General features: G+C 35.9%; 1 protein-coding gene across 3 annotated transcripts; it reads right to left on the bottom strand.

Annotated features, from left to right (window-relative positions):
- Nucleotides 1-31,570: 31,570 nt before the first annotated feature.
- On the bottom strand, nucleotides 31,571-77,415 carry LOC5577540 (protein quiver). Of its 3 annotated transcripts, none has more exons than XM_001656506.3 (6): nucleotides 77,080-77,415; nucleotides 75,359-75,678; nucleotides 63,121-63,174; nucleotides 60,105-60,251; nucleotides 42,076-42,394; nucleotides 31,571-32,710 (listed from the first exon to the last, which is right to left on the bottom strand). In XM_001656506.3, exons 2-5 carry the CDS (start codon nucleotides 75,390-75,392, stop codon nucleotides 42,162-42,164), a joined length of 468 nt encoding a protein of 155 aa, XP_001656556.3. In that variant the 5' UTR covers nucleotides 75,393-75,678; nucleotides 77,080-77,415; the 3' UTR covers nucleotides 31,571-32,710; nucleotides 42,076-42,161. The 3 variants fall into 3 exon arrangements, with proteins under 3 accessions (XP_001656556.3, XP_021702803.1, XP_021702802.1); XM_021847111.1 differs by lacking the exon at nucleotides 63,121-63,174 and adding an exon at nucleotides 71,305-71,355 and having other exon boundaries at nucleotides 77,080-77,413; XM_021847110.1 differs by lacking the exon at nucleotides 31,571-32,710 and having other exon boundaries at nucleotides 39,024-42,394.
- Nucleotides 77,416-108,904: the final 31,489 nt, after the last annotated feature.

The raw sequence follows: 108,904 nt of genomic DNA, 5'->3' as shown, positions 1-108,904 counted from the left end.
TTTATGGATTAATCGCAAATACCATTGGAAGCTGCTTAGAAAACTTTGGAATCATTATCTTTTCTTCTGATTATTTGGGTACATATTCATGAAACTTTGAAACAAAAGCAATTTATGAATCCCTGAAAAATAGGAAATTTTGAGAAGTGACTACATACACATTTACAATGGTATCGCGAACAATTCTCGGTACAGCTGAAATATTGACGCTTGGGTTTAAAACGAATGCAAATTTAATACAAAGTACAACGGCGAAATGGTGTGCGTTATGTTAATTACAAAAATATAAAATATTGAAACATCGCGGACAAAATGATAAACAAAATTCCAATGCAAACATATATGTAGGTATATAATTTAAACACAATTTGAAGATACCGATACGAGTGAATGATTTGTCATTGGACTTGAGTAAAAATTGACAAGGTTAAGAAACACTACATTCCAGATTTGCTGAATTTTGGTACAACATTCTCAGGTAACCAATAAGCAAGTGAAGTCTAAACTATGAAGTCTTATTGAACTATTCTGACTTATTGCATTTCTTTTTTAAGAGTTTTCTGGTTATATAGAACGTTACATAGGGTAGGTGTACCAGTTGTAGTCATAATGATTTCCAACTTCGCCATACATAATAATTTAATTGTATTCAAGTTTTTAATCATTGTATGTCTTTAAGTCTTTAGTGGAAGGATGGGCTTTGTTGGAACTTCATAAGTCGAACAACGTGGAAGCCACAAAAAAAAAATCTTGGAAAATTGACACAATTTTCCGATAGTTACCTTTAAGATTCCATCATCGCGATCATCATCATCGTCATTGAAACTTCAATAGCATTCTTTTGTGTTATGAACTAAAGTTAAGAGGAAAATAACCATCATCGTTTTACAAATTTTCAAAACCAGTTTTTTTTTCTCAAAATTAAAGCAAAGCTAAAAAAAATCTATCATTGCATTGTACTCGCTATCTAAAATACGATGATAGATTTTCATGATGATTGATTGAAAATTGAACGAAAAAACTGGTTTTCAATTTTTGATGATTGCTGATGATTGAATGATGGATTCTTGAGCCTTAACCCCATGAAAATATGTTAACTGTTCTTCGGTTATAAAGCAGCATATAGAAGTTTGAAGTACTGCTCTGCGATATGTTTCAATTTATTCGCCTTTACAATGCTGATAAATAAGATAGTTTCGGCTACGAAAAACCAACAATTTTTTTTTTTTTGAATTTTATGCTCGCCATGCAAAACAGTTTAATCAACAGAATAAATGCTTGAATAAAGTATTATGTATAGTTGTCTGAATTTGAATATTATTGATAGAATCAGACAGATTTTCTCCGTGAGACTTTTGTAGACTCCTGTATGTTTTACTTTAATGTTGGATTGGTTTTTCAGTCTTAAGGTGAAACTCCTTTGAATCCACTAATAACTGTATAAAAGTAGTGGTATACTCCTATTTGTTGGTATTAGTGAAATTATAGTTGATAAGACGTTGTTGCCAGTAATCGCTACTACAATTTGAGACTTTTCCCCTTCGACTAAATAAAATTGCTTGATGTCGTACGTAACCATCAACGTATCTGACAGCCCTGCAAGCGAGCAGCCGGCATAAAATTAGAAAAAATAAAAAAAAGCGAAATACTGTGATCAAGTGATTGTTTTTAGCACGGTTTGGTGAAATTTTAAGTTGTTTTCATCAGAAATCAACCAGCAACTATTCTTTAATTAACAAGTAGTGAAAGTAAACAGTGTTGGAGGTTCTACGTTTAGCAAAAGTTGTAAAATTCGGCGAAAAGTGTTCTTCGTTCGCAGGCGGATAAGTGTAAACAATTGTAGCAAAGTTAAATGTCCGTATTGGAAATTAGCACGGTTCATGAAATTTCCACCAGCTACTAGTGTTGAAACTACGGAAATCGTAAGGTAATAGTGTTCTGATGTCTCGTTAGCAATTTGGGAGTGAACTTAGTGTAGGTAAGTGAAATATTTTGAGAAATAATGTGGACTTCCAGAAATGTGTTTGTATATGTGCGGAAGCCATTTTCACTGCCATGACAGGGATTCCTTCCTATATGTCCTTAAAGAAATTACAAAATGTTGATTAATTTTGTCCAACGTTTCGGACAAAATAAAACAATAGTTTCTAATTCTACTGTATACTGAAACGCCAAGAATAAACTACAGTCGAAGCACCAACTATATGTTTTAATTTTGAAGGTACCGTTTTGATTCAACATTCAAATTCCGGACACTCTTCTTTGTATGGGAAACATTTCACACGAAATGTTTCAATTTTTGCCGTTTAAAGGTTCTCGATTTCAAGGCTTGTTTTAGTAAACATTTTCCATAAATATCTTTGAAAATTTATAATCTCCAACTACCTTAGATGTCTCTTTAGTGGTTTGACGATTTCAATTAATGGTTTGACTGTTCCATTAATGATTATCATGAGCTGTCCGGAACTCGAATCAAAGTGTCCGGAATATGAGGCAAAAGTGAGGAAGCGTCCGGAATAAGAATCATGAAAAGGCCACACATTTTGATTTTTTAAAAATTATTCTAGTTGCGGAAGCGAGTTTTTTACCCACCATTCGAAAGTTAAGGGCTTCCAACGCTTGATAACGCTCAAGAATCATACAGAATGATTTATTTTGTATGCTCTCTGCTGGGTTATACTTCACTGAGGCCTTAAGTGTCCGTAATATGAATCAAAACGGTACGCCTGTCAATTGTTTTGACTGAAAACTCAGATCACATACTAGTTAAATACTGACTTGGAAAAGTATCAAATGCTTTTAAAGAAATGTCAGAACAAAACTAACGATTTTAATTACTTTGATACAGTGTTGCTGATTATCAATCATATCAGCTGATAGCTGATGCTGATGCACTTAAACTAATATCACTTGCGAGTTATCAATATCACTTTAATTTGACAACCAACAGCAATGCATTAGGGCGATTCAAATTTAAAAAATGTTTGAAAATCCAATCTCCCATATGCTCCTTATCATCCTTACCATAAAAATAGTGTTCTGTGAAATTTTCAGCTAGAAAGGTGATTTAAAGGTGGTCCAAAGACAATGTAGCTTTATATGGAAATTACTATGGAGAAATTTTGAGAAATGTTCCAAACACGCTAGTACTGTAATGTAAGTAAAAACTTATCATCCCATATTCAAAACTCATTCTTCAAACCTTAATGAAGGATGTTGCTGAAGAAACAAATCCCCTTCGAGCTAATTTTGTTTGGGATTTTTGTAGATGTTTGCAGGGCTATATTCCCATATTAAGCTAAATAATAGCAAACAAACTCATGAATATCTCTTCTGCTATCTGTCGGATTGAATTTCTGTCTTCAACAAATTTCTTTATTATGGTTTGAAGAATTAGTTTTTACTATGGTATAATAAGATTGTACTTACATTACAGAACTAGCGTGTTTGAAACATATCTCAAAATTTCTCCTCAGTAATTTCCATATAAACCTACTTTGTCTTTGGGCCACCTTTAAATCACCACCTAGAGAGCTGAAAATTTCACAGAACACTATTTTTATAGTAAGGATGATAAGATAATTTTAAACCACCCTAATGCTACATCGCACTCTAGATCATAATCATTCAGAATGAGTGATCACGTGGTAATTATCCATGTTATTAATGTTTTTCAGTGACCAACACATAGTTTCAAACTATCTGCAGCACTGTCAAAAATATCGTACTGATAAATTGCCATTTTATTTGCTTAATTTAAAGCTAAACTTAACCCATCAGGGACATCCATAGTCTATCGCCATCAATGTACTGATGATGGAGTAGACAGCATGATGTTAATGTGGTATACAGCTGGGAGGGAGAAACCAATACAAAATTTCTGTACGTCATAGTGAGCCGGGATTCCGCTGTCACGAACTGTCACTGTGAGCCCAGATCTCAAACATTGGACTAACATGGTAAAAGCGCGTAACTGATTAAAACACCTTTTTGCATTTCATCAAAAGTGACAAAAATCGAATGAAAATCAATTCATGCACACAATGCAAGTAATGTCACGTGAGTACCTTTCAATCTGATTGAATATAAAGCATTGAAAAACGCATCGTTTTACTTTGTCCAATGAAAATGAATATTTAGTGCATAGAAAACTGTGGCCCTTTTTTCATATTTGTCAGGGAAGTTCGAAAGTACACAACAAAAGAAAACTATCGATTTTCTCCAAGCCTGCCTTGATTGTTGTTGGCAAGCTGGAGTTATCTTGCAGTTCAAACAAACGTTGTTCTATATTTCGTGTGTAGTATCTGTGCCTCCCTCCCAGGTATGCAGTATCGGAAATATAAAATGCACAAAAGCCGTTTTCCCATACTAAATAGTCATTTCAGAGAGCTATATCTCCGCCGTTTCTCAACCGATTCTTTTCATTTTTTCTGAGACGAACTACAAATTTCCTCATTGTAAAAGTTGTGTGAAAATACATAAAAAATGCACCGAGATACAAAGTGATGTAGCAGAAAAACTACGCGTCGTAGCATCTTGGTGTCTTCAGTGCATTTGTTCATTGCGTGATAAGGACAAAATGCGCTGAAGACACCGAAAGGATACGACGCATAGTTTGTCTGATACATTACTTTTCGTCTTGGTGCATTTTTTTATGTCAAAATTCAACCTATCTGTAACTTTTAAACAAATAGTGTTCATACAATTTTTTCAACAGTTATTTGTTATAACTTATTAACAGTAATAAAAATTGAGTTAATTTGTAGGCGGAGATATAGCTCTCTGAAGTTGACCATTATGTATGGGAAAACGGCTTTGGTGCATTTTATATGTCTGATACTGTAGATTGATCCGAATCGTATCGCAGTCGGCCTGTACAAATCAGTCATTTCTTAACACTTCGTCGCACTGTTGTATTTTGTACAACACCGCTGAAAAAACTTCGCTTCTCGTTCACAACAGTAGCGCGCTGGTTCTGACGGTGAAAACCGCGCGACGACTGAAAGGTTAATAGTGACAGCGAGCAACTCTGCTTTGAAATCGTGAGATGAATTAGCAACACTCATTGATGCACTTTGATCCAGAAAAGAGATTTACGCGGAAAGATGTATTTACATAGAAGAACTTTAGAATGAAACTTCAAACGGCAATTCAAAAAAAAAAAAAATGAAATAGACAACATTCTTATTTTTAGAAATTTAATTTTCTAGCAAGTTTAAATTAATTTTAAGCAGATTTGCTAAAAACATTGTGTAGCTCTTGAATTGACCAATTTAGAACTTCTTCTTATGTTCACATAGGGTGGCATAGAAAACTGGTTTTCAATTCTAATATCTCATCAAAATACTCTATGAACAGTTTTACAAGTCTAAAAAGTTATTTAGTCAAACTTTGCAATAAGAAAGATTTCACTATGACGCTTATTGAAGCCAAATCGGTAAGTTTCAAAAAACCTTACTGTCCAATTGAATCAAAAGTGTCAAGAATAGGTTCCGACTTCCTAGCATTTTTTTTCATTCGCCACATAACTGTTTACAGCTCTAAAAGTGGTTCATAGACTTCTTTGATAAGATATTAGAAAACGCTGGAGCCAGAAAATCAGTTTCTTATGGATCACCCTATGTCAACATAGGAGAAAGGCTCTAAATCGGTCAGCTCAAGAGATACAAAAAAAAACTGTTTTAGCAAAGTAGCTTTAAATTGAATGGTCTGAAGCTGAAGCATGTACATGATAGTTTTTACAAATAAGAATGTTGGCTATATCATTATATTATTTTTGATTAAAATTTATATATTTTTGCGTTTTGTGCAGATGTTTTTAAAGCCTATTTTTCTAATGTTTTTTATTTGCCTATGAGTATTTTTAAATACTTGAGCGGTACTTTTTTTTTTCTAAAAAAAAAACAATTTTCTTGTCCACAGAAGTTTTTATAATCTTTGAGAAATCGATTTATCAGTTCATTTCTTTAAACAAATATTCAACTTGAAGTTCACTCCCGTGAACAACTTTGGGTTCATCCAACAGCATACAAAAGTATTTTTTTCCGTGGACCAATGCACGAGTTCACCAATTTAACATTCGAGCGGTGCCAGATCCACAATATGTTGGATTTTCTTAGTACTATTCAGTAAAATTTTAGTTCAAGAATGAAAAAAGGAACATATTTTAGGTAGAATATGGTAAATGTTGGTGTCAAATTGATCTAAAAATCTATGTATTTTAGATTTTAAAAAGTTCTGTTGACAAGGAAACTACCACATGAATGCACAAAGATAATCGTACAAGAAAAATATTAAAAAAAAAAACAGTATGTTTTGAAAACATCATCACAAAACGTCAAAATATGAAAATTTTCTTAAGAAATGACAATTTTTCATAAATTGATGTGGCGGGACCTTTAAACAATTATTTAGAAAGTTCTTTCGTTTAAAAAATGATAGAAATAAGCAAATACTTATTTTGCGGTCGAGCACCATGACTTATTGAACACTGATTTTTCCTGGGACACCCTAACGATGATACATTTGAAACAAAAATAAATATGACATACAAACACACTTTGAAATTATGCATTCATTCTCACATACACAACACATTGATTTGCTATCTGCTAGTAACGGAAAACATGGTTTAAGAAAATTTCTTTTTTGGATAAATAAAAGCACCAGATACGGTTTACTTATTATTTTATAGCAACATGATTTGAGACGCTGTTTGCTTCTTAGCCATTATTTATCTGCCTCATTCCCGATCGGATAACAATGCTAGAGTTTTCTGCCTTTCGTATTCAAAAATTGGGTATCCTAAGGAGTTGATAACACTTGCTCTTTTCTTTCATTAGCTACAAATCCTGCGTTGTCGATCCAAAATGCCCCCTTTCTTAATTCGAGTTTATCAATTTTCGTATTTACTAAACTTGCTTAATTTTGGAAGTTGGCTAGCTTTCATAAAGTTTTTTTTTGTCATTTTAACTTTGTGTGTATTAATACTTATACACATTCAACGTTTAAAAGTATATCCGCGATAAAACATTATTTTATATTAAAAATAAACTTCTTCCTCTTCCATGTTCTACCAGCATCCTTCAATTGCCTTCCGGTTTAAGGAAATATCTTACTCTTTGAAATTTGTCTCGTACATTTATCATCCGCAGAAACCATTTTCATGTAATATACACCTTAACTTTAACAGAAAAAATGAATACAGTGTGATACGGAAACGTTACCAAGGGTGTGTATGTGGTGTGTGTGCGAGAGGTTACAACATTTCCAACTACGCTCGGAACGGCAACAAAGGAAATCAACCGGAAGTCAACTGCTGGAAAAGCACCCTACCTTTCGATGCATCACATTGATCTCGGCTTTTCCATAGCTGGCTTTGTTTTATTGGTATGACGCCTCCTTTGTTCCCGTTTGGATTTTGCTCTATTGATATACATGTCTGCGGTTTGTTTTCCATATGGTGAAGAATTCACATCTTGATATTTTACTATTACAGAACAGAAAAATAACATAAATAAAACAATATGTACGAAGAAGGCTTTGCATTTTGCTAGTTTTTTTTTTTTGACAATTTTTCATTTATAATCTAAGTAGTTTGCTTATTACGCCTCTAATGCGTGTTGTTTAATTTACAGTGATCACATTTCGTTCGAAATGCTTTTCTAATTGAGATGTTTTTTTTTGTTCGATTTATAATCGAATGCTTGGGAGTTTAGTCTAACTATATAGTTTTCATTTTTTCATTCTCTATTGTTTTTTTGACATTTATTTTCCAAGCTGTGTATATGATGAAAAATGTCATGGCCGTGGCAGCATATGTGAAAAAGCGATCGTACAGGTTGTTGGAAGATAAGGTGAGCCACGGGGTATTCCGCCAAGAGGGTTTTATGAAGGAATGGATTTACGATAGTAAGCGGCCTATTGGCATTTTTTTTTTTGTTTTTTGACATTATTACAGTGATCAGAGCTCAAAGCATTCATCTAGCAAACAAAGGTTGTGGTTTCGAATCTCACATGAGCAAATCGATTTTTGATTGTAAATTTTACTCGCTAGAATATTTTGGAATGCATTTAATGGACAAAAGATTAACTTTGTCAAAGATGAAATAAATACCTCTATGTCCCTTGCAGTTGCCCAAATGTTTATGGCACATAAGGTAGTAGAGTGGAATCTAGAATGCCGTCAAAGTGTACTGCGATCGGACAAACTTGAGTACCTTTCGCAGTACATAGGGACCAAATGCAGTACTAGAAGTGCTACCCAATTTGAACCCGACTACTATGTCTCTATTCATCTCTGACTTAGTGGTAGTGGAGGCAAATTGGCCAAGTGGGGTAAAGTGAGCAATTATTGATTCAACCATTCTTCTTTTAATGTAATTTCTTTTTTAAATGTCAACTCAAGTTTGGCGTATTTCAAACAGAAATAATAAAAAAAATAGTGTAGGTCTTGACAGCTAATAAGTAAGTTCAGCAACAATGTGTGGCTATTCAAAATTACAATTACTCAGTTGTAGCTGATCCTCAGATGATAACTTCACCCCCATTACCCCTAAATGAAATTGAGTAACCTTGTACTCTGATTTTGCCATATTCAACATACTTGTCCCATGGTTGCTATGATGTGCTCTTCTAGTGGAACAACAGAGAACAACTATGCTGCACACAGCAGTATGATTGTTGCCAATAAACCACGTGATCCATTTCATGGGAACTTGCACCAAATATTTTCAAAATTTGTTTGACCCCGGTCATAGTCCCATAAAAGGCCATGTGACTTATCAAACCCTTAAACCGCTTACCACCGACGTTGTTCCTTCCAATTGACGCCATCGATGTTATAACCAACATCGGTTCCCTCTCAGCGCACACCCCAGGGTTAGTTAGTAGTGCTCCAAGTACTTATCAAACGAGGGTTAGTGAACTTCCATTGCACCTTTAATATGTGTCGTATTAGGAAAAGAGAAAACCAATTGCACTCATTATGCTGTTACACATACAGGTAGAAATGGAAACACGTGTAGATTTCTTTTATATTTGTGAGGAATATATGTGCTATTTTTTGTTTGTTTGCTTATCTAGTTAGAAAGAAAGGTTTATATGTTCACAATATGCGAAAGGATGTGGTTCTCGATTTATATTCAGTTTATACACACGTAGCGGTCTTTTGTTCCAGCCTTAGATCACATTATGCTTTCCGTTATATAACCAATATATTTGCTCTAAGTGATTACGATCAATCATGGACAACCAAACCTATTTTCATTTCCCTTCCCTTGTTACAGACATAACCGAAGAAACTATCAACTTCTACAGGGTTTTACTGTGTCGTTTATGAAAGAATGGAACTCAAATTTAGAAAAAAAACTTATTAATTAAGGTAAATTATCTTCTCTAAAACTTTTGATACTTTTGATAGATTCGTACAACACATCGATTTTATCATAACTTATAAGGCACTTTACCCCAAATTGCGCGCCCCCAAGATTGAGGAGTTTTCCAACATGGTGGACAGGATGACATCCGAATTAGCTAATCGGCAGCCATTAGTGATAGCTGGTGACTTTAATGCATGTGCACTGGGCAGTAGTGTGGAACAAAATTTAGGTTCTCATTCCAGTCCACTTTTAAGATTGCATTTAGGTCTCATAACAACTGTGCAAAATTTCAGCTCGATCGGTGATACTATATTTTAGCGCCAGCCGTTCAGAGTTTGTATGGGACTCACTATGGGAAAACTTACATTTGCAAAGAAAAATTGCCAGAAGTCGCCCATTGAACTCTGTAAAAATTCTGAACACAGACCTCGATAGGTATTTTTACGATGAAGAATATTGCCGTGAAACAATCCAAAACTTGTGAACGCGAGCCGAAAGTGAACGGATCCCGAGCCAGATTTTCACGAGAACGCACTGCTCGTAACTGCATTATTAGTCACATTCGACATTTTTGACAAACTTGAGTTAATACCGGGGAGAGTCATTAAATGATAAATACTTTTGATCAACTCACTAAAATCTTTGAAATTCTAGAAAATTCGAAAAAAAATACCAAGTTGTTTTGTCACATTGATAATTGTAACCGCATAACAGTCACATTGAAATTTTCCATGTAATGTAGTTGCAAAGAAATTTCTATCAGAATTATTCTCCGACTATTCACCCAGTATGCGATATGAGCTGTACAAAATTTCAGCCCCAATTAAGAACTTTTGGGTCTTTGGTATATTTTTAGAAATTTTTGTTTCCTCCCATATTGCTATAAAATGTAAACCCAGTTTGTAATTATAACCCAATCCCTCATTTGGGAAAGGGATGAATCATGCAATCCTTGATATTATGCACATCAAAAACTTAGTTTTGACATAGATTTTGGTCGCTAAAAAATCTAAAATTATTGGGTTCAATTTTCATATTTTTGAATTGCACAATGTCCAAGCCTACTTGATCTCCGCGTTGAAGAAATTGAAAAAGAAGGCGAACTGAACGCGTTCATATTCATCACTGCCAGGCTGGATAAAATTTCAAAGTATCTAGATCAACGTCACCTAAACAATATTTGATTTTAAATAGCTTCTGTTTCTATGAGTTGTTTGGAATGGATAAGTTACACGGCTAAAGAAGAAAATTGAAAAAAAAAAACTTGAATTACCTCTGATGACATGCTTTGGTTTGTGGTTCACTCTGGCTGAACAAAATTGCAGTTTTATATGTCCTGCTAGAGAAAACTGTTCAATTAATTACTCGATATTTTTATGATCGAAAGATTTTGATTATTTAAGTCCTCTGGTGTAAAAAACTCGATTTGAGGCGTTTGGTACGGTTTAGCAGAACCCCGACCAACTAGTTCCCGTGAGTTTTGCGTGGTTGCAAATTTATTTGTTGAGAATTTATGTGTTTATTCCAATACTGATCCATAACATTTATGAAATCAGTAAAACGCCTAAATGTCGAAACCATACAACCGTAAACCACATTTACTCATATGATTAAACTACGTTTAACGCCTAAGCGGGGGTGAAGAAATCGGCCCTTAATCTCATGCTAGGGGTTACTCGTTGGAAATCATTCATTTTATTGAATAACTTTAACAAAACCTGTGAGCCTCATTATATAGAGTCTGGATATCCGAAAAATTATGTTCACGTGTTTTATGGACAGCCGTATTCTATTGAAAAACTAGAAATGGTGCTCGTATTTTCCGAAAATATCAGATAAATATGTGACAACAAAACATGTTATGAAATAGGTAAGTTTCCATTTTAAATTGTCCAGTGATGCCTGCGGAGAAGCAAAAGGTCTTCGAAAGAGTTGTAGCTTATGCACTGAATGAACATTATCAGCACAATACAAATTCTCAGAAGAAGATCGGCAAAAACTATGATCGATTGAATAATTTTTTTTTATTTAGTGATTTCCATGCAAACTTTGAATGCCTTGTGCAATCTCAGACACTAAGCGTCTGGCCTTGAATTGAATGAGTGCTGTGGAGCAAAAACTTTTTTGAACCACTCTAATACAGAAACACATTGTCAGTATTATTAAACTCATTTTGAGTTTGAATGTTTGAGAAATCTCCTATTTGAATTGTCGTTTCTTTCATATGGTAAAATACAATACTTTTCTAAAGTATAAAAAAAGCTTTTGAGCACCGAAATAATTATGAGCTGGTGGTGACCGATTAAGTTTTCGGCTCAAACGGATGTTTGGTTCTCCAGATCCGTGCTCTTGAAAATTTTAACTTTGGCCTCGATTCATCTTCACCTTAAATGATAAATATTTGTTTGCACATGAAGTTTCAACTCTGTGGTAAACAAAAATTGCAGAATTTGTTCTCATTTGAGTTCGACGTACGATCAAAGCAAGCGAAATAATAATCGCATCTGTATCGATCCATGATCAGCAATGTTTTACAAGTTGTAACTAGCTTGATAAATAGTAGCAGCGAAGGAGGGCCCAAAAAAGAGAGTGATGATAAAACCCATTTTACTCACTTGTTTATCATTGGAGGTAGGTGTTTACTTTAATACTTGATAAACAATCTCCGAATATCCTCTAGTAATAGAACTGACAGCCCTCCAGATTTGGAGCATGCTTGACAAAAACTCCTCTGCGAAGCTAAAATGAGGCGATTTCGATGTTTTCCTGAGTAGTAAAAATAAAACTCAAAATTCACAACGCAAATCCTCAAACGATTCGAGCGAGAGTGTCTCGAAGTGCGAGGATTTTTTTCTGGTACTGTTCCTCGTTTTTGAAGAATTTCCCTCTGTTGTATTTTGTGCCGCATCTTCCTCGCTTATTTTTGGTTGTCTCGCTGCTCAGTATTTTTTCGCTCCTTCACAGAGAGACAATAATAGCACGGTGCTCTAGAGAATGTAACCGAGCTCTGGTGATGATGAGGAGTATTATCAAGCCTGATTTGAAGCTTTTTTAGATGGGTTTTATGATGCACTGTTATCCCCCAATACGATCATAGCTGTAGCAATAGATGATAAACACACTCTCATTATATGTTGCGGATTATGATTGTTAAAGAGAACGATAAGTGAGAAATAGTCTAAATTTTTCTCAGAACTCAAATAACTGGTAAATTGACCAAATAAATTGCTATACAAGTTGATAAACTTGCAGGTAAGTTGGCTGAAATCGTCTAATTAAGCATTTTCAACAGCCAGTATGATGCCAGTTAAATGCTTGATGTTTTATGATATCTTCGAAAAAAGAAATGGATTCAGTAATCCTACATCATAAATAGCGGTATTTTGGTGCTTGAGACAGAAAATTGTTTCGCCGTGTAATCATCTAAATCATTATATCGAAAAATTGAAAAAAAAAACAAATTCGCATGATCGAAACTTATCGCAAAAACCTTGATAAAAATGCCATAAATATAACGAAAAAAAGCACCATTCATGCATTGAAAATTTAAAAAAAAATGTTGATTCGAACTTATTACGAGTGATGCTTTTTTTACGATACCTATCTAATTTTTAGTCTAGACCTGACTGTAATTTGAACCCATTACTTTCACAAACGACAGTGATTAAGGAAATTTGAGCAGCCAAATCTCTAGGAATAGGTGTAGATTTGCTGTTATTTTGTCGATTTCTGCTCCTACAACAATCTCATCCTCTCTTGGTGTAGTCTGCAGAGTCGTTTCTTGTTTGTGTAACGGCGCTAGTAGCAGCGATATTGAATTACTAGATTTCCACCGGGGACAGCAGGAAAAGGTTAATCAAATTTTGCCTTTGGCTTTTTTTTATTTTATTGAATGATTTCCGTTGCTTGGTGTTTCGTTGGAACTGGCGATGACAGCTGTACTCGGTGATCCCCACAGACGTTCCGAGTTCTGGAAATCTAACTCAAGCGGCTTGCTTTTTGTAAAAAAAAGTGTGCATCTCAGACTTCACGCTTGACGATTCCACATTTTTGAGCATCCATCAACCCTGGGGTTAAACAGCAAGGAAGTATGATTTTAGCAGATCTAATTTTCTTGTATTCTTGTCGCTCCAGATGACTACATAGGAAACGCTTTGAATGATTGATTGTTTTGTTCGGTATCAGCCTGTGGTTGTTTCATTATCGTTTCAACGTTCCGGGAGTCAGCAAGTGAACGAATGGTTATGGCAAGAATTTATCGCTATCAATTTCCCATAGGCTTTGAATTTATTTTAAGGCGAAATGTTCCTGCGAATTTGTTTTTATCTCTATCAATGAAATATTTTGGCAATCTGCTTTCCAACCAAATCGTTTTCAGCAGCATTCAAAATATTATTTTTTCATTTGGTATGTTATTTGTGTTCACAGCACATATGTATACTGTTGCATGAAACACGCAAATTGGATTGTCTGAGAAAGGCAATTCTTGCGTTCCAGTCCTTTTGTCGATGTTGCATTCCGCGATGAAGGCACGCTGACCCTCTTGAGCACGTGCGTCATTGTTAGGTACAGTGGATCCACAATTAAGAATCGTCCACAATTTATGAATCAGCTGACTTTAAATGACAAAATAACAACAAAAATCAACACAAAACATCACGTAAACAATTTTACTCAAAATAAATTATAAGCGAAAATGTTTCCGTGATCTTTTGTGCTATTTTTTACTGTTATTTTGTCCTTTGAAGGCAGCTGATTCATACATTATGAGTGATTCTTAATTGTGGATTCACTGTAATTTGCATCATTTTTGCAGTTTTTCTCATTTTTGCAGACTCTTCGAAAGAGTGTACCTTTTGAACGGTTTCCATAACTGTATGATCTGGAGTTTTGAAACTATATTAACCCTTTATAAGTCAACATTAGCAACATATCGACTCATCGTTTCTAAAAACCTTTCAAACCTATTGCAACAAAGGATTTTCCATAACCAATTCAATCGCTCGTTGCTTCTGGAATTGAGGCGATAACAAGTTCATTAGCCAAATTGTAATTTCAATATGATCTCCGTAAGTAGCTATCCAGCTAATTCATTTTTACATTCGCAAACGAGCGCGCTCACGATGTTATTCATTTTCCGCTAATGTGATTTCCAGACTTGTTTTCAGCTTCCAGTTTCCCATGGGGTTATTTCCTGTCGACGTGCACCGTTATGGCGATGATGGCAAATCTGATGCTGGTGCTCTCTATCCAGTAGTGCGGCGTCCGGTTCAATTTACTGACGAATCCATTTGTCAACGGTGAATATGGCGATGTTGAATATTTTGGCACAGATGCGTCCCGTTACATCTCAAGGGAAAAATGGCGTTGTGATTTGGAATCGTTCGGTGAATAAAATTAAAGTCATTGTGATGCAATTAGAATTGTAAAAAAATTGTGGTTTATGAATAGGAAACAAATTTTTGGTCATCACTTACTGATTTAATTATGAAAGGCGAAATAGACACCCTCCTATTCTCTGAGAATATGTATATTTCATCAAAGTTTGATACATTGGATTCTACCCCATTACCCTGAATGCCATTACCCCGAATCCCATTAACCCGAATGCCATTACCCCGAAATCCAAAACCCCGAACGACCCATAACCCCGAATGACATTACCCCGAATTGAGTCCTAAAATTTTTAATGAAATCTTGTTTTTATTTAATAACACGAAAGAGCATGTTACTGTAACTACTTTAGCAAGTTTTCCTGCTCAAATAATGCCTATTAGCGTTGGGCAAATTTGTCCAGAACATCGATGTTATTGAATCGATTCACATTTGAACTGCCGAATCGATTCACCGATTTAATCGAAACCTTTGAATCGATGTTTTCGAATCGATTCGAATCGGATAAAAATTGTCATTTTTGAAGCTTCAAATGAGACCAAATGCATTTGCATTCAATTTCAACATTTTTCAACCAAATCAGTTTCTAAAGTCAATGGAACATATTTGCTAGTTCAAAATAAGTTCAAAATATGATTTCTTTTCCACAAACTCATTAAGAAATATAACACGATTTCAACAAAATGAATCGAATCAAATAATCGAATGAAGAGAATCGATTCACCCGATTTTAGATGCTCCAAAAATCGATTCAAAAAATCGATTAATCGGAAAGCAAACATCGATTTTCGGAACATCGATTCAAAATCGCCCAACGCTAATGCCTATACCATGTTTGAACTTTAATTTAAAAATTTGGTCCATTAATGAACCTTGACACTTTTGATCATGATTGACGTTCGCTTAGTCGACAAAAACACCACAGGGGTTTTAGTTCGACCACTGGGGTTGTTCCTATCTGACATATCGTAAGGAACACGGAAAACAAAATACACCCAATATTTGAGTTTAAGCCAAAGGATGTGACAAAATCTAAAAAAAAAATTTTTTGAGTTTAAACCAACGGAAAACATTAGAAAATTGAGTAAACATGTGTTTTTGACCTAAACTTAAGCGTTTGGCACTAAAATTGGAACAGGTCTTTAGGACCCTATTCCAATATCATTGAGAAATGTCATCATGTCAACATACTTGTAAATTCGGGGAAATAGCATTAGGGGTGATGGAATTCGGGGTAATGGTACATTCGGGGTAATGGAATTCTGAGAAATGGCATTCGGGGAAATGGGATTCGGGGTAATGGGGTAGAATCGATACATTGTATGCGATGTGTATTGCATATAAATTATTTGACGGTAAAATATTATTTTTTGCTTTAATATCCTTTGAAATTTGATTTTAAGTTGATTTTTACTCAGTTTCAAATCCGGATTTAAACAAGCCGGTGGTAGAATCGAGTTTTTAAACAAAGTAACCTTGAGAAGTTTTTTCTTGCAAATGTGCTAGAGAGGGAGCCCTTTCACTTATGGACCAGTTCACGAGTTCATTATTTGACGTTTGAGCGGTGCCGTGTTATTTATGTGGCCATAGCAACGAGTGAATTCGGCACCGCTCTAACGTCAAATTAGTGAACTCATGCATTGGTCCATAAGAACGATTGACACTCATGAATGGACCAATGCACGAGTTCACTATTTGACGTTTGAGCGGTGCCGAATTCACCTGTTCCCATGGTCACGTAACTAACACGGCACCGCTCAAACGTCAACGAGTGAACTCGTGCATCGGTCCATAATTGACTTATGCACAGGTTCACTACTTGACGTTTTAGCGGTGCCGTGTTATTTATGTTACACTAGAAACCAGTGAATTCGGCACCACTCAAACGTCAAATTAGTGAACTCGTACATCGGTTCATATTGTTTTCATGAAATTTCAAGAAAGTGTTCATTTTGCCCGATACCTTTTGACTAACCTTGTTTTCGATCCAATTTTCAATCTCTTTTTTCAGACAACCAATATGATTTCTGTTATCATGAATGCAGAATGATGACCATCAGCATTTTTCGAGTAATATAAAAACAAATCTTTAAAAATATTATGTTTGTGATGAAGTTTTGCCAAGTATTTTATAATTTAAATTGGTTTTAAAGGTTTAAAATTGAAAATCTGGAAGATTATTTTCTAGAACAATTCTCTTCAAGAATAAGGTGAAATCAATTATGATTTCGGGAGGATTCCGATGATTACGTTAGAGTTCCTTAAATTCCCTCGGTGGTTCTTGAGCTTTTTCAGAGGAATCAGAGCACTCCGCTGGGCTTCTCCGGTGAATATGATAGTATTTTGGAGAGGATCCACAGATATAACAAGACCTAATACAAATATTTTATAATATCGTTACACATACAGAAAACGAATGGTTTTGATACATCAAATGTAAAGTTTTGAATACAAATACTGTATAAGAAGCTTAAATTTATTGTATTACTCTAACGATTCACGCAATATTTGTAAGGTTTTTTTTTTTGCAAAATCATATTAAAATCTTGCATTCACTGGTTATGTGCAAGAGTTTTTGAAAACTCTCTGAGAATTATTCGAGTTTGTGGTGCACTTACTGGAATTCTAATGTGATTCATGTGTTTTCAGTATGCTTCATAAAAATTCGTTGGCATAACTGCATAACTAGAATTCAAGTGTCAATCCTGCAATTTCTTGGATTCCGGTAGAATTTCTGGCAATCATGGGATTCAGTTAAACTACCTGTGATTTCCATAGGATTCCTGAATTTCCTTGGACTTCAACGACTTTAGGGATTTCCAGCGGGAGTCCGGAGAGATTCCCTAAAGGAACCCTTTGGGAAATGTTTAGAGAAATCTCTTGAAAAATTATCAAGGAAATCCCGTTCAATATTTTATCTATATTGGGGGGTCTACCATGTTTGGCATAATGCCGTTTGGCATCATGTTTGGCATAATACCGTTTTGGTATAATTCCGTTTGGCATAATAGCCGTTAGGCAGAATGGTCAATTGGCATAATCGTAACAAAATCAATTGTCATTTTTGTGTGTCTCAGGGATATAAATATGTGTATCTAATAGATTAGAGGTTGCTGAATCTGTTTTCAGAAATGTTCCAGAGCGTCACAATTTTATGCTGCAGCTCACAGCTTTATATCATTGATGTTCACATAAAACTTGAATTATGATTAATCAGTTTTTTTTGTGATCTAATACACCTAGCATGCACAATAGGTCTTCAACGTTCATTATATTAAGATTAAACAAAGATTGATATTAGGAACATTTTGCTAAGTATTGTTTAATATATGAAGTTTGAATTCTGTGGCAAATTAAGTAAATAAATTGCTATACAAGTTGGTAAATTTGCATGCAAGTTGGCTGATATCATCATGCATTTTCAACAGCCAATATCTCAAACACTAGACGTGCTATGATATTTTTGGGAACCTCAAATTGAGTAAATAGCGGTAAGCTCTTTAGACAAAAATGTGTTCCGCATACGAAATATTAGGGAATTAAACCGAGTTTGAAAGAACAGCCTGTATACAAAAGAAGGGAAAATCATTGTTGAAAATATCTATGAGTTTTGAGAAATGCATATTAATACAGTCGCCTCTCCTCATCTCGATATCGAAGGGACCATCGAGATAGGGAGAGATCGAGACAAAGAACATTAATGTTATGAACACTAGATTGAAAATCACTCCGTTACTAGGAAAATAATAAACAAACAAACTTCGTTTCGAGTTTCCAAATTGTTTTGAATCACTTAAATCTGGTCTAGTAACCTTTGATAATGTTCATATCGACATATGGAGAGGAAATTGGGAACAAACAATCAACAGAAACACATCGAGATATGGAGATATCGAGATAAGGAGGATATCGAGATATGGAGAGAGAAATCGTATGCAGAGTGAAGGGACCGAAGAAACCATCGACATAGGGAGAGATATCTAGATGTAGAACATCGAGATGTGGAGAGTCGACTGTATAACCAATCCGGTAAAAAGCAATTTGTAAATACTTTTTCTATACATATTGATTTACCCTCCTTATGAGCATGAGCTAATCTTTCACTTCTAGCGTTCAGTATCATAAGGGCATAACTGCAGTGTTCAGCTATTTACTTGGCCGGGTTTTCGATTAATATTTTTGGGTCAATACAAAGTGCTCGTCTTCCTTCGACATACTGCATCATAAAATGTTACAAAAGTCGATAGAAAGTCGATGAAGAAAAAACGATCATTGCAGACACGCCTGAGTGGTCTCTTTGTCACTAGAATTTATCAACGCAAACCACTATAGTAATTGATGACGTACGATTCCGTCATACAAATACACATTAGTTACCGCAGTTAACACAAAGACACCTGTATAAATTCTGTAAACTGGATGCCACTCACCGCCATTGCGAAATTTAGGGATTTTTGTGTACCACAATTCCGAAAAAATATAGCAGTTATTAATTTGCCCGTACTTCACTCTAATTCACTCTAATTAGAAAACACAGAACACGACTTAACAAAAAAAAGCTAATAACGTTAATTTAACGCACCACAGTTACACTGTAATAGCCCCGATATCAGGAGCAGTATGAAAATACGTCCACTACCCTTCTCGTCTACCACTACCACTGTATGATACTAAGCGCAAGACTTCATGTATTTCCAACTTTCTATACTCTAGTACCCATATTATAATTCAATAGTGACTTTCTCTTCTTTTGAGCATGAGCTGCTCCGTCAGAGCCCCAATTGTTCACATCAATGCTATTGAACGTTGTTTTTTCCTCGATTATGCCAAATGATCACTATGCAAAATGGCCATTATGTAAAATGGCATTATGCTACCCCGAGTCATACTGGGATTTGTTTTGGAGGAATTCTTGTAAAAAATCAGAAGATAGCCCTGGATGGACTACTGTAGAGACCACTTTTAGAATACCTAACAAAAACTTTCGGAGTTCCATTATGCTAGATCAATACTTAATATCTGGTGAATCTACAGCAGGTATACTTTACGCATCACCTAGTATTGCAACATCCCAGTTGAATATTGCAGCACCACCTCAATGTAACCTCACCTCAAAACTATAATATTTAGGTTTATATTGAAGTTTCCGTCTTCAGCAAAGTTGTTCAGAAGTCTTATGTTGCTTTGGTAACTGCTGAAAATGTCCCTAAATGAATTGTTGAAGGAATTTTTAGTGAAATCATTTTAGAATTGATATAATTATCTAAACAATTACACAGCGGAACAAAAATAACCTTTTCGCGTGTCTCAAAGATCAAAATGTGTATATCCACTAACTTTGGGTTTGCTGATTGCATTGCCGCTTTCAGAAATGCTCCAGCACGTCACATTTTTAGCTACAGGTCGCCAAAGTGGTATACAATACTGATTTTATTGATATTCAAAGAAAATTTAAAATGTGATTTATGTTTTTTTTTAAATCAACCCACTGAGCATGCAAAATAACACATAAAGTTTTGTATGACACGTAATTTGATTGAAATTTCCCGATTAAATATCGTTATAATCGAATTGTTGAACATGCTCCATACCAAATTCCTCGTTTCTTTTATATTGCCAATTACAATACTTTTCCAAATCATCTAAAAGTTCCGTATTAGTAACGAATATATTACAAGCTGCATTGATTTGTATTATTCAGTAAATAAATACTGATTTCTGTACAAATCGGCTTACAACCTAACAAACTTGCATGCAAGTTTACTTAAATCTATAAATAATGCATTTAAAATAACCAATATCTCATAAACCACACGTGCTATGGCTTTTCCTAAAACAGCAATATTTCCAGCAACCCCAATTTTAGTAAATAGCGGTATTATGGGGCTTGAGACAATAACTTGTTTCACAGTGTTATTGGACCCATTCAATAAAACAAAAAAACTGTTGAATTCTCCTGAAATCTTCTGTGGTTTTCTGCAGTATTGGCTTCTGGGTTTTCTGTAGTAATGGTTCTACGAATGTTCCTTGAAGTTCTTGTTATTCATGTATAAAAGGCAAGTGGAGTCCCTAAAGATATCGGTGGTTAAGTTTCACGACGATTCTTCATAGGAAACTTTGGATGAATCTTCGAAAAATGCTTCTCCTCCTTCATGGTATTACGTTTCTAATGAAATAGATCCTGCTTCACAGCTTAGTACTCCAACTGTTACTTACTGATAGTTGGGACGTCAAGGAATTTCTATTTCGGAAATATTCTGCGAAATGGAAAACAATGGTTTAGTTGCTACTCAAGCAAATCGTTCAAAAAGCACTGAAAAAAAAAAACAGTAAAAATCCAAGAGATTTGTTATTTTCATAGAGTTTTCATTGTAATATATTAATTTCAAGAGCATTTTTTCGCAGTAAAAAAACGGCCACTTTCTGTTTGAAATCCTCAATGGAACATAAAAAGCAGAAATAATATTTGAGAATTCTTAGAGGAACTACAAGAAGAATCTTTGATAAAGTTTTAGTAGAAGAACTCTCTTTCTTGTCGTTCCAAAAATCCTGGAGAAGTCTTTACAGCAATACCTTTACATTAGTTCAAAGACAGATCTGTGGCGAAATTTCGGAATTAGTTCCTGGATTGATCCATGTAGACCAAGGAAAATGAAATTGGATTCGCCGACTAAATTTCAGGAACAGTTTGTGGAGGAATCCTAGGAAATTTTTATTCAAAACTTTGAGAGTATTCGGTTAAGGAGTTCTCGAGAAATCTTGATAGATTTCTAATATATATATATATATATATATATATATATATAATTATATATATAATTACCTAGATGAATATCCTTAAAATGTCTGATAAAAAATTCTGTACATGATCGATCGTAACATTAACACAGATTCTATCTGTAGTATAGAAAAACACTACACCTTATATAAATAATGATAAACTTATGCTCAGATTGTGCATTACAACAACGCTTTTGAGAGAAGATTTATCTGCTCAAAGGTAGGCGGTTCAAACAATCACCTGAACAAAAACAAAATTATATGTCAACACTGCAATATTCAGAGTAGTAATTTTTGAAACTGAATACCAAAATAATTACTCAAAAATTACTATAATATTTTACCATGTGGTAACAGAGAAAAAGATACCGAAAACTCAGGTTTCTTTTGGTGCTGGCAGTGTTGGCAAATAAACTGAATTAGAAATTATCTATTGTGTAAACAATGATATAAAGGTTTAGCTTTCCAAGCCCCATGCTTCCTTCGAAAACAATTGTCAGATACAACCTAAATCACACTTTAGCTTGATTTATGTAATCTTATGTAACCACTAGCACGCTAATTCGCCATTTTACGCTTATAGGGCTATTGTATGGCTAATATAGGGGATGTTGGCTCTTTAATAGTACTATATTAGCACACAGGGCGAATTAAAGTGCTATTTGGCTAACTTGGGATGAGTACCTGTGTGATTTCCATACAAATTTCAATCATTATGTGGCACTCAAGCACTTCTGTACATTATTGATTAGATTTTTACCTACAGTGTAGGAAAATGGAGCCTAACACGAATCATTGTGAGAATATTATCGAAGTAGTAGTATTGTATGCAATTATGAATAAGAATTAATATAACCTAACTATTTCCAGAATATAACCATCTAAAGCCAATTAAGAAAGCAAACATAATTAAACCTTCGAAACCAAATCACCACGCTCAATTTTCCTCCTGTAAATCGGTGACGCATTTGGCATCTGAAAAGCTTCATCAATGTTCACAATTGTCCGTTAGTAATAGTTCATTTTTCAAGATGTGGAGCCTTGTAGTAATCCTCGCTGGAGCGACACAAATACTTTAGTTGTCCTTGTAGCTGCCAAATTAAATGTTTTTCTCACTGGTTTGCAACTGTTGTCGATTTTTGAGGATCTTTCACTGTTGTTCACAATGAATCCCAAATCTGACGATTTACGTAAACTTCTGAGAAAGTGTACTGGTTGTTAATGTAGTTGAGTTGAGTGGTCATAATTAAAAAAAAATATGATGTAGAAACAAATATGTTCCATTTTTGATTCAATTCAATTTTCAATATGTTAGATTTTAACATAAAACTACCAATAATACCAACAATCAGTGATAATAGTAAATGTAATTGTGGATGGGTATATTATGCTTTTTCGGTGTATCGGGGAGTGATTGTGATGCATAAACTGAATTGATAATATTGAGTCGGAAATAAACAATAAAACAAAGTCTAACTTAATCTAACACATTACACATATTGGGATTACGAAATCCATTTTTTGCTTGGTTCTTGAAGACTAGTACCGCCTTGCACTGTAATCAATAAAATTGTGTTTAACATTTTTCATGGATTCTTTGTTCGTTTCTATGGGTTTTTGTTATCCTTAGCTTTCAATTCAATTCGATAGATGAAGAGGTTTTCGATATAAAAAAAAATCCAAATTTACACTAACTTTCTGCATACTAGTTAACTCACGAACTACGTCATATACAAAATTTGTACATCTTTAAATTACTTAGCGTCACAGATCGAAGTAATATTAAAGGGAAAGCAAAAATATATACAAAAACCAAAAAACATTCAACAGCCAAACAGTGTGAGGGGTCTCATGCAGCAAAAGTTACTCATCCAATACGGGTTCGAATGCAAACAACTCAAAAATCAGTGCTACAAAAACCGCATTCCAACGGAAAAAGGAAGTAATTACAAACCAAATTCTAGTCACACACTCATTCACGTGGTTTAGTGATCGAAATTAGTACTAAATTGTCACACAATATTACCGGTTGTCAGAGCATGCAATATTTCAGCTTATTTCTGTTTGTTAAACTTGATTTTGGGATCGAACTATTTAAGTAGGTGGCTGTAATTAGAGGGAAATGGTTAAATGACGATTCGTCCTGATAGTAGGTGAGATAAATAATGTTGGTTTCGAACAAATCTATTTACATGAAATGTTTTCGAGAAAAATGTTTTTGGAAAAGAATAGAGTTCAAATTTAAGATCGAAACTATATAGATATCGAATGCTGCACATAATATCAATGGGCTAATTTATTGGGATTGTTTTATTATAGTAATAATTATTTGAGTATAAGAATCCAGATTGGCATCTGACTTGGAGAGGGGTTTTTAAACATCAATGTTTCATATTGTACACATATACCGACCATAAAAGCATTGCTGTCCCATATGAACATTCGAACCAACATCTTTTTTCATCTCAACAACACTGGTATGCTTCACTATGCATATGAAGTTGGTGCAGTCTCATATAAAAAGTAAAGGCATAACAGTATCTATATGAACTATTAACCCAAATAGCCACTGCAAAACGTGAATTGTGTTCAAGTTTATATTTTTTGCTGATCAATAGAAGCAAAATGAGTTGTATGTGCGGTTGTGATAAATGAATATGACATGTACAAATGTACTAGAACATTATGAACATTTGTTAGAGAAGACAAACTTCAAACTTTGAGAGCGATATTCTCAATGCCTACTTTTTCCATATGGGACATTATGCCTTTATGGGTAGTTTAGATCTGTGTATCAATATTTCACCCTGGATGGTTTTGAGTTTTTAGATGGAAACTATTATCAATTGCAAGCTGTTTTAAAAGAACCTATTGTGTTTAGGGTGATCCCATTTTTGATTCGAGCGCATATATCGTTTTTTTTTTGTAATGTTCTCTCATATAACATAACGATTGCTGTATGGAAAGGCTCGAATTTCAATCACTATGATGGAGATCCACCAACGCATTAAGTGAGAGAAGAAGCCATCAAAATTGTGGAAATGCATGTTACTTTGCGATTCTGCGAAGATAACACATTAGATCAAGCCCCTCGAAATTTCAAAAACCAGGACTGTTAAATTTCATGATTATCACTTGACTTTGAATATGGAGCTTTGCACTGTTTTGATTATGTATGGGACCTTGACGTATACTGGCCTTGTTGTTTACTTATTCTCCCAGTGACCTTTTCCAAATTGTTATCGGATGGCAATATTTGCTGATGCTTTACTTTGCATGGGAGAGTGCTATAAGTATTTAGTTTTTTTTATCCATTTCTTTACATTTAACAGCACTGTCTAAAACTGAAGTTTTGTAGGCAAGGTAAAGAGATTTTTTCGAATATTGAGTACCTGTAATTATAAAGTGAACCAGTGAAACAAGTAGAAATCAAATGTGCAAAAATGGGACGTGAGGTTTTATTCAGAAATTTTGAATCATAAAAATATGTGTGAAAATATTATTACGATAAATGCATATCAGTCCAATGTATTATTGCATATCAGCATAACATTTCTGCGAAAGAGGAAAGGAATTGTGAATGCAGACATGCCATTGATTTCAGCTTGGCTTTATATTCTGCAGAATCGTGTTGTGACGTTCATTTCAAATCCACATCTAGCGGCGGCGGTAACAATAAAAATATTAGTAGAAGAATGTGTGGTGCTGTTGCCACAAAACTGGTTTGAATTATTATGACCTTCAATTATGGTTTTTCAATATTTGTTTAAGGTGAAGATAAATTGAAGCCAAACCTAAAATTTTCAAGAGCACAAATCTGTAGAACCGGCTGAAAACTTGATCGATTGGTCATTCGCTAGTGGGGAACAATCGATCGAGCTTCTAGCTTAAACGGATGCTCTATTCTCTAAATTTGTGCTCTTGAAAAAATAACGTTTGGCTTCGATTCATCTTCATCTTAATGTCATTTCACAGAGGATGATTTGTTTTGGTTTTTTAAATTATTTTGACACTTAGAGGCCCAATACCTACGCTGTCAGCTCATGGCAAACTAGATGTTGGTAACACGAACACTAGCGACATTAGCATTATCTGATCGATGCTACTACTTAGGTAACGTGCAATTCAAACGCAACGTCGAAATTCAAGCAGGCTTGGATTTTTCGTTCTTCAAAGACGCGAATGTTTTAAATTTGCTAAATCTGCAACATTTTATGATTTTTATTATCCCTGTGACGAAATATCAACATTTTTAGATAATCGCGTTCCTTGGATTTTACTTGCAGATCACAATAAGGTGTTCTGTAGCATAGTTGACTACAGCATAGTCGTGAGTTCGAGCTTCACTGGAACACGTACTTTTCGCAAAATCATGTCTCAATTTGCCAATCAAACATCGGGGCCGGAGTGCCACAATAGGAGCCGGTATCTCAGCTGCATAATGAACTTTTATGACACACTTCTTCTTTCTGGCGTTACGTCCCAACTGGGACAAAGCCAGCTTCTCAGATCAGTGTTCTTATGAGCCAATGACCATTTTTGCATGTGTATATCGTGTGGCAGGTACGATGATACTCTATGCCCTGGGAGTCGAGAAAATTTCCTTTACGAAAAGATCCTCGACCAGTGGGATTCGAACCCACGACCCTCAGCATGGTCATGCTGAATAGCTGTGCGTTTACCGCTACGGCTATCTGGGCCCCTTTTTATGACACACATAATTCGTTAGTTTTATTAATTCGTAAAAGGCTTGCGCCAATCTATCATGGAACGTTCTACTTTCTCGTACACACTTAAATTAAGGAATCGAATTCGGTAAACGGATTAACGAAAATCCAACAACTGCTACCTCAGTAATTATTTGCCGAATCTAGGTAAAACTTATTTACCCACTGTGAACTTTTACCTCGAATCATTCAAAATCTTGGTTATATTCGCTGAGATTTTAGTAAAAAAAAACATTGGGTTGCTGACATCTCGGTAAATTAGGCACCGAGATTCGGTATTGAAGATTTTAAAGATTTCCAAGATCTCAGCTGTTCTATTCTCGGAAATCCGTATTGTAGAGGTCGGTGAAATAATTTAAGTGTGTATCGTTGTTAAGAGTTTATTGACAATTCGCTTGAGCTACGCAATGACTCACTACGCAGCGCTTGTTCATTACAGAACTCGTTTGAATTACACACTTAACCTCTCTACCTGCAGCTTAAATTTTTACCTCGAACAAATATTATTTTTTTCACAAGTTCATAAAAAGCTCTTCTAGTTTTGGAATATGTCGTGGTGATCTAGTTATGAAGATATTCTGATGTTCCTTGGCGGACCGACATTATCCATGTTGAATGTTTTTGGCGGTCATTTTGTTTTTGATCAATTTATCAGAAACATAAAATGTGGACTACACAATACCAGATAATAAGAAACAACTCTGAAAAAAATCAGATAAGTATTCTTAGAGATGTTTTTTAAGTTTTCGAGATCTTTATTTGGCCAGCTTGGTATCAGCAACCTAAATGCTCCTTACTCAAAGACGGCTGCAATTGGGCATCATTTTTTTTACAACAAACTCTCATTGATATAAGTGAGCGAATAGCCTGAGAAATTTAGGTGGGTTATGGGTACGCGTCAGTCCCCCAAGAAATTTTTGAATATCGCCGGATTCAAATGGCCAATGGCAAACAGACTCAAATATTATTAAACTAGAAGATTTTTTTTTCGATAATTTGTGAAACAATGGTACAAAATAATGAGAATCAAGAAAGTTATCGCGATTTGGAAATTTGTTTTGCAGTAAAAAATGAACCAGCTAGTAGAGAGGTTCATTGTAGAATTTGATTTTCTATACTGACGAAAATCGGTAGTTTACTTAAATTACGGTAATCTATTTTGCCACAACAATCAGCAGACACATATGTGTACTGAATTTCGGCAAAGCGCATCGGTCAAAACCGAAAAATCCGATTTGCAGAAACCAACATGTGCTCGAAATATTTTAAGACGTTTTCATAAAGTGCGCGCGTAAGTATTCATTAAGAAGAATTATTTGTATTATGGCATATAATTGTGTTGAGCCAGAAATCGGCAAAGCTATTTTATTACATTATTAGGGATATTATGTCGGGGAAATGGTCGTGCTGCCATTATTTGCTGAAAACGCAAAAATACTAATTTTCTCAAATTGAATGAAAAGTGCGATGATTTTGATAAATTTGCTTTTATTATTATAAGTTATTTGTAGCTTTTTCTTCTTTTTATTCTTCCAATCAAGAAAAAAATATTTGCCGAATGTCAGCAATCGAGTGTTGAGATTTTCGGCAATAGATTACCGATATCTTCGTCAAATTTTGACAGCTGGGTTGATTTAATATTTCGCAGGACAATCGTCACTTTGAATTTTTTAACGAAATCTCAGCTGTTGAGTACGTTCGGACTTTTTATACAAAATTTCCCAAAAAAGGAAAAAAAGTTGCACGCCACTCGCAAGCAGAATTGGACAAATTTTGCGTAAACAGTTATTCTGGAAAGCGATGTGTAGGGTAGAAACACCGTTTTTGGCCTTACGCCAGTCGTAGCCATGGTGGAATATACACCGTTTTTCAAAGTTAATCAACATGAATCCTTTTGTGTTTAATACATCACATTCGCTTGATAGTGCTACATTCATTTAACCGTCAGAATTAATTCAAATCATAAGAAAATTATTCATTTTACTTATAATTTTAGCTCCCATACACCTAATCTAGCCAGGGTACTCTTAAGGCCCAAACGCAATGATAGCGGAACGGCAACGGAAAGCGGAACCGGTTCGGCAGCATGAACTATAACATACTGACCGATACTGATTCTGATGGCCAAATTAACCAACGAGATTTTCAAACCGAAACAATGATTTCAGCTCAGTTCCGATATTTTTCATACATAATATGGATTGGAAGCTTGCGTTTAATATATGTTGGGCTTCCAATATATTTTTTAAGGACAATTTCTCTTAGGACGGCTAAAACCGGTGCTTTTACCCCTAATGAATTTGCTTCGTAACTCAGATTGGCTTGCAACATGTTTTTTTTTTTTGTTATTCTGAACAGTGTTCTGAATGTTCGTTCTATAAAGACTCAAGCTAAATGCAAATGTTACACATACAAATGTAGCTATGAACAGTGTAACAGCCATTTCTGCTGTACTAACAAAACATTTACGTTTGCGTAATGCTAAGAACTGTAAAGTTTGCAAATATTCAAGACTATATATCTTTAAGCTTCGACGATTCTTTTCTGGAAATTTAAGGATTTATAGTAAGCACAATTTGGAGAGAAACGTAAAGGGAGTTGATGACCAGGTTTTGTTTTTAGCACAAGATTTTCGTAAATTTCAGTAATTTTGATATGCTTGAACTGGTTTGTGTAGGAGACAATGGAATGACTCGGCTGTTCATGTGGCTGACTACGATAATACTCTATCCTCAAGTTAATCGAGAAAATTTGCAACTCGAAAGGGTCATCAGCCAAATCACAACTCGAATCCAGCTGCCTTATGTTTGATAAGAAAGCGAAACCATGGGATTTCGCTTAACAACTTAACTGCGAAGCTTACAGTTAAATTTGTTTCTTGTGATGAGCTAGCCTAGGGCTGAAAATCTTTAAAATGAAGATAATAATAATGATTAAATTTGTGTATATCGCATTAAAAGTATAAGTTGTAAATTCGTTGGTAGGTAGTCGAGAGCTTAAGCTCAATAACGATAGTGTAAAAAAGGTGCATCAGGCGTGAGTTGAAATGAGAGAAAATCCATTTCCACGCGAGGATACCTAAGCCGAAAAGGAATCAATAATGAATCAAGAACAATACGAGAAGCAGTTAAAAATGAATCTAGAGTGAGTCAAGACTAAGAGAGACGTGAATTTTGGTTGAATAGAGTTGAAATCAAAGTTTATTGTGTATGGTGCTCAGGATAAATTTCAAAGTTAGTCAGAAAAAAATCAAGTGTCTAACGAGTAGAAGCTGCGTAAGCTGAATATAAATCGAAAATGAGCCTGCTCCACAAATATAGGCGCTTTGTGTGTACCAACAACTGATGAAACACTTTCGGGAGCCATAAGAAGTATGCACGAACAAGCCAGCTATAGAAAGAAAAGGAGGCAAAGAGAGCCTTCTTTTGCAAGTGAGATAACTTGCTTCAACCATAATTGAAAATGTGATTTGATTTGATAAGGTGTGGTGACTGGGTCTTTGTACCTTTCTATTTTTGACTGTTGAACCACAAACGATGCCTCTAAAAACTGGAACAGGAACGCCAAGACAACGGATTGGCTTCAAGCCAAGGAAAGTCACTATTTATGTGTCGATTAAAATACTTTCAAACACCTTGTTGCTGTTTTGAACAATTGTTTTCTTATATTTGCTCATTTTTACCTGTTTAAATAACGTTCAAGTCCTTTCCAATATATCAAAATATGTATTCACGGATATCAATTTCAATTAACAATAATAAAATTTCCAAAAAATGTTTTGTATATCCCATTATCATCGTTATCATTGTTCTGTATTTTACTTTACATTATAATACAATCGTCGTTTTTTTTTTCGAAGCTTGCTTTACTGGCGTATTTTGTTTTCGGTTTACTTGCTTGTATGTGTTTTTATTAGCATCTTTTTTCAGTGTGGGAAATTAAGCATTCCTTTGTAACAGCAGCTGTTTCATGTAACAAATTGTTGTTCGCAATCGATTGCTTTTCTTTCGATGGCGAAGCCATTGAATAGGGTAGGTTTAAGTTTGTATAATGAATAAACACGCATTGAATTTCCTCCTCTGTAAGGACATAAAAAATCCTTTAGACTGGTTCAAATTTCATATACATGTATCAATAGTATTTGTATTGGTTTATTATTGGACTGTAGTTACAATTTGGTCTCAATTTCAAAATCTTTCAATTCAAAACTATACCAAAATACATAGCTTGAATTTATATTAAGCAAGTAAAATCCATATTAAACGTACAGATTGAATCTGTGTTCCGTAAATAATCAATTTTGACATACAAGAAAGCAAATATACGTGTACAAATTCAAGTAATTGCGTTGCTGATATTCTGAAATAAGGATAAACTAAGCTCCGTTTGATGGAAATGGAGTTACCTTGCACAACCTAATCAACCTAATTAGCACCTAATTGTTAGATTATCGTGATTTCTCATATGCGATAATCTTAGGATTAAGAAATGACCAGTTATGTGTTAGCAAGAATCAGTCTAAAGAGAATCAAAAGTGTTGTGTCGAATAAGTTTGATTATTGTATTGTCGCACCGCCACCAAACCGGATCGCGCCAGTGAGACTCGCGACGCGCCTCAACTCGCGCGATTTTAAAATCAGTTTTTTAGTGTGGCGCTGCATTCTTACGATTTTTATGAACACAGCGCACTATTCAAATATTAGCTGCGACGCACGGGGCCCGAGAAAACAATAATTAAAAATAAATGTTGGTCTTGATTTCTACCGGATACATAATATCTTTTATTTCCGACCTAACTGCTTATCTTTTGACGCTTATTGCGAATACTATTTCCAAGTAATCACTAGCCCGCTTATTCGACTTTTGGGACTCATAGACTACTACTATAAGGCCAACGTAGGGCATGTCAGCTCTTTAATTGCCATAATTGAGTATACAGGGCGAGTTAAAGGTAAAAAATGGGTTTGAAATTCACTTTAAACTGAGGGTCCGGTAAAAATTTCATTTTTTTTTTAATTGAACCAATACCTACAAATTAGAAAAAAAGGGTACATGTGTTACTGGCGTAAGATTAAGCGTTTGGTAGAATAAGGCCTAGGGCTTTAGAACCCTATTACTCACATCCACTGAGGGAGACTGCAAATAATTGTCCAAATACACGTGTTTGTCAAAAGATTTGCAATCAGGGTGAAAATAGAAAGTGCAACATATAAAAATCAATTTTTGGTTCTCTCATGGCAGATTCTAAGAGAGTTCGAAAATACGTTGACTGTCAAATCAATCTGTTTAAAATTAACAATACTAATTATTGGAAGTAATTAGTCGTTTTCAAAACTGACCTTAATTTGGTAGGTTTATGTGTGCAATTATTCCAATTCCAAATAGTAGAAATAAACTAATTTTCATTAATTTTGATGAAATAGTTGGCGTTGATCTAGTTAAAGGTTGAAAAATATGATATCTTCAGGAAAGCACTTCACTGATCAAAAAGTATGTTTTCTTTTCAAAAATGTCGCACAGTGCATACACAGATTTAGGACATAATCTAGTAAAAAGCATTGTGATGCGCGTTTCTAAGGTCGCAGAAGTGAAGCTAATTGAAAGGCAGTGGGAAAATTATTCATCAACTATCAATTTTTAAATTCATTGCATGAGCAGCTGCTTATAATTATGTGACTATCTACGGGCTTCCGTGTGGTATTCGTGTTCTTTGCATTGTTTCGTTTATTATAGAAATATAGTTTGATCTCTTCGTTTGGTTAGTTATGAAATCTACGGTTCTCGTATTTAATAACAAAAATTCATCAATCATAAATAATATCTAAATCTATCTATATCACCTTGTTTGAATTACTATGATCGTTTTCAGAAAGCGTTCATCTATGAGGGAAACATAGCAAGTAAACTTTGTGTAATTTACGTTTAGTGAAATTTAACAAAATGATGATGTTGTTCTGCCTTTCTTGAAGAATGCAGACTATGACGCCTTATAGTCACAACTGATCCAGCAATCTTCTTCATACATAGTCTTTGTATAATCACGAAGACTCTATTACAAAATTAAATTTTGATGAATATCTTGCCTAATGAGCTTGTGGACAGTTAAGTAAGAGCATTTACGGTATAAGTTGAAGTTTCTTACGTAATCATTTCAACTTCTTTTGCTAAATGTGTGTACAATACAGTAAACGCTGTTAATTAACATTCTATAAATTGGACTCTGTAGTTCTCCATAGTTCATATACTATCAATGATCCGAACAGTTGTGGCTACACTTCTTTGTAAATCAAATTTTGATACAAACTGTTAGTGACGTTTTTGCAGATAACTTAATTTTTTTACTTGAAAAAATCTATAATATGTCTAACTAGTTTTTCCTGGTTCATTGATGAGTGTTCCCGTGGTTGGCTGATGACTTAGTAGTAGACTCTAGAAAAGATATTATTATTTTTCATATGAGCACATGGTTTGTAGTACATGCGGCTTTTGTACACAGAAATGTTTGTAGCAGATTAAGTACAACTAGCAAATATATGGAAAGGTAGTATGTAATGTTAGTTTTACTTCGGAATTCTTGGACATTGTAGGGTAACCAGTTTGCTCAACACATACATACTGTAAGCGATTTTCCCCATCACTGACGTTTAGAATATTTTTCCGAGGAATCTGTTTCTACGGTTCGTTAGTTTCGATATTAACTTTTCGGAGAATCAGTGCTAACGGTTATCAAATAGAAAATGAACAAAATTTAACTCATATGTAATTAGTAGAACGGAAAAGCTCGAAAGTTTCCCAAAACGGCTAAGGAAACGTTATAATTGCTGCAAAAAGTTAACCCGTTTATCTTTTCCAAAAATATTTCTGAGCAGAACCTTAGAGATATTTATTGAGATGTCCATAATGTTTGCGTATCCGTCATTATTGGATTTTTGGATCTGAAAAGAGTTCAAACCTCTCTGAACTTCACTGAAAAAAAAATCAAGTTTTAAGCTTGACATCATGTTATAAAATGCTTGATTTGTAGAAAATAATCCACCAAGAATTAATTCAGGTACCAACCCATGAAAAGAACTAAGATTCATGTTACGAATTAATATACATCCGAATGCCCTAGAGCAATTGTAATGATTGGAATTCCACACATGTAATTGGCAAATCTTATGAGATTATTTTTGACATTTCGGTGATCTTTGCTGCCTACTGAGCAGAATCCCAGACACGTCTCTTTATGAAAATCCACGACGTTGATCAATCGATAATATGGCAGTTTTTTTCCCACTAATAACTTACAACTTTCCATGCAACTTAACTTTCTTATCTAGGTGCCCAAAGTGTCATCCTTTGCCAGTCCCTAACTTGACAGAGTTAGAGACTATTTCAAATTTTCTGTCTTTCGAAACGACAACCTGTGTGTTTTTGAGTTTTTTCTTATGTTCTACAATCAATTATGCATTCAGCCCTGAAAAATGCCGAATTCAAAAAAATACACGGTATTCAAAGCTGCATAATTTTAATTTTTAAACATTTTACAGAATATATTTTGTAGTCAAGGAAAGCAGTGCCATGTGTTAGTAACCTTGGATTTGATAGCTGTTGAGTTACTCTTTTATATGTAAGCTAAACATGTTGCCCCTGTAAATGTTAGAGGAAGTTTAAGGGGTTTTAAGGGGTCGTTCACAAGAAATGACCCATATCTCTTAAAATTCAATAGATAGAGCTGAAGTATATTCATCAAATTTTCATGTAGTGAAATTACCTACAACTTTGCCGAAGACACCATTGGTGTATCTTCACTTTTGCTAAAAAGTGAAAATCTATCTCACTGCTAGGCGGCAATCGTTCGCTGCTTTCATGTATTAAACTTGTTAAAACTCGCGATACAATGCCGATCCTGGACTGCTTCGGATGGGATGTGTTTCTTCGCTTGCTTTGATCGTGATTCAAAATAGATTGAGAACGAATTCTGCAATGCCTGTGTTTTACGTATTGAGTCATTTATGTAATCCAAATCAGATAGTTTCATATAGCGTTAAGCGCCAGAGCTATTAAAACTCTATTTACTTTACGTACTGAATTTAATTTTGTACCAAATATATTGATTTCTATTCCCAAAACAGTTGATTTATATGAAAAACAATCTTAAAGCTTAAGAATCCATCGTTTCAGCTTAAAACACTTTTGAAGGTGATTTTAAATAGTAAACTCTCACTAACATTATGATTTGCTTTATGATAGGTATGTAGAATTTGTTACCATAGGTGAAGTCGAGCCTTAGAACTTCTAGAATAATTCCTCGCTTCTTTTTTTTTCTATTGATTGATACACGAAATTCAATCGAAGTCCATAAAATTTTACCATGCAGTATGACGAGGAATGATGAGTAACTATCTACTGAAACAAAAATAGCAGTCGAAAATATTCGCCAAATTCACAAACTTATTAGAAAAACGATGAGGAGAAATCGATCACTGCAGTTATGCCCTGAAAATTCTGACGGCGAAATTTCTTTCAGGAATCCTTTAAAAACTCCCAGTGTATTTTTTTTTAGAAATCTTTGAAACAAATACTATGGCGTTAATTCTAGATGAATGGAATTTGAACAAAACTCTGAGGGAATTCTCGAAGAAGTTTTAAGAGGTATTTCTGAACGAATATTTTCATATGTTCCAGATTGATTTTTATCAAAAAATATCTTTAGAGGAATTCATGGCCGAATCGCAGGAAAAAAATCAGAAGCAATATTTTATAAAATACTTTGAAGAATTACCAAGTGATGACTCAAACAAAAACTGATGGCTATTGCAATGAACCAGATTGCTGATACCAGATCTCTTTTTAGCGGCTCTAAAAAATTTTGTTTTTAATGGAAGGTCTCTAAACTCTTTTTCGAACAAAATGGTCTCTGAAGTCTCTTTTTACTTATTATGGTTACAATGAATCCTGATGAAAAATTCTACAGACTCTAGAGAAAACTCCAGAGACTATAACGGGCTTCTCAAGAATTTCGTCGCAGATTCCTCGAGGAAAAGTTTCAGGAATTATCATAGTGAACTCATTTAGAATAATTTCAGGATCTCCTACAGGGATCTTTCCAGAAATTCTTTTAGAGCTTTCTCAATCAATTATCCCAAGAATTCTTCCAGCGATTTTTCAAAAATGTCTCCAGGAAATCTTTGAGGACTCCAGTAATTTTATCAGGTATTTGACTTTGTTTTTCCAAGGATTATCCTATAATTCCATCTAGATATTTTTCCACTAATATGTCAACCGAATTCTTTAGAATAACAGGAGATCTTCCAATTATTTCTACAGAATTTATTCCGAGAAAATCAACAAAGGTTTATTCCTGAGTAATTACTCCAGCAGTTTTACATTTCATAAGGAGTTTTTCAAAAAAAAAAAAAATACCTTGGGTTCTTCGAAAGTTCATTTAAGTTTTCACAATAGTTAATACTACAGCAATTTTTCCAATAACTCCTCCGATCATTCATACACAAATTTCTTTAGATTTCTGAGATTCTGTCCAATAATTTCGAGGAAATACAAAATCGCTTAAAAAATCTTGCGAAATATTATTCCTAGATTCGATTAATTTTTCTTTTGATTATCATAGCAATTAATCTGGGACTTCTTTTACAACTGATTTGATTTGACAGAAAACAGAGATTCTTGTTGATACAGGGTGACTCTAAAAATTTACTTAAGTTTTATCAGATGCTACCTTAGGATTTTGTTTAGAAACACTTCACGGATTTATTGTTCAGCAATTTATCTTGTGATCATTCTGAAAAAATCATTATTGACTTACTTGAGAAAATCTCTTAGAATTACTGGAGGAATTTCTGTAAAAACCTTAGCAGGAAACTATGGAGCAATTGCTGAAAGAATCCTTAGAGAAATCCCAAATTGAAATCTTACATATCTGATAGACAACTTTATAGGAAATCAATGAAGCTTTGGAGAAGTTATTGATTGAATTTTAGAAGGTGTTCTGACTGGGAAACATGGAAGATGTCCTAGAGAAATCGATGGACGAATAAAATCATGGAAAAGCTAGGACCTTGTCGGAAAATTTTTAAAATAATTTTTGAAGGAATTTTGATGATTTCTGAAAGAATATTTGGAGAAATTCATGGTTATCTTTGGGGAAAACCAGGTTGAATTTTTGAAGTGACCTTGACAAAATTATTAGAGAAATTCCCTAGGAAAATTCGTGGAGGAATTGCATGGAAAATAATCACTAAATGAACTCCTCTAGAAATTTCTGGAGTCATATCTGAACATTTGGGAAATTATTTCTGATGATATTCCTAGAACAAATCATAAAATAATCGAGTAGTAATAATCGTCGTAATGCGACGATAAATTTTCACAAATGTCTTAGATCTAGAGAAAGTTCTGCTCTGATGCTTTGAAGAATCAAACTCTTATCTCCTTGCTTGTTTTGTTTTCTTGATTCCTCTTTTCGGTCTCTTTTTTGTCCCCTTATTCAGGCAAAAGGTCTCTAAGTTCCTATTTTCTAGGCACTCAGTCGCTACCAGCGCTGGCTGAATTATTATCGACAAATTTCTTGAATTTTAAGAGCAATGCTTGAAGGTATTATACATTGAATGGCTAGCTGGGCCTCCTATATGGGTGGAACTGTAAATAACAGTGCAAGATAACGTTGAATCGACCTGGTGGCTTCGCTACACATATTATTCATCGCATGCTGAATAAGCGTAGTAATCACACACTTTTATTCGCAATATGCTATATTGTTTTGAAAAATAATGAAGGACGGTCTGGAGGTTCCATTAGTGGAACTCTTTGACGTTCTCAAAAAGTCTTTACTTCTGAGAGAATGTTTGTAAGAATACCTGGAACAATAAATAAAATCTTCTCCTGGGGAAGATTTTAATATTAATTTCTGCAATATTTTTGCAACAATACAGGGGATAGGTAAAATGATTGAGATAGGCAAAATTTTGCCTAAATTCAAATGCTTATAACTTTATGAAAAATTTATGAAATTGGATGCATCCGGAAGCAGTCGACGGAAAATTTTGTCTAATTTTAGGAACTTGCTCGGCCATGCATATTGGCCACTGGACACCGGAGATGTTCCGGATTTTCCAAGGTCATGTCCAAATGTCAGTTTTTTCTGTCGCTTGTATTTTTGAGCGGTGTAAAGTTGAATAGATGTTTACAATTTTCCAAGAAACCAAAGAAGAACTAAAAGGAAGTTGAATGCCACCGGACGTATTAAGATTGGGTGAAAATCTTTAGAAATATGACCATTTTCGTAAAACTGCTTCCGAAAAACATGGTCAGTCATGTTTGTATTTCCAATCATGTAAATATTATCCGGAGCTATATCCAAGTGGGCATCAAACTTAAAAATGATGTTTCTAGCAGCATATTCAGAACCATTAGATGCACAGACCACTCTATAGAAGTTTCCAGGTGGCCTGGGGGAAGTGGTCTAATAGTAACATATCTGAAATCATATCAATATGGGCATCAAACTTCATGATTTTCATAGGTTATGCTTTCCGAAGCATTTCAAGCACCACCGGCTGCCATGACCACTTAATGGTAGGTTCTAGGTGTCTCGGGGATGTGGCCAATTCAAAACATGCCCGAAAACACAACAATATCGGTATAAACATCAAGATTTTTGAAGGTGATGCTACTAGAAGTATTTACAGAGTAGCTTATTGGGGATGTGGTCAGGTTCCAAATTGGCCACATCTCTAGGAGCCCCTGGAATCTACTATAGAGTGGTCATTACATCTTGTGGTTCTGTAAATGCTCCACATCCTCCAAGTCACATGGATCCTACTATGCTTAGAAGAAGGTAATTCTAAAAAGGTGAACGGACATGTTTTGAATTGGCCACATCCCCGGGGCACCTACAACCTACTATAAGTTGGTCATGGCAGCCGGTGGTGCTTGAAATGCTTCGGAAAGCATAACCTTTGAAAATCATGAAGTTTGATGCCCATATTGATATGGTTCCAGATATGTTCCTAATTGGCCACTTCCCCCAGGGCATCTGGAACCTACTATAGAGTAGTCTATGCATGTTATAGTTATGAATATGCTGCAGAAAACTTCATTTTGAAGGTTGATGCCCACTTGGATATAGCTCCGGATAATATTTACATGATTGGGAATACAAACATGACTGACCATGTTTTCCGGAACCAGTTTTACTAAAATGTTCATATTTCTGAAGATTTCCAACCAATCCTAACGCGTCCAGCGGCATTCAACTTCCTTTTAGTTCTAGTTTTTAGGAAAATTGTAAACATCTATTTAACTTTACACCGCAGAAAAATACAAGCGACAGAAAAAATGACATTTGGACATGACCTCGGAAAATCCGAAACATCTCCAGTGTCCAGTGGCCAATATGCATGGCCGAGCAAGTTCCTAAAATTAGACAAAATTTGCCGTCGACTGCTTCCGGATGCATCCAATTTCATCAATTTTTCATAAAGTTATAAGCATTTGAATTTAGGCAAAATTTTGCCTATCTCAATCATTTTGCCAATCCCCTGTACATGGCTAGATATCGACGTACGGTTGTCCAAATTCATATGTTGATTTCGACCATCAGCATTGATTTGTATTTCAAAATACATACAATGAAATTTGAAATAAGTTCATGATGTTTATGAGATACCGTAAAGAGGTTAACTGTTTTGGAAGAAAACTCATTATTTCTGCATTCTGTTTTAAAGGTTTTTATTTTATATTTTGGAAAACAGTCCTTGTATCTTAGTTATCAATTGAAGTTTTTACTTATTATTTTCCATATGTTCGTTAGTCGATTTTCGGTTTCGGGGAATATTATATAATGTATATGTGAACACATGGAAATCCACAATCAAACTACTGTTTGTAATTATTGCAGTTGGAACTAGATTGGATAAAAATTCTCTGAACGTGGATTAAATTTTGTGTTTTCAAGTACGGAATTAATATAAAAAATCATCTACAAAAGTGTTTTAGGTGTAACACATCATTATAAGTTTATATAAATTTGTATAAAATTATATTTCTGACTAGATATCGATTGATTCTCATGTTTCGACATTGGATCGAGTATAAATCCACCTTTTTGTAATGTAAATAAGTACATTCCTAACAAAATCGAATGAACCCTGCATTGCACACTTCTAGGCGTTTAATTTTTTAAAGAAATTTCCGACTTTTTTTGTAATGGCCCTAATTTGTAAAAAAATGTGTTTCGCTAAGAAATTTAAGACCATTAAAGTTGTACTATAAAAAGGCTGTCAGAGATAAGTGATGAACTTTTAGAACCTTCATCAAATAGTGATTGTAGAACAGATTGTTTGTAAGTGTTTATTAGCATTGGCAGTTTTAGCTAAAATCACCTAAAATGTTCTCGATTCTAACGAAAAAAGCTCTGAGATGAAGTGTCATATTTATACTCTTAACTTTTGCATTCTTTTCCTTTAACTGATTAACATAAATTATGTCCCGCATTATCTCGAAATGGATATATTTCAGGATATTTATGATATCTGATTTACATAAGTTGCTGAAATTTCGGTCGGTAGAATTTCCATATTCTTGATTAATTTCAAAGTTGCACGGTAGCTAGAGTTCGGTTATGCCCCGATACTAATTTAGGCTCCTAATCGTAGCCTCCTCACAGTTTTACGTATTATTTTGATTTTGGCTGGTCTGAACAGCTCGTGACGTGAATCTTAGTTCGAAATTTTCATCTTAACACTATAATCTTCAAGGCGAATAAGGTGCATTGCGTCTAGATTTAGTAAGCATCATGATTACTTGAGCTCAAATCAAGAGCTCTAGCAAACGTATCACGCTGAAAATGCTAATCGCTGTTTGTTGCAAGTGCATTTAGCCATGAGTTGCATTTTCAGTTTTGTAGTTATTCTGGCTAACAAGATTTGAAAATGCGAGCCATTGTGGTGGTCATCTTTGGTTTCAGAAACCTCTTCCTTAAGCTGTTAAGAGTATGCTCGAAAGCTAAACATTCGAGCCATTTTTGACAAAAAAATCTACCCACGGATTATTAGACCCCAGAATGATCGAATCTAACTCAAAGAATTATTATGATATTACTACACCTTTGACCATAGATGATATTAAAAACATTTCATTTCGCTCATCGCAAGTGAAATGAAGCCATCTGCAAACATTTTCCAAAGTTAAACATGACTAGATCTTATCAACAGCATGCAAAAGGATACAAAGTGTAATGGAAAACAAACGAACATGCGATTACAGTAGAAAACTTTAAATGAAAACTCTATAAGTGAACCAAGTCTATATGTACAAGTAAACTCATGAAGAAAACTTTAACCGTTAGCACATTTCTTTTACGATTCTTCTCGTGATCATCAATTTCCGGGTGGCATCGATCGGTGACGCCATTTTCGTTTCCGGTATTCGAGAGAATTCGCTTGATTAATATCACTATTGCAAAAATAGTGTGGGAAAGCTGAGCAACTGTTTATGTTTTTAGTTAGATATATGTATAGACTTTTAGTTGATATTTTTTGTTTTTTTTTCGGTTAGAAGGAAACAATGTTTCGACTTGACTATGTACAAAATGACAAATGACTCGATGATTTAATTAACTATATCTATCAACGTAACGTCAGGGTCATAGAACTCAACTACCAAATGGATGTAATGGACGGGTGTATAAATGTGTAAAAGTGTTTCTATTTTATTTGCATTACAAAACTCTAACTACTGCGAAAGTTGCGATTCATAACAAACCAATAACAGGTGAACTCGAAGAAATGGTTCTACGCACTCGCAATCACTAAGCTGACTTTTTTCTTCTTCTCTATTATGCGTTTGTTATATGCATCTGTCTCAAATCTCTCTTAAGTGTATTGTTCAGTGTGATAAATCGTTAGCTCATTCGTTTCAAAACTGGCCTAAATTACGCTATGGGTAACTATAAAAATTTGAAAAAGAAATCGGAACGTAACTAATAATTCAACTCTAGATTTACTAGGGGTGGAGAAACTCGTATAATACAGACTATCTATTAAAGGATAAGAGATTTTCTTTGCAGGACTTGAGTGATAAAGTGGTTAGTTTTGAAAAAGATTGAATGGAAAACGAAACAAACTTATTTTATAATTAGTTTTTTTTGTTCACATGCAGTTACTAAGAGGAATCAAAAAAGAATGAATATTAGACTTATAAATATTGATACAATTCATTTGATTGAGGATAAATGAGAATATTTTTATGGATTGGGTTTCTAAACAATTCTAGAACAGTGGGACTTTAGTAATAATGATGTGATTCATTTCGATCGGTTTCATATTTTCCATGAAAAACGAAACGTAGAAAGGTCTAAATGATTGTACTAGTTATTGGAAATTCTTAGAAAAGTTTAACTTCATGTTCAACCTTTGCATTCTGACATACTGATTACAGTAGCTGTCCGGAATGAGCTCTGGACAAGGGTTCGATGTGTTTTAATAGCTTCAACGAAGGGAGGTAACTCTGAACTAAAATACAGAACCAAGGTCTACAAAAAACTCAATCAGATAAGAGATTTCGATGTTCGTAAGCCAGTCTGCAATTGGAGATAATCTAAAATGTTAGTGTATGAGCTGGAGTGTTTCTGAAATTTTGTGTTTCAAGTTTCTCTCTGCATGATATAAAAAGGCTTTGCGATGCAGTGCTAGAGAAGACCTAGGAATAACTCATAACATCCAAGGTTCATTTCCAGGAACGAAAACAACCTTCATGTAATGCGTTACTAGTTTTTGCGTTCAATTATCTACCGACTATAAAAAGGGGTTTCCTCGTAGTTTTGGTTTCACGTTTTCCCAGTTATCTGCCAGTTTGAAGGGAATAAAGCTCTCGCGGTTTACCGCAACACTCTCTGCACGGCATTTAGTAGAAAAACGGCTATTACGCTACTGACGCACATCTTCACATTGAGATGATTAGTGATAAATAAGCTGGGGCTCGAGTTACACATATCTTCCTCACAAAAACACATATGACCATTGCCTGAACTTTCCATCATACACACGTGATCTACCATAAAGAGATTTATCTGTAATTGTGATGTGCACATTCGTCTTACAACTTCATAAGCTGAAATATTTTATGTTTATGTCGATTCATTTTCGGGGCAATACGTTTGATTTCATTAGTTTCATTTCCAACGTTTTTTTAGTATTTTCGTAAGGAGTTTGGTTTGTGATTTTTTTTTTCGTTGCATAACACAGGATGTGGGCCAAATAACCGAAAACGAAAACAATGACAACGGAAAACACAGATGAGAATAACAATCCAGCACGCAGGACGATGACCAGGAAGCGCAAAATACCGTTTTGGATAAAAGTAAACAGAGAAAAGAGAAAACATTTCCGTTATTTAGATTGTATTGATATGATATTGGAGATAAAAAAAAGTTATGGTTTCTCCGGTTCGATGATTGTTGATCAACTAAAAATTGTCGGTAGATAATCTGAAAGGAGATGTAAAATTATAACGAAAGGTATGTTGCGATAAACATTTGTGAATAACAACTTGCAACATATACTAAAGAAAATATATGGTCTGGAAATACTCATTTCAAAGATATTGTCACAACATAGGTGATAAGTCTAATGAACCAGATTAGACGTAATACATAAAGCAGGGACATAAAATTCAATTTCAAATTAAATTTGTTTGTTTTTTATCATTATTATTATTTGTAGGTAGGGAGCCGCATCCTATTATTGGTTCTTTTGATTCACTTCGGCAGTGGGTTTTTTTGAAAGCTAATAAGCTCATATTGGGCCTCCATGCTAAAGTGAATCATTGAAGTGCCCAAGTAGCTGGCAATTTTATCATTTTTTGCAAGTACTATAATAAACAGCTCGAAACGTTCAAAGTTTATGTACGAAAAAATACCCTTTTTCATGAACATTTGTTCTGTCCAGTTTTGAGTTCAACGACCGTTCAAGGTTATACAAGAACTCTTTTGAGTACAGTCTAAGCGTAACCAGCGATCTTTTAGCGCGTTATAAACAAGTTCGAAAGCCATACAGGCTCATTCAAGAAAATTCTACCAAGTTTTGAGTACAACAACTGTTTAATGGATTCTACCCCATTACCCCGAATGCCACTACCCGAACGCCATCTCCCGGAACGCCACTACCCTTGAATGGCATTGCCCCGTGATATTGGAATTCGGGGTAATGTCATTCGGGGATATGGAATTCGGGGAACTTGAATGAATTTACCAAGTTTCACTATTCAAGTAGGTTTTACTGTGTTTTGTAGTCAAGGACCGTTAAATACTATTTGGATCTCAGATTCAGATCTTAAAACGTGATCTTTCGGAGGATTGTGAACAAAATTGATACCCATACAGGTTCTTTCAATTGAATTCTACAAATTTTTGAGCACAACTGTCGTTTAAGGTGAAAAATCTCAGAATCCAAAGATGGCTGCCACAATATTTGACTTTTGATCAGTGTTGTAAGCAATCACGGTAATCGACACGTTTTCGCTGATTTTCGACAGCGCTTCCCTTAAACATTCACAACACGAGAGATCAAATGAATGTCGAAAAGAAAAATGTCAATTGAATGCCACTGAACACGATAGCTTCGCTTGGAATCGTTATGGATTTGTTTGTTTTTGTTCTGCTTTCACTGTATGTGTGTCACATTCTACATAACAGACAAGATCAAACCTGAGACGAGACTCGCGAAGACGGTCTTCTTTTTCTGTGATTGCTGAGTTTTTTTTCTAATTCCCCTTTGTGTTCATACCAATTATGCGCTAGCCGTTCAAACCCTCACATGAACCTCTCAGCAAAAAATAATTAAGTTTGCATCACATCGAATCATAAATAGCCGTTTGAGTGAAATTTCATGCCAGCAAACGTAGCAGACATTAGACAAAATTAATCTTCTGCTTAGATTTATCAGCAACTTTGGAAAAAACTGCTCCGCTGACTGAGGTTTTTAATAGCAATTTACTTTGAACACAATACTTTTCACTTTTTCAGCCATAAAAACGGTGGGCTGCATTTGACGTTTCGTGAGAGGGGAATCTGGGCTGCATATGACGTTGATATTTTTCCTCTTCGCGAGTCTCTCTCAGGATCAAACTATCCATGTTGTTTATGATCCGATGTCTGAATTCTTTGCAAAACTTATGATTTATACAAATTTCATCGTATCAGACGACATTCAATTGACACTTTTTTGTGTTTGTCGACGTTCATTCTACCGCTCGTGCTGTGACTGCTGACCATTGCAACGAAACGAACGTCGCGCAAAGTGTCGAATGTTTACAGCACTGCTTTTGATCTTACTTAGAGGTTTCTCCAGGGATTCTTTAGAAGATTGCTCCAAAGAGTTTACCGGAAAATTTGCCTAGATAATCTCTTTCTTTTGGTATTCTTTCAGATATTTCTCTATAAAATCTTCCAGAGACTTCTCCAAGGATTTCTCCAGAAAAAGCTATATAAGGATTCTTGCAGATAGCAATTCTCGCTGAAACCAGGCCGCCATCGGCACCCATCGTTAGAATTCCAATTTTATGTCACTGATCGCTAGTTTTCGATAGAACTTAAAGCTGGTCCTTTCGGTTTTCTCAAATTGGTGGACCCCTCGTATGCCAGCTAGCAAAAAAGCCCAGTTTGCGAAAAAGCCCATTTTTAAAAAAATCTTGGGCATTTCTAAAGTGATATGTCTTATATTTCCCTTGGAACACATAGCAAACTTAGTGGTATGGTATAGAGAAAAGCATATAGCTTTCATTTGAAGTTTAAAAAAAATTTGCCATCTTGAATTTTGTTAGAAAAATTGATTTTTCACCATTAGCGCACAGCACCGTTTTGAATTCTGAGATCACCATCAGAAAAGTTTTCAATCATTGGTGTTTTATTCGAGTCAAGTGAAGAATAAGGGCCGATTTCTTCACCCGCGCTTAGGCCTTAAACCAAGTTTAATCATATGGGTAAACGTGGTTTACTGCTTAAGCGAAGGTGAAGAAATCGCCCCTAAGAGTATTATTTTAAGTGACAAAATCTTGTGGCCATCTTGGATTTTGATGCCATCTTGGTTTGAAGTAGTAGAATTAATTATTCATCTTGAAAGCACTCAACACGTTGAATTTAGAGGCTACCAAGAAAAACAAGGTTACGTATACTCTTCTTCTTATTATTCTTCATTTTCATGACGTTACGTCCCTACCAGAACCGAGCCTGATACTCAGCTTTATTAGTTATAAATACAGGTTATTGAATAGGAATTCAGGAATAATGATTAAACAAGTTCAATAAATTAAAACCGTTCGAAAACATTGATTAAAATAAACAAACTTTTTTTTACCATTTGCATTGTTGTTCATTGAATGAAGTTTATAGATTGCGCGTTGTGGTCTTGTGGTAATATCTGTAGTTTTAACGTTAAACATTGCCAAAAGTGCATTAATTTAGAATGGAAATCTCAAGTTTTTGAGCAAAAAAAAAATTGATCTTCTGAGCCATAAAGGGTCGTTTTTACTACCGCTTAACATAAGGTACCCCGGGGCAAGTGAGAATCCGGGGTAAGTGGAGCGTTTCGTCATAGCTCAACTAGGAAAAGTTTTTCATGAGGGTATTCTTCTAGAAAGTTGAAGATACAATGACAAGGAATGTATTTAGTACTACACACTTTTTTATTTTTATTACCATGTGGTTCATGTAACAGTTGTCAGTTCAGCGCCATTTTCAACTTGCATGACACATTGTGACACGTTTCACGGCTTGCATTGACTTGCAAAAAATATGTGTGTTTTAAATCGAATTTCCATCAGACAGCTATAATTTTTAGTATTATTACAAGCTGCTAACGATTAATCAGTATTTTGTTTTCATTTCATATGAAATTTTCGATGGCCTATCTTACCCCAAAATATATTTGTACCTAGGGTAAGTTGGACCTATCAAAACAAAAACCAGAATCAAAACTTTTCGTACACGTTTCATACATTTTGCTAGAGATTAGCACTAAAACATTCAAACAAATGATTTTAATCAAAAAAGATCATCCTCAAATTACGTAATTGCATAAGAGGGAGATGAAAACTGTTATTATTCTTTATGTTTTCATCAATTTTTTATTTTTGAAATACGACTTCAAAATTGAACAAACACACAGCTGAAATTTGAAATGCATCATGTGAACGATTACTTTTCTATGTTATTTGAACTTTATTTGTTATTTCTACCAAATTAAGTAGTGATGGAAAACAATTCCATCACATAAGGTGGTTTTCTGCCATGCATATAAATAATAACAAAACATATTTATAATTTCGTCAATTATTGATTGTTTATGTGCTACATTTTAATTAACAACTTATAAATGATATATTTTGAACATGTTTAATTCCTCTTTACGCTTTTATTGAGGAATTTTCAGTTAATATTAAATGTGAGGTGACATACTATTGAATAAAGGGTTTCTTCCTAAAACGTAACGTATTTTATGGTTGATCCCTTATGTACATCAAATATCTACTTAAAATTAAAAGTCTATGACTTATCAATCATATTATTGTAATGGTTGACTTACTGATGTGGATTGACGCATGAAACTGGATGTGTTCCACTTGCCCCGCTTAGCGAGGTAACTGCGTCCATTGGCTCATTCTAAAACTTTCTTCCAAGGTTTCCACAATTTCGAAACTATTCGATTAGTTTCATGCACACACCAGCAAATATGTTGCCAAAACGTGATTGTGTTGTCGGATTTGAAAAATATTGACATTTGAAAATTTTATTGAACAATCGGTTTGAACTATCGTTTTTTTCGTTCCCACTTGCCCCGCGGTACCTTACATGTGAAAAATGGCGAAATTGAAAGATGAGAAGCAGGCTTTGTTCTAATGTGGACATAATGACAAAACGTAGGTGTATAATTTTGAGGTGGGAAAATACGGCGGCCATCTTGGATTTAGGCGCCATCTTGCTTTTCTGCAGTTGAATGGTTTTTAAGCATATTAGCGCTCAACATGTTGAATTATGAGGCCTCCGTCAAAAAAACAATCAAATTCTATCTTTCTTATCTTATCTCAGTTGTTGAACTGATTGTTCATCTCATTCAATGGTTTTAGACCAAATAAATGAAATAAATAATGCTATTTTTCAACTCGAAGATATGCAGAAGAATCATTCAGGTAGGTTATAAATCTTATCTGATAATTTGTTTTTAAAGCTAGTTAAGCTAAGGGACTGGCTCTGTTCCAGTAGGGACGTAACGTCAGGAAACAGAAGAACAAAAGAAGAGTGAGTGTAACGGTAGCATTAAAGTTCAACATATTGAGTGCTAACAAGAGGAAAACTCATTCTACTACTTACAACCAAGACGGCGTCAAAATCCAAGATGGCCGCCAGATTTTTTCACTCAAAATAATACTCCTATTCTTTATCTGAATTGAATAAAATACCAACGATTGAAAACTTGTTTCTTTGTTGTACAAAAAATAATGTTTTCATTGATTGCACTCGCCATATGCGTCAAAATAGTGGAACATGATTTAGAAAATCGTTCATTTCATAGGGTAAATACCATTGCTCACCTAGTTTTTGCCTATCTCACATAATTTTTCCTCAGATTTCTGATGGTGACCTCAGAATTCAAAACGAGCGGTGCGCTAATGGTGAAAAATCGATTTTTCTAACAAAATTCAAGATGGGGGCAAGTTTGAAATAGCTGCCAATTTTTTTTTAACTTCAAATGAAAGCTATATCCTTTCTCTATACGATGCCACTAAGTTTGCTATGTGTTCCAAGGGAAATATAAGCCATATCACGTGTAGAAAATAAAAAAAAAATGGGCTTTTTCGCAAAACGTTTAGCTAGCTGGCGTACGACGGTCCACCAATTTGAGAAACCCGAAAGGACCACCCTTAAGTTTTATAACTAGCGATCAGTGACATAAAATTGGAATTCTAACGATGGCGGCCTGGTTTCAGCGAGAATTGCTCAGAGATATCTTCGAAGCTTTCTCCAGGAATTCCTCCAGGAGTTACACTAGGACAAACTCTTTAAGGATTATTCAAGATTTTTCTCTTGTGATTTCTCCAGAATTTCCTAAATATATAATACCAGGTAGTCGTATCGAAATTCGTCCTGGAATCATTCCGGAGATTTCTGTCGTGATTCCTTCACAGATCGCTCCAGGGGTTCTACCAGAAGTTCCTCCAGGTATTTCATCAGGAATTTCTTCGTGTGTTCTATAACTCACGAATTCCTCAAGAATATCCTCGAGGAATTCTCCCAGAGTTACCACCAGAAATATCGCTATATGACTTACTCCAAGGATTTCTCCAGATAATCCTCCAGGGATTCCAGAGTTCCTCTTGAAACCCCTCCTGAGAATCGCCCATGAAATCCTGCAGGAAATTCATCAGAAATTATCCTAAGAATTTCTGCAGGGTTTCTCCAGAACAATCCCTACAGAGGTTTTCCAAGCATTTCACCAACAAAATCTCAACAGTGATTCTTACTGAGATAAATCCAAGGATTTTGCAGGGATCTGTTTAGCGATGCCATTAGGAGTTTTTCAGTAATTGACCTAATAATCCTTCAAAGATTTCCACAGGTGTTTCTCCAGAGACTTTTCCAGGGATTTGGCTAGGAAAATCTCTTTTTCTTTAGAAATTTTCCAAAGATGAACTGGTACATAATCTTTATTATAAGATGCCGTTGAAAAAATAAAGACTGCGTAGCTGGAAAGCATATTTGATGTTCCAGGGATTTCTTCAGGAATTCCTCTAGAGATTTCCTCTGGAGTCCTCTGGAATTCCTCTATGGATTATTCAGATTTTTTTTAGATGTTCCTCCAGTAATTGCTCCAAGAATCGCTCCAGGAATTTCTCAAAGAGTTTGAAAATATAATCTCCCATATGTTCCTTACCACCCTAACTACAAAATTAGCGCTCTGTGAAATTTCCAGCTATTACAGTGCACCCCCGTTAACTTGAACGGTATCTCATGCAAACCATCGGATTTCATTTTTAATTTGAACATCTAGTCACCCTAGAACCGTGTTTCTGGTTACATCTTTCTCTGTTTTGTTTTGATGCTGCGCTCTTTTCCACAGCGTTCCTTTCCACTTTACTGCGTTTCATGAGCTAAATGACGTTTGAACCATTTTTAATCTGAACGATTTGCAAATTAGCGGGGTAGGTACAAATTAATAAGTGTTCAGAGTTACTGTGCACGTGCTGTAACCTTAGGTGCTGGAGCCTCATTGTTTGCCAGCGCACGGGAGCGCTGTACATTGTGAGACCTTTTTTGGTGCGCCTCCTTTTTCTTGAGATGTGTCTCACTGCGGTCTCATGCGCTCCGTCACATGTGCTGTTTAAAATTCAGCGCAATAATTGAAGTGATTACAAAAGTTTTCAACGAGGATCGAAATTGTAACACTTGGATCGCGAGTCTTCGACCATATCATGTAGGCCATCTAGACACCTGCATAATGAGGCGGAAATAGTTGTAGAGGCTCTTCGTTACTAAGCAGTTGTTTCTCAACTTGAATACCGATGGTAAGCCCTAGCGCCGAGCAGTGCATGAGACGAGTCTCCCCGAGAGCACATCACCTAGCGCGCGCTTTTAGAATTTTCGTGAGCCTCCATCTAGCGCAGCGCACTAGGATTCCGATGAGCTGAGAGACGGTTTGGTTGGAGGCTCGTCAGTACATTTATGTGCTCCTGAGAAATGTGTAACTCTAGTTCAGATTAAATGTGGTCAAACAAACGGGGGTACCCGGTAGTAAGAATGCTGGTAAGTTACAACGGAGCAAGTTGAAACGGCTCATTTTGGAGAGCTGTTATTGAACGATCATATAAGTGTGAAAAACACGTTCTCTAAGACCTCTTCCATCCTCTAATACCAAACAAACTTACAGCTAGCGGAATGTGAAGGAGAGTCTTCTGGACCTATCAGTAACCGGCTAAGGTTCCCGCCAAGGAAGGAGGCGACCAACATCAACTAAAGTGAGAACAGTGTGGGCAAAAGCCTAGACAGTGTTACGACGGCAGGCACTGGCCGCTCCAGTGCAACATGTGAGGTGACCGATGGCCCGGGACTAATCGAGGCCATGGATCGCAATAGGGAATACCTCCCTAGAATTCAGGTAGCAACAGCAAAGAATTCAGGTAGTAACAACATAGACTTGAATTCAAGTCTGCTGAAATTGCAACAATCAGTATTAGCTGCAAAGCAGGAAAACAAGAAAGCCAAGGAACAACTTGGCAAGGTAGAAGGCAAAAGGCACAGGCAACGCGAATATATCTGATGACAATATTCGATACGCGAAAGAGGGGACCTTCCGAGGATGAATACGTGGCGAAAAGACTCCAGACTCCAGAGCGGAAAAGCTGCCACGAGTCAAGCCCCGCGATCAAGAGGACATGGCAACAAAGGAGAGGCCCACACCAAGCCTAAGGCCAAGAAAGCCAAGAAAAAGGAGCAACGGGATAACCCGAACCAGGCAGAGCAACCACGGGCGCAAGGCAACCGCAACCCGTGGATACGATTTGGAAATAAGAAAAAACAGAGGAAACCGAAAACAGCGAAACGTAGGAATTTAGGCGAAGCCCTCGTTATTAAAACGGAGGAAGCGAAATACGCCGAGATTCTGAAGGCGATGCGAAGCACGGAGAAGCTATCGCCATTGGGCGCATACGTGCGGAGCATAAGGCGAACTAGGATTGGTAAAATGATCCTAGTCTTAAAAAAGGACGCCAAGGAAAAGGGTGCAGTCTATAAGCAACTGGCACAAGAAGTACTTGGCGACGAGGTTGATGTAAGATCCCTTACTGCTGAAGCGATTGTCCAGTGTAAAAATCTGGATAAGGTCACCGATGCAGCGGAGGTCTCGGCTGCTCTCAAAGAGCAGTGTGACATCGACTTAGCCAGTAAGGCCATCCCCTTTAGAAAGGGCCTGCAGGGCAACCAGGTGGCGGTGATCAGGCTGCCGGTCGCAGATGCCAACAAAGCGAAGAACTTGGGCATACTTAAGGTAGGCTGGTCGGTCTGCCGGCTGAGCATACAACAGCCTCCTGAAGTTTGCTTCAAGTGTTTCGGAAAGGGCCATAAGTCGTGAAATGGCAATGGTCCCGACAGAAATAAGATGTGCAGACAATGCGGCACCGAAGGCCATAGGGCAAGCGACTGTAAGCAAATCGCTAAGTACCTAATATGTGTCGACAGAGCAGACAGCGGACATTTAACTGGCGGACCCAAATGTCCGGGCACAAGCGGAGTACCAAAGCAGCCAAAACGGAAGTAACACAGTTAAATTTAAACCATTGTGAAGCACCCCAGCAGCTGCTTTGGCAGTCAGTCTCGGAAACCAAGACTGACGTGGTTTTACTATCGGACTCATATCGCATACCAGCCAACAACGGGAACTGGGTGGCGGATAGGTCTCAACAGCTAGCAGCTATAGGGACGACAGGACGATACCCAATCTAAGAAGTAGTCTCTACCTCAAATGACGGTTTTGCTATAGCAAAAATCAACGGCGTATTCTATTGCAGTTGTTACGCGTCCCCAAGGTGGTCGATTCCCACATGGTCGACAGGATGATAGCCGAACTAGCTAATCGGCAGCCAGTAGTGATAGCTGGCGACTTTAATGCATGGGCAGTGGAGTGGGGTAGCCGCTGCACCAATCAAAGAGGCCAACTATTGCTGGAATCCCTGGCCGCTTTAAATGTAGAGCTGGCAAATGTGGGTACAGTGAGTACCTTCCGCAGAAATGGTGCAGAATCGATTATCGACGTGACGTTTTGTAGTCCTAACCTTTTAGGTACCATGAACTGGCGCGTTGATGACGGTTATACTCTTAGCAATCATCAATCGCTATAGTATAATACCAGGCAGCGTGATGTAACTCGACCCAAGCCCGAGGATGGAAAACAGCGCGCTTCGACGGCGAAGTATTCTCTGAACGGAACACTCTGGACCTAAACGGTGTAGAGCTAGTTGCTATGATATGATATGATATGATATGATGCTTCCATGCCGAGAAAAGCTCCTCCTAGAGAGAACAGGCCGCCGGTGTAGGGGAACTGGGGGTAATATGCCCATAGGGGGCAAAACGCGCCACCATCGATTTGGACGAACAATGTGTTTTAGAATGCTTTTTTCACCCTAGATCATAGAAAATTGATAAAAATGCCTTACCTAATATGTTTTTATGTGTTTTTCTCAACCAAATCGATAAAATCCTATAAAAACGTTTTTCGCTGTTTTCATTGCAATTTTGTGCGATTTTCAATGTCATTTTTCAGGTCGATAAATAACTAAATTTCTGAAACTATTGCTGAGAGCCAACTTGTGCACTGTCATAGTTTGTATTACGTAAACATATGTTAAATTTGCCCTCAAAAAGCTTATTGAAGGACCTAAACTTTAATCAACTCTGGGGGCAAAACGCCCACCCCTATTTCATAACACCAAAACAGCCGTTTGAATTCAAATTCTACCAAATGTAATGCCACGTTGAAGCTACGCAAAAATTGGAACCTTACAAATGCACATTTTTTGCAACAGCATGTATACTATTATTGAACAATAACATCTGAATAAACGCCCGGATGTATGCAACCTATAAACAAGCATGATTGTGTGCGTACGTTTACAGCATGGCTAACGCCGGACTGAAGCGGGGCATTTTACCCCGCAAAACAATACATATGCAGTTAAGCAAGCATTTTTTAAAACTTAATTTATAAACCCCAGCATAGTTAAAATGGATAGCTGTTTCTACTATTGGGTAGAAAACACGTTTGTCTATCCGACCATAATTAAAAAAGAGCATTAAATAACGTTTTTCACATCTAAAATCGCTGTTCTCCTTAACGTGGGCAAACTACCCCCAGTCCCCCTACTGGTGGTGCGAATCAATTGCAATCTGCCTTCGGGCTAGACGAAGAATGCAACGGTCACGCACAGAAGCACAAAGAGAAGAACGCGGTGCAGCATTCAGAAAGGCAATTGGCTCTCAAAAAGGAAATCAAAAGTCGAAAACGGGCATGCTTTGATAGTCTAGGCAAGAGTGCCAATTCGAGCCCATGGGTGACGCCTACAGAGGAACAATCTTGAAGTTTGATTTTTAACTGTTTTACTTTGAGGTTATCTATTAACTTATTGGAGTATGATTCATCAGATCAACATGCTCAATGAATTATATTCTACAAAGTTAAGTTCCAAGAAATCAATGATTACGCTTGTTGATCTCACGGTAAATCATGGATAGCCGACAAGCGTAATTAAAAAAAAACGATGTAGAACTCAATAGAGTTCTTCAATAACCCGACGAAATATTGGACAGCGACAATCTTGTTACACTTGAAAAACGATGGTGTTTGTTCGAGTTTGCTTGAATATGATTTTTTTTATCTTTATTAACGAGATTTTTAGCCTTGGGCTAGTTCATATCGGGACCATGATTCTTTTTCATAAACCTTCGAGATATTACTGGCTACGCCTGTAGTTTCGAAGGCCTGATCTAAATAAAGTTATGGGATAACCGTGAACAATCGTTAGACACGAAACATGGTAGGACAATATCTTATGGAGCCTGTTTCTATATAAACATAATTAAAATCATTAACGTCAGTTAGGTCACTGGTTACGCTTGTACATCTTAAGGCCTGTATTCAAATGAGTTCTTGGATAATCTTACAAAGTTTGACATAAAACTTGAAAGACAATTATTTAAATAAACGAAAAACAGAAAAGTACTATAGCTTTTAATTCCGCTAGAGTTTGTATCCTTTGACAGATACGCGTATTGTGACCTCAACTGTAAGGCCGTCTTCAGTGTCGTCTACTAGATAGTCTAGTCAGCGGGTAATAGAACATTTTTCTACAGTAATTTTGGGTTGCCCTTAGCAACGGGTGTTTTGCAATTTTCACTGCTTTTTGCCTACAGCAGCGATAGTCGTGAGTTTCACTGGCTTCGCTGACTGTGATTGGCTTTGTTTGGCTACTGTAGAGTGAATTTCAGATTTTTCCCAACCCTGCCTTACAGTTTTTTTTTTTTTTTTTTTTTTTTTTTTTTTTTTTTTTTTTTTTTTTTTTTTTTTTTTTTTTTTTTTTTTTTTTTTAATTTCTTTATTAGTATCATTCCAAACATTACATTCATTATTTCTTATATCTAGGTGTTCTGTGTTATTAGACAACACTATCATCCTAATTTGGTAAAACAAATCTAAGATTTTATTAACATTTTGTTAACAACATATTACATTTCATTTGCCGTAGCAGTTCAGATTTTTTACAAGTGAGTTGATTTCACCTGCTTATAAGAGAAAAAAAAAGTTTTTAATATACTTAACCTAGCTTAACCTAAACATATAACGCATTAATCGTGGCAATAGAAGATTGTAACGATTTTTGCCTGAAATTATTGATTATTTTATTTGACATTTGTTCCAATGTTTCAACATTGGATATCCTATGTAACTCATTGGTACTATACCAGGGAGGAAGCCTCAGAATCATTTTCAAAATTTTATTTTGAATTCTCTGCAGAGCTTTCTTCCTGGTATTACAACAGCTAGTCCATATTGGTACAGCATACAACATGGCTGGCCTGAAAATTTGTTTGAATATCAAAAGCTTGTTCTTAAGACAAAGTTTTGATTTTCTATTAATAAGGGGATAGAGACATTTTACATATTTGTTACATTTGGCTTGAATGCCCTCAATGTGATTTTTGAAAGTTAAATTCTTATCTAGCATGAGTCCTAGATACTTAACTTCATCTGACCAATTTATTGGAACCCCTCTCATCGTGACAACATGTCTACTTGAAGGTTTCAAATAAAGAGCTTTTGGTTTATGTGGGAATATTATAAGTTGAGTTTTGGAAGCATTAGGAGAAATCTTCCATTTTTGCAAGTATGAAGAAAAAATATCCAAACTTTTTTGCAATCGACTACAGATGACACGCAGGCTTCGTCCTTTGGCGGAGAGGCCTGTGTCATCCGCAAACAAAGATTTTTGACATCCCTGAGGTAACTCAGGTAAGTCAGATGTGAAAATATTGTATAATATTGGTCCCAAAATGCTGCCTTGGGGAACACCAGCTCTTACAGGAAGTCTTTCAGATCTGGAGTTTTGATAATTAACCTGAAGTGTACGATTTGACAGATAACTTTGAATTATTCTAACAATGTATGTTGGAAAATTAAAATTTTTCAATTTTACAATCAAACCTTCATGCCAAACACTGTCGAATGCTTTTTCAATGTCTAGAAGAGCAAGACCAGTAGAGTAGCCTTCAGATTTGTTGGAACGAATCAAATTTGTTACACGTAAAAGTTGATGAGTGGTCGAATGTCCATGGCGGAATCCGAACTGTTCATTGGCAAAAATTGAATTTTCGTTGATGTGGGCCATCATTCTGTTCAAAATAACCTTTTCAAAAAGTTTACTGATGGAGGAAAGCAAACTTATTGGACGATAGCTAGAAGCTTCTGCAGGATTTTTGTCTGGTTTTAAAATTGGAATAACCTTAGCATTTTTCCATTTGTCAGGAAAATATGCTAATTGAAAACATTTGTTAAATATATCAACTAAAAATGATAAGCTACTTTCTGGAAGTTTCTTGATGAGGATGTAGAAAATTCCATCATCGCCAGGAGCTTTCATATTTTTGAATTTTTTAATAATAGTTCTCAGTTCTTCCAAATCAGTCTCCCAGGCATTTTCGAAAACGTTCTCTTGATTGAGAATATTTTCGAACTCCTGAGTAACTTCATTTTCAATTGGACTAGTAAGTCCTAAATTAAAATTGTGCGCACTTTCAAACTGCATAGCAAGTTTTTGAGCTTTTTCGCAATTAGTTAGTAATAATTTGTTTTCCTCTTTCAATGCCGGTATAGGCTTCTGAGGTTTTTTCAAGATTTTAGATAATTTCCAAAAGGGCTTAGAGCCGGGGTCCAATTGAGAAATTTTATTTTCAAAATTTTTGTTTCTTAAATCTGCAAAACGTTTCTTGATTTCTTTCTGCAAATCTGCAAATTAAGATCATCGTCTATAATCACGGATTCAAATTTTACTTCACATTTTGGAATTGCAATGTTCCTGGCTTCAACAATGGAATTTGTTAAAGTTTCAAGAGCATTGTCAATATCAATTTTAGTTTCTAAAGAAATGTTAACATCAAGATTAGAGTCAACAAACGTTTCATATATATTCCAGTCGGCTCGTAAATAATTGAAAGTGGAGCTGATAGGATTGAGAATCGCTTCATGCGATATTTGAAATGTAACAGGGACATGATCAGAATCAAAATCAGCATGAGTAACTAATTGGCTACAAAGATGACTAGAGTCGGTTAAGACCAAGTCAATCGTAGATGGATTTCTAGAAGAGGAAAAACATGTGGGGCTATCAGGGTATTGAATTGAGAAATATCCTGAAGAGCACTCATCAAATAAAATTCTGCCGTTGGAATTACTTTGAGAATTATTCCATGACCGATGTTTGGCATTAAAGTCACCAATGACAAAAAATTTTGACTTATTGCGAGTCAATTTTCGCAAGTCAGTTTGAAGCCAATTAACTTGCTGTCCAGAGCATTGAAAAGGCAAAAAGGCAGCTATGAAAGTATATTTACCAAACTGTGTTTCAACAGAAACACCTAAAGTTTCAAAAACTTTAGTTTCAAATGATGAAAACAGTTTATGTTTTATACGCCTATGAATGATGATTGCAACTCCCCCACATGCCCCATCAAGTCGATCGTTACGATAAACAAAAAAGTTAGGATCTCTTTTGAGTTTAGATCCAGGTTTTAAATAAGTTTCGGTAATAACTGCTATATGCACGTTATTAGCTGTAAGAAAATTAAACAGCTCGTCCTCTTTACCATTCAGAGAACGAGCATTCCAATTTAAAATATTTAAATTATTATTTGGATCCATTAGAAAAACGTAATCCAATAACAATTTGATTTGTAAATTTTACACCTACTTGGACTGCTTCAGTCATAGTGGTGGCAATTGTTCAGTTAGAAAATTAAAATCTGAGGCAGACATATCATCTGATGATTTCCCATTGGAATTTTCGGTAGACGATGAAGCGGGGTAGGAGTTACCTGTGGCGGTAGGGTTTTTTCCATTTGATTTGAAACAAGTAGAATGGGTACTCATGGAACGAACAGGGGAAGAGTTCAAATTACCTGCTACGATATCGGCAAAGGATTTACCGTGGGTAGATACATTCGAAATTGAAAGATTCGAACGGATACCCAACGGATTAAAATTTGTTTGTGAATGAGCATGATTATGATCTTCCTGGTGGGTATGATTCCTAATCAAGCGATCGTTAACTGAAAAATGAGCATTGTTCGATACTCTACCAGGCAAATTCCGGAAACGACCGTTATCGTAACGGATATTATCCTTCATCTGCTTGGCACGAGCCTCAACGACTCTTTTGCGTGAAATGCATTCCCAAAAGTTAGCTTTGTGAGGGCCCTTGCAATTGGCGCATTGAAACTTTCTGGTATCTTCTTTCACAGGACAGTCATCCTTAGCGTGAGAAGAACCTCCGCAAATCATGCATTTAGCATCCATGCGACAATTTTTTGTACCATGACCCCACTTTTGGCACCGACGGCACTGAGTGGGGTTCTGGTAATTTCCTCCAGGTTTCTGGAAATGTTCCCATGTCACACGGACATCAAACAAAAGTTTTGCTTTTTCTAAAGCTTTAATATTATTTAGTTCTTTTTTGTTAAAGTGAACTAAATAAAATTCTTGAGAAAGCCCTTTCCGAACAATGCCAGATTGGGTTCTCTTTTTCATAATGATTACTTGGACTGGGGAAAATCCAAGTAAATCATTTATTCCATTTTTGATCTCTTCAGGTGACTTATAGTCACTTGAGAGACCTTTCAAGACGACTTTGAACAAACGTTCAGTTTTGTCGTCATAAGTAAAAAATTTGTGCTTCTTCTCTTCAAGATATCTGAGAAGAAGTTCGCGATCTTTAAGAGTTTCCGGCAAAACGCGACAGTCTCCTTTCTTTGCGATTTGGAAGGAAACCTTGATTCCCCTAATGGAGTTCAAGATCTCCTGCCTAAATCCCCCAAATTCGGAACAACTGACCACGATAGGCGGCACTCTTTGCTTCCTCACTTGAATCAAAGAGCCTGGGATAGAGGCTGCTTCGATTTGGTGTTCGGAAAATTTGTCTAGAGCATCGAACTGATTGCTCATTTCAATACAATTATTCATTTCACCCTTGGAAGAAACTTCGCATTCCGGGGAAGCGTCCTTTCTTCCATTCTTGCCACGTGTAGTGACAGTTTTAAAACCCACTTTTTTGGAAGGAAGTAGTGAATTCAGAGATTCACCCTTCCTTTTGTTAGTTGTTGATACCATGTTTAGTTAATAAACGAGAGAGACGTGACCTTCGAGAGGTTTTTTCCCTAGACGGTGTCCAAGAAGGATTACCACCGCTAGCTTTCGCCAACGGGTCCAACGAAAAATCGAAGGCACGGGTCCAAACAAGGATCGTAAAGGGATCAATAGTAGAAAAAATAGTACTGAAAAGTACTGTTTAAGTAGCACTGAAAAGTACCGTTTTTAATTTTAGCACTGAAAAGTACTGTTTGTGTAGCACTGAAAAGTACTGTTTTATTGCTTTAGGTAGTTTTTAAGAAAACTTCCAAGAGCAGAGAGAATTCGTGTACGCACAGCACGAAGGTACGATGCGCACTGGCCCTGCCTTACAGTATTCATCATCAAGATATTACTGGGTAGTTTATTGATCCGAATTCCTGTACTCAAACTCAATGAAGCTCTTAGATAACCCTAGACAGTCGTTGGACTCAAGACTTGATAGATTATGTTTTCCCGAGTCTTCTTGAGTATAAAATTTGTTCATAAACCTCTAAAAGCTTACTGATTACGCCTGTAGATTCAAAAGCCTGTATTTACAAGGTGTCCGCATATTATCTATAGAAAACGTTGAAGGCATGGCCTTATGCAATAAAGCTGAACAAATTCAGCAGTCCTACATGGGTTAATGCCTTAACCTATTATGTATGTACTTAAGCATAAAGTTAAACACACTTCCAAATCGAAAAATTTGTGAAACCAACCTATATGTAACGAGCGATCTTAGCGAACGCCGTTTGACGAGCTGTATGACGGAAGATAAATGTCAGTCTAAATCACTTGATTTGAGCAGTATAATATACTATTCCCAGTCTATCTTAAAGCCAATGTCTCCGAATAATTTTATTTTTCCTAACTAAGTTCAAAGCAATCATTTTCAAATTACTTTATATTTTTTGTTAACATAAAGATGTATTAAATAAGGTAAATGGACATAAATTTTTTTAGTTTGTTTCCAATATGAAATAATCTTTTCCATATTTTGTTGTTCGGATAATTTCCGGACACCCAGTACTCAAATAAACTTTGGTTTATTTACCAATTTCAAAGAAATTTATAACAAATTACATTGTTCAATTACATACATCTATTCGGGGTTTTACAATCACTAAGTTACAACAATATCTAAATGAGTATTCCCAGAGTGAAACCAATAATCAATAATTATAATCATCTTTGAGAAATAAAAACGGTAACACATCGATGAAATAATCGAACATATAGCTTTAAATAAATTTATGATTTATGAATGAAAAACGCTCAAAATTATTCCACCAATGAATGTGACAAATGGCACTACAAAAAATGCATAAATGTTTCCTGTTACTCAATGGTGAGAAAAGGTAATATCAGTTTCCTGTATTCATCAATCCGGTACTTACGCGTCCGTGAGTGTCGCACCATCTTTACGCAACACCCGTTGCACGCCATCAGGGGCGGCTGATCGCGGGGAAGCGCTGTGTAATTGAAGGGATCCTTGCAGCGGGCGTCCGTCCAGCTGTCGCACTCGTAACAATAGATCGATCGGGCTTAGGTTGGCAACGAAAGAAAAATATGTTAGAATTGTATGCAGGGAAGAAAAAGTTATGCACATTCCACATCGATATTTGGCACGGAATTTGAAGTTCTCTGGGTGTTGACTTCGACCTGCTATTCTTACCCGCGACGAAGCACAGTACAACACAATTACAGGGTAATCACAAACAAGGACACATTCAGCAGAGGTTTCTTTATCGAGAAAGACACAAAATCAAACTCATAAATCATTCTAAATAGGAAAAAGAAGGACAAAACCTTAAACGTGGTATGTTGTTTGATTAAGATGAAAATTCTGTCTAGATGAAATTAATTTAAGAATAAACATGTTTTCATTATTAGGCTCGGATTCAGAAAAGTTTTCTATTCCACAGAAACGTATGTTATTTTGTGGTTCATTTAATTAAAGATTGCTGGTCTAGCCTAAAAGAAAGCGTAGATTCACATTTTTTTTTTAAATAATAACACAATATTGTATTTGATTGTATTTTTTTTTCTCGTGTATTCACCAATCTCGAAAAATAGATCTTAAAACTAATCATTTTGACTATTTAAAAATTTGACATCTCATATTTTTAGGTTTTGTCCTGCCTTTTGTCACTGGTTGAAATTTGAGCCACAAACTCTCTCTAATAGACACGCACGTTACCAAACTCATTCATAGCACATATAAACTATTTTTACAGTTCCTAAATTGAGTTTTATACACATAAGTTATCTACAATCTACAGAAAACTATTCTAGTCATTGAATTGTAGCAATACTGTAAATGGTAGTCAAAAATAAACTATCAACTTAGAGCAGAACAGGGAATTCCTAATTGAAAGCTACGTAACGTTTGACATCTGTCTATATAAGAAGTGTGACTAAAAAATTAATGTAATATAATGCGAGATCAATCTAAAGTCAAACATCTCAAAATTGAAAGCTTTTAAAAAATGGTTTTGAGATTTGATTATGAACAGTTTATAAGATAATTACTATTTTTCTCGAAAAATAACTGAAAAATATAGATGAGGAAGATAAAAATCGTTCAAAAAACGTAGAAAAGCTTTTAATTTGTCGGAACACTTGAAAAGGAATGAAAAACATGAACTTCTCTTTTCATGTTACTACTTTCACATATGGAATACTAGAATAAGGTGAGACCACAGTTTGGAATAATCAATATTTCAGAAACATCTGTGGCAGTTAATAAGAAATAAATACCACACAGCGAACCCATAGTCTATTTTTTGCAATTTTGATGATTAAACTTATGTCGAAACATTTATCAATTTCTAGTTATAACAGCTTACAAATTCCATTCAGAATGAGTCGAAAAAATAAAAAAAATCTTGCTCGATAATCTTCGATTTCAATTAAATTTTACACATGTTCCTAGTATAAGCGTTTTACATTAATAAATCGATCATTTTGACTCTAGATTAACATTTGAAAATGGACTATGAGTGGGATCATGATAATCATTATGGTTCTGGATAATTTCAAAATTTTTATGTCATCATCAAAACGTTTTTTTATTAAAATTTTTATTTCATCATCAAAACGTTTATTTATTAAAAACAAAATTTTAAAAATCGACCAGAAGTTGTTCTTGGAAAAAAAAATGTTAAAAAATTTTCCATCATGATACTTTACCCCAAGCATCTATTTCCTATCAAGATTCTATGGTGAAAGTTTTAAAAGTTTTAAGGATGTTTTTTTTTGTAGTTTAGAATTTCAAGTTAATTTTTGAATTTTTCCTGATGAAAAATAGAAAAAAAAATTCAATGATTTTTTTCTTGTAGTCTAAACGGTTCACTACAACTTTTTTTCTAAAATCAACAGCTTTGGAACTAGAATTTTTCAAATTGCATGAAATAGCTCATAGGCCTTGGTGGCCTTTGGGGCCTTCCTTAGCCGAGTAGTTAGAGTTCACGGCTACAAAGCAAAGCCGTGCTGAAGGTGTTTGGGTTCGATTTCCGGTCGATCCAGGATCTTTTCGTAATGGAAATTTCCTTGACTTCCCTGGGCATAGAGTATAGTCGCACCTGCCACACTGCCACAACTGTGGAAGTGCTCATAAGAACACTAAGCCGAAAAGCCGGCTCAGCCCCAGTGGGGAAGTTAATGCCAAGAAGAAGAAATCATAGACCACTTTCAAAAAGTAATTCTTGAGTCAAAATGATCGATTTATCTATGGGAAACACTCATTCTACCATATCGAAAATATGTGAAAATTTTACTGCAAATCGAAGATTGTCGAAATTTACAATTAAAGAGAACACTCAGCCCACTATTTCAAAATGTTTGATATTTGATCATGCATCTTCATCACGCGGAGATCTCATCACTCAATCAGGAAACCGTATACCACACATGATTCTACAAGCAAACACGTTTGTTTCACTTCATCCCACGAGCAGCATCTTCAACCAAACAAATGTCTCGCACTCCAAAAAAAAAACATCTACATACATCTACACTTAGAACATATGAATGGTTGTCCGAAATACATTCTCAGAAGAGCAAATCATCTACAAAAGCTACGCTATTTTAAACAGACAAATTATAAACAATTCGGGCTGATAAACAAATCAAAATGACCGATGGCACTGATGGAGGAAGCAAGTGGCAAAAACACGATCCGGAACCCGCCGGCGATGAGCAACGAATAATCGGGACACATCTATCGGAAAAACTAACTGGCTTGAACGGGGGAACCAAAGAAATGGATATCGTAAAACATATGATTTTTAAGAGCAATTCTCAGAATATCACTAAGCTACATTCATGCAATCATGCACTTATACACGCACCGACTGACCGAAGTGGGTGGGAGTTTAAGAGGAAATTAGTAGGTTAGTTAAACTGGCTTACTTTGGCACTCGGCTGACACCTGTGGAATCCAAAACCAAAATACTCCTACTAGCGCTGGAGGGTTGGAAGCAGGTTATTTTGGAAGACAGGGAAAGAGAAGAAAAAGTTGGTGTGGTGTTAGCGGCATAGTGTATAGATAAATTAGGGGTTATGATTTGTATATGCAAAGAACAGAGTTATGAGGATGTAGAATGTCGTTTGATTAGGTTATTATATGGCTTTGGATAACCAAGTTGTTTCGAGAAATTTTAGTCGCAGTTTTGTAAAAAAATAGTTATTAGTAAAGGAGAAGAAGTGGTAAGAAGTGGTAGTCCCACAAATTAACATAAAAGTACCGTGTTGATTCTAAGTGTCCAGATGCTTCGAATCCTGGCCATCGACCTTAAATCACCCAAAAACTCTTTCTTCGACAACTTTTATGTTAGGAAAAAAAAAATCAGAGACGACCCAGCCACGATCTGAGCCACTTTAATAAAGATAATAATTATAATATGTGTGGAAAATGTAAAATATATCATAATTATGGGTTCTAGGCGAAAAGGAATCGGAATTTAGTCCAACAACACCGTGAAAAAGGCCAGTGTCCGGCTTTCAAAGCAGCCAGCTATTTTATGCACCACGGTACATGCAGTTTCAAAAAAAAAAAAAAATGCTGGCCGCAAAAATAGATGTTATATGGAATATTTTACATTGCACGTTATGTCTGAATCAGCAGATTATGAAAATCGAATGTAGGAAAAGTGTAGCAGTTATGGTTCCCTTTTTGACCATATGTTACATTCGATTTTTACAATCTCAGTTCAGGTATAGCGTGCATCATCAATTAAAATATGTTACTTATTGAAAGATGTTATCAAAGGTTAACAAAGGTCTTTGACTTATTTTTCAGTACCAAATTGGCATGATCTTCTGATTATATTTCCTTAGTTCCCAGCCAGTTTTGGTGAAATTTCAACACAATACCACGAAACTATTCAAATTTCATGAACTATATTGGGAAGCCAAACCAGACGGATGATTCCGGATTTATCCGATTTGATCAGCACAAACCATACCATGCGACACATAATTCTTCATGTTTTTTTTTCTGGCAGTATATCATAAAGCATATTAACACTAGGTGCCCACGATCAAATTTCAGTTAAACCTCAAATTTCAATCAGCCTCAGGCTCAACCGATTGTCAAAACTCTTTGACGTATCTCATGTCCATATTTCGTAGTTTACGCATAGGGTTTTGTGCATAGGAGTGTTCAAATTTCCCCTAGAGTAATTAAACCAACACAAATTTTTTTTGCACGCTGAAGCGGAATTAGATTCGTGTTAAATTTTACCGCAAATGTTATAAATTAGGGCTTGTCAAACCCGACTGACCCTGACAAATAATGCATGTGAAGCAAACAAATATTTCGAGCATCACGAACGAGGCAGATCGTGGATTTCGAGGCGGATTTGTGTACATTCGCGGCAATCCGCGAAAGCAGTGACATGTATTTTTTCGATATTAAGGCCGCACGGGACGTCATCATTATCACCCTATCCATTTGAAGAAGCAAATCCCAAGAACCACTCCATATATCGATGCGAAAAATGTATCACTATGATTCTATATATGTAGTGCACAACCCAATACATTTTCAGCTTCATCGGTTCACTAAAACTCGAGATTTGCTTCCACAAAGTTTTGACGATAATTGTTAGAGTGAGACAAAAAATAGGGAAAATAACACGGTCTACCGTGTCCCCTTAATTTGATTACAGTAGTCTAGAGAACATTATTGAGTAGAAAGAGAAATTGGAGATTAAACAAAAAAACTTATTTTGATTAAAAAAAACTTCAAAAAATCCTATTTTTTAACCTCTTTTCCTTTTCGGCATAAACTGGATTTCACGTACGCTGTGAATATGTTTGAACCAGTGGCGCAACCAAGGGATGGTTTTGGGGGTCAAATCAAACCCCCCCCACAGCAGAAAAAAATATATGAATTACCATACTACAAGCTACGAACACCGGAGAAGAAAGTTATATACTTATAATTTGTAACTTTCTGATTAATAGGCTCGGAAGAGTTTCATAAAAACCTAATTTTCTCACTTTTAATAATAAACAAACTGCAGGCTTTTAGAACGAAGTTTGTCAAACATTCAGGTAGATATATTGGGATTCTTAACAGTGATTTGTTGTAATATCTGAAGCTTCAACAATCTTTCAATTGGCGACCCTCAAAGCACATGAATTGTTGGAGTAGCATTTCTTTTGTTTTCAATGATTACGAATAAAATCCTGGTCCTAGAAAAGCTCAAAGGGGATAGCGGTTCCGTTCTTTAGCTGAAAAATCACAAATGGATACTGTTTCTTCATAAGGGCTTAACTTGTGAGCGATTTCTCTTCATCGATCCTCGCTAATAACTTCGCAAATTTAAAAAAATCCTATATTTCTTGTTCATGAAGCAAGATTTAGTGACTCTTTATCCTTTAGCAAATGTATTTAAGGAACAAAATAGGCGAAGAGTGATTGAACGCTTTCACTAATGTATGTGCATCAAATTAATACTATAAGTGAACAAACAGTTTTTGATGAACTTTTGAACAAACCATAATGAATCAAGATTTGAATCAGCATCAAAATATTCAAATTTCATTTTTTTTTTTGATCGTTTATATTCAAAAAGTAAAATTGATGCTACATTAAAAAAAATAACTCAAAGCTTCTTTCATCTACTACAGGCGTATTTTGTAAAGCTTTAAAAATTGCACCAGGTACATCATACCCTTTTTAACTAGTGATGTAAGTTTATTTAAAAAGGTATGCCTGGAGTGGACGTGAGAAACTTAAACAAGCAAATTTTATTTCGTCGTTTTATATGTTATTCTAGAAACGTATTTTTTTTTTCTATTGACTTCCGTTTTATCGTCCAAAACCCCCCTTAGAGCCAAATTCTGGTTGCGAAACAGAAAAAGAAATTATGGATTACACTCTAAATTTCTTTTATAAAAATCTACGAAAACCCCTAGATTCTCACCTTGTTTGTCTGTTAAACGATGTGCAAAGTGTAGGATATTCAAGTAGGCAATGAACTAATTGGATATTTAAAAGTAGGCTATCAATAGCAGAATAGGGCTTTTTATCATTTGTTAATCATTAATCCTCGAGACAATAGATATATAACATAATTTAGTACTGTACCATTTTTTCCACTATACACAGCTAAAAATATGTTGTAAATTTAAGTTTATTTTCATGCACATATTTGGAGCATCAAAATAAACCTAAATTTCAACGACCAATCCATTATTTTTCAATCAAATTCACTTTAAATTTACACGATCATGTAATATTCAACCATTTATAGTTGAAAATTGGATGTATATTCATTGAAATTTACATGATGCTGTAACAACACACGAATTTGATTTATTTTTACAGTAGACTTCAGTTTACATCACATTGAAAATTAAATATTTTTTTCTGTGTAGTTTGTATCCTTTGAGATATACGCGGATTTCGACCTCAAAATGTTGATATACGCCGTCGTAATTAAATGACCCTCTGCAAAGACATGTTCTGCTTACGAAAGGTTTCTTGTTCATGTTTACTGAACTCATTTGATATGTTTTATGCCGAAAAACTACATGTTATCACTTTGAAATATGATTTAGGAGTTCTTTAAGTTTTTTTTTAGGCTAATTTTGAAATTCTATAACTAATCAAAAATGTTCTTTGGATTACTGCCACCAAAATAATGTTGAAAAAACTACATGTCATTGCTCTGTATCTCGGTTCATAGACAAGCAGTTCAGAAAAAAGGTATTTCTTAGTTTTTTTTAGTTATATAAATTTTGAATGTAAACAAAAATTTATATTCCTGCTCAAATATGTTCATTGCACTTTTACAAGCAAATTGATATCGAAAAATGTCTAATATGTTTCACTAAATAACATTGCAGTAGAAAGTTTTGAACTAGGACGTTCATAATAAAAGATAAAAATGATCTAGGTCAATTACAAGTAATCTAGATCAAAATCAAAGGGATCAAAATGTAGTGCAACTTATTCAAATATTCATTGTCGAAAACACCAAATCTCTAGCATACATTTCCAAAGTACTAGAGATTTAGCTGTCGAAATCAACGACCTACCCAAATTTTCCCCGTCAGGGATGCTCGAAACATTTGTTTTCAAATACATTTGTAATTCTTCTTTATATTCACGATTATTCGAATCTGATAAACCAAAAATAGTAACTATTTCGGTAAGATTTGACACGATTCTCGTGCAATTTTAGTTAACAAAAAAATGTATTGGTTCAATTGCTCTAGTGAAAATTAGAACACCTCTAGAGGCTAGGCTAGGAATAGTTTCTCACATTCGTACAAAACATGAGGATATGGACATGGGATACGTGAAAGAATTTAGAAAATCGGTTGAGCTATCTAGCGATCCCAGGCCTCCGCGTTATACTTTTGTTCGCGGGGCTCCTAGTGTTAAGTAAACTATGCAACAAATGGTCAAGTACTTCCGGGATGTGCTGCAGCGGATTCTGGGTCCCAGAAAAAGGACATCAATCCAAAGGTGTGTAGCATCAGTGTCTCCCTCAGAAGTCGCAGTTACTTAGATACGCAAAAAGTAACAATTGCATTTGTTACTGTCCTTTTTTGGGGTCCTGAAATCGGCTTTGGGACATCTTAGAAATACCGTAATCCGGGATAACATTGATCAGCGGTGCAACATTGATCGTATAAAGTTTGAATCTACATTTTTCGTTGAAACATTTTCAATACATGGATGGTGCTTCTCAATTTTATGTTTGTAAGTTGATAAAAATTGACTTTTGTTCATGCGAAATTTGGTCAACTTTTTGAAACTGTGATTTATAGGACTATGATTTTTGTCTCACACGAGTTCTGCAAACGACATGAGCAAGAAAAATGCTTTAGGTACTAAAGCGGCATAGCCGAAAAAGAGTCCATTGTCAAAAATTTCGTAAGTATGTTCTAATTGAAAAATTAACAAATTTCCTTAAATAATACAGTTCTTACTTAAGTAATCAATAACTATTTACTGAGGCGTCCGATTTGAAATTGGTCTTTAGTAAAGTTGTAGCTGATGAATGAATCTCACAGTATCAATGTAGCTCTAATCCTCAAGAGCACATGGGCAAAAACTATGACCGATTGAATGAATTGCTTGCTTTTCCCATAGTAATTCCCAAATAAACTTCAAAGGACTTGTGCAGTCTCAGTTTTCATCCAAATGAGTTCAAATTTTGGGAGGACACTCAGAATTTGATCTATAATTTAATGAGCGGTGTGCAGCAAAAACGATTTTTTGAACCACTCTAATGGATTATGTTATACTAACGACGGAAAACAAAAAGGTTAATGGTTGATGTGCCACGTGAATTTATTTGCAATCATCTGATTGATGACCTTTCACAAGGGTTCAAAATAGTTCATGTAACTTGAATAGTTTTGTAGTGTTGTGTCAAAAATTCATTAGAATTGGGTAGAAACTGTGAAAATTACAGCCATCACATAAATATTATTGCGAGAGATAGGTAAGAGATTGAAAGGTTGATATTGATAGAACTTTCTCAATAAAATATCACTTGAGATATTGACGTGTCGTCTCTTAGTCCTAGTTACTGTTGATCCTAATAGTTACTGTGAAACCAACAGTCGAAAATTTCGTAACGTATCTTTTTATACAGAATCCATATTCTATTTTGCTGAGTTATACAGTGTAACACAACAAGACTCGATATTAGACCTATTCATATTTTAAAAAATGTTTGGATATTTCTCAGTCAACCAATATTTCGATTTTGCATGTCAAAATGAACTTCTGGTCAAAATTTCAGTCAATTTGAAGACAATTTAGGTGTGCTTCAAATATATTATATGTTTTTGGGCTGATTTCAAGCTTTAAAAATAGCTACGAAACGGAACATCAGAAATATCTCTACATAGCAGTTGATTCAATTCTACGAACTTTTGTCGAACACAATTTTATGGTTGGAGCAAGTTTTAACATAGTTTGGTTGAGGTTTGCGCAAATCATCAATTTTTGGGAGTGTTTTCTCTGAAAAACATGCATGTAAGAAAATTTCGGATTTTCAATTTACAGAACATGATGATTATACATATCTAAGACTCAATCCCGTTAAAAGTTATAATTTATCTTACAAAAACAAATTGTAAAAAATGAGAAATTAGGAAGCACATTTGTAAATCCGCTGTGGGTGAGCCGAGAGAACCACCGTGAGCTTTGAACAATGTAAAAAATGAACACGTTAGCACCTAGGGGATGCGGACTCGAATATTTAGGTCGTTTAAGGCTAAGTAGCCCGTCATTCGTTTTGGCAACAATGATGACTTTTCAGCTTGCATTTCAAAGTGATAAAACTCAGTCGTGATAGTTTACATTGACTTGAAAAAGTATCACTGTACGCGCTTACATGCATAAAGTATGCTGATACTTTTTCAGCTGTGTCAGTGCAAAACCAACTGATTTTCTTTGATTCAAAATCGTAAGATGAATTAGCAACAATCATCAACGGCGCGTACAAATTTCAATGACGGCCTACTTCGCCTTAAATTGAACATAATCTTTTCCACGAGTGCGAACCGTTGTTTGTTTGCTTGTCTCGCAGGAAACCACTTGCAAATTGCACTTTTAAAATGCTTCACACAAAGCATCATCAATTCAATGCAGGCGATACACCTAATAAACTGAATTCATCATAAATTTCGAGACGTATGTTAATTGGAAACATATTTGAGAAATGTTGGAGAAGACTTCTGCATAATTTGGACCAAGCACAACTTTTATTTAACAGTTGTCATTGTACAACATTTTTAGCGTGATAAAATCATGACCGAACATTCCTAGACATACTCGGATCATTTTTATGAAAATTTTTGTTTGGCTGCTTGTTGTTTTTCAGTTCGCATCTCCCACGTTAGCACTGCTTTTTCTCAGTCGATGATGATGATTGTTTTCAAATCGTTCGGAATCGTCAATGATCATTGCGATCAAAACAATTATCATTCGGAAAAAAGCAATGCTAACTTGTTCTATTCATTCATTCGTCGGTACATGTGTCATGTGCGATTTAACAATAATCAGGTTGCGATGCGGTATTCGATCTTTGGGCATTTTTTTTAATTTATTGCCTCAAGCCACATGTAAGCTGTTGAGGTGACACGGGAGACCGTGTTATTTTCCCTATCTTTTGTTTGTTTGTATTGATTGCTCTAACAATTTGCATCAAAACTTTGCAAAAGCAAATCTCGAGTTTAAGGGAACCGATATTTTATGGGTTGTGCACTGGATACATAGAATTATACGTTAAATTTTTCACATCGATATATGGAGTGGTACGTGAGGTTTGCTTCTTCAAATGGATAGGGTGATTATGATGACGTCCCGTGCGGCGTTAATGAATTCATAGATTTATTACTTTCGATTTCCGTTTACTAGGGCCTGAAAAACTAACGCCAATGTGTGTTTTTCATACCATATATTTTCAGAAAACTGTAATTTCTGGATACTAGGGAGAACAAATCTCTATCAAACAATGTTAAAACTCAATTTAATCTCATTAGCGTGTTCAACAAACTTCAACAGAATAGAATTAGCTTTCAAATGGTGGTAAGACCAAGTGGTTGTGATGTTCCACATGCTAGTTATGATTTTTCAAACCTTAAAATAGGCCCAAAAACACATTTTTAACATGAAGCATATTAAAAATCTTTATCAAATTAACTGAAAATTCGACCAGCCATTTGTTCTTTGCATAAGAATTCCGAATACTGCTTGACCGGTAGATTTCCAGACATTTTTTTTTTTTCAAATATGAACAGGTCTACTCGATATGTTTTTTACGATATATCGATGTTTTAAATTCATAAAAGTATTAGGAATGGGCTGACAACTTTTCAATAGGTGTTCGATTTTGTAACCCGTGTTTTGATCAATTGGATATGCATAAAAGCCAAAAATTTTGAAAGAACGACGGTTTCACTGAACAAATAAGTTACATCAGTGAATGTGACAATTGAGGATAATAAGGAAACTTGTGTTAGAAATAGAAACTTGAGAGAACGTAAGCAATACTTCACAAAAAAACGAACTACACACTAGCGAATAGAAATAACAATAAATAATCAAAATTAACTTACACGGAAAGCAATTGTCCGACGAACTCAGCTGAACAGATGCGATGACAATCACTACGGCGAAAGTATCAAACATAACAATGGATAACTAATAACGTATTTAAAAAGTGTTACTCAAAATCGTCATCGAAGCTTCAACAATAAAAATAATAGTTTCTGTATTCATGTGACTTGAGCTCGTAATTACAAAAAAAAAATCTCGATGAATTATGTAAAAATAGGATTTAAAAGAAAAATGTTGGTTATAAAAAACAAACATTGAAATCTATTCATGTCGTCCAAGTTATTAGGAAAAGAGAACCCGTAGAGCAGGGCTGCCCAACGTACGGCTCGTGACTTCATTTTATGCGGCCCGCGAAGAGTTTTAAGACTACTCATATCTAGCCCGTTGACTACTGCTTTAAAGTTAGAACATAAATAGCACTATTATTTAAACTTCCAATTGTATTTTAAGTTCAGTATTATTATTCAATACGATAGCTTTCAATTCTTCTGTTTTTTATCATGAATCATTCAAAATGATCTAATTTCAAACTTTGATAATACTGGACTTTTGCAGCACTCTTCTTTGAAGTTAATAAGTGTTAAAAAAAATTGTGCAAGTTAATCTAGCTAGTGAGAATCACTTTTAGGATGATAATAGGTTCTGGGCAGAGTTTCCACATAATCCTGGGTGGATTTTTGACCGAATTCTCAACAAGATTCATATAAAATCCAGGACAAATACCTCACAGATACAAGAACAGAAATGGATATTATGAGATTATCCTTAAAACAGTTCTTCAATATTATGAAAATTTATTGGCTTTTATCGGTGAATGCAATACTGTACTCAAAGTGAAAGGGAGTAACGAAAGTAATGAAATGACAAGATGGATAGAATCGCAAGCGAGCGACGAGAGAAATGAATAGAAGTTGAAAATTTGTTTTTAACAGAGGGCCATATGTGTGAACAACACAATCGAAACGACAAATCGTTGCCTAACGTCCTGGTCTTGAACGGCTAGATGTTGTAGTGTTGGTCACTACTAACACTAGACAGGCAAAAATTTGTCGCCTCGACCTGTTAACTATATTGTTCGGCGTATATAACAGTTCTATCGATCGTTGGCATATTTTCGGAGATTGATACGAAATGACGTTACTTATTGGATTTTTCGCGTCTAATCTCGCATACCCCTAATTTGCCCAAGTGATCCTATTCGAACTGACGTTAAATTTCTTTGCCAAATTGATTCTACATTTATAAGGTTTAATCACCGCATGACTTTAATATTATGAAAATTTATTGGCTTTTATCGGTGAATGCAATACTGTACTCAAAGTGAAAGGGAGTAACGAAAGTAATGAAATGACAAGATGGATAGAATCGCAAGCGAGCGACGAGAGAAATGAATAGAAGTTGAAAATTTGTTTTTAACAGAGGGCCATATGTGTGAACAACACAATCGAAACGACAAATCGTTGCCTAACGTCCTGGTCTTGAACGGCTAGATGTTGTAGTGTTGGTCACTACTAACACTAGACAGGCAAAAATTTGTCGCCTCGACCTGTTAACTATATTGTTCGGCGTATATAACAGTTCTATCGATCGTTGGCATATTTTCGGAGATTGATACGAAATGACGTTACTTATTGGATTTTTCGCGTCTAATCTCGCATACCCCTAATTTGCCCAAGTGATCCTATTCGAACTGACGTTAAATTTCTTTGCCAAATTGATTCTACATTTATAAGGTTTAATCACCGCATGACTTTAATATTATGAAAATTTATTGGCTTTTATCGGTGAATGCAATACTGTACTCAAAGTGAAAGGGAGTAACGAAAGTAATGAAATGACAAGATGGATAGAATCGCAAGCGAGCGACGAGAGAAATGAATAGAAGTTGAAAATTTGTTTTTAACAGAGGGCCATATGTGTGAACAACACAATCGAAACGACAAATCGTTGCCTAACGTCCTGGTCTTGAACGGCTAGATGTTGTAGTGTTGGTCACTACTAACACTAGACAGGCAAAAATTTGTCGCCTCGACCTGTTAACTATATTGTTCGGCGTATATAACAGTTCTATGGATCGTTGGCATATTTTCGGAGATTGATACGAAATGACGTTACTTATTGGATTTTTCGCGTCTAATCTCGCATACCCCTAATTTGCCCAAGTGATCCTATTCGAACTGACGTTAAATTTCTTTGCCAAATTGATTCTACATTTATAAGGTTTAATCACCGCATGACTTTAATATTATGAAAATTTATTGGCTTTTATCGGTGAATGCAATACTGTACTCAAAGTGAAAGGGAGTAACGAAAGTAATGAAATGACAAGATGGATAGAATCGCAAGCGAGCGACGAGAGAAATGAATTCATTCACCGATAAAAGCCAATAAATTTTCATAATATTAAAGTCATGCGGTGATTAAACCTTATAAATGTAGAATCAATTTGGCAAAGAAATTTAACGTCAGTTCGAATAGGATCACTTGGGCAAATTAGGGGTATGCGAGATTAGACGCGAAAAATCCAATAAGTAACGTCATTTCGTATCAATCTCCGAAAATATGCCAACGATCGATAGAACTGTTATATACGCCGAACAATATAGTTAACAGGTCGAGGCGACAAATTTTTGCCTGTCTAGTGTTAGTAGTGACCAACACTACAACATCTAGCCGTTCAAGACCAGGACGTTAGGCAACGATTTGTCGTTTCGATTGTGTTGTTCACACATATGGCCCTCTGTTAAAAACAAATTTTCAACTTCTATTCATTTCTCTCGTCGCTCGCTTGCGATTCTATCCATCTTGTCATTTCATTACTTTCGTTACTCCCTTTCACTTTGAGTACAGTATTGCATTCACCGATAAAAGCCAATAAATTTTCATAATATTAAAGTCATGCGGTGATTAAACCTTATAAATGTAAAACAGTTCTTCGAGAAACCTGCGTTAGATTTTCGCGAAATTTCACAGAGGATACTCACATAAACCTAGGAAGGATTTTTAAATTATGATGAGTGAGATTGTGTCAAAATTGTGAGCAGAATATCTTTGGCATGCTTCTAATACAAAAATTTGAGCAGGATTTACAATGGTTGCTTTTAAATCCTGACAAAATTTTGAACACAATTCCTTCGCAGGATCATTATAGAATTCTTACTAAATCCATGTCAGGATGTTCAAAAATAATTTACTTTACAATTGTTTCAAAACAAATTTTGTTTTCCTTATTCGTTAAATATCCGCACAATATTATTTCTGAAACATGACCAGCGGTTCAAAAAGATAGGGCAGGCCTGCTGTAGAGTCTCAATGAGAATTTCAAAAACGGTGCAATTCATTAAATTCAAATTATTTTTCCTAGAGGTGGCCATCTTTTAGTTTAAGTTTTAATCATTGAAGTCAGTTGAAAACATTATTTGTTAAATGCTTACAAAGAAATTGTTAAATTACAACGATCATTTATATAAAAATATCAGTTACATATTACTTTAGTACTGTCAGAAAAGACCTTATCTACATACACTATAGAAGTACTATAGAAAAATGTGAATTGAAAGTATGAAAATATGGCCTGTTTGGAAAATCAATAGCCACTACAAAGTTTGAAACCACTTTGCCATATTTATACATGCAACAGCTGCTTTACGCGCGTTATATAGCGTAGGACATCACATAGGGATCCTTGGATTTTGAGTAAAGGCAGCAATAAAAACAAAAATATCAATCTTTGAGCACAAACCCCGCCGGCCGACAAACCGTTATCCCTCCCCCAATGGGTGGCCACTTTCGTATGCTTGGTCCATTCGTTTGTTTACATACAAAGCTTACGTTATGTTACCGAAGTCTCACATCTGTTTGGTGAGTGTATGAGAAACTCATGCTCAACCGAAAGAGTCCTTAAATGTTGAGATTCGAGAGAGATTGGTGAGAATGAGCTGTGACGTTTGGTGCTCACGATGATGATGAAAGGATGAGCTCACGATATAGTGAGATTTTGAATTATGAACCTCTATTGGCTACTTTGATTGAAAGGAAACTTTCTCAAATTACCTATCGGAATAAGAATCCAATGTTTTCGATCCATTTTGCCGATGATTGGTTGGTTTCTAGTCGATACAAACGTAACTATACTACGAGATTTCCTGGTTTTCCGGAAACTTTGACGATCCTACTCCAACAGGACTTTTTTGTGTCGTTTAGTTATCAACAGCATAAAATATTCACAGCTCCAATTTTTCGTTGACTCAACTGGATCCGTTTTTCGTTTGTTCACAGAACATAGTGACTATCGCTTCGCTCCATTGTTTCCTTGCCTCCTGGAAGATTTTTCTTTTCCTGTATCGTTACGTGCTGCTTCCGTCACAACGGTTCTGTAGATAGAGATAGGTGCTACACGTACAGAGAAAACACTGATAGGGGAAGGCGGGGCAGTATGGTCATACGGGGTAAAATGGGCCACCCTTTATTTGAGCTTAAAACACAGATTTTGATCTCAATAACCTTAGGACCTTATAAAGTATGCTTCAATTAGTCACCACCGTGAAAACTAGGCAAAAAACTGATTTGGAACTTCATATATCGATAAAAATCTGAAATGTTGATGCTACTACGAAAATCTTATAAGATTTTGGATGTGAAAATAAGCTTTGCATAAAGTTTTGTTTATTGACTTCAATTTTTTTCACAGCAGTTCGTTCTTCCATTATTCATAGGCATTATGTGCACAAAATTGTATAGATTCTAAAATAAATTTTCAATAAAATATAATTTATATGAAACATCTAGGAACGGGGCAATATGGTCATAGCCGGTCAAAGCTATCTTATCACAAAAAAAGATAACCAAAAATGGCATGTCATTTTAGCAGTTTAATTGCAATATTGTTATCGCACGTGATTTCAATTAAAACTAGAATTTTTAACTGGTTAAACTTATTTGAACGACTATGTTTGAAAACTGAAGCTCTTAGAACCATGATTTATTGAACTGTCAGCAAAACATACCATTTCATGATTCAAATCAGACTTCAACCCAGTTTTTGTACTAAACTCTATCATACATTATTGTCTTCTTCTAAATTAAGCCTTGCAAATGGTTTTCCAATTAAAATAATAAGATTTAGTATGGTGGCTCATATTGCCCCGTAGGGGGGACCATTTCGCCCCGTATAGTATAGAGTCACACACAAAATAGTGTTTTTCGAAAATGTTCCCAAAAAAAATTCTAAGTAATCTTTTTACCAAAATACAACTGTGGTATGAAAGGAGATGCTTCAAACTACAAATTAAGCTTATGTATCGATTAAATTGTATTGTTTTTCTATGCTTTTCAAGAACTTTTGCTTAGGTGGACCATACTGCCCCTATTGACCCTATTCCTTCCGAGCAGAAGAAGATTCGACGACCTTCTGTATGCACAACACTAATCGATAATCACAAGCTGCTGGTGTTTCATAAGCTTAGTAACTTTTGAAAAGATATTCTTTATACTCGGAATCACAGTAGGCTAGAAGACACATTTTCACATTCTAATGCCAATCACATCGATACGTTTTCCGTAACCATGTGAATGAGTGCTGCTCGAAATGTCACTTCGATTTTTCACCTGCCGTATCCAGAATTTTTCCTTCTTTTTGCTACTTAAAAGAAGCGCTTCAATTTAAAAGCGCATTTTATTTGATTATTGCACTTCAGCCTGATGGCCATGCCAATACTCGGAACACTTGTAAAATGCAATCAAAACCATATTCATCCCGTTTTTCACTTCCCAACCTTCAACATCCGCAATGCGACATTAGAGCAGCAAATTTTTCCGTCCCATTTTCGTCACCACGGGTAAACCAAAATTTTCACTATCCGTCGCCTACTTGGACGGGTATTAAATCCAGTTTTCACTATTCGAATTGAACTTTTCAAAGTAACCGATGACCATAGCAGTTAAAATTGACGATATTTTCCTAAAACTCGGTGGAAAATTTGACTAGTAGAGTAGAGAAAGTTTCTTCTTATTATTTTCGCGAAAAGTGCTTGTACGGAGTGAAGAGCACTCGATTTTCAGCTAGGTCAGCACCAACGAACAGCAGCGACGAGAGTGACGACGTTTTGATATAGTCCCAGAGATCAGAAATATGCTTTCGCCCCGTCGTCGTCGTCCACACGGGGTTTTCGCGAAAGAGTGGCTCGATCTATCGATTTTGAGAGCGAGATGTGTCGTCATGAGTGGGGCTTGTTGGATGGTAGCTACAAGGTGAGCGAATGGAATGCTATATGGGAAGAGTACTAATTTTTGACCTACAATAATGCCGCGCCAATTTTCGTAACTACGCTACGGCTAACAAGAATTCGATGCCAATTTTAAGATTTTTATACAAAGTAGGCATAAATCGTATGAATGGATCGGAAACTAGTGCTTGGTCGAAAATTGGTGCTCTCCCCCTGCATACTATGGATACAGAACAGCATGGTTGGTTGTTTGCTGTGTGTACAATGCGATGTCAGGATAGGAAAATAGTTTCCCGACGGCAGTGAGATACTTTCCGAGTGAGCTGGCGACAAGTGAGATTTTCGCGACGTGAAGTTTTTGAGTGTGTGGGTTGACATTTTCCGGCGGTAAGGAAATTCTTTGGTTTTCGGTTGAAGTTGTCTAATGAAAGGTTTTGCAATGCTCCATATAATATACGGTATGGAATGGCTTTATTTAAGACATGAAAATATATATTTTTGCAATTTCTGACCGTAATAGGCTGATTTTCATCACGCCAATCTGTCATGAAACGGCCTACTTTCGTGCACTGAAGTATGCAGTGCGGGAATAGTCATTACGCAACTGAAACCAGTGCTGTAATGATTCATTACGCAACGCTTTCTCATTACGCAACTGTTTTGAGTTGTGTAATGAATCGTTACACAACTATTTTTCAGAAATTGTAAAATGATGGTAAATGCATTCCGATATTATTTCTGATACCCTCAAGTGGTCTTCTACGAAATTGCAAAAATTGTTGTACGTAACTCGTTGCAGAACTCGATTTTTACAGCTTCTTTTTTTCTGGCGTTACGTCCCCACTAGGACAGAGCCTGCTTCTCAGCTTAGTGTTCTCATGAGCACTTCCACAGTTATTAACTGAGAGCTTACTATGCCAATGACCATTTTTGCATGCGTATATCGTGTGGCAGGTACGAAGATACTCTATGCCCTGGAAGTCGAGAAAATTTCCAACCCGAAAAGATCCTCGACCGGTGGGATTCGAATCCACGACCCTCAGCTTGGTCTTGCTAAATAGCTGCGCGTTTACCGCTACGGCTATCTGGGCCTCTCATCGTAATTATCCTACTCGGCAAGCCTTCTACGACTCGTGCTGTAAAAATCATCATTCTGCAACTTGTTCCGTAAACAACTATTTTATCGAGTTTGACAGATCACAGTATATTTTCCATAGCATTCTAGATGTTGCTCTATTACGTTATGTGCTATGATATTTTGAGAAACTGCAAGACTTATGAATGTCTTTATTCCATCTTTGGTCGAATGGTGTAATTTGCAACAGGATTAAAACTTGCAACATATCGGCATTATATACAATTGATTTTGGTTTTGTTTTATGTTCAATAAATTCCATGTGTCTTTGAGAAATAATATTGTACAGATAGATTAATAGTAGTTTACGAAACAAGTTGCAGAATGATGATTTTTACAGCAAGAGTCGTAAATTTACGACGAGTGCTGTAAAAATCGAGTTCAGCAACAAGTTACGTACAACATTTTTTGCAATTTCGTAGAATTCGTATTTTACAATTTTTGGAAAATTGTTGTGTTATGATTCATTACATAACTAATGAGAAATCGTTGCGTAATGAATCATTACAGCACTGGTTTCAGTGCTGTAAAATTTACGACTCGTGCTGTAAAAATCATCATTCTGCAACTTGTTCCGTAAACTACTATGACAGATAGATTCATAGTAGTTTACGGAAAAAGTTTATTTCTCAAAGACACATGGGACTTATTGAACATAAAACCAAACAAAATTCTATTACCAGTTACAGTTCTTCCCAAGCAACCAATAGTTCTGGTTTTACTTATGCAGTGAACTCAAAATTTCACTTCTAGTAGATTTTGAGTTTCAATCGCACATCAAACTTTAAACACAGCGGATACCTACTTGCAGAACATAATTCTCGAAAAAGTAACTCATGCACTTATCAACAACTAGAAAGTTCAGAACAAGTTCGCTACTTTATGATAAACATAATTTTATTTAAGCTTCTAAAATGAACTTTATGTGCACTGAAGTGCTGGTGATCTTCTACTATTTAGGCAACAATGGCGCCTCCCAGACAACCAGAAATCGCATGAAAGTTCACGTTATAATTCGTTTATTATACTAATTACTTCAATCCCGCAAAACACCGTGGATAAACTCGTCAGGTTGATGAGTTTCCTCGCATAAAACACTTTTTTCTAAGTTCATTTGTACATTTTGTTTCGTCTCGTACACTCGTACTAAGTAAGTCGAATCAATTCAGTGCGCATCGTACCTTCGTGCTGTGCGTACACGAATTCTCTCTGCTCTTGGAAGTTTTCTTAAAAACTACCTAAAGCAATAAAACAGTACTTTTCAGTGCTACAAAAACAGTACTTTTCAGTGCTAAAATTAAAAACGGTACTTTTCAGTGCTACCAAAACAGTACTTTTCAGTACTATTTTTTCTACTATTGATCCCTTTACGATTCTTGTTTGGACCCGTGCCTTCGATTTTTCGTTGGACCCGTTGGCGAAAGCTAGCGGTGGTAATCCTTCTTGGACACCGTCTTGGGAAAAACCTTTCGAAGGTCACGTCTTTCTCGTTTATTAACTAAACATGGTATCAACAACAAACAAAAGGAAGGGTGAATCTCTGAATTCACTACTTCCTTCCAAAAAAGTGGGATTTAAAACTGTCACTACACGTGGCAAGAATGGAAGAAAGGACGTTTCCCCGGAATGCGAACTTTCTTCCAAGGGTGAAATGAATAATTGTATCGAAATGAGCAATCAGTTCGATGCTCTAGACAAATTTTCCGAACAACAAATCGAAGCAGCCTCTAGCCCAGGCTCTTTGATTCAAGTGAGGAAGCAAAGAGTGCCGCCTATCGTGGTCAGTTGTTCCGAATTTGAGGGATTTAGGCAGGAGATCTTGAACTCCATTAGGGGAATTAAGGTTTCCTTCCAAATCGCAAAGAAAGGAGACTGTCGCGTTTTGCCGGAAACTCTTAAAGATCGTGTACTTCTTCTCAAACATCTTGAAGAGAAGAAGCACAATTTTTTTACCTATGACGACAAAACTGAACGTTTGTTCAAAGTTGCCTTGAAAGGTCTCTCAAGCGACTATAAGTCACCTGAAGAGATCAAAAATGGAATAAATGATTTGCTTGGATTTTCCCCAGTCCAAGTAATCATTATGAAAAAGAGAACCCAATCTGGCATTGTTCGGAAAGGGCTTTCTCAAGAATTTTATTTAGTTCACTTTAACAAAAAAGAACTAAATAATATTAAAGCTTTAGAAAAAGCAAAACTTTTGTTTGATGTCCGTGTGACATGGGAACATTTCCAGAAACCTGGAGGAAATTACCAGAACCCCACTCAGTGCCGTCGGTGCCAAAAGTGGGGTCATGGTACAAAAAATTGTCGCATGGATGCTAAATGCATGATTTGCGGAGGTTCTTCTCACGCCAAAGACGTCTGTCCAGTGAAGGAAGATACCACCAAATTCATATGCTGTAATTGCGGGGCTAACCATTAGTCCAATTTTTGGAATTGTCCTTCACGCAAAAGGGTCATTGAGGCTCGTGCCAGGCAGATGAAAGATAATATCCGTTACGATAACGGTCGTTTCCGGAATTTGCCTGGTAGAGTATCGAACAATGCTCATTTTTCAGTTAACGATCGCTTGATCATGAATCATACCCATCAGGAAGATCATAATCATACTCATTCGCAAACTAATTTTAATCCGTCGGGTAGCCGTTCGAATCTTTCAATTTCGAATGTATCTACCCACGGTAAATCCTTTGCCGATATCGTAGCAGGAAATTCGAACTCCTCCCCTGTTCGATCAATGGGTACCCATTCTATTTGTTTCAAATCAAATGGAAAAAACCCTACCGCAACAGGTAACACCGCTTCTTCGTCTACCGGAAATTCTAATGGGAAATCACATGACATGTCTGCCTCTGATTTTAATTTTCTAACTGAACAATTGAATCTAATGATTGATGCAATGTTCAAAGCCCCCACTATGACTGAAGCAGTCCAAGTAGGTGTAAAATTTACAAATCAAATTGTTATTGGATTACGTTTTTCTAATGGATCCAAATAATAATTTAAATATTTGAAATTGGAATGCTCGTTCTCTGAATGGTAAAGAGGACGAGCTGTTTAATTTTCTTACGGTTAATAACGTGCATATAGCAGTTATTACCGAAACGTATTTAAAACCTGGATCTAAACTCAAAAGAGATCCCAACTTTTTTGTTTATCGTAATGATAGACTTGATGGGGCATGTGGGGGAGTTGCAATCATCATTCATAGGCGTATAAAACATCAACTGTTTTCATCATTTGAAACTAAAGTTTTTGAAACTTTAGGTGTTTCTGTTGAAACACAGTTTGGTAAATATACTTTCATAGCTGCCTATTTGCCTTTTCAATGCTCTGGACAGCAAGTTAATTTGCTCCAAACTGACTTGCGTAAATTGACTCGCAATAAGTCAAAATTTTTTGTCATTGGTGACTTTAATGCCAAACATCGGTCATGGAATAATTCTCAAAGTAATTCCAACGGCAGAATTTTATTTGATGAGTGCTCTTCAGGATATTTCTCAATTCAATACCCTGATAGCCCCACATGTTTTTCCTCTTCTAGAAATCCATCTACGATTGATTTGGTCTTAACCGACTCTAGTCATCTTTGTAGCCAACTGATTACTCATGCTGATTTTGATTCTGATCATGTCCCTGTTACATTTCAAATATCCCAAGAAGCGATTCTCAATCCTATCAGCTCCACTTTCAATTATTTACGAGCCGACTGGAATATATATGAAACGTATGTTGACTCTAATCTTGATGTTAACATTTCTTTAGAAACTAAACTTGATATTGACAATGCTCTTGAAACTACAACAAATTCCATTGTTGAAGCCCGGAGCATTGCAATTCCAAAATGTGAAGTAAAATTCGAATCCGTGATTATAGACGATGATCTTAAACTCTTGATCCATCTTAAAAACGTGAGAAGAAGGCCATTTCAACGCACTCGCGATCCTGCTATGAAAATTATATGGCAGGATTTGCAGAAAGAAATCAAGAAACGTTTTGCTCAATTAAGAAACAAAAATTTTGAAAATAAAATTTCTCAATTGGACCCCGGCTCTAAGCCCTTTTGGAAATTATCTAAAATCTTGAAAAAACCTCAGAAGCCAATACCGGCATTGAAAGAGGAAAACAAATTATTACTAACTAATTGCGAAAAAGCTCAAAAACTTGCTATGCAGTTTGAAAGTGCGCACAATTTTAATTTAGGACATACTAGTCCAATTGAAAATCAAGTTACTCAGGAGTTTGAAAATATTCTCAATCAAGAGAACGTTTTCGAAAATGCCTGGGAGACTGATTTGGAAGAAGTGAGAACTATTATTAAAAAATTCAAAAACATGAAAGCTCCTGGCGATGATGGAATTTTCTACATCCTCATCAAGAAACTTCCAGAAAGTAGCTTATCATTTTTAGTTGATATATTTAACAAATGTTTTCAGTTACAATATTTTCACATCTGACTTACTTGAGTTACCTCAGGGATGTCAAAAATCTTTATTTGCGGATGACACAGGCCTCTCCGCCAAAGGACGAAGCCTGCGTGTCATCTGTAGTCGATTGCAAAAAAGTTTGGATATTTTTTCTTCATACTTGCAAAAATGGAAGATTTCTCCTAATGCTTCCAAAACTCAACTAATAATATTCCCACATAAACCAAAAGCTCTTTATTTGAAACCTTCAAGTAGACATGTTGTCACGATGAGAGGGGTTCCAATAAATTGCTCAGATGAAGTTAAGTATCTAGGGCTCATGCTAGATAAGAATTTAACTTTCAAAAATCACATTGAGGGCATTCAAGCCAAATGTAATAAATATGTAAAATGTCTTTATCCCCTTATTAATAGAAAATCAAAACTTTGTCTTAAGAACAAGCTTTTGATATTCAAACAAATTTTCAGGCCAGCCATGTTGTATGCTGTACCAATATGGACTAGCTGTTGTAATACCAGGAAGAAAGCTCTGCAGAGAATTCAAAATAAAATTTTGAAAATGATTCTGAGACTTCCTCCCTGGTAGGGTACCCGTCCTATTATGGAGGACTTAATCACGGTGTTGAAATTTAAATCGTATTTCAGTGTCTAAAACCTAAATATTGTAGTATTTTGCATTTTGAACCGTTAAAACTATCCTTTATCTGGAGTATAGTAAAGTAAAAAAGCAAATTTCGGAATCATACATACATTTTTTTAACATAAATCTGAAGCTCTTCCTCTGTCCTATTATTGCGGTATTCCGTCCTATTATTGCGGTAGTGCCGTCCTATTATTGCGGTATACCAAAAATCATAGATTTTATTACATTCAGTATACATTCAATGCCACACAATGTTCTAGCATTGAAATTATGCTCCCTCCATGTTAATGACACTGCACGATACTGTCAGTTTGTGTGACTTTGGACGTATCTATAAAGAAAACTAATTAATTACTTTATGTCACAATTTGAAAACAAATCAACAGAATCGAATGATTTTCTGCCGGTTTCGTCTTCTCTTCCGTCGAAGCTGGACAATGTTAATGCAAATAGACAAGGTTCTTCCATCTAAGACCACTGATCGCAATATAAGAAATGATTTCTTGACTCAAATATAACCACAATTTTGGTGCTATTAAAAATATTTTTCACTAGTTTTCACCAATCCAATGCAATTTCAAAAAATTGCTTCCTTGCGATCATTTTGTATTTTAGTTTTTCAACGCATTTTTGCCATGCTTTACGATTTTCAATCAGTTTATGTGATTTTTCGGTACAACATTGTGTTTATTTGCAATATATTTGTAAACAAAGAGCAACTACAGGGTAAAGATAAACAGATATCTTTCGTTTGACCATCTAAATATTACAAAATAGTAATTGGTTGTTTTGGTTCTTAGCTTGAAAATTCACGCTTATGAAAACCCGTCCGTAAATAGAAGGACTGGTTAAAAATATAGGCTTTTATTGATGCATCATTTAAAACTGTTATTCCATCGATCAAAATCGTTTAATTTTCAAAACATTTATCTGGCACAGCTTGAGAACACTATAAGCTTTCATCATCATCAATAATATCCATAGAAAATAGAGTTTTCGATTAATAATGAGTGTTCAATTCTAACGCTAACGCTAATAATGAGTGTTCAATTCTAATACCGCAATAATAGGGAATACCGCAATAATGGGCAAATTACCCTATAATACCAATGAGTTACATAGAATATCCAATGTTGAAACATTGGAACAAATGTCAAATAAAATAATAAATAATTTCAGGCAAAAATCGTTACAATCTTCTATTGCCACGATTAATGCGTTATATGTTTAGGTTAAGTTAGGTTAAGTATATTAAAAACTTTTTTTTTCTCTTATAAGCAGGTAAAGTCAACTCACCTGTAAAAAAAACTGAACTGCTACGGCAACTGAAATGTAATATGTTGTTAACAAAATGTTAATTAAATCTTAAATTTGTTTTACCAAATTAGGATGATAGTGTTGTCTAATAACACATAACACCTAGATATAAGAAATGGATGTAATGTTTGGAATGATACTAATAAAGAAATTAAAAAAAAAAGTCGAATCAATTCGTAGCAGCTGTCAAATCAACATTTATTATCATAAGTTAAGGCGAAGTAGGCCGTCATTGAAGTTTGTACGCGTCGTTGATGATTGTTGCTAATACATCTGACGATTTAGAATCAAAGAAAATCAGTTGGTTTTGCACTGACACAGCTGAAAAAGTATCAGCATACTTTATGCATGTTAGCACGTACAGTGATACTTTTTCAAGTCAATATAAACTATCAAGACTGAGTTTTATCACTTTGAAATGCAAGCTGAAAAGTCATCATTGTTGCCAAAACGAATGACGGGCTACTTAGCCTTAAGTCGCATAACATCACAGGTTAGTTCGGTAGAATATTTATACACTCGCATTGTATGTAATTATCCATCTCATAATATATGCACGCATATCGCCTCCACTTTTGTACGTAGAAGGCCTTTTTGCAACATCTTATAAGTGAAAATTTGCACGTACAAAGCCTCCAGGTGATTTCGTTATACGTACATTTTGGTTGTCTGGGCTACCACGTCAGAATGCAGACCAATGAAGGGAAGAGGAAGAATTGAAGATGCATTGAAAACTGGCCCACAGTAAATCTAATATACTCCTGCATCTTCGCCAGTTTATGCGGGAAGGTGTAGGGGTGGTTATTTTATGGCAGGGAGATTTGCTGTTTGGTTATCACTCTACCTAAGTATCAGGCGTAAGGAAAGGCGTGGTATAATGATGGAAGAATTGAAGCGCAGGGAAACGGTCTTTTTTCCGTCTCTGGTTTTAGCAAATTATATGCACGAATAGATCAACTGTGATAGATTAAGAGTGGAAGATAGGAGCAAGTGAAAGGTATAACTATATAGTACGAGGAAATTGGCGGGTCTGGGATTGAGCTCACGACTTTCTGCTGAGAAAGCAGAAGTGGTAGGCATTAGACCACTAACTTCGTCTAAAACCTACAAACGTTTCTGCTTTAGTACATTATTTAGTTTAGTTTTAAAAACATGTCATAAATTGTTCATTCAGAATATACTACAGTAATCAGAAATTATATACACTCATGATAACAATGAAAATAACGCTTCTGTATGCAAAATTAACGTTCAATAAATTTTCGCTATTTTAATAGGTCATGCTGTACACTATTTCTCTCGATTTCGTAGTTAGTAGATTTGTGTGTGTTACATGAAGTAGAAGGATGTGAATTGGTCGTTATAAAAAACATAGTTGGAATAAGTACAAATCGATAGCTGAATCAATTAAGTGTGTGAATTTGATTTGACAGTAAATTTATTGTTGAAGTAAGCTGATTTTTCCTCAAAACCACAGTTGCATAACTTCTTTATGGCATTACGTCCTCATTGGGACAGAGCCTGCTTTCTGCTTAGTGTTCTTAAGAGCACTTCCACGGTTATTAGCTCAGAGCTTTTTTTTGCCGAAGTTACCATTTTCGCATTCGTATATCGTGTGGCAGATACGATGATTACTCTATGCCCAGGGAAGTGAAGGAAATTTCCATTATGAAAAGATCCTGAACCGACCGGGAATCGAACCCATGGAATGGCTTTGCTTTCTAGCTGCGGACTCTAACCCCTCGGCCAAGGAAGAGGAATTTTTGCCATAAGGTAAAGTAATTAACAGGATAGTCAACATCATCATAAACAAATTCTTCTCTGTGTTCGAATAATGAGGTTTCTGAAACTTCGTATCATTAGTTTCTGATATAAAAAAAACCTTTTGGAACAATTTGAGATGCGAGCTTCGACAGGAATGATTTCGAGAGAGTATATACCTACATATGAAAAACAATAATTTTTTTTTTGGAAATTCTATCAATTATGGCTAGTAATACAATATTTCCTTCTCCTATCTAAAAGACGACAAAAAAGCAAGCAACTTTAAAATAATTATTTAAAAATCAGCAAGACAAATGCATATATTTCTACAAAATTGAACATAAATATACCAAATCTAATACCAAATCTAATAAATTTGCATATTTCAAATTAACTCAAAGTATGGTTTTGTAATTAAAAACAACAAGCATTATTATCGCTTCAAGGCAAATAGTTTGCTGTCCGTGCTGTTATTGTTATGCCCAAAGCTTTTCAATTCAGATAGAAAACAATAGTTCATGTCTAAGGTGTCCAATTGGGAAACGGTCTCCGTTGTTGCTGATAAACTTATATAACTGTATCTGTTCAGTACTAATCCTCAAGTACACATGGACAGAAATATAACCAACTAGAAGAAATACTTCGTTTTCCCATAGAAACTCCCATACATACTTTGAAGAGCTTGTGCAGTTTCAGTTTTCAATTATTGAACTAAGAAGCATATTTTCTTCTTTATTATCTCGAAGAGTGTTTTTTTAAAATAAAATCAAAAAGGCTGTACAATCCAAATCAAGATATTGATGTTTCTGATCAAGCTTTAATTACTATTACATTTCAGACTTAAATTATGACTTTCATTTTATTCAATCAAAAAAAAAATTTTCATAAAGTTTTATGAAACACTATAAAACATGTTTATTTGTAAATACTACAACCACGAATAAGAGGTTTGGTACTGTGACAAATTAAATGCGGTGGAAAAACATGCTTAAAACGCAAAATAATGCTGAGGATATAAGTCTATCAAGACCCAAAATATTTGAACGTTTGATGTTTAGAAACTATCATAGCTTCAGTCAGTGACTAAACTTTGTAACTAAATGCTACTTTCCAATACAAAATATCCAAGCTTATAAATCTTTATTTCTGTTTCTGGTAGTCCGAATTGGTTGAAATTTCAATGACGATCTTAAAATATGTTGGAATTTTGTCTGTAGTCATTTTATTACAAATTCCATAATGCCACAATAGATCTAAATACTGGTCGCAGTAGCGCATCCGAACAGAGAAAATACAAATTACAATTCAATCATTTTTCAAAGCTCAAGAAGATTGTTTGAAGACAAGAGTAAGTAATCGAGATAATGTTTAACATATCTCAAAAATGATAAGTTGTGGGCGATGTTTTCTGCAAATTTGCATATCTTTTGAAAATTAATAGCCTTCCCGCACAAACCAACAACTCACAGCTTACCGGTATTAAAACACACTTAAAAAAGCCTCGGTAATGCCTATGAAAGAATCAGAAAAATAATTTCAATGTAATAAATTCATCGATAAAACTTCAGGCAGTTTGAAATTCGTCATTAAAATCTCATCCAATTCGGACTACCAGAAGCTGAGATACAGATCTCTAAACAAGGAAATTTTGTATGGGAAAATATCATTTGGGTACTAACTTTTGTCACTGACTGCAGTTATGATGCTTTCTAATATTTAAATATTGTGGCCGAGATAACCATAGTGGTAAACGCTCAGCTATCCAGCATGACTTAGCTGAGTGTCGTGGGTTCGAATCCGACCGGTCGAAGATTGTTTCGCGTTGGTTATTTTTCGACTTCCAAGGCATAGAGTATCTTCGTACCTGCCCCAAGATAAACACATGCAAAAGGTCAATTGGCAAAAAAAAACTTCTCAGGTAATATCTATGAAAGTGCTCATAAGGGCTCACCTTCCTTAGCCGAGAGTTAGAGTCCGCGGCTACAAAGCAAAGCCATGCTGAAGGTGTCTGGGTTCGATTCCCGGTCGGTCCAGGATCTTTTCGTAATGGAAATATCCTCGACTTCCCTGGGCATAGAGTATAATCGTACCTGCCACACGATATACGAATGCAAAAATGACAATTTTGGCAAAGAAAGCTCTCAGTTAATGACTGTGGAAGTGCTCATAAAAACACTAAGCTGAGAAGCTGGCTCTGTTCCAGTTGGGACGTAGCGCCAGTAAGAAGAATATATTCTTCTTCTTGGCATTACGTCCTCATTGGGACAGAGCCTGCTTCTTAGCTTAGTGTTTTTATGAGCACTTCCACAGTTATTAACTGAGAGCTTTCTTTGCCAAAATTGTCATTTTTGCATTCGTATATCGTGTGGCAGGTACGATTATACTCTATGCCCAGGGAAGTCGAGAATACTTCCATTACGAAAAGATCCTGGACCGACCGGGAATCGAACCCAGACACCTTCAGCATGGCTTTGCTTTGTAGCCGCGGACTCTAACCACTCGGCTAAGGAAGGTCCACATGAATATATAGGAGCTTTAAAGATTTAGAGCCTTGATAGATTCAGAAATCTCACCCACATATTCAAAACAAGAGAAAGCGTTTGATATTCTGTTAGGAGCAATCAAAATTATCCATTACATATCTTATGGCTACGTCTTGCTAGAAGCCATTTAGGTATAAGCCAAGTGATAATATAGGGGTAGGAGGCCTGACCAATGAGCACGGACCATCCATTTTTGAAATTTGTTGTATGTTGATAGGAATGGAGTCTGACGCCTAAACAAATGACCACGTGATTCATGGACACCCCCTTATAGGAACATTGAGCTAGGAGGAGTAGTGATATAGAGCAATGCTATTCAGATTCGTTAACCGTTCTGCGTAAGACCACGTGTTCTTTGCGCTTCCCAAATGCATTGTATACTGGCGATTCATTCATTCGCAATCAATCAAAATCCCAAACAAATTTATTGTTTACCCATCAGGGGGTTTCTGAATGACTGAAATGGGGGCCATAAATTAGTGCAGAACGATACGAATCCGGCTTTCTTCGTTATTTACACGCATTTAGCTCGGAGAAAGTGTAAACAATTTCGTGGCCGCGTAAAAGCTCGTTACAGCAGGTTACAACTCACGAGCGGTGTGGTGAAAAGCTTATCGTCGGTTTCGACGGTGGCGCGATCTAGCCAGCTGGACATAGTTTTAAACGTAGCGAAAGCGCAATGTATTCACCACAGATGAAAGCGTCGAGGAAGTCGTGGAGTTGCTTGGTTAGGCACAAAGTACGTAGTGCTATGATATGATGGGGACGCATTATGCTTTTCTGTGTGTGCTGTGGTATGTAATGAAAGCTCATCAATACGAAGGAGCATAAAACAACTGCTGTCTCCACCAAAATAAAGTGAAAACTTTTGTTTATAATCACGCAAATTGGTGAAAATCGTTTGTAGGTATATCGTAACGGAAAATTCCTTCATTTAAATGATTGTGCTTCATAGTTTACATTTATTGTTTGTGACACACAGCACAAAAGTTCTTATTTCTAAATAAAATGTAGATTTTTACAAAAACGAAACAAATGTACCTATTCAATGAAATGTGAGTCAAAATAAGGTGCCAATTTGGCGTTTGATTCACTTAGCAATATGTTACCATTATTTGATTAAAGCTTTTTTTGCCAAAATCATATTGTTTTAGCTAGTCAAGACTTTTGGGAGAAGTCAGTTTTATGAAAGTATTGTTGTGCTGTTTTATGTAAATGTATTTCGCCCGGTTATACTGACTATATCATTGAATAGAACACATTTAAATCCCAATTAACAACGAATGCTGAACAACAAGAGTATTTTCTGAATATTGAATCAATGGTGTATATGGTGATAGCTAATCAATAATATGTACAAAGGCTTATTCAATCCTCGTATTCAGCAAAACCCTCAAGGCTGAATATAAAGGTGAATAAAATATTGTGCATTTATGTTATTCACTTTAATTCAACTTAGTCATGCACTAATTATGTCACGCTCCAAGGGGAGGAGGGGGTCCAGCCAAGTGTGACAAGCCTAACATTTTTTTTAAAGAACTCGTACAAAAAACGTGACAAAGGGGGAGGAGGGAGTCGAAAAAATCAAAATTTAGCGTGACATAATTTGTGTACCATCCCTTTTTACTGGTTGCTTTTAACGGCATAAACAAGTGTAGTACCACTGTTCCATTCGAATAAAGTTTGCATCAATTTTTTTAAAATGTACTGTGTATGCACCCCTTTATATTTTTAATGGCGCTATGGAACTACAATCATATTGTGGAGGTGTTGTAATAAAAAAAAACATGTTTGAGATTTAAGATCATAACCAAGCGTCTACCCTCAACTACTGTTCGAAACAAAAACTAAAAACACTCGTTAGACTGAGCCAACCACTAGCCCACATCACCTTCTTGTTTCAATCGCTCATAATGTTGAATACTAATTATTTTCGCTAAACTGTTGACCGATTGCAATAGGAATAATTGATTATTCACTGTATATACAATCACTTAAGGCGAGTGGCTATAAATTAGTGAATCTCAGTTCAATCCTCGATCGCACATACTTATTAATACTCTAGCATAGATCTTTACTGTGTATTTCGATTTTCAAGCGCCGTTAAATACTCTCACATGTAGGGACATGTAAATATTCTGGCAATCTTTTGTTTTATTGTTGAATTGTTGATGGACAAGCGATCTTTAAGTCATTATATTTTAAGAAAAGAAGACATACATGTTTTTTAATGTATGTCTTCTTTTCTTAAAACAGAATCGTCGTCATTGAAAGAAGTACGTATCCAGCCATAATTCAGCTTCCCCTAAAGCATAAAATAAGATTGAGGCTGAACAAAGTCACCAGAATTATAAGATCTGAACTATTTCGTATGATGACTGTGCACAGCTTTAGTTCAAACAAAGGCTGTTTAAAATTAGTTGTTGTTACCTTCAATATTGTTGTTATATGGACTAACCTAAAGGACAACCCATAAGTTCCCCTGAAAAGTGCTCAATTGGTTTTGAATGATCTCAGCGAATGAATATTTGTATTTCTTTTTTTGTATCACATTATTAAATGTTTTTGCTATTATCAAAACAAAACAAATTAATAATGTTCATTCTATCAGCAGAAAATCTAATCCAATTTCACTCGCCGTTCCCTTACGGTAAATATGCATCGCTTTCTTATTCCTGCTCCCTATTACTTTGAGCAAAAACAGACCGATATGCCGGTAAACATATTAAATACAGATAGCCTTGTATGTAATTTTGTAGTAATTATTTGTGTTCATCATAGCTTCTCCTTTTTCTTTTATTCCTGACATTACGTTCCCACTGGGACAGAGTTATCTGTGCAGTTTAGTGCTCCTATGAGCACTTTCGTAGCACGTGCTCCTATGAGCAATTTTCTTTACGAAAAGATCCTCGACCGATGGGGTTCGAACTCACGACCCTCAGTTTGGTCTTGCTGAATAGCTGCGCGTTTACCGCTATGGCTATTTTGGACCCTAAATATGAATTTCTTCTACACGTCTCTATCATGTTTTTTTTTTACACGGGGGATACGTGCCGTGTAAAAGAAAACCGTGCTAAAAACCCGTGTAAATTTTGAAATCCGTGTAAAACTAAACCGTACAAATTCCGAAATCTGTGTGAAATAAACCGTGTTAATTCTGAAATCCGTGTAAAAAAGAACCAAAACTTGTTAATTTAGGAATCCGTGTAAAAAAACGTATTAATTCCGAAATCCGTGCAAAAAAATACCGTGTAAATTTCGAAAAAACGTGTAAAAAAATACTATACAAAATTGCAAAGATGATTAATGATACAATATTGCAAAGTGGAGGCAATGTCATGTGGGCACATTTGTTTCGTCTTTCTGAACATTAATGGTGGTAAGCTCCATCGAAGTTAATACGCCAATCGCATATTATCCTCGATTTTACTATAGTAAAATCGAGGATAATACGCGATTGGCGTATTAACTTGCATGGAGCTTACCACCATAAAAGATTGTTTTTGCTGTTTACATGTTTATTAAAAAGTAGAAAAATGTCAACAGAAGATATAAGTAAGGTACCGTGGGGTAAGTGGATACAGAAAAATCAATAGTTAACTTCATTGTTATGTACAGCTAACGTGAATAATGTAACTCAAACTTTTTTTCTGTGGATAACAAATAAGGGACTATTATACTTCAAATCGTCATTTATTTCGATTTTTCTGATTGTAATGTATTGAGTATGGGAGAATTAAAAATTTGCCCCAAATGATCCACTTGCCCCACCATGGTGGAGTAAGTGGATCACCAATAAAAAAAAATCTGTTCTCGAAACAAATGTAGTGTGATTATGTTTAATAAGAATGATATTACCCTCGTTCTTGTTATTAGTGCTAGTAATGTTACATATTAATACTTTAAAATTAAAAAGTAACTTTATTTATTCAAGATATAAAAAAAGTATGTATGTATTAGTTCATACTAATTTGAACAAAAAAAAAACATTGTAACTAGAAAAATTTGGAGAAAATTCATCCATTTATACGCATAAGTTATACAGAAGTATTGCAGGATTATTCCTAACGATATTTTCAAAAAACACTCTTGGTTTAAAATATTAGTTACATTTACTTTTGAATACCAAACTGAAATCCTTCTATTTTATTTATGAAAATATGTGTATCATCTGTCTAGAACAATTTATATGGTCAAATAAGGTACTATACTATGCTTTCGATTGGAAAATTAGTATATTTTGCTCTTTTACAACTAACCTTAGATAAACCATGAAAATTTTCGTGTAAATTTTGAAATTATTATTCTTTTTATATTTTTTTTTATACCAGAAAGGTTAAAAAAGCTTTTAGGTGGATTAATTCAAATTTTCTATGGTCGATTTGACAAATTCAAGCTGCGAACGGAACAAAATAAAGGAAAACAACATTGTCGGATATTAAAGCTTACTAAAACTCACGTAAGCAGTCTGCCAATAGATGATAATTATACTTGATCCACTTACCCCACCCCATTAAAAAGTAGGGGTAAGTGTACCATGTCCAATATATTTGTATTTATTTACATAAATTACATATTTTTCATTGTGAATTATTCAATTATAACTGAAATGCTTACCATGTGTCGAAAAAAATAATAGAATTCAATTTTAGACAGAGATACAATGGATTTTTGATTGATGGAAAACAATTTTCAAATTAATTACTTTTTGCAGCTAACAAGTTTGCTTGTGTTAATGTACGTGTAGTACCAGTTTTGCAATAGTATCAATGTGGGCGTAAGAATATAACCTAAAAAGAAGCAATAGTGCGAAAACTTTCAACATATTCAAGTATTTATGCTAAATATTGACAAATGATCCACTTACCCCACTGTACTTTGTATATTAAAAAAATTGCAATTTATAACTTTTCGAAACAATGATCATGCCTTCCTTTGCCGATTGGTTAGAGTCCGCGGCTACAAAGCAAAGCCATGCTGAAGATGTCCGGGTTCGATTCCCGGTCGGTCCAGGATCGTTTCGTAATGGAAATTTTCTTGACTTCCCTGGGTATAGAGTATCATCGTACCTGCCACACGACATACGAATTCAAAAATGGCTACTTTGGCAAAGAAAGCTCTCAGTTAACAACTATGGAAGTGCTCATAAGAACACTAAGCTGAGATGCAGGCTCTATCCCAGTGCGGACGTTAATGCCAATAAGAAGAAGAAGAAGAAGAAGAAGAATAACACTACTAAAGGTTCATGTCTCATAGAAGTTCTGCATATTATATTCAGAGAAATGCGATTTTTACTAAAAATGGCATCGCCAAAAACGTTTACGTTGTCAAAATTTTCGTACACACTTAGATTTTATTACCGAAGTCGGTAAAATTTTACTGGGTTTTTGAACAGCAGAGTTAAGTCGGTAATATTTTATAAGTACCGAAAACTCCGCAAAGCCAGAAAATTTTGAACTGTCAAAAAAGTACCGTACCGTATGTCAGTAAATATTTTTGTGAAACGTTACTATCTTTTTCAGTAAAATTCTTTTTATTTACTTTGTTTACTGATTTTTTTCGGTTGAATGATTTTAGTTCTACTGTTTGTTCTCAATATGAATATAACGCTAAACGTAGCCACTTCAATTTCATCATTCCCGTTTTTATGCTCCAGTCCACCCCTTGGTTGGAATCTGATCAGATTCGATGTCCTAACATTTCCTCGCAACGCTTTCCAAACTCGGTTTACGGTGCCCCTGGCATGACAGAGCCTTGCCCAGTCTATCCACCACAATCGGAGCGGCCTTTCGTAAATTTGGGATGCAAGGCTCATGTCGCTTCGCAATCAAAGCACCAGGTCAATTATTCAGCTTTGTGTGAGTTCAGCTGCACAAACATTGGCAGAAGATCGTTGTGATTTTTATTCGTCAATAGACTTCCGATTACTTACCGTGAGTTGTGACTTGAGACAACAGAGAGTTTATATATTAATAAAATTAGAATTTCTATCAAGAATATGGAAATTTTCATCAGGAGACATACTATTACATGTCTTTTTGACTAAAAAAAACAAATCTTAAAGTTTGTTGCCCATACTAATATAATTCTGGATATTTTTTGAATTGGCCACATCCCCCGGGGTTTTTGTAACCTACTATAGAGTGGTCAGGACTGCCATTGGTTCTGGATTTGCTTTCGGAATCATCACGTTCAAAAATCTTAAAATTTGACACCCACATTGATATTGCACCGCACATGTTCCTAATTGGCCACTTCCTCCAGGGTACCTAGAACCCATTATAAATTGGTCAGAGCATATAATTGTTCTGAACAATTCCTCAGAAGCATCATCTTAAAATTTGACGTCCGCTTGGATATAGTTCCGGTTGGTATATACATTATTGGAAATACAAACGTGATCATGTTTTCCGGAACAAGTTTTACAGAAATGGCCATATCTCGGAAGATTTCTAACGAATCTTATTGCGTCCACCTGCATTCAATCTTCGATTAGATCTAGTTTCTTGGAAAAATGTTAACCGTCACACCGCACAAAATTACAAGCGACAGAAAAAATGACCTCGGGAAATCCGGAACTTCTTAGGTGTCCGGTGGCCATATACATGGTCAAGCAAATTCCTAAAACTAGACCAAATTTGCCATCGATTGCTTCCAGAAGCATCTAATTTCATCTATTTTTCAAGAAGTTATGAGCATTTGAATCTGAGCAAAATTTTGCCTATCTCAATCATTTTGCCTATCCCCTGTATTTGCAGTTCACGAATCCTAGAAGCTGTCCAGAGCAACCTTGCGAATAATCTGTCATATGTAAAGATAATTTCAACAAGATTTGAGTTTTGTTAGAGGAATTGGTCAATTGTCCCTGTAAATCTCCCTGTAAAAAAAAAGTCGTAACGAAAAGTGTTCCAGTATGGAAATCTTACGCACACTCTATTGCACAAAGCACTTAATGCCCGACAACACTAAAAATATTATCACGAAGCCTAAAAAGTTTGTCAAAAAGAGCTCAGAAATGACATAATATTATTTATTTTTTAGGTTGTGCATAAAAGTGTCAATAGCTCCAGAACTATTTCCAAATTAGAGAATGATTCCTATTTCGAAACATTCTACCAATATGATCCAACGATTAAGCGGCATTTTTCATAAACACTAATAAAAAAGAAAACTTAGATAACATGTTCAAACCTGTTATCTGTGTTCTTCTTCTTTCTGGTGCTACATCCCAATTTAGACAAAGCCTGCTTCTCAGCTTAGTGTTCTTATGAGCACTTTCACAGTTATTAACTAAGAGCTTTCTTTGCCAAGTGTCCATTTTTGCATTTGTATATCGTGTTGCAGGTACGATGAAACCCGAAAGGATCCTCGGACTGTGGGATTTGAACCCACGATCCTCAGTTTGTTCTTGCTGACTAGCTGCGCGTTTACAGGGCCCCTGTCTGTCCGTGTTATGATCTTAATTAAATGTAATTATCTTCAAAGTTACTCACTAATTTTTCTCAACATTGTTTTATAGTTTTGTAGATAGATGTATTGCGCCCACACAATACAAACAAAAAAAGTATTGAAATGATTTCACAATATCTAGAACGCACTATACTTCATATTAAAAGAATTCCCCTATCACATAACGCAACTCACAATCCTCCGAACAAATCATTTCAGATGACTGATATATCGACATTTTAAGTTTCTGCGACTTGTCAAACTTGTTAGAGATGTTCAATCGTGTAAAACCTTACTTGTCCTTAACACCCCTTTTTACGCTATGCAATAAAATTTGCGATGAACAACTCATAGCTCTGAAAATCAATGAGGGACGATAATGGTTTTATGGGCTATTCTTTCATGGCCATACTAAATACATGAGACAATATCGGCAGAATACTTTATCATCTTACATGCTCTGGAATTCCAACTTGGATGAATAAGATAGTTATACACAATCAATTACACATTCATCACAGCAAACAAATTGTAATGTTACATTGATTTCATTGAAATGAATAATTGTAATAATATAGTAAAAATATGTAAATCAACAAATCATGTTTTTTTTATATTCATATTACATATCACAATTATTTGCAGGTGGTTTTTACGCAACATCGACACATCAATTGAAATTTATATTAAACTTTTATTCAAGTTTTTAGTTAAGTCTATGAAAAAAATATTCATCTATTACTTATGTCTTACTTTGGCATTGCCTTCATTTACGATTTTCCATCGGCAATGCCTTGAGGGAAAGTGGTCAACCAACGCCAACAATGCTATGCAAATAAGGAATGAGTGTGTAGGTCTTTTAAATAAAATGGATCAAACGGATGTTTTTGTTGTTTCTCTCCGTTCTCGGAACATCGATGGCCTGCACATTTTAATGGACTAAATTATCGGCTATTATTGTTACAGAACGGCTGAAACACGGGTGAGCCGGAGTTCAATGCCAGATGGACGAACGGTTCTCCGGCAGGGGCCATCTGCACTCGGAGGATGAATAATACACACATAGTACCTCTAGTTTGTTGTGGCCATCGTCACGGCGTGGTTATTAGTGCGAGATCAAGCACGTGATTGATGCACTATTATTGGTCGGCTTGTAATAAGAAATTTACTGCATGAATTGTTTTTCACTAAAGACATTTATCGATCGTGCTGAACCAAACAAACTGAGTCATTTGTTGCTTTGAAAATGCTATAAATATCCTTGTTTAATGCAGTTTAGCATTTCTATTTTGAAGGAATGATTGATTACCCTAGGCGCCCGTCACAATCTAATAGGCCAAGCGAGCACCTAACTTCAATATCCTGACCTTAGAACATATTTACAGTAGCACCAGTTTAGGGTTGAAACCCTCCCAGAACCATCATTTTGGAACCAAGAAAAATTCAGCAATCCCGCCTTAAGCATCATAAATATAAATATTGCTTATCTAGTCCTCTAGATGTCTATTGATTTTTTTTTAAAGTGATACGCTTAGCTTTAGATGCTAAGTAAGGGTCTTCCTTCTAAACTAATTCTTGAGAGTGAGGTACTTCTTCTTCTTCTTCTTGAAGCATATGTTGAATAGTTGTAGTTCTGGAAAAAACCTCTCATCTATACTTTATTATGTTCTGAACATGATAAATTCTTCCTCTTCTTGGCACTACGTCCGAACTGGGACAGAGTCTGCTTCTCAGCTTAGTGCCCTTCCACAGTTATTACCTGAGAGCTTTCGTTGCCAAAGTTGCCGCTTTCGCATCCGTATACCGTGTGGCAAGTACGATGATACTCTATGCCCATAGCTGATGATGCTTTCGAAGAACAAGCCTTTTTTGAAAATTAAAAAAATAGATAGGGTAAGCGTTCCCTTAGTTGTGGGTGTTCCTATAGTTGCGGTAGTACCGTTTTCACTGATTTTATTACACTATTCACAGAACCGACACTGCCAATCGACGTATTAGCTTGTTGATACACGGAATAGCTGAAAACACCGGTCAAATTGCTTTAAAACTGATGAAATATCACTAAAATTGACAAAACTTTTCTTACTTGTACCAATAGTTGCGGTAAAGTGTTCCTATAGTGGAGGATCCCATAAGAAAACCACGGATACCGCAACTATAGGAACACAAATTAAAAATATACCGCAACTAAAGGAACAGTGTACCAATAGTGGAGGTATTATTTTTCACTGACATGCCGTGGATTACTGCGATGAAATAATTTTTCTCATTACGTCAATGCTCGTTACTTTCCGTTACAACATTAACATGTACATTTATTGCGCTTCTTGAATTTAGGCGATCAAATGAAGTTCAATCGTGCTTAATACCTCCACTATTGGTACATCTACCCTAGTCGAATTTTCCAGTCAATTTCTAATAATCATTGATTTTAATAACCTCAAAAAATCGACTGTTCTAAAAGGTTTGTCTTATTATACAGTAGCCTATGTTGGGTGAATGAATTTCCTAAATCGTTTGTGTCATTGAAGGCTCCAAATGCGGGAAATGCAGCGGGAAATAGAACATTTTTATACATTAATTTTGGGTTGCCCTTAGCAACTGGTGTTTTGCAATTTTCAAGGCTTTTTGTCTACAGCAGCGATAAGCGTGAGTTTCACTGGCTTCGCTGACTGTGATTGGCTTTTGGCTACTGTTGAGTGAATTTCAGATCCACACCACCCAACACCCCCCCCCCCCCCCCCCCCCCCCTCACTACTATATAGTAGTCGGTGCATCTAATGGTGATGCCGAAAGCATAATTTTGAAGTATGATGCCCACTTGGATCCGGATAGTATTTATATGATTGGAAATACAAACATGACTGCCCATATTTTCCGGAACTAGTTTTACGAAAATGGTCATATATCTGAAGATTTCTAACGGATCTTAATGCGTTCACCGGCATTCAGCTTCGAATAAGTTTTAGTTTCAAGAAAATTTGTAAACATCTATACTGCCCATAAATGCATACCAGTCTCACTAGCAAAACAGCGCACCCAAGAAAAACGCGATAGAAGTCGAAAACAGTTTCATGCTTTCTTTACTCCAATTATATTCAAAATGCGATGTTTCCGCACCCAAATTTGCACTTAAATGGTGCAATGAACTATTGATTACAGTATTACATACATTTTGTTTATTATTTTCTCGAACATTTAGTTAATACTAGTGGTCCCGGCAAACTTCGTCTTGCCATCAAGAAGGCTGTTGAAAATCGCTAAGGATCGTCCCATACAAAATGACAGTTCCGTTAACTCTCGTTTTTTCCGACTTTCCCGGTGAATATCCGGGGCTTTCTATACACACAAACACGTCGGAACCCTTGACGAACAAAACGGAGAATAAATCATTCAAATCCGTTGACCCGTTCGTAAGTCATTTCGTGACATACAAACACCATTCCATTTTTATTTATATAGATATACGGGAAAATATACGCGTGACTGATATGCGTTTATTTGCTCTTGAATGAACGAGAATAAACGCATAACAGTATCAGTGCTTACTATGATGCATGATGTCTTCACATGTGAATTATTGTTGTTTTGACAGTTTAGTGTCCGCATTCAAAGTCGCGAAAATGTCTGCTCTCGATTATTTGAAAATTTATGGTACTTCTGATAGTTCCGAGGATGAGAGCAGAAATTTGGTCGATGGCGACCCGTTGGACAATGACGCGGGCTCTGAAGACAACTTCATTTGCTTCGACGATAAGAACAGCTGTGGCCAAGGGGTGGATCACTTTCTCAATGTACATCAAATGCACATCGATTTGCATTAGATGCATTTTTTAGACATCCACATCAACTTAGCTTTGACCTGTACCAGCGTATTGAGCTATAGCAACGAGTTATTGTTTGTTGTTTTAAAACTGTTTATTTGATGGTTTGACTCTTCGTAACGAAAAAATAACATTCTTCGATGTTCTTCCATTAATCACAAAATTCATTCATTTTAGGTTACCTAGCTGAAGCTCAAAACTGAAATTTTATTAAATTCGTATTAGAAGCCTGGCTTAAGCAGCTCTGAAATCTTGGAGCACACAGCGAACATAATGGGGGGAGGGAGAAGATGGTGGCTTAGCAGGCATATATTCGTGCTTATTCTGCGCGGCGTGTGAGTAGAGACGAGTCGCTCTCACCGCGAGTGACGTGAGACGACTAATGTTAATCAAATGGGAGCGAGTCGACAATTGTCACCTCATTCGACTCGTGTCACCTCACACGCCGCGCAGAATAGGCACGAGTTCCATTTAGAATCAGGATTCATCGGAACCTCCTCCCCGAGAAACGCACAGCCTTACTGGTCTCATTACTAGTGGCGATTGTAAATGCGCATCAAATTCAAAAATCCATATATAAATGAAAGATTTTCGGGAATTATTTGTTCAAATAAATTGTTTTATTCTCTTCAGTTTCGATTTGGGTTGGGTACAGGTTTATAAGCGGTAAACTCTTGGGGTTGATTAATACATTAATTAAAGAGAACACAACTAAAGCTATCCTCTGAAGTAGGACATGCTTCATCTACGTGGTTGTAAATGTATCCACATCGTTGTCATTCCGTTAAATGTCGGAGTTGCATTGCGATTGTTACCATAAAGGCTGCTGGAATTATTGAACCGAAATCCATAGTACAAGCATAATTCACCATTTATTGAACGGATAACTTAAAAAAGCTCACTAATTGTCGAACAAGTCATTAGGAATGTTTCGGTCCCTCTTTGAATTTGTTTTTGGGTGCGGGGGCAACTGTACTTGAGTTTGTGAAAAAACGAGATTGACACTTCAAAAAAAATCAACAACCAATGGACCGATGCACGAGTACACTATTTGACGTTTGAGCGGTGGCGTGTTTTTACGTGACCATGGCAACGAGTGAATTCGGCACCGCTCAAACGTCAAATTAGTGAACTCGTGCATTGGTCCATTGTTGGAGCAAGCCATGAATTGAAAATCTGTTGAGTGTGCATTTAAATGCATTTGAATGTATAAAATTATTGCAATGCATCAGGAGTGATCCGCCCCTTGGCTGTGGCGGTAGATTTCAGTTTCCACCGAAGGCGTAGCATTGGGCAAGCTATTTGAAATCGGGGACTGATGAAATGGGCTCAGACAGAATTCAAACGTCCGTTGATGAATTCGCCAAAAAAGAGAAAAAAAAATTAAAGAGAGACACAACGCCAAGAAGCGACGTTTATCGCACCAAGTGAAGCTTGTCGCTTTTGGTGTATAATGAACTGCAGGCCTAAACCAGGTCCGTCACACTCGGGCTCAGATTGGGTAACACTTCTAGTACTGCATTTCGTCCCTCGGTAGTGCAAAAGGTACCCAAGTTTGACAGATCGCAGTACACTTTTCACGGCATTCTATATTACCTTATGAGCCATAAAATTTTGGGCAACTGCAAGGGGCATGGAGGTCTTTAATTTGTCTTTGCCAAAACTATCGAAGAAACTCGTATTCGTCTTAACACAGTGCTCTGGACATTGGATTCACGAGAGGAAACCAGCTATATTTGCCAGAGCGTAGAATGAGTCGATGTTCAAAGACGGCGTCGCTACAAGTACGAGGAAGACGATACAAGGAAATCCAATAGATTTGTATTTCATCTGGCTGATTCGAACGATTCTTCCGTCTAAGTGTGCATTTTAGCTTCATACGAACATATTTATTGGATAAAACGTGATGATATATGTTAAAGTTTTATACTGTACGGATTAAGATTCAATTTGGAATTATGAATCAAAATCCGTACAGCACAACAAACAGTTGTTGTACTGTTCAGAAATAGCATCAAGCAGAAGTCATCATGATCAACAGTTGATTCAGCTTACTTACTTATTTGGCTTTACATCAATTATCTTGATAAAGCCTCGCCAACAATATTTCGCCAATTCCCTCGGTTCATGGCCGCTTCTCTCCATCCTCGACTGTGACCCACGCTCTCCAGGTCCTGGTGTACCTGGTCAATCCACCTAGCTCGCTGCGCCCCACGCCTTCTTGTTCCGACCGGATTCGTGGCGAACACCATCTTTACAGGGTTGTTGTCCGGCATTCTTGCAACATGCCCTGCCCAGCGTATCCTTCCAGCTTTAGCTACCTTCACGATACTGGGTTCGCCGTAGAGTTGAGCGAGCTCGTGGTTCATCCTTCGCCGCCACACGCCGTTCTCCTGCACGCCGCCGAAGATCGTCCTTAGCACTCGGCGTTCGAAAACCCCAAGAGCTTGCAAGTCCTCCTCGAGCATAGTCCACGCCTCATGCCCATAGAGGACTACCGGTCTTATGAGCGTTTTGTACATCGTGCATTTGGTGCGGGAGTGAATCTTTCTTGACCGCAGTTTCTTCTGGAGCCCATAGTAGGCACGACTTCCGCTGATGATGCGCCTTCGTATTTCCCGACTAACATTGTTGTCAGCCGTCAACAAAGATCCGAGGTAGACGAACTCGTCCACCACCTCGAAGGTATCCCCGTGGTTCGTAACACTGCTTCCTAGGCGGGCCCTGTCGCGCTTAGTTCCGCCAACCAGCATGTACTTTGTTTTCGACGCATTCACCATTAGCCCGACTCTTGTTGCTTCGCGTTTCAGGCGGGTGAACAAATCTGCCACCGTTTCAAATTTTCTCCCAATAATATCCATGTCGTCCGCGAAGCAAACAAATTGTCCGGATCTCGTGAAAATCGTGCCTCGACTGTTAAGTCCGGCTCTCCGCATGACACCTTCAAGCGCAATATTGAACAACAGGCACGAAAGTCCGTCGCCCTGTCGTAGTCCCCGCCGAGACTCGAACGAACTGGAGTGTTCGCCAGAGATCTTCACGCAGTTTTGCACACCGTCCATCGTTGCTCTGATCAATCTTGTGAGCTTCCCGGGGAAGCTGTTCTCGTCCATGATTTTCCATAGCTCTATGCGGTCGATACTATCGTATGCCGCCTTGAAATCGATGAACAAATGGTGCGTTGATTCAGAAAAAGTGCAAATTTGACTATTAACATGTTGAAAACTATTCTCACCCTTCTTAGCAAATCACTAAAAAGGCACACAAACCAATGATCACAATGATGAGCGGTCACCTTTTTGATTTTTACAATTTTCAAATCATGGCCTACTTGTATCAAATTAGCATGAACAACAACTTATAACTTATTGTAATTAGATGTGTAATTTTAAAACTGCCAACTTTTTTCAAGCATTTACGATACAAAAATCACGGGACAATTGATCACAATTTTATAACTTTTGGTTATGCTACTCTTTGGAATACAAATATTGTAAAACTAATTTCGACAAAATCCTTGATCTCTATCTGTTTGTATAATCGATTTTAATGAAATAACATGAAGCATTTTATGAAATTAGTTTTAATATAAAAAATTGAAAAAGACTCACTAGTACGAAACTAATCACCATATAACAAAGCAGGTTTTAGAATGAAAAAGTTCCCTATCTACTAAACTTGGAGCTCCTAAATCTAAAGTGATGTCAAAATTCTTATGACTCGTATATTTGATCATTTTATTGCAAAAATATAACTTTGTAAATCTGCATAATACGCCTAAATGTAGGCAATGTTTCTTGAAATAAGCACGTTGATCGAGAAAAAACGATTTTATGAGCAAAAAACTTTGATTTCATAATTTCAAAATTGAATTCAGCAGTCACACTTAGGCCTGTACAAAATTTTGAACACTCACAGTTTACATGTTGGCTTAGTCCCAATGCATTTCAAACCGTATTGCTTACACCTTCAAAAACTGTGAATATGGAAAACTGATCTTAATAAAAAATTTAATATTTTCAAAATCATCATTAGACACTAGACAACATGGAATGTCTGTTATGTCAGTGAAACATTAAGCATCCTTGGTAATGACCTGATCAAATTCACCCTAGTGGTCAATTTGACCCCGGATTACCGTACTGGAAAATGTGTTGAAAATTTTAAAAAGTTGTTCATGCTATCTTCTCTAAAATTGTATAAGGAATAAAAAAAAGTAAGTTGAAATCACAAGCACCGCCACCCAGCATATTGCGTTAAACTGTGAATATATGAATCGTGACATGTTTCGTATGCATCTTCGTGGGAATTTTGCAATATCAGCGCCACCATGATGTTGTTACTTGTGTTTCCACTTTAAATTACCATTATTTAAAAAAAAAATGAAACTGAATGTCTGCTCTGTAAACAAAATCCTTACTCGTTAAATACTGTTTGGTAATCTAAGACCATCATATTTCTTCCCTTACTATTTTTTACTTACTGAGACGTCACCATTTACAAGTCACAACGATGAAATCATTTTCCCTACATTGCGTCCGAATTTCCAACCCCCGATAGCCTTGTATGCTTCCGTCATAAAATTCGAATAACCTCCCACCAACGCTTGATAAACCAAAGCACCGTGCCTTCCTTTTGTTCTCCACATCAATCTCAGCATCATCTGGGATAAAAGATTGTTTATCCCACCGATATCCACACCCAAACGGAATTACGCATCAGTGATGACGGCACAGTGGTTGAAAATGATTATGATTCACCGATCCACGCTTTTTCCATCCTTGATACTGGTGCCACAATGGAGGAAAGGGTGGTAAAATGCCCTGGCGATGTCAACCTCCTGAAATTAAATTTGAAAGACAACGGAATGTCCACGAACGTCTATCTTAATAAATGTTCTGGCAACGAGGCACATGTAGGTAAAAGAACTAGAGAAAGTGTATCAAATATTTCCATAATGTTTGCCTATTCGGCCATCAGCAACATTTCGATAACCTTCACATTTTTAATGTTTTGGAATGTTTGAACATCAAGATCCAACATCTTACTGGTAAAACATGCAAAACCTCTCGGAAAGTAGCAACATTTAAATTGTACCACGTATGGAGAAATAGGAAATCACTATGGATATAACTGGTACACCTATCCTAATTCTTCTAACATCAGTCGTATGAATTTGGCGATATTCCGATGGTGGATCACCACGTGACCAAGACCCACTAAAATCAAATGAAAGTAGATGTAGACCTACATATTTAGCTACTGTAGTTTTTTTCGTGATGCCTGTCAAACAAGTGCAAATGCATAAATTAAGCTAAGAAGCAAATGTAAGAATTTGGTAAGTGACGCCAGGAAAAATAATAATAATAATTGTTATAATGCATGATATGAACAAAATATTAGAGCTCACCTACTGCTTAATGTTTCTCGGTACATTTTGTACTATTCTTTCCTAAATTTTGATCATGCTCCCATGATTGGTCACGTCATAGTTGTTTGTACCGTGGGTTTTGCACTGTTTACGTTACCCTGATCAAACAAGTGTGCGATAAACATTCTGGACTTACGTCTTCATACATTATGATTTAACTCTGCTAATTTCCAACACTGTCGAGTGCACAGTAATGTTCGATATGAATCACAGTTGTTTTTAACCCACGTTCAAATTTGGGTTTTGTATTTTTGTGTTTAAAAAGTAGTTTACGGAACAAGTTGCAGAATGATGATTTTTACAGCACGAGTGCTGTAAAAATCGAGTTCTGCAACGTGTTACGTACAACATTTTCTGCAATTTCGTAGAAGACAACTTGAGGGTATCAGAAATTCTATCGGAATGCATTCACCATTATGTTACAATTTCTGAAAAATTGTTGTGTTATGATTCATTACGCAACTCAAAACAGTTGCGTAATGAGAAAGCGTTGCGTAATGAATCATTACAGCACTGGTTTCAGTTGCGAAATGACTATTCCCGCATTGCATACTTCAGCGCAGGAAAGTAGGCCGGTTCATGACAGGTTGGCGTGATGAAAAACAGCCTATTACGATGAGAAATTGCAAAATATGTTTTTTTTCTGTGAATTGTATAACTACTAAATTATATTCAGTATAGTAGTTAATGACAGACATTCATTAGCTCTCCGTTGTATATAAGGATTTGACCATAATGACAGCCTGAAGCGTGTGAAGATGCTGCGTCATCTAAAATTATACCTATTTGTTTATTTTGTTCAAATAAACGAAGTTTTGTGGTATATTTGTAAATTCCATGGCGAATTGCCTACGTTTAAGAGTTTAAGCAGTATTTTTCAAATAAATTAATTCATAACTTTCAGAGATATTTATTTAGTTCAGAGGGCCCTAAATTAGACCACAGTGTTGTTTTCGAAACGTTTGTTATAAAATTCCAGTAAACGAGTCAATGAGGTTCACCATCGTACAGCTTCATTGAAACCAAAAAGAAAAACTATAAAAAAATATCAATTTCTCGAGATATTGCGATAGCCATGAAACTTTTATCTATGATTTCATACTGTGCATTGCGCGATTATTTAACTTCTTGTAGTTTGTCGCAGCTACTTCAAATCGTTTTGGTGTCTTCTGCGCGATTATTCCTGATTGTTCAAGGCATGATCGGGCAGAAGACACCAAAATCAGGTCCGTCCCACTCGGGTTCAGATTGGGTACCACTTCTAGTACTGCATTTCGTCCCTCGGTAGTACAAAAGGTACCCAAGTTTGACAGACCGCAGTACACTTTTCACGGCATTCTAGATTACCTTATGAGCCATAAAATTTTGGGCAACTGCAAGGGACATGGGGGTCTTTAATTTGTCTTTGCCAAAATGATTTGAAATAACTGTGACGATCTTCAACAGTTAAATCGTCGGCGCGAGAATTTTTCACGCCACGCATCAAGGTACGGAATATGGAGAGCTGACATTACTAAATTATGGAAAGCTGACTGCACAAATATTCTTAATCTACAAATTCAAAAAAAAAACACCAAGTCGGATTGTAACTCAAAAATAAACTATATTTTGATTATTTTTATTCATATTTGTCTCAGAATGTATCGGAGTGAAAAGCAATTTGTGAAAGTTTCATTGAGATTCTAATATGTTGAAATCTTCAGGAATTTTTTGAATATTCGAATGGAAAACGATTTTGTGAACCTCTCAGCCCGTTTTATCAATGCCTACTTTTTACAGATGGGACTTACGTGCGATTCAAGACAGTAAGAGTTTATTGAAGGAACCTCGAAATTTCGAAGTTTCGCGGTGTAGGGTTTTCGGATTTGTAGTTTTTTCAGGTAGAATTTGGGCAAGAATGCTCTAATGTATACAACAATATCTAATTAGCATCTCAAGGTGAAACATCCCGCAATTCTAACATCACTTACTTTACCATATCCTCCAAGACATGACCAGCCAACGAACTTGGTTCAAGGCTGCGTGCTTCCAGTTTCTCGATCGTCCAATACTTCCTGCTCTTCTTGCTCAAACCATCTAGATCATTGTCCGGCATTCTCACTACGTGCCTCGTCTATCGTATCCTTCCAGCTTTGACGGCATTCTCGTTTACACATACTCGTTACAAAATTCTGTCGCGCATCCTGTTTAACAAATTGAGACCGCTCGAGGAGTCCTTCGTCGGCGAATACCAAACTGATTTTCGTGAGGGCCGTTCGACAACGGACTAGATGTTTAGCTTGCGAATGATCCTAGATAAATTCCAGGAGTATAACTTGCAGACTCTCCATCTGTTTATTGATTTCAAGGCGGCGTACGACTCAGTGAAAAGAAATGAGCGGTGGCAGATAATGTCTGAACATGGTTTTCCGGCGGAACTAATTAGGCTGATACGTGCTACGTTGGATGGTTCAAAATCAAGCGTTCGTGACGTTAGACGGGTTGAAGCAGGAAGACGCACTTTCGAATTGACTGTTCAACATTGCACTCGAGGGTGCTATTAGGAGATCTGGCGTGCAGATAAATGGCACTATTATCACTAAGTCCCACATCCTTGGCTTTGCGGGCGATATAGACCTAATTGGAATCGATCGCAGATCAGTGGATGAAGGCCTTCGTGCTTCTGAAGAGGGAGACAGCGAGGATAGGCCTGACCATTAGTTCTACCAAAACGAAGTTTGTGGTTGCAGGTAGAGTCAGGCTTGGTGGTGTAGATGCTGAGGTAGTGTTTGATGGGGATGTGTTTGAAGTTGTTGAAAAATTTGTTCACCTTGGAACACTTGTGACTGTTGTGGCTGCG

The sequence above is a fragment of the Aedes aegypti genome, chromosome 2 (assembly GCF_002204515.2).
Source record: "Aedes aegypti strain LVP_AGWG chromosome 2, AaegL5.0 Primary Assembly, whole genome shotgun sequence".
Classification (NCBI taxonomy): Eukaryota; Metazoa; Arthropoda; class Insecta; order Diptera; family Culicidae; genus Aedes; species Aedes aegypti.
This window is presented reverse-complemented; position numbering and strand designations above follow the sequence as displayed.

What these genes read in the sequence shown, in the direction of transcription:
- LOC5577540 (XM_001656506.3), bottom strand. Translation starts at nt 75,392, where the DNA reads ATGGATCGAAAACATTGGATTCTTATTCCGATAG. An exon ending in GGTGTCAGCCGAGTGCCAAA is followed by an intron (nt 60,252 to 63,120) that starts GTAAGCCAGTTT and finishes TGCCAACCTAAG; the next exon opens with CCCGATCGATCTATTGTTAC. An exon ending in GGTGCGACACTCACGGACGC is followed by an intron (nt 42,395 to 60,104) that starts GTAAGTACCGGA and finishes AAAATATTTCAG; the next exon opens with CTTATGAAGTTGTAAGACGA.